Below are 144179 nucleotides of genomic sequence, written 5' to 3'. Positions count from 1 at the left end.
AAAGCCACACATAGGAATAGATTCAATTGGGAGTAGAGTGGGGAAGAAGAGAGTATCAAAGAGAAGGCAATCAATATAGTGTCTAAGGCTGCAGAGAGGTCAAGAAGAACGAGGACTGAAAAAGGCCATGAGTTCTGTTAATTCAGAAATCATGGGTAACTTCGGAGAGAGCAGTTTTGGTTTAATGATGAGGTCAGAAGCCATACTGCAGAGAGTTAGAAAGGGAGTGAGAGGAAAGGAAGTGGAAGTGTGCTGGTAGACAGCTTTCTCAGGGAGTTGAGCCAGAAAAGAGAAATCTAAAGTGAAAGCTAGGAGGACTGGATGGATCTAGTGAGATGGAGAGGCACAGGGGTGGCTGTAGGCAGTGGGGGTGTGGGCAGTAGACGGGGTGGCTGAAGGTAACAGAGGAAGTGGGGCGCTGATAGAAGGGGCAATCTTTGGGGGAAGATGGGATGGAATGTGGTCACTCGTGCACGTAGAAGAGTTTGCTGTGGCAAGGAGGAGGGCTATCTCTTCATGAGAAACAAGGAAGAGATCGTGGCAGAAGGCATCTCAGTGACAGAAGATGGGAGGGGATGATAGTAATAAGTAGCTAACATTTACATAGCGCTTTCATGTTTGCAAATCACTTTTAAAAATATTATCCCATTTTCCCCTCATAACTGTGGGAAGTAGGTGCTATTAAAAGCCCCATTTTACAGATAAGGAAACTGAAGCAGATAGAGGTTAAAGGTTACCCAGAATCACACAGGTAGTGTCTGAGGTAGGATTTGAACTCAGTTCTTCCTAACTCCAGATCCCATGCTCTATCTACTGCTCCAACTTATTTGCCTTATTTTTTCTTCACTGAAGTATGAGATAAGGCTCTTAGCTAAGAGAGTTGGGGTAGGGTGAGGGTTGTGGAGAAGCCAAAAGAGGTTTGAGGGGAGATGCAAAGGATCGTGAAAAGCTAAGAGTGAGAGTGGGAGTCAGTCAAGAAGAGAGGTGTGAAAGGATTGCCCTGTGGCAGCGCAGACTCCAGTGGAGATTATGTAACATAAATCAGTAGCGGACCCAAGTCAACATAGTTTCTTGATTTCTTCCAGTCAGTGTGTAGGAGCAAAGGCAACAGATGTTGGGAATGATGCAAGACTGAGGTTTAGCAAGACAAAATTGTTGATAGCAAAAGGGGGCAAGGGACTGGAGAGAAGAGAACTGTGGAGTTGAACTAGTTTATCAAGAGATCAAGATGGGGAAGGGAGGAGAGTGTTTAGGCTGAGCTAAAAAAAAAAAAACAAAAACAAAACACAATTTATCCTATCATTTTGTCCTACACAACCAATGGTGGTTAAACTGGATTCTCTTTTGTTTGTTTCCATTATCTGTGACTTTGGAGTATTGGCCAATGTCCCCAAGGGATTTTTTACTTCTGAATCTAATGTTCTGGCATAGGAAGTTTAAAGATGCCCCCTACACCTCCTAGAGACTAGGATCTCTGGTTAGGTTTATAACTCTTCCAAGAAGAGCCCTAAAACTCGAACTTTGGGCTCACTTAGATTTTCCCTGGAAGGATGAGCCTAATGGAGCCGTGGTGCTTTTGTGGTCCCGGAGGCAACACTCCACGGCCTTGGATGGAAGAGGCAGCTTAGAAAGAATTCTACCTCCAAGCTAGTCCCAAAGGCAAGGTCTCTGAGGATTTCTGTGTGGTTAGGAAGAGAAAGTGAGGAAAGCACAGACAGGGTATACTCTCCAGTGATGCCTCAGGTTAAAAAGGTGAAAATAAGACAAAAGAGCAAAAACAGGTAAAACAGTAAATAAAAGGAAAAGGGGAAAGGAAACCAAGCTTTCTTCACCAGAGGGAAAGTCCAGTGCCAAATCAGTTCACAAGACTTGTGGAACTCTCCCAATGTAATTTGGAACTTGAGTACAAATGGTGACTAATCCTTCGATCTCAAGTGAAAAATCCATTTCTTCAAATGCTCTCTTTAGTACCTAAAGCCATCCAAACTAGAGAGCCCAAGGGAAGTTGGGCTTCAGGGGAGCACAACAGTTTACTTTCTCGTGACACATCACCTGATCAAGCTTCTCTCCCAAAAGAGAAAGTGCAACAGGGACATCCTATCCTATGGACCTGGAGTCCATAAAGATTATGGGAAATAGGTACTATTGTTATCCCCTTTTATGGTATTGAGAAACTGAGGCAGGCAGGGGTTAAGTGACTTGCCCAAGGTCACGTAGCTACTAAGTGTCTGAGGCTGGATTTAAATTCAGCTCTTCCAGACTCCAGGCTCCTCGATTCCTCCATCACGCCACCTAGTTGACCTTAGTTTTACAGTAAACAATTATTTTTCAGTATCTGCCTTTTGTTTTTCCTTTTGAAAACATTTAACTTTAGGCATACAGAATGGACCTATGATTTCATTAGCATACAACACTCTGGTAAGGAAACTTCCTCTACCAAAATAGGTTAGTCCCTTCTCTGAATCTTAGTTTCAGAGAGTTGCCTGGGGACAGAGAGAGGTTAGGTGACTCACACAGGGTCACACAGCCAAGATGTGTCAGAGGCAGGACTCACTCTTTATCAACTATGCCATTTGCTTCTAATTTTAGGCATCTATTTCTTCTATACCAAAGCAGTAAAACTGAGGATCCTTGAAATCATCTATCCTGCTTTTATTCCTCTTTTGGAACCCAAGGGTCCACATAGTGAGTACTATGGTGTATTAAATATTTAATTCATGGATTAATTAATCTTCTGCAACTGGGGATGTAATTTTCCGGTTATGCTAAAATGAGTCAACTAGTGTTTGAGTGCCTACTGAATACAGTGTTACAGGGCATTGTGGGCGATTTAAAAAAGGTAGAAGAATTGGTCCCCATTCCCCAAGATATTATAAACTTTGGGTCATGAGTGTTTGGGGGCTACGACTTGTATAAGTGAGAACACTGAGAATCCAGGAGGGGAAACAAAGAGCTTTTCCTCTTCTTTATTTGGGACAGTATATCACCCATATCTTCCTGGGGAAAAAAAATGGGAAAATCGAGGCCATTGGGTCAATGTTTCTAAGTGTTCACAGGATGTTAGGCAGGAGCCAAACAGAACTGACCTGGGTCTCTGTAAAACAGGTGGCTTGGTTTAAAGAAATCCTGTAATAAATCTTAATCACAGTAAGCCAGTAATGAGTCATAATTGCCTGTCCAGAGAATTTAAGTGTTTTCTTTGCAAAACAAAACAAAACAAACAAACAAGACCCCAAGACACCCTGGGTGAGTGCAGAAAGTCAGAGAAGACTTGGGGAAATGGGCTATTTAGAGCATGGAGATGACGTGGGGGAACAGAAATGATCGTTGGGGAATTTTTTGTCTATCAGATCACTACTGATTTCAGTGTTCTCTTCGGCCAAAAATCTAAACCAAAACAAAACACTTCACAATGTTTTTGGGGGGAGTGTGGGGGTGGCAGGAATCTATACCTTAGACATGTTTTTTCTATTTTTCCCTCTTTTTTCTTTTTTCCAACCCAAATATACCAGCAAAGAAAAGACTGTATGGGTGTGTGGTTCAGTAAATGGATATGTGTAATGTCCATGGAGAAATCATGTGGTCATAATAATTTATAGGCTCCATTTTAGACAAGGGAGGCAGGGTAGGGTTTGGAAAAGCACATTGGACTTGAAATAAGAATCCCTGGATGTGAAACCCAGCTAGCTTGGTTGTGGCTGTGGGGGTCAGGAACAACAGTAAGCCTCAATTTCTTTATGAATAAAAGGATTACAATAGTCAGGTGACCCACATTTCCAGTGCGGGGAAGCTAGACTCCTCTCCTCTTGGCAGATGGACTGGGTTCAATCTCGGGAAATTTCCCTTTAATAACATTCAGTATGACATGCTTGCCCCCACCCAGAACTCTCTGGAAACATCTGAATCTGGTTCATTTGTAGATCTCCCCTAGGGAGGATCCATTCCTCTCACTCCACACCCCCCACCCACACACAAGTAGCAGATCCCTAATAAACAATTAAACATAAAGCATATTTAGCATGAAAAATATGATTGACATAAATTGAACTTGTCCCCAAGTTCAGTTGGCAAAGTCACGACAAAGGCTAATTCCTTGCCTAATCTGCCATATAAACAAGCCTCCAAAAACCAACAGAAGAGGTCCCAGCATAATGCTGGATGTGGAGGCAGGAAGACCTGAGTTCAAATCCAACTGCAGACATTATTTGTGTGATCCTAGACAAATCACTTCAGCTCTGTATGCCTCAGTTTCCTCAACTAAATGGGCATAATAAAAGAAGCTACCTTCTGGAGGTTTTGTTAGGATAAAAGGAGATCATATTTGTAAAGTTATTTGAGAATCTTAAAGGACAATATAAATACTAGCCATTGTTATTATCATCAGGAGTAGAGCTGTGAAGCTAGGTGCAGGGATTTTCCTTTTCTGGGCAGCTAGACTGCTTCCCCTGAGGGTACACTTGAGGTTTCAGCACCTGCTGCCATTATCCAGCTAGGATCGCCTTTTAGCAAGTCAATAATCATTTCTTTAGAGCTTACCTCGGTAAACACTAGGAATGCCCAAACAAGCAGGAAGAAAAACAATTCCTGCCCTCAGGGAGTTTCTATTCTAATTGGGAAGACAATATATCAAAGGGAGATGAAAGTGGCTGGGGTAGAAATGAAGGTGCTGAATGCCTAGAGAAAGTCTTGTGGAGAGATAAGCCTCTATGGGAGGAAGGAGAAGGTACTTGGTCATCACCTGTTCCTCAAACTGGTATCGATCCGGTCTACCAGAGGGAGAGGCCAAGGAGGGAGAGTATTTCTAACGGAGGAAGCAGCCCAGGAGTGGAATGAGCTTCCAGAGTGAAGAAGTTTCTATAGCATAGTGGAGAAAGTCCCGTTCAGAGATATGCAAGAAGAATCAAGATATTGGGCATTCTCCTTAAAATGGAGGTTTGGGAGGAGCCAGCCAATCAGAGGGAGAGACCGGGAGGTAGAAGGCACTTCCAGTGTCTGAAGCAGCGCAGGGGTGGAGGGAGCTTCCATGGTGAAGAGTTTTCTATAGCTTGGTAGAGAAAATCCTTCAGACATTAGTCAGGGCAGCCTGGAGAAACAAAAAAAATCTCTTTAGTTGGGTGGAATTTCAAAGGCTCTCTTGGCCAAACTTTACCTGGACAAGAATATCATCAAAACATATCTGACAAATGCTTACATAGCCTTTGTTTGCAGACCTCCAGAAAACCCATTTCTTCCAGGGGCAGCTCATCCCACTTTGGGACTGCTCTATTTGTTATCAAAATTTTTCCTTATGTGAATCCTACATTTGCTGATTTCACCACCTGGGACCAGCAACTATCCATTTTCTATATGACATCCCTTAAGTATCCTCTTCTGCAGGCTAACCAGCCCCAGGTCCTTCAACTGACTCCTTCGTGGTTCACCATGCTCATTGCTCCCTACTTGGCCTCCACCGAGGCCTTTGAGTGGAGACAAAACTAGGATGTGGATATGGCTAAGCCTCTCCCCCATCCCTACTCTGCTAATTCAAATACAATGAGAATGGGGTGTGGCTGAGAAATGACTCGGAGCTGACCTCAGTGAAAGAACAGGGAAAGTTTCATTCCCTCTCTCCCCTGTTGCCTGCAGAAGGCAGAGACTTACACCCAAATTTCTCTGGTTTGTTCATTCATGATTAAGTGATTGGCTAATTCATGATGTTTTTATATAAAACTATAACCAATCATAGTCTTCCCCAGCATCTGGGCATTGGGCCTCTCACTAGCATCAGCACTTCCCATGAGTCTAGATAGAGCATGGGTTCTTTACCTGGATCCTTTGAACTGGTTTTCTTAATACTCGATTAACTGTATCTCATGTATTTCAATAGAATTGTTTTCCTTTGTAATTCTATGTATTTATTACTTTATGCATTTAATAATAATCTAGCTACCATGTAGCACTACAGTTTCTAGACTGCACACCAATGCACCCCAGGGCAACACAGATAATTCATAAGAGTGCCGAGGGATATTAAAAATATTGACCTAACTACTTAATTAACAGAACTGTTAGGTATTTCTTTTGACCTAGGGGCACTATGAAAAAATCACTGAGACACTAGCATGCTGTGAACTGAGAGTTTCTAAGGTTTGCAAATGTTTTGTACTCACAAAGACCCTGGGAGATGGTTTCTATTATTATCTCTACTTTACGTATGTGGAAACTGAGGCAAACAGAGGTTAAGTGACTTGCCCAGAGTCACACAGCTAGTAAGTGTCTGAGTCCAGATTTGAACTCAGGTGCTCCTGTGCTTTACCCATTGAAGAGACTAAAAACATTGTTCTGAGATGGGTTTTCATGAATTTTGCCAGATTATTAAAGGAGTAAATGACACAAAAGTGATTAGGAACCTCAGGTCTAGGACATGGGAGAACCAGCTTCTCTCCCCCGTTTATCTCTTGGTCCTTCATCACCCCCACCTGGGGTAGCTGACAGGGTTATTGCAAATTATTGAGACTGTTCTAGAAGAAGGAAGAGGAAAGGCATGCAGTCCTTTGGCTTACTAGGCTCTGGAGACAGTAAACTTTGCAGTTCTTGTGATAGACATAGCCTAAGAGGCCTAATAAAAACCTACTTAATCAAAGGAGAGGTTTTTATAAATTCTATAACCCCTGTGCTGGGGTGGACTTTGTAGTTTTTCATATTGTCCTTTTTAAAAAATTTTAAGTTAGTTTTTCAATGCACACTAATCTATTTTCTCTTCCTCCCATCTCCTCTCCCTCAAATTGGGGAAAAAATAAACAAACCTTTGTAATAAATATACATAGTTAAAGAAACTAATTCTCACATTGGACAATTTTTTAAAAAAATATATCTCACCCTGCCTCCTGAGTCCATGACCTCTCTTTCTGTCAGCTTCATCAGTCCTTTGGAATAGTGGGGAGCCAAGATGGCGGAGTAGAGGAAGCACTACAGTTGAGTCATCCTGACATTCCCCTCCAAACAACTTTGAAATAGTGGTTCAAATCTAATTCTGGAGTAGCAGAACCAATGAAAGGTCAGGGTGAGACATTTTTCCAGCCCAAGACAACTTAGGAGGTCAGCAGGAGAGGTCTGTGATCTGGGTTGGGGACAGGACCATCGATGAGCCTTGCTGGTGCCTGGAACAGCAGTAGCAGCAGCTTCCGGAGCTCTCAGCTCAAAGACGGCAGGTGGATTGGACAAGTGGTCAGAAAAAGATCCCAGGAGACCTTCAGCTGGCACTGGCAGCAGGAGAGGGCACTATTTGGCAACTCCGTTGCCCAAATCTACTTCTGGGTCTCAGTTCCAGGGTAGAGAAGAGTAGTAGCACTTATGGCTACAGAGAAGCAGGAATCCTTGAGTAAAGACCAGAGCACAAACCAGGAGACAGATGACTACACCTCTCCCCAGATCACACCACTTTGGATGTACTGAAAACTTCCACTCCCCATCCAAATAGCTCTGAAAATAGCAGCACCAAAAAGGTCCAAGGTGATCAGAGCCCAACATTAACACAAAGTTCAAAATAAAGAAACAGAAAAATAAAGAAACAAAATAAAGAAAATTATGAAAAGAGAATTAACAGCTTGGTAAAAAAAAGACACAAAAACACTGAAGAAAATAACACCTTAAAAATTAGAATTAGTCAAATGGTAAAAGAAGTACAAAAGTTCAGTGAAGAAAAGGACTTCTCAAGAATTGTGTTTGGGTGAGAAAATTGGGCACTAATGCATTGTTAGTGAAGTTGTGAACTAATCCAACCATTCTGAAGAGAAATTTGGAACTATACCCAAAGGGCAATCAAACTGCACATACCCTTTGATTCAGCAATAGCACTACTAAGTCTGTGTCCCAAAGAGATCATAAAAAAGGGAAAAGGACCTACATGTACAAAAATATTTATATCAGCTCTTTATCCGGTGGCAAAGAATTGGAAAATGGGGGAATGCCTACTAATTGGCGAATGGTTAACAAGTTGTATTATATGAATGTAATGGAATACTATTGTGCTATAAGAAATAATGAACAGGTGGATTTCAGAAAAACCTGGAAACACATGGACTGATGCTGAGAGTGAGCAGAACCAGGAGAACATTGTACACAGAAACGGTAACATTGTGTGATGATCAGCTATGACTGACTTAGCTCTTCTCAGCAACATAGTGATCTAAGACAATTCCAAAAGATTCATCATGGAAAATGCATCCACATCCAGAGAAAGAACTATGGAGTCTGAATGCAGATCAAATCAGACTATTTTCGTTTTGGGGGTATTTTTGTGGTTTTTCCCTTTTGTTCTGATTCTTCTTTCACAACATGACTAATGTGGAAATATGTTTCCATAATTTCATGTATATAACCTATATTGGATTGCTTGCCATTTTGGGGAGAGGGGAGGAAAGGGAGGGAAAAGCATTTGGAATTCAAAATCTTATAAAAAAAAGAATGTTGAAAACTATGTTTATATGTAATTGGAAAAAGTTAAATACTAGTTTTAAAAGGTAATGTTTGGTCATCCCTTATGTAGATTTTTAAAGTTTTTCTAAGAAAACTTTAATGACAGTTTAAAGACAGCTGACCAAAATGTCCTCAGTTATCTTTTCGCTTTACTTTTCTTAAGTGGAGGGTTTTGTCTCCCAGCTGCTCAGGGTTGGAACTCCAAACCTGGCAAAGCTACAGAGTGGCTTACTCATCATTGGAAATTTATTTCTTTGGCTTCCTCTCCTGTAAAATAGGCCCACAGGGACCTGGTTTAACATGCAGAGTCTCCTGGGAATGGTTACACCTAAAGACTTGTTTGTACTAAGATGTCAGATCCAATTTTTCTTTGAAGCCATAGGAGTAGCTGAAGAATATGCCCCTCTGGGGTACAGGGTGGGATAAAGAAAAGGAAATCAAAGTATAGTGAAGAAAAACTTCGTTTATTGCAAATTCTTGCATGTGTAGCCAGCGTATGCTGTTTTCTGCTCTGGTCTTACTGTGCCAGAATCAGACTGACTATGATACCTCACCAGGATTCTTAGGATACCCTTGAAGGGTCGGAGTGCTGTCCACTACTGCCATCAGTGTAAGCCCCCATTGCACATTCTCTCTTTCTGTCTCTCTCTGTCTCTCTGTCTCTGTCTCTGTCTCTCTCTCTCTTCTCTCTCTCTTCTCTCTCTCTTCTCTCTCTCTCTCTCTCTCTCTCTCTCTCTCTCTCTCTCTCTCTCTCTCTCTCCCCTTGTCCTTCTCCCTCTCCCTTCCTCCCTACTGTTAACTACCAATAAGTGACTAGCAGTTCCATTTAACCAATTAACATCAATTAGCTTTTACAGAGGCATTATTTCCACAAAATAGCAAGAACATAAATATAAACATTTACACCCAACATCTTAGGGGCATACTCTTCCATACCACCTAATTCTCTGGTGACAACAGGTTCAGACTTAGCATAGTTTCTATATAGCATTGTTCCAACCACATTCATTATGCAAATACTTCCTCGATGGGCGTTGGGCTGGCTGGAAAACAAGGCATGGATTCCACTCCTAGACTCTGGAGCTCTCCAGCTCTCCCTTCCTTTTGAAATTCACAAGGTCATAGCCTCCAACTTTCTACACCAAAAATAAGAAAAAAAAAACTCCTCTGAGACAGGGAAAGAACAGATAACGGTCGCGTGTCAGAGAGCCCAAGGACTCTCCCTGTATAACATGGCCACTCACGGCATCTTGCAGGAAAGAGTCAGTTGTAGGGGAAAAAATCAAACCAAGAGAAGAAAAGGTCAAAGCTGATCAGGCCTTTTCAAGGCACCGCTAGTTTCAGTTCCTCAACTGCCAATAACCAAAGAGGCTAATATGCACCATGGGGTTAGCATACAGAACCAGTCACACAAAGTCTACACCTGCTCTAAGGTCTCTTCAAGACGCTTCCATTACAGACATCACAACTATCCTAGAAGCAGGCTCCCAGTGTCTTCCAATCAGTGTTACTCTATGCACATTCATAGGGACTGGGTTTGTTGGCCAGTCCTCCATCATACATGTTTTCTTTATAAATTTCCAATGCACCACAACAAACATCTGTGTTGAGCAGTGCGATGTTCTGGAGAAGCCGCATAGCACAGAAGAAGATGTTCTAGGCTTGGAATCAGAAAAATTGATTTCATATCCAGACTCCAACATAGCTGCTGGATTGTGGACTATCTGAGCATTACTTTTCTCACCTGTAATATTGGGGCAGGGGAGGGTGGAGATAATACTTGCACAACATACCCCATAAAAGTTCTGTTCTCTACCAAAGTTCAACTGTGGTTTTTGCTTTTATTTTGTTTTGTTTGCCTTACATTGTATCTCTAGTCCTTAGCACATGGTCTGTTCCTAATAAATGCTTGTTGGTTAATTGACTGACTCCTGCCTCATCATGGCAGGAAGGTGACTCTGGATTCTTAGAAGTTATGGTTGTGGAAGGCTGGAAAGGCTTCAACATCGGTTTAACTGTAGGTGCTCCAAATGGGAAATCTGCCCCACAACCAAAGATGTACTACTATGGAAACGGAATCCATATTTACCTTCTCACTAAAAAGAAATCTGAAGAAATAAGAAAGGGGCATCTCCATGGAAGAATGACTGAAGCTCCCCTTGATGGTGAATAAAGGGCTGTCATTGTTCATAGAAAGGCAACAGGGAGCATCTTTTCATGGCACATGTGGTCAATGGCCTTCCAGTATTTATCGAGCCAGTAGCCAGCTGGGAAGCAGGACTTAGTGGCAAAGGGGTAAGAAGGCTAGATTTAGAATGAAAGGATTTGGGTTTGAACTTGAGCCTTGCTACTTGTGGGACTTTGGACTTGTCCTTTATGAGACATTATTTCCTCATCTAAAAAACCAATAATAATATCTAGCATTTACATAGCATTGCAAGGTTTATATATTATCTCATTTGAGCCTTACAATAAGCCTGGGAGGCAGATACTATTTTTACCCCCATTTTACAGATGAGGAAATTGAAGTATCTAGAGGTTAAATGACTTACCCTGGGTCACATATGTAGTCAGAGGCTGAGGCAGGATTTGAACTCGGGTCTTCCTGATTCAATCTACTTAGCCACTCAGTGGCTCTGAGTAGGCTGGGCTAGATGATCCCTGAGGTTCCTTCTGGCTCTAAATCTATAGTCTATGATTAACTCAAGGAAAAGACCACCATGAAAGTAATTGTAGATGATGCAGCCGTAATTGTTGTGGAGAATGAAAAAATAGGGAAACTTAACAAGGAACCTGACTGAGGCAATATCAGGACTTGTTGATTTCTATGTCACAGGGCATAGGGCATAGGGTAAGATGGTTAAAAAAACTCTCTTGGAAAATGTGTGCCATGAAGAAGCCAGTGCTTACAGAGGACTCTGAGGCCTCATGTCTATATATCCTGAATATCTTCTTTAGCAAGTGAGTCAGAAGATGCCAGATGTGATGAGCCCTGAGCATCGCCACCAAAAAAGGAAAGCAAAGCAAAGCAAAACCAAGCCAACCAAAAGCCCAAACAAGAAAACAGACACCACTTCCCCTCCAAGAAAAACCCCAGAAAAATGAAATTGACTACATCTTAACAGACAGGAAATAACTGCTTTCTGATGTGGGAATTATTACTAGACCAACTGTATGTAGTTTGATTATCAATTAGAGCAAAGGTCAATATCATATTAGAAGAAAAAAGATTAGGATTTTAATTAATTATTAAATTATAATTATGCATTTAATATCATTGTAAATGATATTAAAGAATAAAGATAAGAATAAAGCAGTTTATAACTACCACCTTATAATCAATCTGACCTGTTAAAAAAAATATTGACTATAAAGTGGAAAATAGACAAAATAATGTATTTTCTCCAATAATCATTATTTTTTAAGGAATTTTAACTGATATAAAACAGTCACTACAACAGGGAGATCAAAAGAGGCCAGAAGCTGCATTAGGCAGCAAACATTTATTCTCCTTGCCAAATAGAGAGACATAAACGCCCCGGGCAACCTCCATTTGGAGCACAAGCTCATTTTAAAACTTTGTTAGTGGGATGATGGAACATTACAAGCCTATCATCCATCCCCCATGACAACAAGAGTGGGGGAAGGAAAAATGGGTTCACTGAAAATTTGGGATGAGACCCATCTAAGCCAGATTATCTCAAGAGCATTTACACAAAGAATTGCAAAATTGGACAGATTGGTCAGCACTATCATAGAGAACTATTCTTGTCTGTGACAATTGAACCACCATATTTAGAATCTGACACTTCAGTTCCTTATGTGCTAGACTAGGGTGTAGAAATGGTACTTAACAAACTGGAGAGTAGGAATAACTGTACCTGACCAACTACATAGAAAAGAAATCCATGCTAGAAGTGGCTCATTTTGAAAAGCCCTCCACGATCAATTTTAAAGCTATCTCAAATAGAAAATATCCCCGAATAGAGAAGATTCACAGATGTTATTATTACACAAAAACATTACCTGGAAGATAGCAGTAACCACTAGTTAACATATCTAATTTCCTCTTTCCACAAAATCTTGGAGAGTCAGCTTGGTTTAATGAATAGCAAACTGGGCTCAGAGCCAGGGTGAACTGAGTTCAAATCCTGCCTCTGACACATAGTAGCATTGCAACCCTGGACAAGTCATGCAATCCTTTCATACCTTCAGTAACACTTTAAGACTATGTGTTGTGGAGAACAGGCTGCATTAGCAGAGGGACTTTCCTCATCTGGGAGTTCCTTAAAGCAATGAAAGCATGAGTCTGTTTCCTATTCCAAAAAAATCTTTATGAGAAGGGTCTGTGACTTTAATGAGAGTATTCTTAATAAAAATATGAGTAAGAAAAAGGCAGACTTCTGTAGAGAGTTTTCTATAACAAACCCCATCTATAGTAAGGCAGTTAAGAATACAAAATTCTGCTGGTTTTTTTTTAGTAGAACAAAATGCAGTTTTAGAGACTATCCTATAAATCTGTGAAGATGAAACCACAGAGTGACCTCATCTACTTGTTCTGTTGAATAAGTGGCCGAGATTAGATTCGAACCCAAGTGTTCTAATTCTAAATTGCTTCCTCGAATATCCTTCTATTGAGTTACGCATTACCATAGTCACTGACCACTCACCTTGCCTTCTGCTTTCCTCCCCCATCAGCTCTAACCACCAGCTCTTCATCTACAGAGGAAATCCCCCTTTCCCACAGGCTGGGAGCAGTGGCTCACAAAATGTGGTGTAAGTGAGTAGAGTACCAGGCCTGGAGTTAGGAGGACCTAAGTTCAAATCCAGCCTCAGACACTTGACACACTTACTAGCTGTGTGACCTGGGGCAAGTCACTTAACCCCAATTGCCCTGCCTTGCCCCCTCCAAAAAAACAACAAAAACCAAAGAACCAAAATGTGGTGTGGAGGGATCACTGGTGGCCTGAGGCATCCCTGCAGGAGGCCTGTCACCCTTACCTTGGAGGATTCACATATACAATGTGACAATGTTTGGCCATGTGTTTCTGCTTGAATTCATATAATTTTGTGGCTTATTCAAAGCAGTGCCATTCTGCTAATTAATTCAATCATAAGTGGGTCTCTTTTTTGGCTGTGGAAAGAGGTGGGGATTACTGGCCTGTGGGACTTGGCCCCTAAATAAGTGGTCTATAGATGAAAACCTTTGTTAATTAACTGGGTTATAAGACTATCATTAGCCAGGAGGATTCCATTCAATTTTATAGACATTATTAAGAATTTACTATATATTGTTGAGTCATTTTGGACTCTTCCTGACTTTGTTTGGGATTTTCTTGGCAAAGTTACTAGAGTGGTTTGCCATTTCCTTCTCCAGCCCATTTTATAGATGAAGAAACTGAGACCCAGGGTCACACGACTAATAAGTGTCTGAGGCCAGATTTGAACTCATAAAGATGAGTCTTCCTGATTCCAAGCCCATGCTCAATCCACTGAGCCACCTAGCTGCCCCTGGTACTATATAGAGAGACACTAATTTCTAGGGCCATGGAAAGATTTTCAAAAATATATCATAAATGTAGTATCATGTTAGGGTGCTAGGTAACGCAGTGGATAGAGTGCTGGGCCTGGAGTCAGGAAGACGAGTTCAAATCTAGCCTCATACACTTACTAGCTGTGTGGTCTTGGGCAAGTCACTTAACCCTGTTTGCCTCAGTTTCCTCATCTGTGAAATGATCTGGAGAAGGAAATGGTAAACCATTCTAGGGTCTTTGCCAAGAAAACCCCAAATGGAGTCACAAAGAGTCAGACACAAATGAACAACAAAAAGTATCTTATTGGCAAGATGACTGATGGGGAATGTAGTTTTTCTTAGCTGGAAGAAGGGGCTAAAAGATCATGGTGGGAAGGAGGGGAGGGGTCAGTGCAGAAGCAAATTTTGAGTGGGAAAGCCCGGGACCTTCTGAGTTCCTCAGATAGGATAAGGGCACAGGGCATCACAATCAGCCGTCTCATTTGCCATTAAGGGTGCTACTGCTCCAAACGGAATATAACCAGGAACACCTGGAGCCTCGTCTTATTTACTACCACGATTAAGGAGTGAACTGCCTGAGTGGACTTTGGTCCTGCTGGGTCCAGGTGAATTTTTCCCTTCTCTACTTCCTTCTCCTCTGCCTCAACACTGCCTGGGGAATTGGAATAGCATATCCTTCAATCATGTATATTTGCTCTCAGTACTTTTATAATTTTTCTTCCTCTCTAAAGATAAACCCATTTTTATTGCACTCTGAGGGAACGATTGCTATAATTAAGTACATAACACCATGGGGAACCTCTGAACAAATAGCCCTAGACTTAACCTTGAACCTATGTTCAAGCTTTCTCTCCTTCTGTCTCTCTGTCTTATTGTCTGTGTCTGTCTCCTCTCCTCCACACTCTCCCCTCCCCTCATGCCTACCACATGGTCCATTGTCCATGGGTAAATTCATTATAATGTCCACCATACTCCTAGCAACTAGCACTGGCACTACCAAGATTTATTCTGGGGCTCTTCTTAAGCACCCAGGAGGGTCAGAGGGGAACTGGAGACTTTTGTTCTATATTCCTATGCCTCCATTCAAATCTATGCCCTAAGTAAGGGCATTCTTCTTTGCTAGTAAGAAAATGCCGCTCTTAAATTACACGACCAGTAATCCTTTACTGCCATCCTACTTTCTGTTTCCTTTTGTGGTTCAATCATTTCAGTTGTGTCCAACTCTTCATGACCCCATGTGGGGATTTTGTGGCAAGGATACTGGAGCGCTTTGCATTTCCATCTCATCTTACAGATGAGGAAACTGAAGCAAACAGGGTGAAGTGACTCACCCAGGGTCACACAGCTAGTAAGTGTCTGAGGCTGGATTTGAATTCAAGAAGATGAGTCTGGTTGACTCCAGGACAGCACTCTATGTATGCACTGCACCACCCAACTGTCTTCTGCTTCCTTTCCTGAAGTGCTTATTTGGCTAACAAAGGCCCTGCATCAACTGCATCATACAATTTTTCCTCTTTTTTTGTCTGCCTTCTTGATTACTTTCTTAGTCTTACTTGGCGGCTTGTTGATTTTTATGTTGAGTGTTGAATGTAGAAGCTTTTAGGTGTTTTAATGATAATTCTCATTTTTAATAGTCTTATAGTGATTTCCACACAAAAGCCCTGTGAGGTAGGTTCTACTCTAGACCCTCTTCTCTCTATATTCCTCCTCTTGGTAATCTTATCAGCTTCCATGGGTTCAGTTTCCTTCTCTAAGCTGATGACTCCAAGAACTCTCTAGCCAGCCGTCTTTCTCCAGTTGTTCAGGTTCTAACCCAGGAGTCATTCTTGGCTTTTCACTTTCATTTGTTCTCCAAATCTTGTCTCTTACACTGCTACAACTGCTCTTGAACCTGTGCCCTTCTCTCCACTCACATGGCCACCAACCTAATCCAAACCTTCCCTGCCTCTTGCTTGGACTATTTCGATAGCCTCTCTTTGACTTCCCAGCATCCACCTTCTCCTCTCTCCAGTCCATCCTCCACAGAGCTGACAAATTAGTATTCTTGAAACACAAGTCTGTCCAAGTATGTCATCTCCTTGATCAAAAAGCCCCTTTGCCTTTAGGATAAAATACAGACTCTGTTAACATTTGAAGTCCCTTTCAATCTTTCTAGGCTGATTACACTGTATTTTCCCTCACAACTCTACATTGGATCCAAATGTCCTATTTGTGCCCCCCCCATACATGATATGTCATTTCCATTTCCCACCTCCATGACTTTGCAGAGACTATCTCTCATGCCTGAAATGCTCTTCCTCATTACCTCCATCTCTCAGAACCCCTATCACCTTTCAAGGCTTGGTTCAAGAACCACCCTACTACTTTTGACTACTTTTCACGTGTTCTTCACTGTCTTTCTTCAGAAAATGTGGGTAGTAGAATTTGTGACGTACTTCTGAAATGTGCACTTGGTGAGGAAATCCTAAGTCATCCTGTTATAGAGAGTTTTCCTCCTGCTTCATTTGGGGTAGCTGGAATGAATGTCTCTGATAGACCTCCATCTGCTGCTCCACCTGCCTGGGGATCAGCAAGATATTGGGCCCAGGGAGACTGGAAGTGACCATCAGGATCCAGGGGCAGCAGCTGTAGCTCAGGCTTTCCTGGTCCCTTCCTTATCACGGGCTTCCCCTGTGTCCTGGGGACACGAAATGTTATGTAGCCAGCAACTCTATCCCCCACACGCTGCCTCAGGATTTCCGTGGTCCACTGGGGCCTGGGCTCTTGGCACCACTTACCCAGAAATCTCTGGGAAGTTGTAAATAGATGGTGATATTTTTGTGAACCTTTCCATTGGCTTTGTCTTTCAAATTATCTCTTCAATAAACAGAGTTCACATTGCCTTTCATATGCTTGGGAAGAAAAGAGACAAGAGACTTTTCCTTTTAGTGTTCTCCCTCTGTGTTTGCTTTTATACATGCATACGTATATTTATATACACAACCATACACATACATGCACGTGTATAGGATATCATGTATGATTCTATATACGTATCAGCATGTGTGTGTCTCTGTGTGTGAATATATGTATATGTGCATGTGTGAAGAGAGACAGAGGTGGGGAGAGATAGAAAAAGAAGGAAGAGAGGCAGAAACAGAGAAGAGACACGGAGAGACAGAGACAGAGGGGAAGAGACAGATACACACAGAATGTGTGTGAAAAGTGGGGAGAGGGAGAGAGAGCGAGAAAAAAAGAGAGAGAGAGGGAGGGAGGAAGGGAAAGGGAGTGGGGGAGGAGAGGGAAGACGGACAGAGAGAGAGACAGAAAGACACAGAAGCAGAGAGGGGAAGAGACAGACACAGAATGTATGTGAAGAAAGGGGAGAGGGAGAAACAGAGCAAGAAAAAAAGAGAGAGGGAGGGAGGGAAAGGGAGTGGGGGAGGAGAGCAGAGACAGATAGAGAGAGAGACACAGAGACACAGAGACAGAGAGGGGAAGAGACAGACACGGAATGTGTGTGAAAAAAGGGGAGAGGGAGAGACAAAATGAGAAAAGAGAGAGGGGGAGGGAGGAGAGGGAAGACAGAGACACAGAGACACAGAGACAGAGAGACAAAGAGACACTGTTTAATTTTCCTGCCTACATCCCCAATCCCTTACACAGTGCCTAACAGGCACTTAATAAATCCTTGAGAAATCGGCATCCCCCTGACCCATTTTAAGAAGTTGAGGCTTCAGAGCCTTGACCAAAGTTGACCCCAAGCTGCAGAGACAGCAGGTCTGCCTCTGGCCCGGGGTCTTCCCACTACCCAGCCTGGCCCTGGTGTCAGCGTCAAGTTCATCCGGCCGAGCTCTCGCGGACTCTGTCTCATTTCTTCCTTCCTGTGGCCTCGCCAGTTGGCAGGTGTCCTAAATCCTGTCCGTGTGTGAGTGTGCGTTTCTCTGGCAGGCTCTGGCTTTTCTCCCACCATCTCGCATACAAAAAACAACTCTCCCCTCATCTTCCCGCACTGGCTTTCTTCCTCTCCTCCTTTCTGGAAGGGCCCTGTCTTGCCTCTTCTTGTCCTTGCTCCTGCCTCAGCTGCGGATCCTTCCTGGAGCTAGAAGAGGGCTGGCTTTTGAAAATCCTAGGAGCCGACTCAGTTAGTTGGGTGGCGCTTATTTTGGTCACTGCCGGCCTGCACAGTTCTTCCCGCGAGGTGAAGGCAAGTCAGTGACTGGAGCTTTGCGATCTGGTTTTCTTCTTGTTCTAAAAACCACCATTCCTTTGGATGTGCATGTTCTTTGAGAGCTGTCATTAATATGGTGGCAACCATGCTAGTCTGAAGCACAAAGAGCTGCATTTGAAGCTACCTTAGACAATCACTAGCTGTGTTGTCATTGGCAACTCACTGGCCTCTCTGTGCCTCAGTTTCTCCATTTGTAAAAGAAGGCTAATGCTATCACCTATTGTAGGGCTATTAAAAAGATCCACTGAAAAGTGCTCCTCAAACCATAACCAGACCTTCTTAATGAGGTGTGTCAGGGACCCCTTCTGCAGTACAGTGAAGCCAAAATAATGTTTGAGAGTAGAAAATAAAATACATAGGATTACAAAGGAAACCAATGGCATTAAGATGCAGTTGTTAAAAATATTTTAAAAAACAAGTTCAAAGAGTCCAGATTAGGAACTCCACCCTTAAAGGGTTATAGAAATGGCCCTGGGATCATCGCAAAAAGCAAATTCCAGGTGAAACGGGCACATGCTCATTTTCTTGGATTTTTAAAGCTCATCTGCTTTACTATGTGGCCTGTGCACTTAATTAAGAATCTCCTTGGAGATGACCAAATTAGCACTAACCATTGCCTTTCTTGGGCTAAGGTGCAGCATTTTCCTACTTTGGACAAAGCTTAACTTCCCATATGTAGGAATTAATGTTTGCGAGCCATTGACTCGCCATTTCCTAAGAGGCCTGCTGAATTCTTTATGTAAGCTCCACCTCTGAGCAGAAAAACAAATGTGAATCCAACAGATTACAATCTTGCAAAATCATGCCCCAGTAGGTTTTTGGCAACTTTTTATTCTGCCTTCCAAAACAAAGAGCAGAGGCCATTCTCCTACATTTTCTGTAGCTTAACTGGAGAGGCACATTCTGTTGTCTGTAGCACCAGCTCCTCTGGAAAAATTCCATTTAATTCCAAAGACATTTATTAAGCACATTAAGGAAACGTGGCACAATGGAAAGAATACTGAACTTGGGGGCACAGGGCCAGAATTTGAATTCTAGCTCTGCCACTGACTACCCAAGTGGCCCAGACGAGTGATTTCATCTCTCTGGGCCTCATCTGTATGAAGCCTCTCTTTGTGGGGAGGGAGGAAAAGATAGGGGGCTGGGGTGGGGGAAGGCAGAGAGAGAGAGAGAGACAGAAAGAGAGACAGAGAGACAGAGGGAAGACAGAGGAGGAGGAGGAAAAAGGGAGAGAAGCAAGGAGAGATATGGAGGGAAGGAAGAGAGGAGACAGAGAAAGGAAGATAGGAGGGGGAGAGAAGAGGAGAGGAGAGGAGAGGAGAGAGAGAGAGAGAGAGAGAGAGAGAGAGAGAGAGAGAGAGAGAGAGAGAGAGAGAGAGAGAGAGAAATTCAATAAAGGTTTGATGTTTTGGGGATTTTTTGGTAAATTTTTTTAAAAATTTAAATTTTTCAAATTTTAAACTTAAATACAGAATGAGAAAAGAAAAAAATCCATTGCCATGTACACAACAGACCATAAGAAAGGAGTTATTATAAAATAATAAATGTCCATCTCAAGAAAATCTATATAATAAATACTATACATTGTTTTCAAAGCAGCCCAGCTTTTCTTTACTTCCTTGGTGGTTTTCTTTTGTTCTCTTCTGTGCACTTTTTACTTAATTTTTCCTCCTCCCTCCCCCCACCACCCTAAAGAAGGCTACAATTAAGTGTGGATATGTGTATATATACATATATGTATATGTATATATACATACATATATGAGTGTGTATATACACATACACATATATACATAGATATCTATAAATATAGACATATATACACATATACACTCATACACATAGATGTAAGGTTGTACTATGCTTATTTCCTCCTGTCATCTGTTTCTCTGAAGGTGCAGAGCATCTTCCTTTCTAAGTCCAAGTCTGTCCATGTTTTTCTAAATCAGCCAGCTCATCATTTCTTGTACCACAGCAGCATTCCAACCCAATCACTTTCTATCTGAGAGATTGTCTGTGAAAGTTTTTTCCCCAATTTTCTGCATTCCTTCTATCCTTGACTACATAGGTTTTATTTATACAAGAAAATTTTAATTTAAAATAATCAAAATTATCCTTTTCACATTTCAACAATCCTCTCACCTTATAATATAGTTTAATGTCTGATACTGCTGAATCTACTTCCTTTACATCTTTTTTCCCTGTTTTTTCCCAAAGTTCCTGACCTTTTGTTTTTCCAAATGAACTATTATTTTTTTAGCTCAGTAAATTTTTTTTAGTAATTTAATTGAGATGACATTGGAAAATAGGTAAAATTGCCATTTTAAAAATTATATTAGCTTTACCTACCTATGAACAATAAATATTCAGTTATTTGAATCTGTATTTATTTGTATAAAAAGTGCTCAATGTTTATGTTCAGATAGTTCCTGTGTCTGTTTTGGCAGGTATACACTTAGGTATTTTATACTTAAGTGTTTTGTACTTAGGTATTTATATGTCTAGGTATTTTAAATGGTCTAAAATGATATTGAATAATATTGCTGACACATAGTGTAGTTTCTCTATTTTCCACTTTTGATTAAATCTATTTTAACTTTAATTTTGTCTGAGATCATGATTACCATCCCTGCTTTTTTTTTTACATACTAAATTCTATTCCTGCCCTTTATTTTATCTTTATGTGTAGCTCTCATTTTTATAATGTTTTCTGAAAGCAACATATTGTTGAATTCAAATTTTTAATCTGCTATCTATTTTCATCTTATGCGTAAAGGTTTGATGTTAATTAAGTCTAGAGCTCTTTGTTTAGATGTTTCTCTTTGTAGTTCCCTTTTGTCCCTCCCACCCCCCCATCCCCCTCATAGTGTGGCACCCTCCTTTATGGCAAGCAAACACTACGAAGACTATAAAAATTACCACATTATTTTGATCTTTAAATAAGGCCCATTTGAAAAGTACTTACAACAAATAAGACAGAAAAGCAATACTAGTTTACCAGGTAGCAGGGAAGAGGAGGGGAGGGAGTAGAGAGGGCATAAATTTACCTGGTCTTAATGTCATCACCAAGTCAACAAGCATTTATTAAATGCTTACTGTTATATTACTGTGCTAAGCTGGGGACATTAATAAAGCAAAAAGAGAGTCCCTGCCTTCAAAGAGCTTACATTCTAATGGAGAACACCTACACAAAAAGCAGAACTCAAAGTGGGTGTGGGTGGGACATGGAGGGGTTTGGGGTATAAGAAGGTACCCAAATGCAGCCATGGTGGAGATTTCTGGAGAATGAATGTCCTGACAGGTCACTATTGAAGTGGATGGATGGACCAGACTAGGCTCCTCCTACTCATGATTATATTCAGTTTGAAGTCCAAAGTGGCTGGCCATTGGCTCTGGCTTGTGTCCATGAACCCCTAGGGCTCCTGCCTCCCAAGGTCCTTTAGCTCACTCACCCAGCTGAGCAAAAAAATTCACTTCCCTTCAGCTCACTTGCCAATAAGAGGCTATATATAAAATGAGAGGGCTGGATTATATGATCTCTGAAATCTCTTCTGCCAACATAAACTCACGGATCTAGACCAAATGTATGCAAAGCACGTACTAGGCACTGTCAAAAGTAACAGTTTCTTCCAAAGAGCTTACAGCCTAACCAGGAGAAAGAGGCAAGTCATGAATAAGGATGAACTGGGGTGTGGTACAACCAATTCTAATCAGAGAGCCAATGGTTAAATTTTCAGTGTGAGCATTTCTATCTCAGAAATTGGCTTGATTATTTTGTTCATTGTCTAGACTTAAAAGTTTGTACGCATACATTTTTCTCCAGAGAGCCTGATGGTTAAACATTCACCAGAACACTCCTTAATTGTTTTAAACACATTGCATGGGCTCAGCAGGAGTGTAGGAGAAGGTTCCGGGAACGAAGTCACCACCAAAATGGAGGTTTTTATTATTATGGTTATCACCATCACTATTATTAATATACTTGGCATTTCTATGGGGCTTTAAAGTTTGCCAAGTACTTTTTATCCCTTATCTCATTTGAACCGGGAGTATGAGACAAAAAAAGTCAGAACAGAGGAGATTGCTTCCATTGTGAGCCTTGAAGGAAAGGGTGACTATTGAGTCCTACGGATTCTAAACAAAGACGAGAAGAGTCCTTTTCCAAAGAGGAATCCTTTGGGTTTTGTTATGTCTCTATCTATGGATCTCTATCTTGATTTCAACTGTGAAATGAAGGAGCTGCATAAGATAATCTCTAAGGACTCTAAATTTTCATTCCTATGAAATGTATTTATCCTAATTGTGTGGTGTTAGACAAATAGAACTAGGTTTAGGGTCAGGGTGATTTGCCTTAGAATACAGCCTCTGACATTAGCTATGTGGCAATGAGGAAAATCACTTCACCTCTCAGACCCTTATTTCTAATAATAGTTTATATATATACATATATATATACACACATATACATGTACATACATATATGCATATATGTATATATGTGTGTGTGTGTGTGTGTGTGTATATATATATATATATAGCACTTACTATGTGCCAGGCACTGTGCTAAGTATTTTATAATTATTATCTCATTTGACCCTCACATCAGCCCTCAGAGGTAGGAGCTTTTATTGTTCCCATTGTATAGATGAAGAAACTGAGGCAAACTGAGGTTGGGCCAGGGTCACAGAGCCAGAGGCTGGATTTGAACTCAGGTCTTCCTGGCTCCAGGCCTGACACTCTATTTGCTACTCTGAGCTATAAAAGGGGGATAATAAATAATAAATAAAATAAAATACCTCACAGGATTCACGTGATCAAAAAAGATAACATATATGAAGTCCTTTGCAAACTTCCATTAAACTCATTATCTTTTCTCCCAGAACCCTCCCCTCTTAAAGCTGTTGGGGGCACCACCACTGGGAATCTTCTGAGTCCCCTAGACTCACTGCCCAGGTTTCATCTTCATCTTCTCCACTTCTGTGTCCAACCTGTTTTCAAGGCCTGTCAATTTCACCTTTGAAACATTTCTTGAAAATGCTCCCTGCTCTCTTCTGGTACTGCCACCACTGCGGCTGAAACCCTTACCATCTCACACCTGGATTGTTGCAACGGTCTGTTGGTTGGCTCCCCTGCCTCCAGTCTCTGTCCGCTACGATCCATTCTCTCCTCAGCTCTCAAACTGATCTTCTGAAAACTCAGATCTGTTCCTATCGCCCCACTATTCACTAAACTTGAACGACTCTTTTTCCTCTCCAGGATCGAATATAAAATCCTCTGGCATTCAAAAGCCCTTTGTAACCTCCTCCGCCTAAACTCCCTCTCCGCATTTATATTCTTCTTATACACGTTTGTTGACTGACTGGAACACTTCAGTGCCATCTTAAAAAGATACACAGTCCTTTAAGATTGGCCTCTTGGGAGAATATTTGTGTTGGGGGTGAGGAGTTGAAGTACTGATTAGGTTGAGATCATCCCAAGTTTTCCACTTTCCCCAAATGCAATTCAGCCCAATCATGCTAATAATTCTTGTATCTCTTCTACTTTAGACTTAAAAAGTACTTTCTCTACAACAGTCCCATGACACATAGATAATAGACTCTGAGATAGTTAAGTGATCTCCCCTGATCATACAGCTCCTAAGTACATGAGGTAGGAATCAAACCTAGGTCTTCTAACTGCAAGTCCAGTCCTCTATTTACTATGTATCTTGTGCTACCTTTCTTCTCTTCCCTTTCAATTCTGGGCCTGGTTCACATCCCTCTGCAGTGATGTTTCAAGAAATAAGTCCTGATGTTCTAACTCAAGTGGCCTGGTCACTGAACTGCATCATAATTTGAATAATATGTATCTTTCATCCACTTTGTTTTTCCACTGTGTATGGCAGAGCCAATCTTAAAGGACTGTGTATCTTTTTAAGATGGCGCTGAAATGTTCCAGTCAGTCTACAAACATGTATTAAAAGCCTGTTCTGGGCACTGTGCTAAGTAACGGGGACAGAAATAAAGGCAAATACCAGTCCTGGACCTAAGGAGATCGTATTTCAATGGGGAAAAAAATGTACATACAGCTCTGCTCTACACACACACACACACACACACACACACACACGTATGTTTGTGTATATATATGTATATATATATACCAATACAAAAACATATATCTATATATACAGAAGTATATACATACATCTACAATATATATATACACAATATATAATGCTAGCTAAAATGACCACTTTCTTCTGAATATATCTGATCAGGTCCCCTAGCTTTCTTTCCCAGACATCATTTTCTTGAATGCCACCATAAGACATCAGGTCCTTTGAAGGTAGGGTGTAAATGTGACAGTTCCAAAACTGTCACTGATAAAAATAGATAGTGAGTGGTAAGCCGGCAGGGCTGTTTCCTATCTGGTGTGTAAATAAGTGCCTTCCTCTCTCAGTCTTGGAGTGCTCCCATTGGCCAGACACGAGGGGCAGATAACAAAGAGAAGGAAAGTGTTTTAGGCTTGAAGTGGCCCAATTTACTGCTTCTAAGGAACAGGTCACAGAGATTATGAGACTTAAGTATCCATTCTTTTCAGACTTTGAGTGGCCAATTTGCAATTTGTAAGGGCACAGGCCAGAAAGCCCTCTCAGATGGGCCCCACTTTCTGAAATGCCACTTGAGCGGATGGCAGAGACAATGAACTTGTCCCCTGAGCATTCAGGGCCTTCCTCAGGTTTTTCACTCACTCATTTACGGGAGCTCCTGCGAGAGACTTAAGTGTTTTAAAGCTGGAAAAACCTGAACCCCAGAGCAGTTTGATCATTATTAGGCAAAAAAAGTTCCATCTTGTTTATAGCCTAGCCTATACTGAGAAACACTTCAAAAAGTGAATCTCCATTTGTCATAGAAGTCACCTATCCGTTGCCATCGCCACCATACCCTCAAGCCCTCTACTTCTGGCTAGACTATCACAGCACCTTCCTAATTGGACTCCCTGCCTCAAATTTCTCTGTTCTTCACTCTGTCCTCCACGCTGCTGCCAAAAGTATTTTCCTGAAGTGAGGATCTGATCATGTAGCTCTGCTTCTCTCACTCAGTAAACTTCAATGGCTCCCTATTACTTTTAGGATCAAATATAATGTTCTGGCATTTAAAGTCCTTTCCAACCTGACCTCTTCTTATCTATCCAGTCTTTTATTCATGTTGTTCCTCTCCACTCTCTGTGGTCCAGCCTGACTTGCTAATTCTTCCCACATGTGGCTCCATCACCTGTCTCTTGACCTTAGCATGACCGGGTCCAGCTGGCCCCCTATGCTTATGATGGCCTCCCTCCTCACTTGTGCTTCTTGAGATGCCCTGGCTTTCTTCAAGACTCAGCTCAGTCTCCTCCAGGAGTCCTTTCCTGGTCCCCAGAGGATTCCTTGTCGCCCCCTATGGCTACCTTTCACCTGCTCTATTCCAAGTTTATCTTGTCTCTACCGACTTATATATATTGTCTCCTCCATTAGAATCTAAGCTCCTTGAGGGAAGGAACTGCTTTTGCTTTTTAAGAATTAATAATAAAAACTGGCATTTATATAGCAATTTAAAGAAATCAATGTTGAAAACTAAAAAATATTAAATAAAAAAAGAAAAGTAAAAAAAATTTTAAAGTTTGCCAAGCACTTTACATATGTTACCTCACTTGATTTTCACAACTCAACGAGGTAGGTGCTATTATTATCCCGTTTTACAGATGAGGAATCTGAGGCACAGTGAGGATAAATGACTTGGCCAAGGTCACCCAGATAGTGAAAGTATGAGGCAGGATTTGAACTTAGGTCATCCTGATTTCTGTGCTCTATTCACCTGCCACCTACCTATGCTAACTTAGCATAGTTGTTACTCAGTTGCGAGTGGCTCTTTATGACTCAGTTTGGGGTTTTCTTGGCAAAGATACTGGAAAGGTTTACCATTTCCTTCTCCAGCTCATTTTACAGATGAGAAAATAGGCAAACAGGGTTAAGTGGCTTGCCCAGGGCCACATAGCTAGTAAGTATCTGAGGCCAGTTTTGAATTTAGGTCCTCCTGACTCAGGACTAGCACTCTCACCATTGTGCCCCCTATCTGTCTAAAATTAGCATAATACCTGGCTCAAATTGAGAATTTAATAAAGGCTCGTCAATTGATTTATTGATAAGCTCAGGTCTCTGATTGGAGGAACATGGCTCTGTACCCAGGAGGATGCTTTACTCCTTTGCTGAGATGACCTTGTTCCTTAAAGTTTCAGAGAGCTTGAGGGGTGTGTGAGTTTGTGTGTGTGTGTGTGTGTGTGTGTGTGTGTGTGTGTGTGTGTGTGTGTGTGTGTGTGTGTGCCTCCAAAGCAGCCAAACCTGATTGAAGGCTTGTGTTCCTTCTGAAAGACCAGAGTAGCCTCTAGACCAGGAGATTTCAAGCCAGATGGAGACTGTGGCCAAGCCATGTCCAGCGGGGACCAGAAGACCAGAGGAGAAAGATTCTGCCAGGTAGTTCTCAGAGGTGTTTAAAAAGAGCTCCCGAGCCAGGTTCAGCAGGAGCAACTGGGAGAAGCAACAGGAAGGGCAAAAGAAGAGGGTTCAATTTCCTCTGACATCACTAAGTGCCCTCCTGCTCTGCCTTTGGGTAAAGGCTGGTCCTGAGTCATGGCAACAGTCAAAGGTCCTTCCTTGACTTATTTTGGATTTCATTTGTTAAGTGATCATAGGCTATAGAGATGGAAGGTGCCTCCAAGATCATCTGGTCCAAACCCTTCTTTTTATACAAGCGGAAAATGAAGCCCAGAGAGGTTGAATGACTGTCCAAGGTCATATCAAGGTCAGATCCTGGTGGTCTATCACTACACAAACATTTACTAACCACCTACAATGTGCTGCTGCTTTACCCTCTTCACTAATGAAACTCTGTACCTTTGGGTCTTGCCTGGAAAGTCTTGATTTTTCACTTTTAGAGGCCAGATCTAGGACCCAGAGGTCCTAGATTTGGGTCTCAGCTCCTCTGAGGACCACAGAATCTCTGCATTGGAACGGAGCTCAATGGCCATCTTGCCCAGCCCATACCTGAACAAGAACCTGGGCTACAATATCCCAGACAAGTGGCCATCCAGCCTAGGCTTGAAGACCTACAACAAGGGAGAATCCATTACCCCCTTGGAGAACCGATTCCACTTTGGGATAGCTCTGATGATATCAGTCAGTCAATAAGCTAGGAACAGTGGATATAGCCCTGGGGCTGGAATCAGGAAGACCTGAGTTCAAATTCTGCCTCATACACTTACTATCTATGTGATTCTGGGCAAGTTACTTAAGCTCTCTTTGCCTCAGTTTCCTCATCTGTAACAGAAGGATAATAATACCACCTACCTTCCAGGGTTCTGGTGTAAGGATCAAATGAGATGATTATTGTAAAGTGCTTAAGCACAATTCCAGGCATATAGTAGACAGTTTATAAATGTTAGCTATTATAGCTATCATTATTAGAAGCATTTATTAGGTACCCACTATGGGCCATCACTGAGGATCCAATGAAAGGCAAGCCTCAATCCCCCTCCTTGCAGCTCTGACTCAGTGCTACTAGACCCACCATCTTGGGCCAGGCAGAACAAGCCTACACCCTACCCCTCAATTGGGACTGAGATTTAGAGCTGGGAGAGATGTTTGAAGTCAGAGGTCCTCCCTTCCTTTTACAAAAGAGAAGCTGCAGCCCAGGGAGGAGCCTGGCTGGGGTCCTACAGGAACCAAGTATCCGAGGTGGGATTTGAACACACCCTCCAGGTCTTCCTGACTCCCAAGTCCTCTGCTACCCCACAGCACCCACACTATTGCTCACATCAGGGCCTTTCAGAAATTTGCATCTATAAAGCTCGTTAAGGTCTGCTAAGCACTTTCACATGTGGCTCTCCCAGACACCCCCAGCAGGAGGTGGGTGCTCTTATTAACCACAGCTTCTCCTCTCTTTGTTCTTCTCTGGGCTCTGTGCTTCACCCGGCCCCAAGGTGGCCAGCTTTTCCTCCCCTCCCCCCACTTTTCATCTTCCTCTTCTGTTACTTGCCCATCAGCATGTAAACTGCTTGAGGGGAGGAAATGCCCTTTAGCTTGTGTTTATATTCCTCACACTTAGCACAGCACCTGACACATAGTAGGCCCTTAATAATTGCTTGTTAATTGACTGATTGAATGAACACCTCCCCGCCCCCCCCACCACAAACACTCTCTCTCTCTCTCTCTCTCTCTCTCTCCTTTAGAAATTTCCTAGTTTTGAGGAAATAATTTGCTTTAGCTGTGTTTTGCCAGTACTCCAAATAATCTTGCGGCTCCAAGTGTGGTTACCACCCCCACCAATGCAGCTGTCACCCTCCAGATTTCGGTACATGAGCTCATGAGTTTCTTTGAACAAAAAAATAACCAACTTTCTGGTTACAAGACTCTCTGGACTTTGCTAGGCTGGTCCTTGCAGTGTCTGTCACTAGACTGATGCTCAGTGTTTCCAGATTTATGGGATCTGGCAAAGTTTGTGTTCTGCTGTGATAGTCTTCAAGACTCTGGTGTCATGTTCATACCATGATGAGTCATGTGATTATGGCTTTAGTGGCAGTCTTCTTATGGGAGGCAGTGGATGGAGTATTGTACCCTAGAGTCAGGAAGCCCTGACTTCATTCCTGCCTCAAACACCTAATGGCTGTGTGACCTTGGGCCCATCACTTACCTTTCATCTTCCTCAATTTCTTCATCTATGAAATGGAGGATAAGAATAGCAGCTAGAAATTTCCCAAGGATGTTATGAGGATCAAATGAGATAATATTTGTAAAGCACTCTGCAAAGCTCAGAGCACTATAGAGATGCTAGCAATTATTGTTTTAAACAAACTTTGTCCTGTTATGCTTCCCTCCCTGAGGATGGTTCTAGGAAAATTATGGGATTTCCCCCTGGGGTAATAATACAGAGAGTACGAGAGTCAGTGAAGCCTAATGAATGGACAACTAGCCGCAGAGTGGGGAAACTAACTCAAAGCTTACTTATTTCTGAGAAGTTGCTTTAAAATCAAATATTGGGATTAGATCTGGAAGGGATGTTAGAGGTCAGTCTGATCCTTGCATTCTATAAATAGGGAAACTGAGGCACAGAAAAGTTAAGTGACTTGTTCAAGGTCATGCAGGTAGCAAATAGCATAATCAATATTATTATCTAGGTCTTCTGACTTGAAATAGAATCATAGTTTTACATGCATAGTTAAAGCTCATTACTTAAATTATTCTAAAAAAATCAAACCAAAGAAACCACTAGTAAAGTTGCCAGCCACTTCCATCCCAAAGCTGATCAATTTTGCAAACTTGGGGTGTCACCAATCAGGATCTGTTAGAGCAAGGCATAAGGTTACTTGTCACTACCCCTCACTCAATTGCTAATGACCCGGACTGCCAGAAGGCCAAGATCTTGGCTGATACTGTCTGTAGCTTTGGCTTTTATCTTCTAAAATATTAACTAGGGTGATTAAGAAACACGGGCAGGTGTTCAAGTGGCTCAGACCAGATTTTGGCCTTCCTTCTTAATTTGCTTGCTTGTCCAAATGGAGTATCAAAAATACTCAGAATCTTAGGAAATAAATGCTTCATCATTTTGATTGAAGGCAGGATGGTACATTAGAAAGATTCAACTCTCATGCCTAATACTTTTCATACTGTGTGACCTTGGCCACTAAGAGACCTGGGTTCTAGTTGTGACTATGTTATTTATGGGTCATTGAGCAAATCGCCTAAAATTGTCTTTAATTTCAGGGTGGAGGCGGGGTGGAATGTTGCTTTCACCATCCAATAAAACATTCTTTGATGACTAGTAATCTTGACACCTTTCTCTTCTCTGGTCCTTAGTTTCTTCAGCTGTGAAATGAGAATATTGGACTAAATTATATCTACAGTAACATTCCATGATATTGTTGTTCAGTTATTTCAATCATATCCAACTCCTCGCGACCCCATTTTCTTGGCAAAAATACTGGGGTGCCTTGCCATTTTTTTGCTAGCTCATTTTACAGGTGAGGAAACTGAGGCAAACAAGGTTGAGTGACTTGCCCAGGGTCACACAGCTAACACATGTCTGAGGTCAGATTTGAACTTAGAAAGTTCCTGATTCCAGGACCAACATTCTACCCACTGTGTCACCTAGCTGCCCCATTCTATGACACATAAAGTAAATTAAGTTTAATACATTACATAGGCTGTATGAATAGGAATGAACTTAGTGGTGTCTGGTATTTCAGGTACTTCATCAAGTTTTTCTAATAGAAGAGGTTTAAAGAAGAAATCATTAACACTGGGCAGTATCATCATACCCAATTCCATATACACCATGTCTAGTGGTAACTCTTACTTCTAAACCCTTTGTCAATTATCAGAACTCTAATTTCTAATTTTACAGGGTTGTTGGAGGTTTGGGGAGGTTGTATTACCCAGGGCAGGGGTGGGGAACCTGTAGCCTCAAGGCCACATGTTTTGTTCTGTGATGTTTGGATTCACTCCAAGGCCTGAACTCAAGGACCTAGAGGGCCACATACCACCTCCAGGCCACAAGTTCCCTACCCCTGACCCAAGGTAATACAGAGAGTATGAGAGGCAATGAAACTTAATGGATGGACAACTAGCTTCAGAGTGGGGAGGAGCTGGGTTTGAATCCTGCCTACCTCATAGACTGGCTATGTGACCTTAGGCAAGTCTAAGTGCCCCAGACACTTCTCTAAGATTAGGAGTGGCCAAACAGATGTTGATTTGCATTGGTCAGAAGAGTCCCCAGCAGGGAAAGTCCCTACTCCAAAGACATCACAGGCTCAGCCTCTTACACAAAAATGGCAGAAGACTGGGGACTTCCTGACTCCAAATCTAACAGGACACATTATCTCAAAAGTTCGGGAATCCCTGATCTCAGGATCAGTCCCTTTCCAGCTTTTCATGCTCCTCCTGTGGTAAATAAACAGTCCATCCATCGCCTGCCCCTTCTTAAAGCCCTTCCAAGTTGGCATAGCCTTCCAGAGTGCCCAGAATGGTCTTTAGGACTTGGGGACTTGAAATCAATTAGCCAAGCAAAATCTGATCGGACTGAAAAAGAGGCCAAGTCCCATCCAACTGGAGATGGTCAATGTTCCAGGAAAATGATGACAGCATGTAAACATCCTGCTCTGAAACTCAGTCATAACTCTGTGGTTACCCAACAGTCACATTTACTTTCTCTTCTCTCCACCATCTGGCAAAATGGTTCAGCAGAATCTTCCAAGTCTTAGCTACATTACAGCCAGTACTTTCAATGCAGGGGCTGAATGTTTATCCAGTAGTCAGTTCCCTGAGGAGCTAAGACAGCTGGGTGGTGCCATAGTGCACAAAGACTCATCTTTGTGAGTTCAAATCCAGGCTTAGACACTTACTAGCTGTGTGACCCTGGGCAAGTCACTTACCCCTGTTTGCCTCAGTCTCCTCCTCTGTGAAATGAGCTGGAGAAGGAAACAGCAAACCACTTCAGCATCTTTGCCAAGAACTCCCCAAAACAGGGTCATGAATCATCAGACACAACTGAAAATGACTGAATAACAACAGCTCCCTGAGATGCAGCATTGGATAAGTGGAAAGGATGTAAACTTTAGAGCCAGAGGGTCTGGATTTATAATCCTCCCTCTGCCTCTTACTAACTATGTGACTTTAGGTAAGTCTTAACCCTCTCTGAGAAAGTCTTAACCCTCTCCGTAAAAAGAGGCTGGACTAGATGACCTCTAAGGTACCTTCCAACTCTAAAGGTATTTCTAGTGGGGCTCCCTGAGGCAGTGATGCCTAATGGGCAAGGCACACTCTGAAAAGACCTAGGTTTCAATTCCTCTCTCTCCTAGGCAAGCTGTTTAACCTCTGGGAAGTTCAGGCTGCTCTTTAAGTTGCATTTTCTCAGTTATAGATGGTTGTATTCTGACTTAGGGAAGACGATGTAGTGAGCTCTCTGTTACTGGAGGTACTTAAGCAGAGACTTGATGACCACCTGTTAGCAAAGTTATAGAAGGAAGCCTTGTGACAGTACAGGTTAGACCAGATGGGCTCTAAGGTTCTGTGATTCTTCAAACTGGGAGATTATCCCTCCCTCCGTCCCTCCATCCCTCCATCCTTCCATCCATCCAGCGGTACAATGGATAGAGTGCTGGACCTGAGGTAAGGAAGACTCATTCTTCCTGAATTCAAATCTGACCTCAGACACTTACTAGCTGTGTGACCCTGGGAAGGTCACTTCACCATTTTTGCCTAGGTTTCCTCAACTGTAAAATGTGCTGGAGAAGGAAATAGCAAGATACTGTAGTATCTTTGCTAAGAAAACCCCAAATGGGGTCACAAAGAATTGGACATGACTGAAAAATATATTTATGTGTATTTATTATATTATATAATTGTGTAATATAGAATATATACAACATTTATAGAATTATTATATAACATAAAATTTGTATCTTATATACCCATATCAATATCCAAATCCATATCCATATCCATACACACACACACACACACACACACACACACACACACACACGTGCGTACGTGTATATACATACACATACCCTTACAACTTTTACTGTCTTTCTCTACTCCCTGCAGGATGCGGCCTCCTTCTCAAGGAAGGGTCAGAGGCTCTGCCCTGAAATCTCATGGGTAATGAGGGCTGAGGGTGGGGGGGTGGTGTAGAAGAAATCCCTTCCCTTGTCTCTCTGGAACACACTCTACGGAACTGCTTCGTGTCTCATCTGTGTTACCTGTCTCTCAGAGGTAGCAGCAAACTTGCTTTTGAAGAGCCCCCAAAAACATGGACAATCTTTGGCTAGACGATGGAAAATTACCCTCCAATTTCATTAGGGAGAACTCTGTTACACTTTCAAAATGGGGAAGAGTATTAGGTAGATCTTTCAATTTCTTTTAATGCATTAGTTCCCTGCTGCTTTTTTCCTCTGCCTAAATCAACAGGGCTTGGGAAGTGAGATGAGGAACCAACTCCCCCGCCCCTCCCCCAATATAGAGAAAACATGTCTTAAAGAAAACAGTTCAAAAGCTATTCCTTTTAGGGGACTTCTGGTGTAATGAAAAGGGGATACCAACTGGCCTTGAAGCAAACAGATTGTGTTTGAGAAGATAAGGAATATTCAGTCATCCAGAAAATAATTGTTAAATGTGTTCAGTGTGTTCAGTTACTAGCTGTGTGACCCTGGGCAAGTCACTTGTATTGGGAAGGAGGGAGAAAAGCAAACAAACAAAACAAAACCTGAAACAATAGCCCTAAAAAAATGGACATTTTCCTAGGAGGAAACAACATGTACACAGATAAATCAATAAATCAGTACTTTCTATGTCTGTCTCTCTATCTCTGTCTCTAGCTCTCTCCCTCCCTCCCTTCCTCTCTGTCTCTCTCTCATTTATTTATTTAAATACAAAGTATTTTTTGAGGGGGGAGGAGACACAGCATTACCAACTGAGGGAGTCAGGAAAGGTTTTTCATAGGGGGTGGCATTTGATCTGAGTTTTGAAAAGATCCAGACATTCTAAGAGGCACAGAGGGGAAAGCATTCTAGAAAGGCTGGGCAGCTTATGAAAAGGCTTAGACTTGGGATTTGGAGTGTCCAGTTAGGCTGGAATGGAGAGAGGGGGAGAAGAGATGATGTTTGGAAAGACAGCTGAAGCCCAATTGTGACAGGCTTCATAGGAAATAAGCATTTTATGGTCCATATACAGCCACGGCCTAGCAGATGAAAAATCCAGATTCGTAAAACAGAGGAGGAAGGACAGGATCACAGATCTGGAGCTGGACAAGACCTCAGACTTCACTTTGTCCAAATGTTTCACTTCAGAGATGAGGTAACTAAAGTCCAGAGAGAAGTTATAGTTGCCTCCCTTCCCCACTCTACACACAGGCAGTTGCAGAGGTGGGATCTGGTTCCCTGACTCCAGGCTTTTGCCTGGACCAGCCTTCTTGCTACTAAAAATAATAGTAGCTGATGCACCAAAAGTACTTTTCTGTTCACAAAGGAAAATGAAGGGATGATTATTGACGTGACAACAAACCCTCAATGTAAAAAAAACAGAAAAAAGGGGGGCCTTTATATAATTCATTCATAAGAGGGCTGTTTTTTTTTTACAGAGTAAACTCTCTTATTACCATAGAATCGTATAATTCACCTCACACAGGTATCAAGGAATACAGTGGTTATTCTAACAGGCACACCTGTCTTCTGCCTTCCCTTGGAGAATCTCGGGGTTTTTCTTCGGTGGAAAACTTGCTGGCCGATAGACCAAGAGACTAAGATGCAGAGTTTGTGGTTATTTAGCTGTTTTTCAGTCATGTCCAATGCTTCATAACTCCATTTGAGGTTTTCCTGGCAGAGATACTGCAGTGGTTTTGCCATTTCCTTCTCCAGGTCATTTTACAGATGAGGAACCTGAGGTAAACAGGGTTAAGTGACTTGCCCAGGGTCACACAGCCAGTACGTGTCTGAGGCTGGATTTGAACTCAGGATGAGTCTTCCTAGGTCCAAGCCTAGTTCTCTATCCACCGTACCACTTACCTGCCCAGACTGTGAGATAGGTGCTATTATTATCTTCCCCATTCTACAGATGGGGAAATTGAGGCTTAGGGAAGTTGAATGACTTGTCCAGGGTCACTCAACTAGTAAATGTTGTAGGCAGGATTCAGAGGAAGGCCTTCCTGACTCCATGTCTGGCTAACTCTCCTTTAGACCAGTTAGACGACTCAATTCCCCCTTTCCCCATCCTATCCCCACATGCAAGCACCAGACTGAGATCTGTGTGACAATGAACCATGCTGAGTGAGAACAATCATTGAAAATGTGGGCTTCCACAGTCATTTTCCCTAGAGCCACCAATAATTCTCTAGGGGTGGGCCTGGCCTAGTCAGTCCAGCCCTGCCCAGCAAGAATACTCTGTCCTCTTCAGGTAATTATCTGGTGAGCGTATCAGGGTAATGTGGCACAGTGCCAGGAACAGCAGACTGGGAGACAGGGGAGCTGGGTTCACAGAATCCCAGAGTTGGAAGGGTCCTCTTTGGCCATCTAGTATGGCCACTATGGCCAACCTGTATACAAATTTCAAATCCTGCTTCTGACACTTACTATCTATATGACCCGAGCCTCAGTTTCCCCACCTGTAGAATGGGGATAACAATAGCACTCACCTCCCATGGTTGTTTTGAGGGTCAGATAAGATAATATAGACAAAGCACTTTACAAACCTTCAAGTACCATATAGATGTAGCTATTTTTTATTACTCAGTCTATTCCAGACCCCAATCTGGTGGTCTCTACTATCTATTCATTCCAGATTGTACTGCAGGCCTCAGTTTCCTTATCTGTAAAATGGGAAGATAAGGAGATATTGGCATCTAGGTGGCACAGTGGATAGAGCAATCAGCTGGGAATTAGGAAGACTTCTTTTACTGAGTTCAAATCTGGCCTCAAACACTTACTAGCTGTGTGACCCTGGGCAAGTCACTTAACCCTATTTGCCATAATTTCCTCATCTGTAAAATAAGCTGGATAGGAGAATGGCAAACCACTCCAGTACCTTTGCCAAGAACACCCCCAAAGGAGTCTCAAAGGACACTACTGAAAAACTACTGAACAGTAAAGAATAGCTTACCACAGAGGTCCTAAATCCATAGTCCTGCGATCCTTACTAATGCAGATCAGAGAAAGCAGAAGCAGAAATACAGCAGAAACAATGATTGAAAATGGATCAGTCCTGTGATTTCATTGATTTAGGGGAAGTCCAGGTGAGACAGCTCCTTTGGCCAATGTAGAAGTACTACACCATCTTGGAGAGTTAGAAGACTGAGATGTAAAGGGATTTCCCCAGTACTGTAGGAAAGGTCTGACTCAGGCCAGCTCTTTGATAGTTGAAGTTTGCTATTGGAATAAAAAGTGTGATTTGTCGATATAACAGTTAACAAAAGGAGACTTAATTAGCCATAGCACAGGAAGGATATCCAGGGAGGACACCAGGTTGATTCAACTGAGTTTGCTCCCCCATCTCTTTGTTGCCTGGAACCATCAAACATCAGGAAAAGGTCTTTGTCCTGGTGTTTTGTTTTTGTTTTGGAGTCAGGTGACCAATAATATCTTGAGGGTGAGTTCAGTACTTTCAAAGGAAAAGAATGAAGCCAGATGATATGGCAGGGCAGGGATCTGGAAAATATTCCTCTTCCTACACCCAAGATTACTCTGCCAGTATACATCAGGGGCAGGACTTAAACACAGGTATTCCTAACCCTGAGGCCAGCTCTCTCTCCACACGATAATGACAAAATAGAATCCTTGAAGAAACATTATATAGGTAATTTCATATGCTTTCATATGCTCACAAGGGCATATGAAAGAGTATTATTGAAATTAGAGTGACATTACATAATGACATGAAAGATACATTACCCTCTGCTTTGTCGATGCAAAGGATCATGGGTGGGATATTTTCATTTGTCTTGTAGCTGTAACCTTCCATAGACGTTTTCTCCCTCATTTGAATGTGAGGTCTCTGAAAGCAGGGAATGTCTTTCTTTTCTATCTATGCACATAGTAAGCACTTAATAAATGCTTCATCCATTTACTCATGTCGGAGACCAGACCTGCCCACTGCCTCAGCTTCCTCAACATTGGGAATTCTGGTCCAGAGACTTCAAGTTTAGTCTCTCCCTGGCTTGTCTATGAGTTTACTGCAGGGTTGTTGTTCTGCCAAGGTCATAGTTGACCATAGTTAGGAACAGGACTCGCTCTGTATCTTGGGGGAGGGCATTGAAAATTCCTTCCTAATTTTTCAAGTGATCACTTCTCTTTTGGGAACAATGCCAGCTAAGGGGCATTCAAGTTCCTTCAATTGTTTATGTTTCAGTGAGTGGGAGCCCACAGGATCACTTCGGGAGGAGTCCTTTGTGTCATCACCCAGAATGACCCACCCTTCCTGGACATAGAGAAAATAGTCCTTCAGTTCCTTCCTAGGTTAAACTCACTTACATAGTATGGGGAATCAATGGAACCCCACATTTGTTGCACTAGGGGCCTCTCCTAAAGCTGGACAGGGGCTCTGGATGGATGCTTGCTGAAGTACAGGCAACTTTCTGGGATGCCATCTGAAACCCCTAATTGGTCAACTGTGACAAGGGCTGCATGAAACATGATTAATAATTGAGTCGGAAGGATCAGCCCCTCCTCTGGGATCTATAAGGGCAGCTAAGGAGAAATGGCTCTGTCTTCTTTTGGAATTCTGTTCCAGAGCTTTTCCACCCAGGATTTCCAGCATGGGAGAATATGTGAGGAAAAATTTTGTCTCCCTTGCCTTCTCAGCAGCATTGATGGCTTTTAGAACAGAGCAGAAATCACCCCCGAAACACCTACCCTCACCCCACCAATCCATTCTAGAACACTGGAAAATGATCCCAAAGGAAGCGAGAGCCATTTCCCCACTTTTGCTTCTTTTATAGATTACTGAGGGAGAATGTTCCTTCACAAGAGCTCTGCATATCTGTCTTAGCATCCACTTTCACAAAGCCCTAGTCAATGAGGGCAGATGAATGGTTCTCTGTGTCATCCTAGGAAGTAGCCTATATCTCACTAAAGATCCAGAGCCTATGTCCAACTCCATGGGGGTTACCCCAGTGCAACAGATCATGGGGCCCTCTAGTCACCCATGCTATGCTTAGATGGGATCTGTGATCTCATCAGTTACTCAGTACAATCTTTCCAGAGATCCCTCTCGTCACATGCAATTCTTATCTATCTGCTTTCGTGAAAGAGTACCCACCCAAGACTCCCAAGTCTGCTTCTCTTTAATATATCAAGGGTCCTACTCGGGGTGCCCATTTGTTCTTTCTCATTCTCCATTCCTTATCGGCTCATCCCCTCCTGAGTCACTCACGGCTGTGACAATGTAGTCCTCAGTGGTACTGTATAGAGTGAGCTCTGGATGTGGAGGCAGCAAACTTGGACTCAAATCCTAAGTCTTCCTGTGTATTGGGTAGTGTTTTTAGGAAGGACAAGACACAGAGGCATCCCTAAACCACCATAATAAAGTATTGCTACAGCTTGTAATAAGAAATTAGTCTCCCTACAGACAACAAACATGATGGGAACTACAGTCATTCAAATCCATGGGAATACAACAGCCGTGTCCTTTGGAAGGGCAAGCTAAAAGCTAGTTGGAATGGACCCCATAGCCCAAGACTAACCTTTGGCTGATGTCAGCTTCCCAGGTAGGTGCCAATGTCTCTGCCATACGCTTGTCTAGCTGTGGATTTATTGAATCCTAGAGCCTAGGAAACATATACTTTGTATCAGGAAAGGTTAACAATGTGGAAAGTTTGCATTAGTATCCCCTGAAAAACTATTCAAATTAGTTGATTTGCCTTTAACTCTGCAGATGGATTCTTGATCTTGCTTACTAGAATGTGTCAGAAATGTATCATCCTTATACAAAGTTACACTTCTAAAAGTTCTCAGGGTTTAATTTTCATGAACTTGAATTAAAAAAAAATCAAGCACAGATAGGACAGTTTTTAGGAGGAATGAAATCAAACATTTAAGATGAAGGCCATTCTGAGTGGGAATGGGAAGGTATAAAGGTTCTCATTGGAAGAGGGGTAGTGGGAGGGGGGAAAGCTAAGTCTAGGAAGAGCCCTCAGAACAGAAAGCCTTCGGGAAGGGAGACTTACCATACCTCCCAATGTGGGGAGACATGATCCTGCTGGGAAGTCCTCTACCAGGGGAGGGAACAAGGTGGAGTAGGTTGGAGCAAGACCATGAGGAGATCACCTGGAGTGAGAGTACCAGAGGGATAAAGCTGTACAAACTAATTATTCTTACTAACTAGGTTATAGGCTCTGTTGTTTATAACTGACTTAGTACAAATGTTGTCAGCATCCTGGGGCAGAACACCAGGTATCTTGCTGTAGTTATGGCTCTTGGTACAATAACTTACCTCATGTGAAGGATCATTGCTATAAATGCTAATATTAATTAGCCCAACCTCCTGTGGTCTAGTGTTGAAATAAACTTCTTATGTCAACTTTAGCTGGTACTTTGTCTTTAGGCTGTGACCAAGTTGCTTAACTTCTTTGGGCCTCAGTTTCTTCACTTGCAAAATAGGGATAATAATGGCACCTACTCACAGAGTTGTTATGAGGATCAAATGAGACAATATTCTAAAGTGCTTAGCATAGTGTCTGGCACATAGTAGGTATTTAATAAATGCTTGTTCCCTTCCGCTAGTGAAAGAATTTCTAAAGGATGAGTCATCAAGAAGTACAAAATAAATAATGTTAATTACATAAATAAAACTAAAAAGCTTTTACATGAACAAAATCAATGCTAATAAAATTAGAAGAGAAATTGTGGAGTAGAAAAACATCTTTGATCCAATATCACTGATATAAGCCTGGTCTTTAAGACATGTAAGAAATGGATGCAAATATTTAAGATGAAGGACCATAAGGATAAGAACCATTTTCAAAAAAAAATTACACACTGTCAGCAAGCATGTGAAAACCTCCAAGTCACCAATAAGAGAAATGCAAATTAAATCAACTCTGAGGTTGACAGAAACTTAGAATAGTCAACGTCTGAAGGGCTTTGGGAAAACAGAGATACTCAAAGCAATATTAGTAGTACCATTCTGGTTATTGATTAATATGGAATTATGTAAGAAAAGTGACTAAGTTGTTCACATCTTTTGAACCAGCACTCATTTTTAGGCATGTACCTCAAACATGTCAAAGACACAAACAAAATTCCAATACATGACAAAAGATTCAGAGATTTTTTTGTGGTCTCCGAGAACTGGAAACAAAGTAGGTCCCCAAATGAGGTTTAGAAAATAAATCAACAAACAGATGGAATAGTATTGTGCAGCATGAATAATAATATGAAGATTTCAGAGAAACACCAAATTTGTATGAACTGATGCAAAATGAAACAAGCAAAATCATAAAAATAACCCAAACTATTTACGATGTAAATAAAAAGATCACTAAAAGGAGTCCAGTTCTGAGTAACTGAAAGCTAACTGTGTTTCTCAAGGGGACAATTAGGGTTTGTTGTTACTCAGTCCTGCCTGACTCTTCATGACCCCATTTGGGGATTTCTTGGCAAAGATTCTGGAGCGGTTTGCCATTCCCTTCTCCATCTCACTTTACAGACGAGGAAATTGAAGCAAAAAAAAACCCCAGACAAACAAACAAACAAAAAAACAACAACAGGGTTAAGCAACTTGTCCAGGGTCACGCAGCTAGAAAAGGGTCTAAGGCCAGATTTGAACTCAGGAAGATGATTTTTCCTGATTATAAGGTCAGTGCTCTATCCACTGTGACATCTAGCTACCCAATTAGGGTAGAGTATTGTATATAAAATCAGAGGTCCCTGTATTGGTGTTTTGGTATTTTTGCTTAGCTGGTAGAGACAGAATTGACACAGAGAAGCTAGAAGGGAGTATTTCTTTTCTTTTTTCTTTCTTCCTTTCTTCCTTCCTTATTTTCTTTCTTAAACATTTTTACTTAAAGTTTTGAGATCCTGCTGTTTGTATTCAGAAAGGTATATTGCTATGGTGTAGGAAATGAACTGGTTGATTTAGAAAAACATGGAAAGACTTGTATTTATGAAGGAAGATGCTGTCCACCTTCAGAGAAACAGATGACAGGAGGAAGTAAGCATAGAACAATATTTGAAAACAATGTGTAGTATTTATTATATAGGTTTTCTTGAAATGGAAATTTATTGTTTATAATGAATCTTCCTGATGGTCTGCTGTGTGCATGGCAAAGTTTTTTTTTCTTTTTTCAATTTGTATTTAAGTGTAAAAAAAAAGATTACACAAAAAAAGAAAAGTAAGAAAAAGTTTTGAGTTCTAATTTTGTCCCTCCTTCTCTCCCTTCCCTCCCCCTTCCCTGAGATGGCAAGCAACCAGATATAGGTTACACACGTGCAATTATGTAAAACATTTCCATCCCAGTCATTTTGTATAAGAAGACTCAAATGAAAGAAACAAAAATGAAAGAAAGAAAGTGAAAAATAGCAAGGTTTCACTCTGTGTTCAGTCAGTATCAGTTCTTTCTCTGGAGGAGGATAATATGCTTCATCGTGAGTCCTTTGGGACTGTCTTGGATCATTGTATTGCTGAGAATAGCTAAGTCATTCACAGTTCCTCATCAAACTACATTGCTGTTACTGTGTACAACATTCTCCTTGTTCTGTTCATTTCACTATGCATCAGTTCATATAAGTCTTTCCAGGTTTTTCTTAAATCATCCTGCTTGTCATTTCTTATAGCATAGTAATATTCCATCATATACCACAGCTTGTTCAGTCATTCTCCAATTGATGGACATCTTGGAAGGGAGTATTTCTGGAAATAACTATGATATCATTAATAGATGTATGATTTCTTTAAAAAAAAGGATTAGTCCCCACCCCTAACTAGAGGATTTTTATATGGATAGACTTTGAATAGTCAGAGTTTAGAAGAAAGGAAGAATTTTTTAATGGCACAGGCACAATGCCAGGCACATAGTGGGTGCTTAATAAATGCTTATTGACTTGATATGATTTATGCCTCAACTGATGACCCTCAACCCTTAGAAATTAATATAGATTTGAAAGACTATGGATCTCATAGTGTTTGTTGCCTCAGATAAGGCTCATTTCTTATTCCAAGCTGTGGCAATATTTGCATTTATGGCAGTTCAGGGCTGTCTCTGTCTTGGCATTCCTGAACATACACCCATATACCTCCTCCTATTTCTTTGAATAACTCAAGGGTCTTACTTGGGTCTTGTCTTGCTGGCACCTTAGGGCCTGAGTACTAGGCCCTAAGAATACCTAAACTTGTATACTCAGAAATTGATAAACTCTATAATAAAAAACAAATATTTTCAATATAAAAATAAATAAAGCCATTTTAATGTGATTTTGTTATTCATGAGGATAGCATTATACCAGTATGTGCAAATAACCTATAAGAAGGGATTTTAGAGCTGGCAAAGACTTTAGGAATCATCTTCCACCCCACCCCCCATCTCATTTTACAGTTGAAGAAACTGAGGACCAGAGCAGTGAGGTGGTTTCCCCCAGGATGTCCAGAAATTTTGTTTTCTTGTTTCTCCTTCCAACATAAAGGCTGTCAGCTCTTACAGTTAAGACCATTAATGTGTGAATTTAGCATATGAAATTAAAACCATGGAAAGATTCTTGGGCAAAAAAAATCTTCAGGTTTACTGAAAAGATGATTTAGTTGTATACTGAAATATTTTGTTAATTTAAAAGGGTAAGGGTTAAAAATGGGTAGGGGAGGAAATATTCCACAGAAGTGACTTTTACATATAAATGACTCTTACCACTCCCAAATGGTGTGTGTGTGTGTGTGTGTATGTGTAACCAAGTGTTTTCTGAAGGATATTTACACCTAACAGGTCTTTGGCCTATTAGCAGGGCACAAAGTGACTAGTGGTATGCACACATAAAGAGAACTAGTGCTTTAAAAAAAATGCAGCAATATACAATCCTGAATTTACCAGATAACAAGTTTAAAGTGCCTTTGTTCAGTCATTTTCAGTTATGTCCGTCTCTCTGTGACCCCATTTGTGGTTTTCTTGGCAAAGATCCTGGAGCAGTTTGCCATTTCCTTCTCCAGCTCATTTTACAGATGAGGAAGCTGAGGCAAACAGGGCGGAGTGACTTGGCCAGGGTCACACATTTAGTAAATGCCTGAGCCTAGATTTGAACTCAGTAAGATGAGTCTTTCTGACTCCAGGACAGGCACTCTGTCCACTATACCAATTAGCTGCCCTTAAAGTGCCTATATTCCTTTTATTGAGATGATCTTGGATGGTCGATTTCCTGCCTTAAACAAAGAATGTCTACATAATTTCAACTTTTTTGATAACTCATTGTCTTCATTATGATTATCCAGTATCATGATATCCAGTCTCGTGATAGAATTTTCTGGGTATTTTCCTTGTAACTTCCTTGTGATAGTCAGTTCTGCTATCATCAGGCCTAGACCTTTCTGTAATCTATGGTTTGCTATGATCCAAGATACCAGGTAACTAATTTTAAGAATTTTGTACTAAAAAAGCAATCCTGCTATGAATGAGGGCTCAAGACCAAAGGCATTTACTCAATGAAGAGGTTTTGTGACCAATTTAGGGATCACAAAGGCCTTTTTTCTATTTGTTTCTTGATTTCAGGCTATATTTCAAATATTAGTGTTTTCTTTATATAAAGGAAAAACTCAGATATGCAGGTATAAAATTAAAGTGGCTCCTAACTAAAGTTGGCCAAAAGAAGAAAAAAAAATCCATTTTTTAACTCTGGTCTCTCAAGGTTTGAAGGTTAATTGAGTAGAAGACCCTTCCTTTTAATTGCCTTTCTGGTGCCCATGAGGCCTGACTGAGTATTCCGTTACTACTGAGGGCATGGCCATCACAGCAGCCACCTCCATTGGCAGTGCTAGCCTCCTTTTCTCTTTCACTCCCACTGACTAATCTTTTACCAAGTCATTTTTCTATCCTTGAATCTCTGACCTATGTCCCTTTCAGACAGACACCACACTAGTTGGGGCCTGATGGCCCCCCATCTGGTCTTCTTGGAGCCATTTCTTCTCTCTCTAATCCATCCTCCATACAACTACTACAAAAAGTGGAATTCCTAAAGCACAGGTGGGACCCGGCCATTTCCAAGCTCAATACACTCTGGTGAACCTATTAACTCAAGTCCTCTGTTTGGCCCTGAAGTCCTTTAAAAACCTGGCTCCAACCTACCTTTCCCAGGGTAATACATAGAACTCCTCAACATATTCTTCAGTCTAGTCAAACTGGTCTTCTTGTTCCTTACAAAGGACTGGCTAGTTCAGGGATGGGGAACCTGTGGCTTCGAGGCTACATGTGGCCTTCTAAGTCATCATTTGTGGTCCTTTGACTGAACCCCAACAAAAAGAACAAAAGTTGGGATTCAGTCAAAGGGCCACACTTGAGGACTGTGGGGCCACAGGTTCCCCACCCCTGGCTAGTTATTTCTGGTCTCTGAGGCTTGGATAGTCTAACTCCCAAACTAGAATGCACTGCCTTCTAACCTCTGTCTTCAAGAATCCTTTCTTATTCCATCATTTCAGCCAAGTCTGTTTCTTCCCAACCCCATTAGGATTTTCTTGGCAAAGTTACTAGAGCGGTTTGCCATTTCCTTTTCTAGCTCATTTTGCAGATGAGGAAACTGAGGCAAACAGGGTTAAGTGACTTGTTCAGGATCACAAAGCTAGTGTCTGAGGTCAGATTTGAACTCAGGGAGATGAGACTTCAGGCTCAGTGCTCTATCCACTGTGACACCTAGCTGCTCCCACCCCAAAAGATAGATTTCTTGTAGCCTTTAGGTTGTTGCTAATGTTGTTTAGTTGATTGGTTATGTCCTACCGTTTGTGACCCCATTTTTTGGCAAAGATATTGGAGTGGTTTGCTATTTCCTTCTCCAGCTCATTTTAAAGATGAGGAACCTGAGGCAAACAGAGTGAACCGACACAGTGAATTTAGGAAGATGAGTCTTTTTGGTTCTAGGCTTGGCACTCTATCCATTACACTACCTAACTGCCCACCAAGAATTCCTAGTTTCCTTCAAAGCTTAGCTCAGATGTCACCTTCTACATGAGGTCTTTCCTGACCCCCCAGATGCTAATGCCTCCTCTCCCTTCCCAGTCACCCTGTGTTTATTCTGTGTACTATTAGATGTACATGTATTTATGTGTCCATTTTTTATATAGAGGCAGCCTGACATCATTGAGAGCCTGCCTTGAAATTTCTGTCAGTGGAAACCTCTCAGGCCATTCCTAGTTGCTGATCTCCTTCCTCTTACCTTCCCCTCACCCCAAGGTAGCTTCCTAGAGGCAGGGGTTGTTTCCTGGTGTCTGGAACACAGCAGGTACTTACCACATGCTTCTTCATTGATTTAAAAAGGGGTGCTTAACCTTCCTTTGGCAGTTTGGAGAGCCTAGGAATCCCTCCCTCCTCAGCATAAGAGTTTATTGTCTGCATTCCAAATTGAAGGAAATGCTCGATTTCAGTTCAAGGTTACTGATAACATATATGCATTTTTTTTCCTCCATCCAAGTTCAGGGACCCCTGAAACATATGGGAGTCTGTTGGCCAGAAAGCAACACTTAAAAAAGTGTTTGTCACCCAGTAGTGGGAGGGAGGGAGGGAGGGGAGGAAAGAAGAGAGAGGGGGAGGTGGAGGAGGAGTAAGAGGAGGAGAAGGAGGAGGAGGAGGAGGGGAGAGAGAGAGAGAGAGAGAGAGAGAGAGAGAGAGAGAGAGAGAGAGAGAGAGAGAGAGAGAGAGAATTTTTTCTCTGATCATGCAGATAAAAGCATTGATCTGTGTTCCTATACTTTCAATTAATGCTTGGCTTGTCAGTAATCCAAAAGGCTCATTAGGTGAAGAGGACATTCAGAAAGCACCTGCTTGCATACTCAAACAGGCCCATGAACACATATTTTATTTATGTAGCCATTTGCAGAGTTGGTCCAGCGACCCAGAGAGTACCTGTAGGAAGGAAGGATGAATATTGGTAGGCTTTGATGACCTTTCCAAGCTCCCTGGACTGTATCCACAGTGACTCAGTGGGTTCCAGAGTGAGTGGAAGTTCCAAGTTTCAGGGGACAATGGAAATGTATGTAGGAGAGTCTAGGAAAGGCAGCTCTAAGTCCCACTGAATTGATGAATATCAGAACTGGAAAGGATGTTAGTCTAACACTTTCATTTCACAGATGAAGAAATAACTTCAGAGAACTTTGACGTGCCTATTGTCACATGGCTAGTAGGAAAGCAGGGCTGTTAAGGGCCCACCTTGAGCCCACGTCTCCTGAATGCCCCCAGTCCAGGGCTCTTTAAATAGAAGTTACTCGATTGAGTTCAACTGAAGGCATGCGTAGTTGGGAATTGGTATAATGAAAAAAGGGTTCAAATCCCTGAGCTTCCATTTTTTCCACTAAGGGGCATCCCCCTGGAGAGATGCCTGGTGGCCAGGCATCGAGGACAGACAGCTGGCCTTAGAATCAGAAAGCCGTGGGTTCCAGTCCCTGCCCCCCCCCCCCACCCCGCTTCTGCCTTACAATTATTGTCCCAGTAAATAGGATCACTCAATCACTAAAACTTCTCAGTGCCTTACTGTTCAAGCAGTAAATGCCAAAGCAGGTGCCATACAGCATTGGTACTTAAGACCAGACCCACCATTTTACAAACTAGGAAACCGAGGTGTCCAGGCCAGAGCCTGGCCACGAGCAGCCAGAGGACATAATCACAGGATTGGTTATAACAAACAAACAAACAAAAAACCTAACAGATGGTCCGTTCGGGCTAGTTCCCTCCAGGCACTAAATTCACAGCTTGTATTCCAATTGTGGAGGTGTGTTGGATAAATGGAGACGAGTCATTAGAAATCCGCCATGAATTCTTCCTCTGTTTTCAGAAATGTAAAAAGCCAGATACGCTGCTATGATTCTCTCAGAGAGAGAGAGAGAGAGAGAGAGAGAGTGTGTGTGTGTGTGTGTGTGTGTTTACTTGTGAATGTGTGTGTATGTGTGAATAGCAGGAGTTTCCGTTCTGGGCACCCACAGCTCCAGATTGGGGCTCCGCACAGCTGCAGATGCACGCCATCACCCCCCCCCCCGCCCCCCTCTCTCTTTCATCCCCTCCCTCCCTCCCTTCTCCTCCTCCTCCCTCCCGCCCTCTTCCCCCCTCCTCTCTCTGGGCTCCGCGGCGCATTTCCCCCTCCCGCCACCCTCGGACGGACGCAGAGCGCTCCCCTCCGCCAACCCTCGGGCTGGGCTCTCCTCCGCAGCCGACCCCATTCCCCTCCGAAGGGTCCCCCCAGTCCAAGGCTGCAGGGTGTCGGGGTCTAGGCTCAGAAACCGCCTTGAGCAGCGACAATGAGCTGCAACCCGGACAGCCAAGAGAGCGAGCGCCAGTCGCAGGAAGAAGGGAGCAGGTGAGGGGCGCGCGGGCGCTCGCGGCACGCAGGGGGCACGCCGGGGGGCACGCGGCGGGCTCAAGGGCCTGGCCCGGCCCCCGTCCAAGCGCCTGCCCCGGGGACTGGCCCCGGGATGGGGGAAGATCGGAGGATGTGGCCGGCGTGGCCGCGTTGGGGGACGCTTTGTGTCGGTTGAGGTGGGCGGGCGTGGGGGCGGGCAGCGTGGGGCGCAGGCAGTGCGGGGCGGGGAATGTGACGGCGCAGGGTGCTCGGAGTGGATGAGGGTGGCCAGGGCCCGATGGCTGGGAGCTCCAACGCTGCCCTTGATCGTCTGCCGGGCCCGGCACAGGCGCTCCTCTGCTCCCGTGCCTGGGGGAGGGAGGGAGATCGCGCGCCGAGGGGTGGGAGGCAGGGTGCTTGGCATCGTCCTCTACCCCCCTTCTTTTCATTTCCCTCCTCCTCCTCTCCCCCCGCCTCCCCCAGGGGGCAGAAAGGGGCTCAGGTCGGGTGCCCCTACTGTTTGATTCCCCCTGGTGTTTGGAGGCGGGGCGCGGGGAGGAGCCTGGCCTGGGCGCGGAGACTTTGTTTACCCTGGCCTTTTTCTCTTCCTAGGCCATTGGCTCGGGGGTGACTACCAGCTTTCGAACCGCGATTAGGGCGGGAGAATTAAAGGGAGCGCTGCAGCGCCCTGGACCAGGGCCGAGGTGGGGGGCGGGCCAAGGGGCCGGAGCCCTGGAGCTGGCTTTCCGAGCCCCAGGCAGGACTCTACCCCCATTCCCCCCTCCAGCCCACTATCCCCATGTTCACCCCCGCTCCCCTCCTTCCACCGAGTAATCGTGCTCCCTGCTCAGCTGAGCCCCGGGCAACCTGCGGCTCTCCGGCCACCTCTCCATTTTTGCTGATGGGAGATCAAGCCTGGGATTAGAATCTGCTAGACTTGTTCCCCGCAGGTTTGTGGGGCGTCCTTGATGGTGGCCCAAAGTTTTACCTTCAATCTGCATAAAGTCTTGCGCCTGGGGCTCCAGCCTTCCCTCCCCCTTTCCTGAGGCTAATCAGGTTTATTGTGATCACTTGGAAACAGTCCTGGCCACTGCCCACCTAAAGAAAAGTGGTGTTTAAGGTTGACTTGGGGGCTTATGCCATATATACGGGTTTTTTCCCTTGGAGTCAACTTCCCACTTTCCATAACCTAGAGCATTTCTAAATAGGGAGATTATTTTAAATAGAAAGACTTTAAAAATTAAAGGGCTGTTCATCTTTTTGTCATTGACACCTGCCCCCACACCTCCCCCCTCCCCACTTTTTTCGCTTTTCATTCATTTCAGTCGCATCTGACTCTTCGTGACCCCGTTTGGAGTTTTCTTGTAAGGATACTGGAGTGGTTTGCCACTTTCTTCTCCAGCTCATTTTACAGATGAGGAAACTGAGGTAGAAAGGGTTAATTAAGTGACTTGCCTAGGGTCACGTGGCTAATGTCCGAAGCTGAATTTGAATTCAGGTTCTCTGCAGGTCCAGCGTTCTCTCCACTGCGCCACCTAGCTGCCCCCTTCGATTCATAAATGTTATTGAATTGAGTTCAAACTCGTTGGCCCCTCCCCTCTTCCGGACTGCTTGGAGTCCTGCCGTGAATTGCGGATAGCTTATTGGAACATTTGTTTTAATGAGGGCAGTGATCAGTCAACCATCTGAGAGCATTTATTAAGTGATTATTGTGTGCATAGCTGCGCGTAGCAGGAGGGATACAAAGGAAGACAGCACCTTGAAAGCAGGGCTTGTCAATGGAATTTGGATCAAGGACCCCTTGGGCAGGTTGGTGAAGCCTGTGGACCCCTTCTCAAAATCACATTTGTAAATGCACAACAATAAAAATTAAATAGAATTAAATACATAGAATTGCAAAGGAAACCAATTACATAGAAATCCACCTATCAAAATAAAAAAAAAAAAGGCCATTGGACTCCGGGTTAAGAAACTGATTTAGAGGAAACTGTTCTAATCCACCTGTGCATATCAGACCTGCACAGTCAGTCTGGCGTCTGGGTCCAGCATGTCATTATTGTGGCAGTACTCTGGATGGCCCACTGTCCTACCAGTTGGTTTCTTGAGGCTTGAGAGTCTTATCTGAACTTTATATCTCCTTTTAGGGCCTAGCACGGTGGGAAAGGAAAGGGAGTAAACATTTTTATGTAGCACCTACAACATGCCAGCGGTTAAGGGACTTGCCCAGGGTCACACAGCCAGTCAGTGTCTGAGGCTAGATTTGAACTTGGTTCTCTTCCTGACTCCAGGCCCATGGCTCTATGCACTGAACCACCTAGCTGCCTTTATACCTTTTGGCTTTCCCAATGCAATATCTGCTGTCATTTAATGGATGAGGAAACTGAGGCTAAATGCCTTGCTAGGGTCTTCCAAAGATAGTGTCAGGTGAGATTTGAACCCAGGTCTGCATGACTTTCAGTACCACATGTCGTCCACAGAAGTATATGTGTGCATGTTGTCTTCTCCTGCCCTTTTTTTCCCGAAGCAATGGGGTTAAGTGACTTGCCCAGGGTCACACAGCTGGTGTGTCAAGTGTCTGAGGCTGGATTTGAACTCTGGTCCACTGCACCACCCAGCTGCCCCTTTCTTCTGCTTTTTAATGATGGGGACAGTTTGCTTTCTGCTTTTGTACTCCCAGCCTCTAGAACTATTTATGACACATACTAGGTGCTTAATTCATGATGATCAATTGATTGGATAACTGTTGAGGTGCATGTCTTCAGAACTTGATAGTCCCCAGAACCAGCCTCATGTAGTTCTGTCTTCTGGCTATCTTTAATCTGTAGTATCTCTTGAGCCCATCCCTGCATTGCAGAGACCCTGACAAAAGCCACCTTCAGTACCTAACAATTTTGACTTTCAGGGCCATATCCTGCTAGCCAGACTAGGAACTTGCTGCTTTGTCTGGGTTTGTCTGGGCAAAGGATGCTGAAGCTGAGAGCCTCCCTGAATCATTGAACAGATGGATTCTCATTAGAGCATTGAGGCTGGTGACTTTGCACAGCCCTCCCTCACTTAAATCCAATTCACTTGCAGACTATGGCATGATCTCTCTAATGCCACAGCAACATCTCTCTGATGCCACAGCGCCATTTCTCCAATGCCAAGGCACCATCTCTCCAGTGCCATGGGGCCATCTCTCCGGTGCCAAGGTACCATCTCTCTGATGTCATGGCATCATCTCTCTGATGTCATGGTCCTCTTTGATAAGGAAGGACAAACCACAACTCTCTCTGGGAGGTGGCTTTTGCTGGTTCCTCCCTAAAGAAGCCTTTCTTGTTGAGTTCATCACCTTGCTGTGGCTTATGCCTATTGGGAGGAAATGGTGCTCAAGGCTTCATTTTCACAGGAGCCACCTACATGGAGACTGGAAGGTTTTTCTGTAGCAGACAGCTATTAGTCTGCCTCTTCTGGAAGCTCTGGGCTTAAACTCTGGGGATATAGGGAACCGCAAAAGCAGTCTCTGCCCTCAAGGAGAATATGTTCTGAGTGGGAAGATATGCTGTAAATAGCTAGATTTAGAGGGCAGATAAAAGGCTAGCTGAGAAGGGAATTAGATGTGGAGGTTCAAAAAAACCTGGTAAATGCGTTAGGCAAGTTTCTGAAAATGTCAGAATGGCTCCATGTTGCAGTATACAGTTTATAAAAGCCCAGGCTGGCCCTTGGCTGAGTTAGGCAGTTTGTGGTCTACGCCACCGACTGCTCAGGGTTTCCTAACAGTTATGTCTGGAGGGCAGAGGCCATCCAGCTTTTTGCCCTTGTAACTCTCAAGACCTATTTTAGCAAATCTTTGTCGAATTGAATCGGATTCTTTTGCCTCCTTCCCCATCAAAATTTATCTGGTGCATAAATGAAGAGCGGATTCAGCCACAGGCTTTATGAAAGCAGTTTATAACCCTGACCAGCTTCTTCCTCCAGGGACTTGAGCCTTTCTGCTGAGGGAGATAAAAAGTTATTTGCAAATCGAATTGAGATTTTGTCTTCCGAGAACAAAGGAGGCTCACGTGGCTTTGCGGAGATAAAGTTTGTAGGTTTACTCCTGGAAAGGATCTCCCAGCCCTTTGCTGGAAGGGCCTTAGAGGCTATCCGGTCCAGTCCCCTCCGATGAGGAAACAGAAGCTCTGGGAGAGGTCACAAAGAGAATGAATGTCAGGGTGAGGACTTGAGTACAGGACAGCAAACTCTTTCCCTTGTAATATGCTACAGGAAATACTAAATGAATCCACAGGGTGGGTAAAAGAAAAACCCCATTTTTCAGATCAGCATTTTTTAAAAAAAGAAACTGATGCTTTGATGTACATATTTACTAGAGCGAACTTTTATACACAAATAGAGGAAGTCTTTAGTTTACCTACGTCCCCCATTTACAAACAGGAGCCTTCCCTGTTTGTATACTTCCCTGCAGCTTCCCTGCAGTTGAGGATGCTGCTGGGGCGGGCGGCCTTTCTTTCCCTCCCTCTGGCTGCTGGAGACCCTGAGGTCTGACTGCTCCTCCTCCTTGCCACCCCCACCCCCAGGTCTGGCCACGCCTCCCCCACCTGGCCACTCCTCCTCCTTGCCCCGACCACGCCCCTTCCCTCTCCACATGTCTGGCCACACCCCCTCACCCCCCTCCCTCCCCCCCCCCCCCCCCCCCCCCCCCCCCCCCCCCGCCCCATGCCTCCTCCCCATCTGGCCTCTCCTCCCCTTCCTACCTCGCCCCAGGTCTGGCCGCGCCTCCTCCCTCTGGCGGGATCGGGTGGGGGGAAGGGGAGGGCCTTGGTTTTTATCCTCTGTCCGCTGATTCCTGGCTAGTGGCAGGACAAAGGAAAGAAGGAGGGAAGAGGGACAACAAACTCCCTGCACCATGACCAGAACGTGTCCCTGCTCCCGGGGCCTCAATTCTGTTTCCATTCCAGAGCTGGGGTGTGGGGTAGCATCCACACTATCGTCAGGTGGGGTGGCCCAAGAACTAGCATGGGAATAGTGGATGCAACCTTGTCTTGGAGGAAGATGGGGCCTGAAGTCAGGAAGCCCTGGGTTCACCCGTGGTCTCAGGTACTAGCGCTGTGACCTTGGGCAAGTCAATTAACTGTTGTCTGCCTCAGTGTCTTCAACTGTAAAGTGGTTTAACAATAATATCTACCTGCCAGGGTTGTGGGGATGCGCGCAGGCATGCGCGCACACACGCACGCACACACATTTGTTGCCTAGCACAGTGTGAAGCACTTGGTAGGTGCTTAGTAAATGCCTATTGCATTCTCTTCCCATTGGAGTCAAGAAGGCCTGGGTTCCAAACCTCTTCTCTGGGTGACCATGTCTTCCTGATCCTTAGTTTCCTCACCTTTAAAAGAGAGTAACTGAAACTTGGGGTGCCCACCTCAGGTTTGCTGTGGGGATTGACCCAGATTCTGCTCGTGAGGTGTTTTTGTAAACATTAAAGCAGCCCTCTAAATGCCATAGATGACTATGATGATTGATGATGAAGACAGATTCCAGCTTGCTGCAGCTCCTCTGTGCCTGTGGCTTCTACCGAAGCCGTCCTCCTGTCCTAGGCCATTCGACCTTTCTCCTCTCCTCCCTCCACTCTCTCACAGCTCTCCCCAGGCCATCTCCTGCATCCAGTGACTTGGAGTTGGGACAACGTTTTCCCCACTCAGTGCCGGGCAGGTTGGGGTGTGTGGCTGGTGAGGGACAGAAAGGGAGGGTGGAGTGAAGAAGAAAATCCCTTATTCTGTTGCCAGAGCATCATCCCCTGGTGGGACTCTTGAGCTATATTTCCCTTAGGCTCTTTAGTGCTAATATAATACCAGACTTTCCCATCTACGGGTGTAGTTGGCCAGTAAACCCCAATATGTAGCGTGGAAGTATTGGGCACCATGATTTAAGGAAGACGTTGATAAGTAAGTACAACGGAGTCCTTGGCTCCATACCATATGAAGATCTAGCTGTTCTATTGTTGAAGGACCTGGAGCTGTTCAGCTTGAACCAGAGAAGAGTTTGGAGGTGGGAAGAAACCCACCAAGAGTCAGACATGACTAATCGACCGAACAACAACGAAGTTCTTAGATCTTTCAAAGATGTGTCTTTATTATATGTTCTTATTATATGTCATTCTCCAGCTTCTGCTCACTTCTCTCAGCCCTCCCGTTCATACAAGTACACAGAATGCCAAGTTCATAGAGATGGTAATTTTCATCAGTGCCTATAGTCCAATTGGCATTCACACACCTACTTTGTTCTCCCCCATTTCCTCTACAAGGGCCTTTCCGGTCTGATTTCTAACTACCTTTCCCACTTTGTTTCACATTATTTTTCTTCTTATGCTCTTATGTTCCAGTGAAACTGGGCTAATAGCTATTTCCTGATCTTGATGCTTCTGTGAAGGAGTCCTCCAAAGCAGAAAGGCGTTTGCCTCCAGCTCTGCCTTTTGGAATCAAATCTTGGACCAGGATGATGAAGAGCTTTGAGTCGCTGCCATGCGATGATTTCTCGAAAGAGCTGGGGATATTTAGCCTAGAGGAGAGACGACTCAGCGGGACTTGCTAGCTGGGTTCAGATATTTGAAGGGCTGGTGTGTGAAAGAGGAATTAGAATTAAAGCCCCACTCAGATGTCATTACCCTAGGCAGCCTTCTCTTCAGCCTTGCAGCCAGAAGTAACTCCTCTGCCAGAATCTCTTTCTTGTTCTTTGCCAAATCTCTCCTGTGCACAAATCTCCTCTGATCATTTATTTATTTACATTTTTGTTTGTTTATTATTTTTAGTTCTAATATTTATTTGTTAATTACAGACTGAGACTGGTAGATGCTGGAGATACTTCAGGGATCATCTAACCAATCATCTCTGAGCAGCACAGTGACCTCTTCTGGCCACCACCAGCATCTTTATGGTGTTTTTTCTTTCATTTATTCTCTTTCATTTATTAGAAGAGAATTTATTGGGCTCTCACCTCTTGTCAGCCAGTAAACACTTATTAGGCATCACTCTGTGGTAAGCACTGAGGATACAAAGGAAGATAAAAAAGATGGTCCCAGTCTCAAGGAAATCACAGAATAACGGGAAGACAATACACAGACAACCATGTACAAACTATCTACAGGACAAAATTGGAAATAAGCAACAGAGAATTAAGAGGAATCAGGAAAGGCTTCTTGTAGAAGGTGATAGGGAGCCTTATTGGGTTGGGTGGGGAGGGGCTGGCATGGTTGGATCTGTCCTTTAGGAATATCACTTTGACAGCTGACTAGAGGATTGGAAAGGGGAAAGACTTGTGTCAAGTGTTCCAACCGTCTATTGCAACATTCCAGGCATAAGGTGATGAGGGGACTTGCTAGGGTGATGTTAGTGTCAGAAGAGAGAAAGGGGAGTATTTGAGAAATGTTGCAAACTTAAAATCTACAGGCTTTGGCGACAGATTGGATATTGAGGGGGCTGAGAGAGAAAGGGAGAAGTTGAGGATGACACCTAGGATACCAGACTGGGTGACTGGGAGGTTAGTGGTGCCCTAAATGTGGGCAGCTTGATGGTGCAGTGGATAGAGCATTGGTCCCGGAGTCAGGAAGACCTGAGTTCAAATGTGGCCTTAGACATGTACTAGCCAGGTGACACTGGGCAAGTCACTTAACCCTGTTTGCCTCAGTTTCCTTATATAGGAAATGAGCTGGAGAAAGAAATGGCATACTTCCAGTATCTTTGCCAAGAAAACCCTGAATATGGTCATGAAGAGTCAGACATGACTGAAAAAAATGACTCAACAACACAATAAATTTTTGGGAAAACCTTTTATAATGAGCATCTTGAAGAGCAGCATAACCATCTTGTCCAGAAAATGTTCTGATTTAATGTCTTGTCTTTTATTTTCCCCCCCATTCTAGTGGTTACGATACTCTCTCTTCACAAGATAGAGGTATGGTAATTTTAAATTTTAAATTTAAATTTTAAATAAATACTTATTTGAAACTGTACTGCATCAATATCTATTTTCTTCTTGGTAACTGATTTCCTATTTCTTGGACAAAGACAATGTTTTGTCAGACTGAGCACATTTGCAATGTCATATAAAATACAGTCCCCAACAAAAATGTGCTTTGTGGTTACTTGAAAATTAGAAATGAACTATCTTTGATCAGTTTTTATAGTTAAAAAGACATACAAGTCAACCATGGCTCTCTAAAGGAGTTGGAGAAGAAACCCAATGAGAAATCAAAGGGAATTTTTTTAAAAGGCCACAACAAAAATGGTGGCAGAGATGAAAAAAGGATCAGTATGTAAAAGTTAAAATAATAGAAATGGGAAATAACACCAAGAACTGCTTGTTTTGATACTAACTAAATTGCTACCTGGTCAATAAAACAATAGAACCGACATGAACACAAAGATAAATGAGAGGGGAGAGACCCCAGTCTAGTTAAAGAGTACTGAGTTTGAAGTGAGGATTCTTGCTCTGCCACTGATCAACTATGTAATGACTTTGGGCAAGTCATATCTCTTGACTTCGGTTTTTTCATCTGTAAAATAATAATAATGATGATAACTAGCATTTGCATAGTGCTTTAAGGCTCATAAAGTGCTTTACAAATATGTCATTTTGCTCCCATGACAATCCTAGGAGGTAGGTGTTATTATTAACCTCATTTTATATATGAGGAAACTGAGGCAGAGTTTAAGTTACTTGCCCAGGATCAGTTTCTGTGAGACTGGAGTTGAACTCAGGTCGTCTGGACTCCAAGAGTAAAATGTAAAATGAGGAAGTTTCACCAGGTGACCTTTTAGGGTCCCTTCCATATTGAAACTGATGATCCTGATTAAAAAAAAATAAATACACCTTGTATCAGGGATATGCTGGTAAAAATTTAACAACTGACTCTCTGTGGGGTAAAAAAGGTATATACAACACAGCATTAAGTTTCTACATTGTTAACATTTTTGTCATCACTTTCTTAAAGTCTAGAGACAACAATAAATCAAGCCCTGATTTGTAGCATTTGTCAGTTTCCAAGGTGGAAATGCTCACAGTGAAAATTTAACAGTTGGCTCTTGCAAATCTCTAAGAACTGGTTGCACCACCACTTTGTACTTGTCAAATTGGCAAAAAATAAAATAAAAGTGAGAACTCATTTTTTCTTTTTTGGTGAGGCTATAGGGAAGGAGGTATAACATGAAACTGCTGGGAGAATGATATTTTTCTTGGAGCTCAGTCTGGCCATATAGTAGAAGAGATCTGTAACTCATGAGCCAATGATCTTATTAATTAGAGTATATCCTGTGTGTGTAATTGACAATGCCAAATTTTTCACAATTTCTTTGAAAAGAGGGAAAAATAGCTACACACTTAATATTCTAAAGATGGGGAATAACAAACAAATTGTTGTGGAACAATTTAGTGGGATATGATATGATACCCTATTCAAAATGAGAAATGTGTGAGGACGGCCAGGAAATATGGAAAGACAAATGAAATGATGATGAAACAATGCACAGTAAAAAAGGACCAGAAGAACGGCAGGATTTTCTATATTTAAAAAAAAATAACCAAGCGTATGGATGTATTCATACATATACATTCACACATACAAATGCAAAAGGACAGAGTCAGGAGAAAAATATATAATGAACATGTTGATATTTGTTTGTTAAGGTGTATTTTTATTCTAAGTCATTCAGGTTACTGAGTTCCTTGGAAATTTTTCATTGTCATTGAAATGGTCGCTTTTATAACAATCTTTTTTCCAAACAACAAAAGGGACCCATTGCATCTCCTTGTTGAATCGTTATATCAAGGATAAACTTGTCAGATCAGGAGTGTTTCCCTCCACACACTGGCCCCGCCTTATTTACCCAACCTCATCTTGTAATACTCTCTAGCTGAGGAAAAATATCCGTATACCTTAGAGATCATTTTCCAGAGGAGGTTCACAAAGACTGAATAGTTCACTACCTGCAGTCGATCAAGGTAAAAGAGAAAAACATTCGGAAGATCATATGATTAAATTGGCTGTTGGCCCTGGGCACTGCCAGGTTATTGGTACAGGAGCTCTCTAAGTTATTTAATAGGTCTGAAAGCAGATGTTCCATTGTCCCCTTTATTACTTCCTCAGTAACAGTGAGTGTGTGCTCCACACTGGCTACCCAAAGCAAACGGTAGTTTCCTTTGTTTAAAGTAGAGTCGGATGACTAAGAGTTGGGAGTCAAACATTACCCCACCCTGTGGTTTAGTTTGTTTTTTGTGTGTGATAATCCCTAAGACTTACTCTGTCTAAAATAATTTTCCTGCTAGAATGTAGGCCAAATATATTTTAAAAGCATGAGTTTGATACCCAAATATTGTTTTTATGATATAAAATAGTTAATGTTGAGGGTTTGAGGTTGGCATCAGATCAAAATCAGTGATTGGATTATGAACATGGCCTGCTTGTCATATATGTGGTTATGTCTTGTGGGATTAAAATAGACATTAATTTGTATATTTGTGTGCTGTTTACTCATCTTTGTTTTTATTCTTTTAATTTGAATTTTCTTTCTTTCCCAAATTTAGAAAGTATATCAGAGAGTCCTGCTTCTTCTCAGGATACTGCTCCAGGCTCCAGATCAGGTATGGAGGAGACTTTCACTGTTTCTTATCAGAGCTTGCTGGAATGCAGATGGGATTGCATGATGAGTCCCGTGTTGGGCAGAATTAACCTGATTGGCCTTGGAGGTTGGCCATGTTGCCTAGTTACAGTTTTATTCTATACTGTGTAGACACAGCCAATGTGTGACTGTTGAAAAAAAAAAAAGCAACATCTTGTTACCTGTAAAAAGTTTTTGTAGTTACTAATCATACATTCCTTATTATGGGCCTGGAATCCACAGCATCATTCAGGGCTCACGTTGGAGGCTGCTTCTGGCTTTGCCCCCTTGTTCCTTTCTTCCGTTTCCAATTACTTTCTATTTCATTGTTGTATATACTTCATGTTTTCTTCTGTGTAGGGGGTGTATCTCTGCCATGGAACAGTAGTTTCGTTAGGGTGGGGACTCTATTTTTGTCTCTTTGTTTCTTACTGCTGAGCACTGTGCCCATGGTAGGTAGTCAGTTGAATTCAGCTTCCTAAATTGAGTTGCATTATGTGCTTTCAGAAGTTTATGCATGAGATAGTCCTTTATTCCACACTGGCCTTTTCCTCCCAGGATGTACTAGGCTCACACTTGTGACTGATGGAGGGACCCCAAAGCTTTGCCCAGATATAATTGGTCTAAATGCTGAGATGCTGCTTTGCAAATATCCTGAACAGTTATGCCTGGCAAGTCATGATTTGGCATAGCCAAGGCAAGAGATGGCACGGTAATTTCTCTTGTTGGCCTTTTGTATTGAGGCAGCGTGGCCCTAGTGGAGAGTGTTGGACTTGTAGTTAGGAAGCTTTGGGTGCAAATGCTGCTCATGCCTGTAGCGGCAGTCATGCCACTGGCTGGGTGATCCTGGGCAAGTCTCTTAACATATCTGTTGCCTGGGGTAGCTTTCTAGGATTTTCCTAATCAGTTATTGATGGTGCATGATCTTCCCAGTATTTCCTCATTGAGGAAATCTCGATCTTCCTTTGTGTGTCCCATATGGATTACATTGTGGAAGGGAGGCTGGGATTGAGGTGGCCAATACAATTGTACCGATTTTGGTGGTGGCACATTTGCTGTTTTAGCCTCAGTGATATTCCACAGTTTTTGTTGTTTCAGATGGACATTTCATAGCACCTTGTCCAAACTCCTAGTGAAAAAAGAGCTAACAGTTACTACTGAAGTAGTGAACTGACTCCATCCTACCTGATGCAGGGCAGGCTCAAAGGGCATCCCCTGAATTTAAGTTGGGCCAAGTGAAGGATGTTATCACAGGGGAAAAAAGATCGAGCTGAATAAAAATATTCATAGCTGTGTTATTTATAATGGAAAGAAACTGGAAACAATGCTACACGTGCCCAATGATTGGGGAAGAATGAATCAAACTGAGATTTAAACAGAATACAATGTTTTTGCACCCTAACATGACCAAGATGAGAAGGGTGCTGAGTTTGGACCTTGAATGCCTTGGTTCTTACTCCTGGCTCTGACAATGATGACTTGTGTAATTTCAGGAAAAAAAAAAAAACATTTCACCTCTTTGGGCTTCAGTTTTCTTATCTGTAGAAGGGGAAGATTAAACTAGATAATTCCTAAATGTCCTAAGCCTGATGATCCTCAGTAACGATGATTAGAGAGGGCAGAATCAAAAACACAATATATACAGTGAATTTGAGCCTGGGACATGGTGAATGCCCAGATGAGAAAGCTCTTTTGGTGGAGAGAAATTCGTACCTTTTCTGTAGTACTTCTAGAGAGTCATCTAGAGCATTAGAGGCTATATCTGGCCCATTACTGTAGGAAAAGCCAGATTCCAGCTGGTCCCTTCGGTAGTTTAAGTTTGATATTAGAATGAAATGTGAAATTTGTAAGAGATCTGAGTTAGCAAAAGGGGATTTAATTAACCATAGCAGGGGAAGGATATTTAGAGAGGAGATTGTTTTGATTCATCTCAGTGCTGCTCCCCATTTCTTTGTTGTCAATCAGTTCATGGCCCAGTATGGGAAGGATATATCTCTTGTGGTTTTTGGTTCTCAGGCTACCAGTTAAATCTTGAGCATGACTTCAGAAACTTTAAAGGAAAAGAAGTGGCTCAGCCCCTATGGCAGGGGCTTCCTCCTCCCATACCCAGGATCTCTCTGCCAGTTTGTGTCAGGGGTGGTCTTTGAACCCAGGCCTTCTTGCCCTTTAGGTCAGTTCTCTCTCCATTGTACCCCAACAGCAAAACAGTCCTCAAGGAAAAGTTATACAGATGAACAGGAGCTTGGAAAGGTATGTGGATGTGTTATTAAAATTATAGTGACGTTAAATAATGACATCAAAGAGGAAGCACAGCCTTCTGCTTTGCTGCTGCTGCTGCTTCCCGTGGACCATATGACTTTCCAACTGATTTGCAGCTGAAACCTTTCATGGGTTTTTGTTTTGTTTTTTTCTTAGGCAGTCAAGCTTAAATGACTTGCCCAGGATCATACAACTAGTCTTAGGTTGTATTTGAACTCAGATCCTTCTGACTTAAGGGCCGGTACTCCACCTAGCCATTACCCATAGAATTTTTTTTTACTAGAAGGGAAGCTGCTCAAAAGCGGAGATTATTTTTACTTTTGTAGCTCTTAGCACAGTGCAGCACTTAGCTTTATACACAGTAAGTGTTTAATATATGCCTTATTCATTTACTCAAAATTAGCATACTCATTTTCTTAACAAATTTTAAATAACTTGGGAGTTTATGGTTTTATTAAGGGTCTTTTTTGTGTATTTGCATGCTTTTATTGATTATTAAATTATGAATATTATTAAATTATTTAATATGAAGAAAGACTTTTTAGTATTGTTAGGATTTCATACTCTTATCAGTTATTTCACTTAGCTATTGTTAATAATAATATGTAATTAATAATAATAATGACTAACATTTACATAGTGCTTACCAGGTGTCAAGAGCTGTGCTAAATACTTTACAATTATTATCTCATTTGATACTTGCAACCACCTTGGGAGGTAGGTGCTATTATTATGATCCCCATTTTACAGATGAGGACTCTGAGGCAGACAGGTTAAATGACTTGCCTGTGGTTACACAGCTAGTAAGTGACTGTGGCAGGATCTGAACTCAGGTTTTCCAGATTCCAGACCCAGTGCTGTATTCACTGTGCCACCTAACTGCTACTATGTGGTGTTGGGAGAGAACGGGTTGGCTCCATATTGTGTCCCTCCTACCTAGCCAGCTTTCTTCCCTTCCCACTCAGCAGCAGCTTCCTGGTATACAGTTAAACCACCAGGTGGCACTACTAGCCACCAACCTGATCCTGTTCATCAAAACAATAAGTCCCTGGAAAACCCCTTGTTTACCATGTCTGCCATGTCTCCACTGGGAGCTGGCAGGAAGACCTAAGCTCACTAGAGTTCTCACTAAAGTACTCCCTTTAATTCTTAAGGTCTCCCTCTCTTTGAGTAGCCTCCCTTGACCTGTTATTCTAAAGGGTATGGTTAGTGTGGAGTTATCTAATCAGAGTAGCTGTGAGCCCCCCTTCCATCAGGAAGCCTGGCCATAAATGAGCCCTAGTCATAAGACTTCTATAATGACATCTTCAACACAAGCAAAAATAGACAGGTAAGCTTAGCTATATACATGATTTTTAACTCTTTGGTATAGAATCAAAGAAATGTAATGAGATCTGACCAGCATAGTTCTAGCCTCAATTAATAAATGAATAAACATAAAAATGAATATGCCAGGTACTGTGCTATGTGCTGAGGATACCAAAGGAGACAAATGACAGTCCTTGACCTCAAGGAGCTTACAATCTAATGGGGAGAATGGGCTTTTTAAAAAGAAAAATCATTTTCTCTCCTACCTCCCTGTTCCCCTCCTCCCCCATTGGGAATTTTTTCATTTTTCAAATGAAGTGAATGAGGCCTATCCAGGTGATGTGACTTGCTTAAGGACACTCTGGTAGTAGCTGGGGTGGGGCTCTGTTATTTCCAGGAAGCTGACCCCCCTGGGTAGAGAAACGGATTAGGCAGCTTTTCCTCCCTGTCACCTTATTCCCCCAGACGCCGAAGACAGTAGCACAGCTTGGTATTGGAAATCAATATAATCTGGCCAGAACTAAAAGTTTCAAGGTTAGGACCTAGTGGAGGCAGCCAGCTGAATCCAGTGTGCCAGCTTGGGGGGTGGGCTAGGAATGGAAGGGGAGAAGATGCATTTTGTTATACTCCGAACTTGTACTGAGTAATAGAAACTGTCTTTGTTATTTACCTCGACTGCTTATGAAATAGTAGTAGACTGGAGGATTCCAGGCTCTCAGCTTTTCCCCAGAGTAGAAAAAGAATTGGGGCATGATCTTGGATAGGAGATATTTCCTCCATTTTTCCCTTGGGGAAAAAGGAAATTTAGATTTTCTGGGGACAAGATAAGGTAGCACCATTTCAGCCAAAGCCATTATTTGAAATCTTGACCAAAGAACTAAGATCTATCTCTCCACTTGCTGCCAAGAAGTCAGACTTCTTTGCCATTTTTATTTATTCATTCCTTCATTTATATTAGAGCCATTTCTTGATATCCTTTTCTGTAGTAACCCTCCACTGTAATCAAGAAAGAATATCCAACAAAACTATCTATGTATGACCCATTTGGCATCTGTAGTCCCCCGCCTTCTTCTCAACTGAGAGCTAGGAGAAATATTGTCATCATTTGCCCAGTGTTGGTCACTGCCTTTGGTCAAAGGTCAGTTGCTTTTTGGGGTTGTTTTCAGTTATGTTTTTGTAGTTACTGTGTCTACTCTCAGTTTCTATGAGTGCTCCCATGTTCTGCAGAATTCTTCATATTTATTCTTTATTAACTGCATAGTAATATTCCAGTATATCTACACATCACAATTTACTTACCCAATCCCCAAACTATGGGCATACTCATTTTGTTTCTGGTTGGTTTTGTTTTTTGATACCACAAAACGCACTGCTATGAATATTTGTCATGTATGGGACCTTTTGATCTCCTTGGGGTATAAAGCTAGTTCGTAGTGGGATTGGGGAGTGTGAACAGTTCAGTGTGAATTTTCTTTCAAGGCTAACATGACCAAACAGAAAATTAGACATTAATTAAAGGAACTTTGTCTCTAAATATTCTTTAAAATAGGCTTGTTTTTTTATTATTCATTTAATACATGTTATGTGATTTTTATTTAGGAGAAGATAGTTCTGAGAGTGGTTCTGAAACAGAGTCTGGTGAGTTTCAAATGATATTTATGAAAAAACCATCCACAATAAATTATTTTTTAAAAAACTAATTTATTTTTAGTTTTCAGTATTCACTTCCATAAGATTTTGAGTTTCAAATTTTTTCCCCCTCCTTCTTCTCCCCCTCCCCAAGATGTATGCAATCTGATAAATAGATTATTCTTAATCAGTTAAATGACTTAGTCAAATGAAAGTAGATCTTTCAGGACCCAGAGATCCTTGGTTGTCTTCCACTCACAGGTAATTGTGCCTCTCACTTAATTCTTACTAGTCTGATGGGTGCCATTCTTTTTGTCATTATTAGACTAAGTGGACATGGCATCTCTTTTTAAAGCAAAGGCATGCCCAAGGGGCCTTAACAACCAGGAGATTGTGGTTGTGGTCACTTTGACAGCTGGGAAGGACCATTGGTGTAGGGAAGTCCCTCAGGGGTTCCCAAGGCAGATAGGATTGTAATTGGCAAATGAAAGTGGCAAAACAGGATGATGTGATGAAGAATGATAGGAAGTGGTTGCTATGGGAACAGGTAAACCTGTTTTTATTGGCCTGTGTTCACAGCAGCCCATGCTTGAGTTCATGCTTGGTGTCATTCTGAAACTAATTAGGATGTTTTCCTTTTGTAGAGAGTGAAGAGTCACAGCTGGAAATAGGAAAGTCAAGTGAGTACACTGTCTCTTGCTCTTTATTTTTTTCATTGTTAAAAATAAGCAGAAACATTGAAAATCTTCAAGCTTAAGGTTTCCTGGTTCATCTTTTATTATACCAGCTTAAACCAACCATTTCAAATATTTTTAATAAAATTATTTTTAAAAATTGAGTCTCTTACCTGTGGAGGTACCGTATCATTCAATAAACTCCAGTTGCTCCCACTTAACTCTAGAATAAAATAAAAACTCCCCCATTTGGCATTTGAAGCCACAACCTTTTCAGCAGCATTGTTCTTTATCCCCTTCTTTCCCTCTCCATTCTGTCACATGACGCTCCCTTCTTTCCTCCATCTGTTTGCAGTGGCAGGCTCCCATGCCCGGACTGACCTCCTTCCTTACGTCTGCTCCCTAGCCTCCCTCATTTCCTTGGGTGCCACCTCCTACATCAAGCCTTCCTTGATCCCCAGCTGCCAGTACATCCCCACCCCAAATTACCTTCCATTTCTTTTGTATAGAATTGATACACATTTAATTTGTCTCCCCTGATAGAGTGGACTCTTCCTTGAGAAGCCTCTTCTTTTGGTATTCCCATTGCCTAACATAGCTCTTGGCACATAGTAGGTGCTTAATAAATGCTTCTTGATTGATTGGAACACATGGATTGTGTTAACACTACTAGTACTCACTACTGTTACTAGCAGTCTGCTTCTTTTACTGAGTGACAGTGTGGTGGAATGGCTAGAGTAATAGACTCAGAGTTAGGAAGACTTGGTTTCATGTCTGCCATATTCATCAGCTCTGTGGTCATGCCACGAACTCTCCTTACCTCCTGAGCCTCACCGGTCTCAGTTCTAAAACAATAACAGTCGTAATTGTGGTAGCCACGTCTTATGACATGGGGGACGCCTAAGGGAGATGATGTATGTATAATGCCCCGCAAACATGAAAGTATGGTATGTATTTCAGTAATGGACATAGAGGCAACATATCAACCTCCTGATTCTATTCATGTCTTAGTGCACAGAGTCAGGAAGACCTTGGTTCGCGTCCCACCTCTATTAACACTTACTGGATTTGTGGTCCCAGGAAAGCCAAACCTCCCAATGACTCTCAGACAGTTATTGACCAGGGGCTGATCTGCAGAGGAGGAGGGAGTTTCCACGCTAGGAGCCCTAGGCTAGTGACCTTGAAAGGCCAAACAGCACCTTCCAAATCCCCCTGAAATGGGGATTAGCAGTACCTGCAATGTAAAACCCATCTCCCAGGACTCCCTGGGAGGCTCTCATGAGATGATATTTGTAAAGGTCTTTACCAGCTTTAGAGGGCTTTAGAAAAGGCAGTTTATGTCCGAGGCTGGATTTGAACTTGGGTCTTCCTGACTCCTGGCTGCCAGTGATACCCAATGTGTTGTGATACTGGCCACCAGTGGGCCACACACTCATAATAAATGCTTGTTGAATTGGGTTGGCCTGGATTGGAATGTCTTTTGTCATCAGGGGCCTAACCAGGGATTGAGTCAGTACAGAAAATGCAATAGGAGAAGGTGGCAGCATGGGACAGGAGAGGTTGCTACTATGAGGAGGCCAGAAAGGACGTGGGTTAGGGCTTGTTGCTGCTGTTTGGCATAGTCAGGCTTGTCTTGGGATGGGCAAGGTGTGCAGAGCAAAGGGGCCAGGCAGAAGGACTGAACACTGTGGCAGTCCCAGGATGTGGCCCTGGGATTGGTAATGCACTTCCTGCTTCTCAGGGCCATTATCTTAGAAGGCACAGACCTACTCACTTGGCTCCGTCTCTCTCTGGCATGCCGGTTGTTCAATGGCTCTTGGCCCTTTATGGCAGATGGCCTCAGTGGAGCTAGAGAATCAGCCTCCTTCTGAAGCTCGTTAAAACACTTTGCCCATAATAAACATTCAGGAAATATACACCGAGATATTTGTTCTCTCTTTCAAAAGCTCTTGTTGCCTGTTCTGGCCAGAATGGGACCCCACGGGGTTGCTCATAACTATTAGGAGGAGATTCTAGTCCTTATCCTAAGACGTTTCCTCCTGGCTGCCTGCTATCACAAGCCTGAGGCCTGTGTCTTGACCTATCATCCAGGGAGGGGAAGGAGAGGGAAGAAAGATTGATTAAACACCTGCTGTGTGCCCATCACTGTGCTAAGTACTTTACAGAGATTATCTCATTGATCCTCACAACAACGTAGGGAGGGAGGTCCTATTATTGTTCCCACTTTATAGTTGAAGAAACTGAGGCAGACGGTGACTTGCCTAGGGTCTTACAGCTGATGTCTGAGGCTAGATTTGAACTCAGGTCTTCCTGAGGTCTGGTGCTCTATCCGCTGTGCCACCTACCTGCCCGTAAACACAGTATATAAATAATGCATAAATGCAGTAATCCTTAAACAACCTTCTCTAGATTCTACCATTCCCCTCAAGCTGTCATCCTATATCTCTCCCCAGCTGAAACCCTAGAAAACAGCTGTCTGTGTTCGCTTCCACCTCTTCCTCTTGTCTTCAGTCCTTTGCGATCTGACTTCTGACCTCTTCTGACCTCATTACTTGACTGAAACAGCCTTCTGCAAAGTTGCCAGTTATCTCTTATTAACTATCAAAACTGATGGTCTTTTCTTAAGTCCTCATCCTTCTGAGCTGAGGTGCCAGCACTGGCCTATAGGAGGGTCTTAATAAATACTGGTTGACTTCGACCAAAGGACTGAATTGAATGTCCTCATTTAGAAGTAGCCTTCATCGTCCAGGGATCCAGAGACCAAGAGAACTGACAGGCAAGGTTCCCAAGAAGTCTGGTTGAAAGCAGAGAACAGTTAAGGTCATGTTAAGGTAAAACAGATGGGCATCAACCCAACCATTGTTGACTCAACAGCTATTGGGAAATGGGTAAAACTGAAGCAAGATTCCATGGCTATAAATGAACTTGGCCCTGACCACTGTTTAGTCTAGATAAGCCAGGTACCACAACTACAGTCCTTCTGCCCTACCATCGTGTCTGTCCCAAGGTCCCCTGGGCCTTACTGGACATCTGACTTCCTCTGTATGGGGAGTTCTTAACCTGTGGGTCCAGGGGCAGGGAGGATGTGTGGATAGATTTCGGAGAGTCTGGGGGCGAAAATGATATGTTTACTTGCCCTTATCTCTAAGGAAAATTGAGCTCGTGCTTGCATTATGAATGGAAGCTGAGAAGGGGTCTGTGGGCTCTCCAGACTGCCAAAGGGGAGTCCATGATACAAGTTTAAGAATACCCCCTGGACCTCTAGCTCTGCCAATACTGTCCCAAGCCTCCCAGGCCTTGCCATTTGCCTGACAACTGTCCCCTTAAACCTACCAGCCCCTTCCCTCTGTCCTGCCACAGAGATTTCTTGTATGGGTCATCTCTTCCACTTTAAAGCTCCTTGAAAGCAGGAACAGACTAATTTGACTATTTAGATCCCTAGCACTTAGCACAGTGCTTGGCACATGGTGGTGAGTGCTTGGTAAGTGCTTTCTCATTCATTGTTTATCAGCTCCTAATCTGTCCAGCTCCCTCAGTCCCCAACCCTGGCGCTGCTCTGCTTGCTTTGGTTTGATTGTTATCCTTCATTCTCCAAGAGTCCCAAAATGACATCACTATGTTAGAGTCAAGTTTCAATGTGTCCCACTGTGACTGATCAGACCAATACAAACTCAAAACCCTCTACCACAGATTGGGCACAAATAGTCCATGTGAACATTTGGGGTGGATTCTCTAAATTTGTGCATCTCAAATATCTTTTGAGCTACATCAATTCTGCTTTGCTCATAGAGCACAGCACCTTCTCTGATGAGGGTACGCCACGCTGAGCGGTCCTGTGCTATTGTCTCCTTTGTCATGCAATCAATCCAAAGTTCTTTAGAGAGACCTTGAGAGCGTCTTTGTATTGCTTCTTCTGACCTCCATGTGAGCACTTGCCCTGTGTGAGTTCTCCACAAAAGTCTTTTAAGCAAGCGTATGTTGGCATTCAAACAATGTGGTCAGACCATCGGAGTTGGGCTCTCTGCAGTAGAGTTTGAATGCTTGGCCATTTAGTTGCCTGGTTTGGGTAACACTGGCTTCAGTGATGCATGCTGGGCTCAGTCATCGAGGTTGCTACTAAGGAGGGTTTGATGGCTTGCTTGTTGTCTCCACAGGTGAGGAGCAGACTGAGTCTTCCGCCGAGGAATTTTTATTCTCCCAAGGTAAAATAAAGCCTCCTGTTTCCTCCCTCTCTGCCCATGAGGAAGCCACTTCCTTAGAAGGTTCTGAGACAGAACTTGTTAGTATGAGAGTGAACAAGGCTTAAGGTTGAACTGGACAGGAGTAGTAGGGAGCTAGTGTCACTGATGGAAGTGGCTTTTGAGATGGTGATAGGAAACCCTGGGCTACAGAATGGGTCCCCATCACACTCAGTCAGTCAACAAATATTTATTAAACACCTACTATGTGCCAGGCACTGTGCTAAGTACCAGAGATACAAAGAAAGATAAAAGAGAGTTCCTGTCCTCAAGGATCCCCCAGACTAATAGAGGAGACAGCCTGCAAATGACTGTACCAAAAAGACAGGTCCAGGACAAATTGGGGGTAATCTCAGGGAAGGAACAGGGAGGGAAGGTGAAAATTTGGTACTTGAAAAAGCCAGGGAAGTTGGGAGGCAGAGATAATGAGGAAGAGCATTCCAGGCATGGGGGCCAGCACATCAGGAGATGCAGTGTCTGGTTGGAGGAACAGCCAGGAGGCTAGCCTCACTGGATCCAGGAGTCTCCCTAAGGAGGCACCAAGTTTAAACTGGGCAAATGTTGTAACCTCTTGAGCTTCTGTTTACTGATCTGTGAAGTGAGGGGTTAGAGTAGATGATTTTTAGAGCACCTACCAGCTCTTAATCTGTTACTTTGATGCTGAAGAAAGGAGGAAAAGGTTTTCTGTCTTCTCAAGGTGAAAGGTGCCTTTTCAAAAAATGGAGCATATTAAAGGAAAGCTAACATAAGGGGGCAGAAATTGTGGGATCAGAAGATCTGGCTTCTCACACTCCCATTGCTGTTTGCTAGCTGTGTGACCTCCCACTTCTTTGGGCCTCAGTTTCCCCATTTGTAAAATGAGCAGGTTGAGCTCAATGACATAAAGTTCCTTCTGGCTCTGTGTCTCTGATCCCCTGATCTCCCCAAATGTGGGCCATATGACCTGCTTGTCTCTAGATCACAGGGCTATGCTCTGGGGATTCAAGGGAGAATGAATGTGGGAAAGTATGTGAGGAGGTTGTGTGGGCAGGCAACCAGCATTTATTTTTATTTTTTTAAATTATGTTCAAATATGTTGAAATGTGCCAACCTAAAAAAAAATAACAGATTCAGTTCAATTATATATAATATTAATTTTGATCCATTCAATATCACAGATTTTATTCCCCCAAGTTTTTTTTTTAATATTTAATTTATTTATTTTCAGTTTTCAACATTCTCTTCCATAAATTTTACACTTTCTCCCTCTCCTTCCTCCCTCCCTCCCCAAGACAGCATGTAATTCGATATGGGCTCTACATATACATTCTTATTAAACACCCACTATGTGCCAGGCATTGGGCTAAGCATGGGGGATACAAATACAGGCAAAAATAGAGATAGCCCTTGCCCTCGAGGAGGTTACATTCTAAAGGGGAGGGTTATGTATGCTGTGTGTTACAGTGTGCAAAAGGGAGTGGAAAAGCTGGGAGCTGGGCACCTTTGAGGGGGTACCTGAGAGTGAAGGTCCAGAAAGTGGAAGAGGTGCCAGCATGGCAGAAAGCTGGGAGAGGAGGCTCCAAGCAGCTGAGGCCTGGGGGCAAGGTCTGGGAAGTCAGAAGCAGAGCTAGGAGGTGGGGGAGGGGAAGTGAAGGCAGTGTGGGATAATGGAAGGAACCTACATTTTCAGTCAGGCCCTGGGTTCAAATGCTGGCTTTGTCCCTTACCTGTGTCATCTTGAACAATTGCCTCATCTCTTGTCCTCCGATTTCTCTTCTTTAAAATAGGACTGGACTAGACCTTTGAGGTCACTTCCAGTTCTGAATCTATAGTTTTATTCTTTTAAATTTTTATTTTTTTGTAAGGCAGTTGAGGTTAAATGACTTGCCCAGAGTCACACAGCTAGTAAGTGTCAAGTGTCTGAGGCCAGATTTGAACTCAGGTCCTTCTGACTCCAGGGCTGGTGCTCTATCCACTGTGCCACATAGCTGCTCCCAAACCTGTACTTTTACAATGCTTTGTAATCTATAAATTGCTGTAAAAATATGAGGTATTATCTTATGGAAGTAAATGTTGAAAACTAAAAATAAATCCAGAAGGTAAAAAATGAGTTATTGTTAAAAAGTAACCATTTTGAAAACTATATCATAACTTATATTCATGGTTGTGATGTAGAAATTTTTTATTTTTTGACTCAGACCTGTGATTTTATTCCTTTAGGGAACTCCAGGTACATAGGGCACCTCACAATAAAGCCTTAGGGGATGGTTTGAGTCACTAAAATAACTTGCCCAGGGTCACATAGCTGGCATGTGGTAAGACTTGAACCCAAATCTTCCTGACTTGAGGTTCCACCGTGTTGGCTGAGATACAGAATGGAATTCATAAAAATGGTTTTCTGCTAGTGTGAGTGACTTGACCCCTTCCCTGTTGCTGACATCCATGCCATTCCTCAATCTGCTGTCCATTTAAAAACGCCATTACACTTTGAGTGTCAAATAATCTACAAAGGTTCCTGTTTCATATTTACACGGGCTGTTCCCTTACAGTGGAAGAGCTGACGAAGGAAGAATTCCAGGCTCCTTTGCTATCAGGTACGGCCTCATCTTGACAACTGGTTCATTTCACAGAACATCAATAACATTCCTAGAAAGTAAGCGAGATTTTGTCTCCATTATTTAGAGTTCGGCTGCCCTCGTGCTCAGTGTAAACACTGTATCACTGACACGGTAAGTGGACTCAGGATAAAAGAGGCTTTTTTTTTCAGACAAAGAGCCTCAACCATTCACTGATTCCTGTGTGTGTTTATCTTCCTTTCTTTAGAAGCAGCATGAGCAGGTGATGCCCAGGCTGCTTTCCGGGGGACAATTTTTGTAAGTGATCCTGAATGTATAGTAGGGCAGCTTCATATTATTTAAGGCTTTCTCTCCCTGTCCCAAATCAGAGTCTCCAGAACTCATTTCTAAATTGTTCTGGGGCCTCTCTGTGGTGTTATGTGTGATGGTGAATCTTACTTGTTGGTTGGCATCGGGCACTGGGTCAGAACTAAGAGGAACCTCATGGGTTATCGAGTCTAACCACTCCTTGTCTCCTTGTCTCTGCTCTTGGAAATCCAAGCCACCTTCAAGGCCAGCCCAAATGCCCACTTGTCCCTGAAGCCTTCCCAGATCCCTCCAGCCTGAAGTGAGTTTTCCTCCCTCGGAAGCCCATGGCCCTTTGGGGCAGCTATTTCTCTGTTTCAGTTTAATAGCATCCTGTTCTGATTTGAGTCTGGTCTGCCTGCTAATTACTCAGAAGTTGGATGTTTACTTTGTTATTATCTGCCTGCCTGTGAGGCAGCCTGGTAGCACAGGAAATGGAAAGCTTGGGCCTTGGAATTAGGACTGTCCCTGTTAGAGTCCAGGTCCTGCCTGCCTCTGACATACTGGCATGGCCAGGAGCCCCAGACCTTTGTCTAAGACCAGAAGGGACAGACGAGCTGCTCATCTGTATTATGAGGGCAGGGCTTGCTTCTTAAGCTGGAGTCAATGGTGCCTGGGTGTCTGTGTGACTGTCATGTGTGTGCGTATTTGTATGTGCATGTACATGTGTGCAATGGGAATGCATGTGTTAGTGTGTCTGTGTCTATGTGCACAGTAGACGTGTTCTCTTGCATATTTGTGTATGCATGTATCTGTGCATGTTCATGTGTATGTGTGCATATATGTTCGTGCACACATGTTATATGGGTATGCATGTGTCTGTTTAAACATGTACATGTGTGTTTGTGACGTGCATTTGTGCATACACGTACATGTGTGCAGGTTTATGGGTGTGCATGTATTTGTGTCTGTGTGTACACATGCACATGTGTTCTCTTGTCTTTTTGGGGTGTGTAGACCATGCCATTGATTTAAAGAACTCCCAGTGAAGAAACTCCCTTAACCAATGCAGATCAGCCCCAGTTGGATGACTTGTGGTCTTGGAGCATTGCTTGGAGTTGCTCAGAGGTTGAGCCTAGGGTCACACAGCTCCATATTGAAATATGGGGGAGGACTTGAACCCAGGTCCCTCTGACTCTGAGGCTGGCTCTCTACATTGTCCTGCCTCTAGTAGGCACTTTGAAATGGTTATTATGGAATGGGGGAATGAGGGAATGAATTCGAATTTCTCTTAGTGTTTTTGAAGTAAATTAAAAACTAGCTTTTAAGCTTTTAAGTCATCATTTCATGAACAATAGGGACACCGTCTTAAACTAAAGTCACCATGACCCTCTGATGCAGGTTGAAGGCAGACTGTGAAGGAACATACCAGTGTGCCCACACAGGCCTGATCTTTGAAGTCAACAAGAAGACTGACATCAAGTACTCTGTTTTGTCCTGGAGCAAGTACGCTGACTTGGTGGTGAAGCCTTGGATTGTCGGTGGGCCCTTGTTTGACGTGAAATGTGACCCAGCCATTCTCATCTCCATCCAGTTCCCACATTCCCTTTGCTTGGGCCGTAAGTGTCCTTCAGCCTTCTCTACCAGCTTAGAGTGCTTGTGTTTTTTGTGGTAGACCAGCAGGCTAATAATTGTCTCTGTGCACATCTTTACAGACCATGAATCCTTGATGACATTCAAAGTGTTCCACATCACAAAGTCTGGTCCTGCTCTTGAATCCACCGTAGATCACTCCACCACCCACGTCAAATGGCATGTGAGCTCCCTCTCTCCAGTGGGGCCAGTCATTCAAACCCAGGAAACTGTGCAACATCACGGGGCAGTGATTCTATACAAAGTTATTGACAGCCACCCATCCTTGTCGTTTCGAGTTTATGTGGCCACAAATAACGACTCCTTCATCAGGGTAAGGCCTTTAAAGCTCCAGCTGGCATTCGTGGGCCTAGTCCAGCTTTAGATGCTCCTGTAAAGTTCAGCTTTGTTGGGTTGAGGCTCCTAATACCAAGCCTCTGAGGGGAAGGGGATGGGGGCCTAAGTACAGAGTCCTTGAGCCCTTGGGGAACCAGAGTTTGCTTAGGTGGATCTCCTTGGAAAAGAATGTGGGTAATTCAGTGCTGGAGGAAAAGATCTTTTCGCAAGCTTGGTCATAAGGTCAGAGTCTGGGCCTTGATAGACCCATGAAAAGGAGCTCTGAGCCACGTGCACTCTAGACATAAGTCCAGGGTTGGAATTTATTGCGATTGAGTCAGTGAGGAAGATGGCAAAAAAACAAACAAACAAAAACCAGACAAACAAACAGAAAAGCAAACCCAGACCCAGACTCTTTTACTAGATAAACAACAGCAAAGAGCCATCCACACACTGCTCAAAGATACATGATGCATCGATGAGTGCAGCACAGGCTATAGGTCTCTGAAGAGCAGCAGCCTGGCCTGCTGCCTCCTGTATCCCCATTCTAGGTCTCTAGCCATGACAAGGAGTGTGCATCCACCATGAACTCCTAACAGTGCCATGCAGCCTAAGTGAGTTGCATAAGGCCCAAAGCTTACGGAGGATGTGTGGTGCTCACTACAAAAGGTCCATTTTGGGCCGACTTGACAAACAAGTCTTCATCTGTACAAAGGGTGTCGGAGAAGGCAGACTAGCCTGGGCCCCAAATAACAGGTCAGCCTAAGGACCTCTAGGACAGCTCTGAGTCAACTCTCAGAAGACATTTCCCAGGAGTCCTTTGGATAGAGATTTTCCTGGGGACAGGCTAAACATTCCACACTTACTAGCCTCCTCCTCCTCCTCCTTTTTCTCCTCCTCCTTTCTCTTCCACCTCTTTCTCTCCCCACCTCCCTTTCTCTTCCAAAGCAGCAGCAGGCAGCATATTTTGGAGAAATGCCCATCAGGTGCTACCCTACAGGCAGGGCTTGGTGTAGAGAACAAATAGGTATTCTATAGGGCAATACTGGACCGGGCTTCCAGGAGGCAGGGTGAGAATACAATGCCAGCATTTTGGAAGGGAAGCCCACACTTTGGGCTACAAGTCATTAAAAGGCTGGGTTTTGTCCATAACTGCAAGCCAAGACAAAGAGGAGCATTGGTTGATGTATAGGTGGCCAGATGGTGCAGTGGTTAAAATGTACTACTTCAGGGAGACCTGAATTCAGATCCCACCTCCAATACTTGCAAATCTCTTGACAATTCTCAGCCTCAGATTCCTCATCTGTAAAATAAGGTTAATAACCTCACCTACCTTGCGGTGAGGCTCAAGTGAGCTTAAAACACTACATCAATGTTGGCTGTTATTATACCGAAGGGCACTAGGTGGCACTGCAGTGGATAGAGCACTGAGCTGCAAATCAGGAGGATTCATCTTTCTGAGTTCAAATCCCTCCTTAGACACTTACTAGCTGTGTGATCCTGGGCAAATCATTTAAATCTGTTGGCCTCAATTCCTTATCTGTAAAATGAGCTGGAGAAAGAAATGGCAAACCACCCCAGTATCTTTGCCAAGAAAACCCGAAATGGGGTCACAAAGAGTCAGACATAATTGGAAAATGACTCAACAACAATTATTATAGTGAAGGGAGCCTCTATGGGGCAGGCAGGCTTCTGAGTACAAGCTGTTTCTTGTATTCAGATATTAAAGATAGTTACTAAAATTAACTTAAAGATTGCAAAAAGTAGTTATATTGGGTTCATGAGGAGTCAACCAGTGGCTTTGGGGGCAGCTTGGTTTATTCCAGGGATGGGAGGCAGACTTTCTAATCTGTTTGTTGTTGGATCCCAGACTCTGAGACAGGACAGGCTCTGTCTTTTCACTGTCCTTAGACAAAGGCAGGGGTAATAGAAAGACAAACACAGGGCTTAGATATGAGACTGCTCATCTCCCTTCAGTTCACACTGAATTGGAGGCTTCTTCTAAACTGGCTTATATCAAGAAAGGGAAGATGTGGGAGCCTCCTCTCTCTGCCACCACATGGGAGGAGTGAGCCAACCATAGAGCTGCAGCCTGTTGGGAGCAGTGTGGCTATTGACTATTAGCCTTGTTGGTGCTATTCTGATAAGTGGGCACATATGTGGAGAGAATGGAAACAGAAAAGATGAGCTGCAGTGTTCTGTAAATAATTCAGGGCAGCCAGCATTTCTTGAAAGCTGCCTGTGTGGGAATGCCCTGTGCCAGGCTCTTATTCAGGTCAGTTTAACAGATTTTGTTTCTTTCTGTTATTTTAATTCTGAATATATTCTTTCCCTTTCTCCTACTCATAGGATTAAAAAATAGGAAAAAAGCAAAGACAGTTTAGTAACACCGATCAGTAGTTCAGTCCTGGGTGCCTGGGGCCTGAGCAGCTCTGACCTCCTTCTTGTTGATAGCATCCTATCTGAGAGAATGTTTGTCTTCCATCCCCAGATTCCTTCATGCACCTCTGTAAAATGGGGAGGGGAAAGAGGGGTGTTTGCTCAGCTCCTCCTGAGGGCCTAGGTTGCTCATTCCCATTACAAACATTCAGTGTCATTTGGTTTATTCTTTCCATTTACATGAGTCTAGTCACATACATTGTTTTTTTTCTAATTCTGCTCACCTTGCTTTGCCTTAGTTCATACAAATCTTCCTATGCTTCTCTGAATTCTTCTTATTCATTGTTTCTTTTTTGAAATAGATTTTTATTCCTATCTTTTGCATCACATAGGATTTTGCAGAGAACCATCCCTTATAACAGCAACAACAAAATTTAAGAAGCGGGAAAAGCAATTCAGCAAAACTGATCAGCACTATTGAAAAAAACCTGATGGCAGATGCAACTCTCTGCACCCATGGGCCCCTGGGTCCTGTGGAGGAGTCGGGGAGGCATCTCCTTGGGGCCAACATTGTTCTCTCTGCTTTCCCAACATTCAGTTTCGATGGTGTTGTGGTTCTTGTTCTTTCTGTTTACATTGTTGTAGTCATTGTGAATATCGGTTTCCTGGCTCTCTTGTCACTTTGTATCAGTTCATTTAAGTCTTCCTGTGTTTCTTTGTATTCATCATGTCTGTCATTTCTTAGAGCACAAGAAGGTCCCATTATATTGGCTTGTCATCCTTGGGGTAATCTTTCTCCAATCAGTGGCTGTCTACTTTGTTTCCAATTCTTTGCCACCACAGAAAGTGTTGCTAGGAATATCTTGTTATATGTGGGGACTTTTCTTTCTGTTTTTAATCTCCTAGATGTCTGTGCCTAGCAGTGGGAACTCTCAGTTGAAGGAGTGTGGACATTCTATATACTTTTTTTTAAAGCATAATTCTAAATTGTTTCCAAAATGGCTGGCCACGTTCCTGGTCCCCCACCAAGGCCTCCCTTTCCACAGCCCTTCTAGCATTGACTGTCTCCATCCTTTGTTTTATTTGCTGGTTCACAGTGTGAAATGTGAACAGACATTTATTAAATACTCACTGTGTCCCTGGCCATGAGGCATATGCCCTGTCCATCACTCAACCTTGATGTATATGCAGCTTTCGTCTTTTTAACTTCTAAATCACACATTGGAAACCTTTTTGTGACAGCTGAGGCAAGGGCAGAAAATAATTATTTGACTTAAAAAAAAACTCCAATAACACTCTGCCCCTCCCCTCTCAAACAGGTGATTTAGGCTCCAAATGGAGCTCCACCTTTCTGACTCAGTCAGCAGTTAAAAAATATTTTAAAAAATTTGTCAGAAGATTATAAGTTTTTTAAAAAAGCCCCACAAAACTATTAAAAGCTCAGTAGTTTGAATGAAATGAAGAATCATATGGATTAATGAAAGATCAGAATTGTAGAAGTTTTTCCTTAAAATTCAGGCTTTGGGCACTGTGTAATGATAGCCATCAAGTTTATCTCTGAAGAAGAGAGGAATAACTTCTTTCCTTTGCAAAGGGTGGAGGAGATAGGTGCAGGACATCACATATTCGGACAAACTCTTAGACATCAGCTGGTGTTGCTGAACCATGTTTTGCTTTAATATTTTTTATTCTAACAATAATAGTAATAGCTAGTTATTGCTTGTTAAAGTTTGCAAATCATGTCACAAATATTATCTCATTTGATCCTCACAACAACCCTGGGAGGTGGGGGCTGTTATTATCTCTGTTTTTTAAGAGTTGAGGAAACTGAGGCAGACAGTTAAGTGGGGAAGGGAAGAAGAGGAATATATTTGAAAATGAAAGTGATATGAAAGCAAAAAGCTAGCAATGACAGCTTAAAAAAGAAAATAAACTAGCATGTATTTATTAAAAACGGAACCAAAAAAAAAAGAGCATAGTTGTGTTACTTTTAAGTGTTCATAGTCCTTTGGATTTGCCGCTCCCAAGTGTTTCTTTGCTGACCAGGTAGCAGGCCTCTCAGGTGAATTCCTCCTGCCCGGGCCTGAAGGGCCTCACTCCTGTTTTTGTTTTTTCTTTTACCTTTATCACCAGTGCTTAGTATGTATAGACACTTAGTAGATGCTGGGTCGTCCCACTGACTGGTTGTAATTAGATCTAGCCATTAGCATATAAACGGTAAATATGCTAGGAAACTTTTAAAAACTCTTCTTTCCCTTTTAAGTCAGGTTAAGCAAGCTCTGCCTTCTTATTTCCATAGTGATTTACTCAGGGAATCTTTTTTCTCTGATAATAGTCTGTACACTGCAATCCTTCCTAGGGAGAATTGCCACAAATTCTGAATTTGTGACTTTGGGATTAATAAGGTGTTTCCCTAATTATTAACTAAGAAAAACAAAGGAAATTTGTTTTTTAAAGCTAGCCAAAGAAGCTTTGATGAAGTTGAGATAAGGAAGAGAGGCCCCCTGAGAGGTCTTGTTTTTTAAAGAAAGAAAATACACTGAGGAAGGAAGTGCCTTCCATGTGTTATTTTTAATATTTGTGGGTTTTGGGCCCCTTTCTTCCTAGGGTGACTTTTCCTGTTTAACAGAGAGGGGAAAGGCAGCCCTGACCTCTGTGCTTGGGAAACCTGGCTGGGTGCTAGCTCTGGCTCCATAGCTGCCTGGTTGTGAGCTTGAATCACTTCCTCATTTGTTATCTTGGAATAATACTCTCATCCATGGGCAGTTAGGTGGCACAATGAACAGAGTACCTGCCCTGGAGTCAGGAAGACCTGAATTCAGATCTGACCTGACACTTACTAGCTGTGTGACCATGGACAAGTCACTTAACTGAATTTGCCTCTTTTTCCTCATCTGTAAAATGAGCTGGAGAAGGAAATGACAAACTACTTCAGTATCTTTGCCAAGAAAACCCAAAATGGGGTCACAAAGAGTCAGGCATGACTGAAATGACTGAACAACAGCTCCGCCCCCCCTCTGCCAAAGCCCTTCTGCTAGGTATGACAGGAAAACAAAAGAAGGAATCAATTCCTGAGTAGAAACAGACACCAGAAATAAAGGTAATAGAATTACTCTGGCACCTGGTATCCTCAGAGTCCACAATAAATATTAATCAGGCAGAGAAGCAGTATGACCTAGGAGATAGAGAGGTAAGGCGGGAACAAAAATTCTGCCCCTGACTCATCCTGGCTGTTTGATCCTGGGCCAGTAAGCCCCATAATCTGTCAGGGTTCTACCTCTAAGATGATAAATTGGGGTGCTGGTCTGCACCGGGGGACAGGGATTAAATCACAAGTCTAAATGAATCAGAATGATCCTAGCCAGTGCTCATTCACTCCATACTCCAGAGAATGAAAAACTTTCAAAATACCCAGACTTAGGGAAAGAAATCAAAGCCATGGGGGGATGGGATAAAGGCCTGATCCTTCCTTCCTGTCCTGTCTGTTCTAGAGCTCTCCTAAAGATACTTTGAGCAAGCCAAAGATGAGTTTCCATCCCAATACTTTTATCTCATTACACAAAGCAGTCATTTGATCTGTTGTAGTCCAGAGAAGGATAGATAGCAGGAATCCTAGAATGGCTACTTGCGTGTTCTTGGAGCATTTCTCTCTAAAGTCTACTGAAAAAAAAAGAGGGGGTAAGATCATGATAATATTATGATAAAGATAATGGCCGTGTTAACAGAATTCTTCCCTGCTCACTCACAAGTGTGGTGTCTCTGTTTGAGGGCTCCAGGAACTTCAGAGGCTCCAGGCAGATTCCCCACGGAGATCCTGCTTCTTTTCCCTGAGTTCTCGGTCAGCAGCCTTCCTAACTCCAGCAGGAAAGGCCGCTAAGAACCAGGCTGGTGGGAACAGGTGCCCGTGGTCTTTACTCTTCCTTTAGATGCTCTTCCAGGATTGTCTCTGATAAATTACAGGTAAAATCCTGTTTTCACCTCTAGGATATTGCCAGAGCTGTCAAACACTCTTCTAAGAAGTTCATGAAGATTGACAAGCCTCCCGTGTGCCTGAAACTACTGGAGAATGGGAAGCGATACCGCCTGGTCAGTGAGCCAGAGGCCGAGATCACCCCAGAGGTTGGTGGTGCCTCTGTGTTCCATAAAGCATCTGAAATGAGCAATCTGAATGGGTCAGTTTGGGGTCCAGTATATGACTGGTCTTTCAAGTAACCAGCTATTAGAGTCAGGAAGACCAGAGTTCAAATCCGGCCTCAGATTCTTACTAGCTAATATGACCCTGGCCAAAGTGCTTAACCTGTCTGCCTCAGTTTCCTCAACTGCAAAATGGGAATCATAATAGAAGCTGCCTCCTAGAGTTGTAACATTTGTACAACATGTTTTATAATTCTTAAAGTGCCATTAATAATGCTGGCTATTGTTGTTTGTTGTCACTACTATCCCTAATTGTCTGGAACTAACTTTAAAAATGTAGAAAATGAATTTTACACTTAATTGCCCTTTTCAGTTTAGGGTTTGTTGATCTTTTTGGTAAAAATCAGGTCCCAGTTTTTATATCTCTCCCCTCCCCTCCAGCCCCGTGGTGTTTAGTTAGGGTTTAAATTAATTAAATTCCTTTAAAAACTATTTTGTTTCGAATGATTAAAAAATGGTAGAGTCATGGCCTATTGTATCCTTTGCCAGTATCAGGAGTGCTGGGTTTGTAGTCAAAGGGTTTGGATCTCTACTCTGCCCCTTACTATGGTAAGTCATTTAACCCTTCTGAGCCTCATTGCTTCATCTGTAAAACGAGAAGGTTGGACTTCCAGCTTTGAATCAGTGGTTCTGTGATAAAGGCAGGAGAGACTGGGGAAGGGAGGAGGAAAAGTAGTTTGGAGCTTCCGTTGATTGACAGAGAAGCACTTGGGAGCTGCTTTCTTAGGTTGTTTGCCCCCAGGCTGGCCTCACATTGCCTTAATTCTACAAGTGCTTTTGTTTCTTTTTAGAGAGGTTTTTGTTCCATTTATTCATATACTACAGTTTGACCATTGCCTACACCACGTTCCCCACTTACTTTTCAGGGTTTTGCTCCACAAAAAATGCCATGGAACCTTTTGTTCCTTTGATCTTCTCAGAGCATATGCTTAAGTCTGGGGATCTAGAACCGTGATTCCTAGGAAATTTGAGCTCCTCTAGAGGTCCATGATGACAACCCTGGCTTGAGGCAACAGGGATTGTTAATATGGCATCTGTAATCTCGCTTTTTAAAATAAATTAAAAAATAAAAGAATGGATGAGTGAATAAATATATTTCAATAACAGTGTTACACAGGGTTTTTAGTTCCCTTGTGAGCTCACTTTTTCAACACATAATGGATAATCGATTTCCTTTGTATTCCTATGTATTTTATGAATTTTAAAACATGACTCTGAGAAGAAATCCATAAGGTTTCCCAGGCTCCCGAAATGGGGGGGTCCATGACACACAAAAAGGACAAGAATCCTTGTGGGAAGATGACAGGCTAAAAGGAATATGGACAGTTGAGTCTGCTTTCTCTCATAACAACAAATTGTTCTCCTGAATGGTTGGAGCTGTAATGTTTGGCTCCACCCACTGGGTTAATGGGCCTTTCTTCCTGCAGCCCTTCCAGCACTGACATCTTTTATCTACTTTGCTAAAATTTGATCCTCTTGGCCAATGAGCATTTATAGCTCCAGGCTTACCAGCCTCTCTTCCACCTTCCCAGTGCCTTGTGCTGATGTGTTCTGCTGTAAATAACTGTTATATCTTTTTTTAAAAAAATTCTTTTCTCTTAAAGGAAATTGAATTTGTCGACGGTTCCCTTCTAAAGTTGAAAAGTTACATCGAAGTCTTTTTGGAGCAACCTTTGGAGTTTAAGTTGTCTTTGGTTGAACTGGATTCTGAGGAAATTGTATGGAAAGCAAAACTCCGAGAATGTGAGTGTTCCTCATGTTGGATAAGGTTTGTTTGCTTATTCTGAAGTGAGTTGGATTAACCTGGGTTCAAGTCCTGCCCTTGACACATACTGGTGGGACAAGTCACTTTAGTAATAAGTTGTAGAAAAGGTATTGACCTACATCTGTAGAGGGAATTTCCTCAACTGGGAATTCTTTATGCCAGTGAAATGACAGGCCCCATCCCTATCCCTGTCCCTCTTAATGACCTCTTCCTGTAATATTTAGAATTCTGATCATTAAACGTAGCAATCAGAACTCAGTCCCAGAGGACAGAAATAGGAGTTTTCATCGAAGATGAGTAGATCTGTTGGAAAGGGAATTGGGCTGTATTAGGAAATCAGGGACCACATGCTGGAGGTCTGGGGCCAGGGGAGCAACAATGAACACTCATTGTGTTGGTCCTGCACTGATTGCATTCCATGATCACTGAGGTTCTTTAGTATCCTCTAAATACTCAGTGATTTCGAGAAAGCAGCCAATTCTGATCTTTAGAAAACTCTTTCCTTCAAACCCATGTGTACGAAATCCTTTTATGATACAAAGAATACTGGGTAATGAATGAGTCAACAAACTTACTTCCTTTCTTTTCCTAGCAAATAACCTAGTTTTTAACTACGTAGTCTTCAAGTCTTAATCCATATAGCAAATGATTGCCACAGTGAAGAATCTCTTCTTGATTCTAAGCAGGAGGCTCTGAATTTTGGCTTCTTTTATTTTCATTGACGGTGTTTGCTTGATTAGCCGATCCCTTGAACAATGTTCATAGCATTTAATTTGCTTAAATGAATTTTATAGTGAAGTTCCCCCACCCCCTCTCCCCAGTTGCTATCACTGCTAGCCCTTTGGTTGTTGGTTCTCTGTGCCTAAAACCTCAGGCAGCTTGTAGTACAGCCTGATGCTCTGGGTTTTCCTAGGGACACACACACACACACCCACACCCCACAGGAAAATACAAACACAGGGGAAGATTTTCCAATAGACACTAGGGCTCTCAAAGCCACCCTGCTTTGCCCTGAAGAGGTTAATTAGGCACTCTTGTTCTCCCCCCTACCAAGGCAATCAATTCCACAGCCACTTTTCCTATAGATGAGTCAGATCAGGACCAGTCTAGAAGTTGTGTATTTTCTTGCTTTATCTACTGTTTCCAGGTAGCCCCAGGGGGAGAGAGGCTGGTGGGTAGCTCCCATAGGCAAGTATTGACAGCAGCTCTTGCCTTTTTGTTTAAGAAATACCACCTAATTGTGTCTTCAGTGTGGAAATATTATGGCTTTTATTTTTTCTCAATTACGTGTAAACAAAAAATTTTAACATTCTTTTTTTAAAATTTTGAGCTCCAAATTCTCTCCCTCTCCCCAACCCCCTCCTTGAGAAGGCAAGCAATTTTCATATAGATTATACATATGCATGTTTGGGGGTAGCTGGGTGGCATAGTAGATGGAGCCCTGGGCTTGGAATCAGGAAGACTCCTCTTTATGAATTCAAATCTGACCTTCGATGCTTCACTGGACCTTGGGCAAGTCACTTAACCCTGTCTGCTTCAGTTCCTCATTTGTAAAGTTAGCTGGAGAAGGAAATGCCAAATTACTCCAGAATTTTCTCCAGGAAAACCCCAAATGGAGTTCTGAAGAGTCAGACATGGCTGAAATGGTTCAACAACAGCGTACGTGTGCAGTCATGCAAAACATTGAAAATGTTACATCATTTTAAGTCTAGTTTCAGAGCATCAGACCCAGGTATATTGAAATGTTACTACAAATAGACATTCCAGAGTCAAATAGCATCAGAATTCGGAGCTGGGGGGACCTCAGAGTTCATAGCTAGTCCAACCCCTTACATTTTACAGGTGAGGAGACTGAGTCCCAAGGAGGTGAAGACTTCAGACTCCCCACTCAGAACTCATTCTGCTGTACCACACTGTCTGTGTTTTGGGGTTTATCTCTACTTTAGGTTAGTGGTATGGGACATGAATGATTCTCTTCTATTTTTACAAATAACTCATTTGACTAATTATACACATTATAGATGGCATGTCCCAAAAGTCTGAGTGCTGTTTTGTTTTGTTTTGAAAACAGCACTAGGGCTTTTGGGACAGTAGGTGTATGTGTATGTGTCTGTCTGTCTCTCTCTCTATATATAGACACACATACACACATATGTATAAACACATGCATACAGGTGGGGAAATACATCTTCTCTTAAATCTTGCAATTTATTTCTCTCCGAATATTGAGATACTGACAATATGCACACACACACACACACACACACACACACACACACACACACACACATATGCATCTCCCCGCACTTAGAAATGGTGTAGGCTTTATTGTAATTGTAGTGACGTTTATCAACCCTTCACTTTTACAGCTGTTGTTTGTTAAGATCAATGAGAAACGGTATGTGTATATTTGGGGCGGGGCAGGGTTGTAGATCTGCTGTTTTAATTCTTCCTGAGACCCAGATGAAGGTATAGCCCAGAGGGCAGGGCCTGCCACCACCGGTCTCCCTGCTCTTTGGACCATGCATATGAATGAAAGCCCAGTCCTCATTATGGCCTTCTCCATGCTTTCCTAGAGCTACGGCTCAGTCTGAGAGTTGTATCTTTCTAATCCTTCTGTTTTTCTTAAAAGACTTTGCAAAGTTCAGAATTACCAGGCAGAGAAATGTACTGTTTTCCTCATCATTCCTGGATTTGCATAAGTAGATAAGCTTTAGAATAAATTATTATTTATCACCAGTGCCACGACTATGGAAATAATCTGCAGGGACCTGGATAACGATAGTACAAAGAAGCATGATGAAATTTTGGTCCTTAGTCAGTTGATAATAGCTTTTAAGTTTGGGGGTGGGGATAGAGGGGACTTGGATAAGAAGATTTCTTAATGGTGAGATGTGAACAGTCTCCATCCCATTTTTTTTTTGTCCAAAGTCAACTCATTCATGAAGATTTTCAAAACTGTTAGGGCATTTCTATCAAATGTGCCCAGAGAAAAGGGTTGAATTTGAATCTTGCTTGAATTGAAAATAGAATGGTCTGCCCAGTTCCATGTGAGAGGTAAAAACAATTGTAGGATTATGGATAAGGGAGTTGGTTTTGAGGGAAGCTTCCGGAAAGGAAGAATGTGGTAGGAGATCTGTTCCAAAACCTGCTGCTGATCTTAGTTCCAGATCACAAATCCAGCTACCATATGGTATCCTTGCCCCTACAGGAAGGGGCCATAGTGGGGAAGCAGATTAGCCCATGGGAACTATGCCAGAAATTAGCATGGGACTGACTGCTGAGAAGCAATTGAGAAGCTCCTAGAGCGTTTCAAGTATAACTTTCCATTTTGGAATCAAGCCAGTTCAAAGGTCAAACCCTGAACTACACAAAACATCAGATCCAGAGGCTGGGCCAGAGAGTGTGGTCTTAAGTTTTGGGGTAACAGGTCTAAAATCAAGGAGAGGTCCATGGAGAGCTAGATGAGGAAAATGCCACAGGGCGAGTGGGATGCCCATAGTCACTCAGTTCCATTCCACAGACATTGATGAAGGGCCCACTGTGCACAGAACACAGTGATGACTTGCTGCTTCTGCAGAGAGCAACCCAAGGCCAGCTGTGTTCGAGAAATACCCCATGGTGGAAATCCAGTGGTAGGTTTCCTGGACATCCTGCCTACAAACCAGCAAAAGCAAATCAAGCCCTGATTGTTATTCTCTTGGGAGCATATGATTATTACTTCCATTGCCCCAGCATCCCCTGGTTCCCCAGCTCCTCTCCAAAATACCTTTTATTTCCCTTCCAAAGATATTCATCTTGCAGTGTTTTAACAGGTGACTGGGTCCAACATGATCAGAACCAGAACATTCAGAAAAATGGCACAAACCGTAAGTTACCATGATTGGCATTTATGGGGCATGGCATGCTGAAAACCCCAAATCAGCAGATTTATACCTATTCTGCCATCCTCCATAGTTTTTGATCTCCTGCCCTAATACTAAAGCATTTGAAATATCTGTTGAGTTGGGGGAAACACCTTCTAGAAATTCTCTTGAATCATTCTGTAATTTGTTTCTGTCTGAATATTGGCTCTTTTTTTTTGTTTTGGGAGGAAGAAGGGTGGGGGGAGGGTTGAAGATGAAACAAAAAATTAAAGGTCATTTGTTTTATCCTATCTTTAGTTAACAGAAGGCGGAAAATAAGCGACAGTTTACCTGAAGGAGAGAATTACGTGAAAAGAATGAAGCAGATTGATACTTCAGGTGTGTAAAATGGGTTGTTGGGTTTCAGTGATTGTTCTCACACCAGCAGCCTAGTGATCACTTACCTGCTCTTCTTGCCTGCAATTTCTCTCTTGCTCTCAGGCTGCCTTTCCCACTTCTGCCTCAGTAACCTTCCTAGAACATTGATCTGACTGTATTCTCTCCCCACACCAAACCTGTCAGCGCCTCCCACAACCACCCTACCCACTGACCCTGAATAAAATCTGAGCTCCTCAGCTTGGGATTCTAGACCCTCCACAAGATTGCCCCAGTTTGCTCACCATGGCACCCACCAGGCTGTGCCTTCTTGCCAGACAGAGCCTCTTGCCAGTCCCCTGAGCAAACTCTGCCCTTGTGCTTCTGTGACTCCGTCTGTTGAAAGTCTGCCCATCTCAAATGCTACCTTTTCAGGAAGCCTTCTCTCACCCCCCAATCCCCTCAGAAGTTCTCATTTCCTCTTTCTCGCTCTTCCCCTACCCACCCCCAACTCTCCACTTTGAGTTTCCCAGGCTCTTTCTTAGTATCTCTCCTATGGCACTTATTCAGTCTTTTCAGTTGTGTCTGACTCTTTGTGTTCATTTGGGTTTTCTTGGCAAAGATATTGGAGTGGTTTGGCACTACCTTCTCTAGCTCATTTTACAGATAACAAAACGGAGGCAAACAGAATTAAGTGAGTTGCCCAGAGTCACACAGCTAGTAAGTGTCTGAGGCTACATTTGAACTCGGTACTCTGTGTGCAATGGCGCTACCTAGTGGCCCACTTAATCAGATTTTATTCTGTTCTAATCAGGAAAAGATGTATATAAGGAACCATGATACAGAATAATTGCTTTATTAAATCTAGACAATCAGTAAAACAAATCAAGCCCTGATTTGTAGCAATTGCCAATTTCTGAGGTGTAAATGCTCACACTGAAAATTTAAGGTTCAGCTTCCCAGTCTGAGCTCGCTCTAGCATAACCCCAGGTATAGTAGATAGATTGCCAGACCTGAAATCAGTAAGACATGAATTCAGTTCTGGCTTCAGACACTCACTGGTGCTGTGACCCTGGGCAAGTCACTTAACCTCTCTCAGCCTCAGTTTCTTTATCTGTAAAATGGGAATTATAGTACCATCTAACTCCCAGGGTTGTTGTGAGAACCAAAAGAAATTCATATGGAAAGTGCTTTGCAAACCTTAACATACCCTAACCCTATCATCACCATCATCACCATCACCACCATCACTATCATCATCACCATCACCACCATCACCACCATCACCACCATCACCACCACCACCACCATCACTACCATCACCACCATCATCACCATCACCATCATCATCACCATCACCTCATCATTACCATCACCACCATCACCACCATCACCACCACCACCACCACCACCACCACCATCACTACCATCACCACCATCACCACCATCAGCACCATCACTATCATCATCACCACCATCACCACCATCACCACCACCATCATCACCATCATCACCATCATCACCACCACCACCATGACCACCACCACCACCACCACCACCATCACTATCATCATCATCATCATTATTCCAGAGTGCCTTGCAGACCCTATGTAGGCACCAGAAATGAAAAGATAAAAATGAATTTGTCCTTGCCCTCAAGGAGCTTATATTCAACTTTGCATCCCTCTATACCCCACAGTACCTAGCCATGTACATAGTGGGTGTGTCTGGCACATAATAGGTATTTGCTAAGTTTTTTTGGGGGGGAGGTGGTTTTATTTACTAATCAAAATATGAGTAACATTTTAGAAACAGCTCATCAGCCTTTCTGGGACAGTGTAACACAGTTTGAGAAATTATTGCCTGACTCATTGAAAAATGTACTCCTGGGCTCAGAAGGCCTAGGTATACAGCTCTTCTCTAACTTCTCGACTGTGTATTAACAGTAATTAATGCTCTCGATGCCCAAAGTTTCTCAGAAGTTAAAATGAGATAATCCTGGTATTTGGAAAAAAAAATCAATTGTTGACCAGGCAGCTAAAACAGTTCTTTCTAATTTCTATCTAAATTTGTTTGTTAAAATTTCACCCAGGAAAGTTATTTCTGCTCCTCCTTTTGGGGCTTTTAGAAGTTAGAAATTACCCCAATTAGTACAAATAAGACTAAATTACAATGTTAAAATTATTGGTATAAATAGCAATGAAATGAAATTATGAAAACTATGTCTCAGTTTTGTATTTGCTCCCCCAGTTTGGGGACATAAGTGTTTTAGAACAGAAGGGACTTGAAGCTTATCCAGCACAACCCTGGCATTCTCTAGAGGAGGAGGGAGCCTTGGGGGCCCTGGGTTGGTGGTGAGGAAGTGCCTTATGTATGTTGTCCGATTGGGTCCCCATGCCAACACTGTGAGGTAGGGAAGGCACGGATATTATCCCCATTTTGATGGGTCAGAGTTGGTAAGACTTTCAATAGATGGAAAGTGGAAGAACTGGATCTTGAACCCAGGGCTTTGAGGCAGTATGGTTCAGTGGGAAGAATCCTGAATTTGGAAGTGGAGCACCTGGGTTCAAACTCCATTTTTAGTGGTCACTGCCAGTGTAGCCCTGGACAAGTCACTGACCCTCGGCGGGCTTCGTTGTCTTTAACCGTAAAGTGAGGGGTTTCTGCTAGGTGGGCTCCCAGCTCTACATCAGGCACCCTGGGGTCTGACCCCACAGCCAGGAGATGTCAGGGCACAGCGAATACAGAGAAGGCCCTTAAATCATAATGACTTGGGTTAAAATGCCATCTTTGCCACATACTGGCAGTGTGCCCCTGGCAAATCATTTAACTGGCTCCACTCCCCTGGTAATTCTCTTTAAGAAGCTTCAGAGCAGGTATGAGCCACATTGCTGGAGGGGTTTCCTCACCGGGAGACCCCTAACAGGAAGCTCACAGATCCATTACACACACACACACACACACACACACACACACACACACACACTGTCCTAAAAGCTTTAGTGCAGTTTTGATAGCAATTAAAGCTTAAGACAGCATTAAGACTTTTGGAACCCTGTATGTATGTGTGCATGTACACACATGTGTATTCATGTGCGTGCATGTCTAGGTGTATGTGTATTTATGTGCAGGTATATCCCTATATATGCAAACCGCATATGGAGGCAGATCACACATAATGAATCTCTTTCTACTAATGGGGGTGGTGGTGGCGGGTAGAGAGATGGAGACAAACAGAGACAGAAAGACAGGAAGAGAACAGGCAGGTAAAGGGACTTGTCCAAGGTCACGCAGCCTGTCTGTGTGTGTGTGAGGTGGGATGTGATTCTAGGTCTTCTGGCTCTGAAGTTGCTAAAGTAGACATTATTTATATACATATAAGTGAAAGTGATTTTTCACTAGTGGTATTTAGAATCAATTTTGTTAATAGAGTTTGATTTGATATCACCTATATTTCCCATTGTCTTCCTCCCCCAACCCCTCACACAGAGCCAGCCCTTATCATAAACTATAAAGAAAGGAAAAAAGAAGAAAAAAAGCTCCATAAACCCAAACACCCCCCCCTCAAGTCTGATGTTTTCTGCGGTTTCTCGCGCTTCTGCAAAGGCTTAGATGGGAGGCAGATTTTCCTACTTCTTCTTTGAGGCCAGCCTTGGTCATTAATGGACTAATGTTGTTTTGATCATTCTTGCAAATGTCCCAGGTTGAAGAATGAGTTTGCTTGATGAGAATTAAGGAGCCGCTAGAGGGCACTGTGTCATCTTTTATTGCTCGTCTTTTCAGACCATTGACCGAGATCGCCTGAGGAAGCTTGGCAGTGGGGCAGATGCCCATCTTCCTTCCCAACTTAAGTTCCCATTCAGGGATAGTTTTCTCCAAGATATCAGTGCTAGGGATTGTCTGATTTTGCTTCCTTTTCATGCTGCAGCCCCAAGGAAGGTGCATCCCCTTGAGTCACTGGGTTAGAACTTGGGTTTTAAGGAAAGTGATGTTCTAAATATCCTTTGGCTATGAAGTGAACAAGCATTTATTTAGCGTGTACTCTGGGCCAGGCACTGTGGCAAATGCTGGGAATATTAATAAATGCAAGGAAGACTACCGGAGCTGTGTATCTGAAAGAAAGGTTGCCATGATGATACTTGCCTCCTTCACCATGGCATTCTTTGAATCATGGTGTTCCACAGCTGGGAGAGACTTTCAAGATTCTCTAGTACGGAGATTCTTATTCCTTTTTTGGCGGGGTGAGGCAGTCGGGGTTAAGTGACTTGACCAGGGTCACACAAGCAGTAAGTGTCAAGTGTCTGGGGCCAGATTTGAACTCATGTCCTCCTGACTCCAGACTCCAGGGCCAGTGCTCCACCTAACTGCCCCTAGGGATTCTTATTGTTTTTAGTGTCATCAATCCCTTTGTCAGCAGAGTGCTGAAAGCTAGGGGCCCCTTCTCAGAGTAATGTTTTCAAATGTGTAAAATAAAATGTAGAGAGTTATAAAATTACATTAAATATAATTATTAAAATATTTTTTTAAAAATAAGTTTTAGGACCCCAGCTTAAGTCTCTTGAATCTCATGTGCTCCTCTGGTTACACAGAGCAGGTGGCCTCTCAGCAGACTGATTGGCTGGCCTTGGGACAGTGAGTTTGTTCCATCCCTTACATACATATCTTACATCGTCATTTCCATGAGTGTCGGAGAAAATCCGTCCATTGCTCCTGCAGGGCTTTTGTTGTTGCTCAGTTATTTTAATCATATCCACCTCTTCGTGCCCCCTTTTTGGGGTTTCTTGGCGAAGATACTTGGAGGGGTTTGCCATTTCCTTCTCCATCTCGTTTTACAGATGGGGAAACTGAGGCAAAGGGGGTTCTACTTAAGTGACTTGCCCGGAGTCACACAGCTAGTAAGTGTCTGAGGCTAGATGTGAACTCCGAAAGAGGAGTCTTCCTGAGTCCAGGCCCAACACTGTACTGCGCCACCTAGCCGCTGGAGCTGGGACAGGCTGAGTTCAAATTCTATCTCAGACTATTTCTTTTTCTGTGATCCTGGGCAAGTCACTCATCCTCCTAAGACTCTATTTTAGACTCTGTTTCCTCATTTGTAAAATGTGGATGATGCTAATAGCACCTACCTCACAGGGTTGTTGTGATCATATGGGATAACAATCACACGTGTGACACAACATACAGACATAAAACATGTATCGTGATATATATAGAACTCATGTGTAGTACCTCGATGTTTAGCACAAATGTAACATAGACTATATACTATGTAACACACATGTAATGTTTGTAAAACACTTTGCAAACCTTAAAGCACTATGTAAAATGTGAGCTATTATTCTGAAAGATTTTTTCCCAATCTTCTCCATGCTTTGTAGGCCACTGTCATACTATCTCAAGTTTATTGGATCCCAGATCTAGAGCTGGAAGAGGCCTCAGTGGCCATCTAGTCCAGCCCCCTCATTTTACAAATGGGGAAACTGAGGATCAGGGAAGCTACATGACTTTCCCATCATCACACAGCTAATAATCATCAGAGGCAGCATTTGAACCCAAGTCCTGTGATTCCAGAGCAAGACTCTTTTCACTAGACCATACTGCGTCTTGAGATTCGTTTCAATTTGTCATTCTTTCAAGATCTTTGGGAAATCTCTATTTTCTTCTAAGTTAGTAGTACTATTTGCAGGAATACAAAGAATATTACCATTGTTTTCCTGTGAATCCTCACATTCTTCCACAGGAAGATCCTCTTTTAATGTGGAAATGTGTTTTGCTAATGGCCCAGTGGAGACAAGAACTCGGCTATCTTGATCCCCAGCGGTGCTAATGTCTCCATACAAGACAGAAAGAGGCAGCAGCAGGCAGTTGGAAATGCTTGGGGAGAAAGGGACACATTGAAGAGTTTTCTTTTTTAGTTAATTCTTTTGAGCTCATTCTTATTTTTCCCTAATCAAATAATTCAATGCAAATGAAAAGAGTGATTTTATTGAATGTCATCATCATTGGAGAGTTTGGGGTTTTTGTTTTCATGGCAATTTTATTTTACAGTTATGGGAAGACTGGGAGAATCTGGAGGTGGACCCCTGGTCTGCCACTTTTTCTCTATCCTCCTTGACCTCTCTGTTGATCACTCTCTTCTCCTTGATACTCTCTTTTCTCCAGGTTTTTGGAAAACTTCTCCCTCCAGGTTCTCCTTCTACCTCTCTGACCACTCCTACTCTGTCCCCTTTGCTAGGTTTTCCAGATCATACCTTCTATAGAAAGGTATCCCTCAGGGTTCTGTCCTGGGCCCTCTTCTCTTCTTCCTCTATATTACTTTACTTACTGGTCTCATTAGCTCCCATGGATTTAATTATCATCTCTGTGATGATGATTCTTAAATTTTACCTCTTCCACCCCAATTTTCTTTGCTGACCTCCAGTCTCACAACTCCAACTCCTGCTTAGACATCTCAAACCAGATGTCCATTTTAAAGTCAACATGTTAAAAATGGAACTCATTATTTTTCCCCCTAATTCTCCCCGCCCCCTTCCCCCACACCCCTTCCCGTTTTCCCTATCACTATAGAGGGCAGCATTATCCTCAAAGTCCCTCTGGCGCCCAACCTAAGAGTCAGCCTGGATTCCTCCTCCCATACCAAAGCTGTTGCCAAGGCCTGTTGATTTCACCTCTGTAGCATCTCTTGTAGATTTCACATCTGCAGCATCTCTTGTTGATTTCACGCCCCCCCCCCCCTTGCAGCTTCTCTTGTACATTTCACCTCTGCAGTAGCTCTTATAGATTTCACCTCTGCTGTGTCTCTGGTGGATTTCACCTCTGCAGCATCTCCCCAGTATTCCCCTTGCCCCCACCCTGGTGCAGACCCTCATTGCCTGGACCAGGGCCTGAAGGCCACATGTGACCTTCTAGGTCCTTAAGTGTGGCCCCAAACTTCACAGAAGAAATCCTTTCACTGAATCCAAAATTCCTTTGTTCTGTGAAGTTTGGATTCCGTCAAAGGGCCGCACTTGAGGATCTAGAGGGCCACATGTGGCCTTGAGGCTGCAGGTTCCCCATCCCTGAAGCTATTCTAATAGCTGTGGGGGGGGGGGTGGTCTGCCTGCTTCAAGTCTCTACCCTTTTCAGTCCATCCTCCATTCAGCCCCTAAAGTACTCTTCCTAAAGTGCAGTCTGATCATGCCATATCCTACTCGATAAACTCCACTGGCTTCGTTTTGCCTTTAGGGTCAACTATAACATTGTCTGGTTGGCATTCAAAGCCATTTATAACCTGGTCTTCTTACCTCTTACTTCCTCCCTTCTACATGCTTTAATCCAGTGGCACTGCTTGACCTCTTGAGTGTTCCATAAACAAACAGCTCCATCTTTCACCTCTGGGCAGTCTTCCCTGCCTCCCCCCCTCATTTTCCATCATGGGTCTTTTGGAATTGTCTTAGATCATTGCCTTGCTCAAAAGAGCTAAGTCTAACAAAGTCAGTCATTGCACAATGTTGCTGTTACTATGTACAATGTTCTCCTGGTTCTGCTCACTTCACTCAGCATCAGTTCATGCAAGTCTTTCCAGGTTTTTCTGAAATCTGCCTACTCACTATACCACAACTTGTTCTGCCATTCCCCAATTGATGGACGTCCCCTCAATTTTGAATTCTTTGCCATCACAAAAAGAGCTGCTATAAATATTTTTGTACATGTGAATCCTTTTCCTTTTTTTATGATCTCTCTGAGCTACAGACCTAGTAGTGGAATTGCTGGATCAAAGAATATGCACATTTTATAGCCCTCTGGGCATAGTTTCAAACTGCTCTCCAGAATGCTTGGATCAGTTCACAACTCTACTAAAAATGCATTAGTCTTCTAATTTTCCCACATCTTCTCCAACATTTATCATTTTCTTGTTTTGTCATGTTAGCCAATCTGATAGGTGTGATGTGGTACCTCAGAGATCATTTAATTTGTATTTCTCTAATCCATAGTGACTTAGAGCATTTTTTCATATGATTATAGATAGCTTTAATTTTTTTCAACTGAAAACTGCCTGTTTATATCCTTTGACTATCAATTGGAAAATGACTTGTATTCTTATAAATTTAACTCAGTTCTCTATATATTTTAGAAATGAGGCCTTTGTCAGAGACGTTGGCTGTAAAAATTCTTTCCCAGCTTTCTGCTTCTCTTCTAATCTTGGCTGCATTGGCCTTGTTTGTGCAAAAACTTTTTAATTTAATGTAATCAAAATTATCCATTTTGCATTTCTTATATTCTCTATCTCTTGTTTGGTCATAAATTTATCCCTTCTCCATAGATCTGACAGGTAAACTATTCCTTGCTCTCCTAATTTGCTTATAGTTTTACCTTTTATGTCTAAATTATGTACCCATTTTGACCTTATCTTGGTATATGGTATAAGATGTTGGTCTATGCCTAGTTTCTGCCATACTGTTTTCTAGTTTTCTCAGAAGTTTTTTTCAAATAGTGAGTTCTTATCCCAGAAGCTGGAGTTTTTGTCTTTATCAAACAGTTGATTACTATAGTTATTAACTACTGTGTCTTGTGTACCTAACTTATTCCACTGATCCACCACTCTATTTTTTAGCTAGTACCAAGTAGTTTTGATGATTGCTACTTTATAATGCAGTTTTGGATCTAGTGTGGCTAGGCCACCTTCCCTTGCATTTCTTTTCATTAATTCCCTTGATATTCTAGACCTTTTGTTCTTCTGGATGAATTTTGTTACTATTTTTTTCTAGCTCTATAAAATAATTTTTGGTAGTTTGATTGGCATGGAACTGAATAAATAATTTAATTTAGGTAGAATTGTCATTTTACTTTATTATCAGTTCTGGGCATTCTCACCGGCCTTCCCACATGTCTGGAACCCTCCGCCTCCTCTGCTCTGCCTACTAACCTTCTTGGCTTCTTTTAAGTCCCACTTTTTAGTCCCACCTTCTGCAGGAAGCCTTCTCCAGCCCCTCTTAATCCCAGCGCCTTACCTCTGTTAATTACTTCCTATTTATCCTGTGTAGAGCTTGCTTTGTATATCTTTGTTTGCTTCTTGTCTCCCCTGTTAGATTGTAAGGTCCTTGAGGGTGGGTGGTCTTCTGCCTCTTTTTGTATCCCCAGCACTTAGCAGAGAACCAGTGATACATAGTAGGGCTTACTAAATGTTTATTCATCGATTGCCTTGGGCAAGTGATTTAACCTTGCTGGACCTCAGTTTCCTTGACTATAAAATGGATGCTTTGCCAGCTTTCAGTTCGTTCTTCTATCTCCCTATCACTTCAACGTAAGGTTGGCAAGCCAACATTCTGTAGAGTCTGGAAAATATCAGCCAACGTTTTATCTAGTGCCTTAGTTTGCAAAGGAATTTATATCCAGTTATCTTGTTTTATCCTCACAGTAACATTAGGAAGTGGGTGCTGTTATTAACCCATTTTACAAATGAGGAAACTGAGGGCAAGAAAATGATTATACAGCTGGTATCAGAGGCACTCCTCACTCCCAGTCTACTGCTTTTCCCATTGTAGCACAATGAAAGCATTTGATAGCTTCCTTTCCCAGTCCCCTTTAATGCTAGGGTCTTCCCTCTGTTGATTATTTCCTATTTATCTTGTTACATCTTGTTTGCATGTTATTTCATCCAGTAGACCAGAGGTTCCCAAACTTATTTGGCCTGCCTTTCCCGTTTAAAAAAAAATTACCCAGCACCCCCATGGGAATCTACTTTCTTTAACCCTTTAAGAGTTTTTTTTGAAATTTGTGTCATTTCAAAATAAATATAAAATATTTTTTTGAAAAAATGATGCATCTTAAATTTAATAATTTATTGTAAATTTGTGGGTTTTTTTCCCCTTGCATTGAAATTTTAATGATGCAATATTGAGTCATGTAACCATATAGTATCATATTGTAAACAAGATCATATTGTAAACAAGTCATTACATGCACATATTCTTGCTGAGGCATGCTGGGCTTCCCGACAATGCACAACACTCACTGGCCAACACTTGCTTGTTAAGACATATCAGCAGACTTTACCACTGATCTTGCATTTTATATGTTTATCTGGAAAATGATGCAATCACTATGACTTTAACTCTATTACACAACAGATGAAACATGTACCCACTGTTTTTCAAAATTTTCTTCTCTTCTCTTCTTTCCTTATGCTTCCACTGCCCCCTTATTTGTGTTTGATGTCCCCTAATTACACTTGAAGCTACTACTGCTCCTTCCCATCATTCCAGTGCCCCCCCTCAGGGGTGGTATCACCCACTTTGGGAACCTGTTTATTAGACTATAAGTTCCTTGAAGGCAGGGACAGACTTTTGACTTTCTTTATATCCTCAGCTCTTGGCACAGTGCTTGGCACATATAAGCCACTTAGTAATTGTTTATTGACTGACTTTAGGGGAGTCTGTTTTCATTATAAATGGTTTTAAGTGATCAGACTGGAGTCAGAACTAATTGCTAAAAGTATCTTCTGTTTTTAGATCCCATCAAGAAGGAGGCTCTATCAGATAAGCAATTGATGACTCTTGCTAGGAAGTTTGGGAAGGAGTGGATTCAACTTGGCATTGCCAACTTGGGATTAGAAATTGCTGACATTGATGCCATTCAGGAAAATTGTGAAGACATTACAGTTTGCAAGTTCAGAATGCTGAAGAAATGGCAGGAGAGGGAACGGAAGAATGCAACAGCCAGGAATCTGTACAATTGCCTGGAAAGTGATGCTTCCATCGAGGTCCATGATATCCTGAAAGGTATGTGGAAAAGACCCAGAAATTACAACTAAACCCTTCCACATCACAGGGGTTAGGGGTATGGCTCCCCCGAGAGCTAGAAAATCCATGTAACATATTTTGGCTTTCTGTTTGTACCAGAGAAGAAGTCTGAGTTATTATAGTAGTAAAAGGTAAAATATATTGATATTATAACGATACTGTATGTTTATTTTATGCATTTCTGAGTTTCCATACTTTTTTGGTGTCATCTGTGGCTTCCTCGAAACACCCCCAAAATTCCCATTTAATTTCTTATGCTGATTCACAATATATCAAAACTGCGATAGGGAAGGTTGTGATGTGGAAGGGATAACTGTACTTTAGTCAGAGTTGTGACCTCTGAGCATTACTGGTTCTGTTGGACACAACATACTGCTGAATTATATACATACATGCAGATACTTATACATGCATACACATACGCACATACATACGTATTTGCGTTGTTACACTTTCCTACTTCCTCTGGTCTATAGATTATGATGCTGGTTTCTAAACTTTATGCAGCTCCATCCTCTTTCCCTTTTTCATTAAAAATATCCCTGACTTTTCATTAAAACTATCCACATAGTTTTATTCCTTACTTTCTGGATTTCTCCACCTCACTGCCCACCATTTTCTCACTTGGGAGATGCCTCTGGCCTTGGCCCTCCCTGCTGATTGATAAGTCCCTGGTCTGGACCACTATTTCATAAGGCTCCCAAGCAATGCTCACTTCATTCTTGGGACTGCCCCTCCCTCTCAGGACCTCTCTACCAGCCTTGCCTTTTTAAATGTTGTCTTCTTCCATTAGAATATAAAATTCCTAGAGGGTATAGACTGTCTTTTTTTGCTCATATTTGTAACCTGGGCATGTATCCCAGCCTGACAAATAGTAAATGCTTAATACATGCTCTGTCTAGTCATCCATCGTGTATATTAGCTCATCATTTATTCTACTAAAGAATTTATTACAATGCTATAACAATTTCAAAATGCAAAAAGTCGATATTTATTGATAAAATCCTTTGTACTTTTCATATTTGTTACCTATAAGGATAATCACCATAATAATCATATTAATGAGATGGAATCAGCTTGTTTATGGCACAGAGTGTTTCAGAAGTAATATCAGTGTCCCGGATCTTGCTCATTCTGTTTCAGCTTATAATTGAGATCAATATGCTGTCTTTCTTGCCAGCCAGAGCAGAATAGCGCATCATATTTGTCCCTAACAAATGGGTTCCTTGTCAATTCTAGAAGGATCAGGGGCTTTCCAATAAAATGATCATTGTTGCTATAGAAGCTGTTGTATAGATAGTGCTGTATGGCCGCACAGTCAGTGAGCTCTCTATTTTCTTCTGTTTTATTTGCAGGGTAGTTATTTGTGAAATTAGGAAACATGGCATTTATTTCATAAATGAATTTTCAGTGTTGAACTTTTTGCTAACTATAGAGAAGGAGAAAAAAAGGGGGAACAATAGTATAATGTGGAGGGTGCCAACAGTAGCATCAGGCACCAACCCCTGGTCCCCTGACCCTCAATCAAGGCTTCTTAACTAGGGTTTTGAAACTTGGGTTTTAAAAAACATTACAAACATATACACACAAGTACATGCATGTGCACATGTACACATATGTATAAATTCTAATTCATTATCATGGTTTCCTAAGTATTTTAAATATTCAAAAATATTACTCTGGGTCTGGCTTCCCCAGACCAGCTGCCAAAGTAGTACCAAGATAACAAAAAAGATCTCCTACCTTTGGTTTCCAATGATAGATTCATCATATGTCCCTAAGTCATTTCTATGATATAGAGTAAAGAATTTAGACCGATTACTCTTTGAGATCAAAATGGGCCAAAAAGTGCTCGTTAGGAAACCAAACAAATGTTTCAGGACTGTGTCGTGGGCACCATGTTGCTCCTTTTATTTCCTTCATCTTTGGTGTGATGGATGAAATTAGAGCCATCTGGACCATGATTTTGTTATTTTGTCGTTGGGCACCAAACAGATTGAGAATAGCCTGGTAGTGATGGAACTTGGGGAACACAGAAGCCTTTCACATCATAAACCAAGGGGATGGGTTGGATTTGGAATTTTGACTAGATTTCCCTTCCTTTTCCTCCCCAACACACCCATTCTGAATTGATTATGTATGTGTGCATGTATGTGTACATGTGTGTGCAGACATGTTTATTACCTCTTTTTCTTTTTTTAATTTCTGCCTGTGGGTTCTTCAGTGAAGGGTCATCTTTGAATAGAGGGACTTTTCTATATCTCTTCTGTAAGTTAGTAACTTGCCTGGAGCACCAAGAAGCTGTTCTTTGCCTTGGGTTACACATAAGCTCGGGGGGAGGGGACGGCATGAATATTTTAAAATAATATCCTGATAATATTGCATTTCAATATAATTGATTTCCTTTGTAATCTTTGTATTTTATTTTATGCGTTTAAAAACATGATTCTGAGAAGGGCTCCATAGGCTTCAGTGGACTGACTGCCCAAGGGATCCAGAACAGAAACTTGTTTTAGAAGGCACTTCTGAGATAATCAGTCCATGAATTAATCAGTCAATAACTATCTGAGCACTAGAGCTAAGCACTGAAGATAATGAGAGGCAAAACCACCAAAAAAAATCCCTGCCTTCAGGGAGCTTCCATGCTAATGGGAGAAGCATGTAAATATTTATATTATTGTAGTTATTTATATTTTTTGCCTGGTTCTGTTTATTCACCCTATACCCTGGACAAGTTGCTTAACCCTGTTTGCCTCAGTTTCCTGATCTGTAAATGAGCAGGAGAAGGAAATGGCAAACCACTCTAGTATCTTTGCCAAGAAAACCCCAGTCAGGGTCACAAAGAGTGGGGCATAACTGACTGAAATGATTGATCAACAAAAACCTGTTCACAAAGCCTTCTGGTATTTCAGTGAATTCCTTATATTCACCACCTCTCTCAGTCAATCAGTCATTAAACATTTATTAAGCACCTCCTGTGGGCCAGGCACTGTGCTAAGTGCCTTGGACACCAAAAGAGGCAAAAGACAGTCCCTGACCCCAAGGCGCTCCCAATCTCGTGGCACAGCTATATTTCCTTGCGTTCACATGCACGCCATCTTTCTTTTCTCACAGGTTTCATGGAGTAGATGTGAGATCTTGGAAGAGCACCTACAAAAAGGCAACCTCAGGAAGCTTTCCAAAGAGTTCAGACCATTCCAAGCATCCATTAGGTGATGCGGCTTTGCAATTACAAGCCAGGGATAAAGCTGTTGTGGTGTTTCAAGGACAACCATGTTTTCCAGGTCAAATAAAGCTGAGGAAAAATGGAAGATGAACTGGGCCAGAAAACTTGAGAACAGGGAAGGAGGAAAGAGTCTAGAATGTTGAGAATATTCTTCCTCTCTCCCTTCTTTCCCCAAATCAATGTAGCATTTGCTTAGATCTTCCATAGTACTTGAACAATCTTGACCTTTTAGCTGCAGGTGAAACATGATCATTTTTCTTAGGGAAACTGTGAACCAAAAAATCTGCGTTGGACCTTTGAAGCCTGTTTAGCTGAAAGTGGTGACCATGTTCTTCGTGTTCATTTCAGTTAGCTTTCCCATTGGCTTTATTAAAAAAATGCACCTTCTGTCTGTTATTTAATACAGAACCTGACGTACACACCTACACAATGCACACCAGCACACGTACTCCTTGTTTGTCCTGGGATTCTTTCCACCCCAGGGCAAGTGTATTTTTCCTGTGGGACTTCATCTTCATGTATACCAGGGCTGTGCCTTGGGATTGATGGCAGACGGCCTACTTTCTTTAAGTTGTTGAATCATGTTCATCCTCACTCAGGGTGAAAGGAAAGGAATGGAACTTCCTTCTACCTTCATGACCATGCAGGTAATGAGCATAGACTAAAAACATGGTCTTCAGCTGCCAAAGAATTTCAGGCTGTACATTTCCAATGGGTGTGCATACAAGCCAACCACTACAGTTACTTAACTTTCAAACTGAGATTCCTGCCTTGCCAGTGGCAAGATGCTGAGCCCTCAGCAGAGCCAAGGAAAAATTGTTATCTCTTCTTGTGGAAGACTTTCCCCAAGGAATTATAGACCACATTGGTTCTCTTTGGTTATTGATTTGTTCTTTTGTATGCTATTATTGTAAACCCCCTGAATCTGGTTTATTTGGGGGGCAGAGATTGAAATGTTGACTGTCTTGAACAATTGTACCATCTACAGTCATGTATGAGAAGCCGGAATGACGAGGAGGTCTTTGGTCTATATAATTCCCCAAGGAATTATAGGCCACATTGGTTCTCTTTGGTTATTGCTTTGTTCTTTTATATGCTGTTATTGCAAACCCACTGAATATGGTTTATTTGGGGGGTGGGGATTGAAACGTTGACTGTCTTGAACAATTGTACAATCTACAGTCATGTATGAGAAATGGCAATGACTAGAAGGACGTCCAAAGGACCCCAATGGAAGTGAAATACAACTTTGACCTACAGTGTTTAACACACTATTAAAGATAACACTCTTGCTTGTTAAAAAAAAAACAGTTCTTGCCTATGGGTCAGAATTATTTTTAATATTCAGGAATGCATCTGGAATCTCTATGAGTTTCTTTTTTATATGTGATGTAGCTTAGAAAACAAGGGTGGGGGTAGGGGAGAGTAGGCTTTTTAAACTACATGAATGGACTCAGCTTAATTTTTATTTTGAGTTTTTTTATAAGTAAATTTTTTTTATAAATAAAATATTCATTTCAATGAGTCTTTGCAGAGTGAGCTAACGTAATAATTTCCACCATTTTTATCAGCTTCTATTTGTCAGCGGATGGGGAAGTAAAAAAATAAATCTGCTCATGTACAGAAGTGTTTGTCTCTTCCTTTCCATATATTTTTATGCTGATTGGATGCATTGGTGTCTTGGTGGTGTTCTCTTGTATTCTGCTCTGTTATTAATGAAAAACAGTGTGAGGTATGCTTCAGAGGGAGACAAATTTGGAGTCTGGAGAGGCCAGTTTAAATGACATTGAGCAAAGTCACTTAACTTTCCTGACCCTCAGACAATATGCCTTGTTGAGATCTGTGATTTTATTAGCATATAGACCCCCTCTTGTGTGAGGAAACCACCTCTATCAATGTGAATGGGCAACGACTTTATTATGTTAAAGAATTGCTTGGAGATACTGAGGTTTAGTGACTTAACCAAGAGCACACAGGCAGCAAGTGTCAGGGCCAGGTTTTCTGTTTTTTGATATGTGATACTTTATTTTTTCCCTAATTACATGTTAACATTTTAAAAAAAGTTTTGAGTTTCGAATTCCGTCTCTCCGTCCCTCCCTGAGGCGGTAAGCAATCAGATAGATATAGCTATAAATAGTGACAGTGTTTGAACTCAAGTTTGCTTCTTGCTCTTGACCCTCAAGCTATAAGCCATGTTACCTTTTATACTTTCCCATTAATATTTAAAAATGTGATCACTTAAAAAAAACCCCAAAACACTAAAAACCAACTTTAGTATAAATTGTTTGGCCCTAGAGGTCAGAATTAAGAATAATGGCTGAAAGTACATGGAAATATATTGACTTGATGTATATAAGGAACATAATAACTGTTGCTGTTCAGGAGTGGAAAGAGCTGCCTTTGAAGGCAGTGGGGTCCCCTTTGGGAAGTCTTCAGATGAAGATAACCATTTACACAAGGTAAAAACTAAGTGGGTTGGACTAGAAAACCTATGAGGTTCCTTTCTAAATTTATTATTATTTCTAAATCTTTATAATTCTATGATTCTCAGGTCAGTATGGCTTGACCCCAATAACCTGAGCTTCTTCAAGTCTGGCATTCTGTGATTCTATTTTTTCAATGGTAAAATGGAACTGATACTTCACAGCTCCCCCACCTCACCATTATCTGTGAGGATCAAATAGGACCAGGGTATGGAATGAGCTTTTTGTAAAGCCTACAGTTATAGGTAAAACGTCAGGACTTAATGGTTCCTAAGTTGTTCATTCACCTCCCTTTCTGGGCCTGTGTTTTTCTGTAAAATGAAGAGGTGTGTGTGTGTGTTGGGGGTGATGGTAAATTAGCATAATTCAGACTTTCTTAACCTGGGGTCCATGAACATTAAAATACGTATTTTGATAATTGTATTTCAATATAATTAATTTCTTATGTGGTATTTAATGCATTTAAAAACGTTATTCAGAGAAGCATGTAGGCTTTACCGGATTGGCCGCCAAAGGGCTCTGTGACACCCAAGAAATTAAGAACTGCATGAGTTAGGTGGCCCCCAAGGGCATTTCTACTTTTCTTATCCTGGGATTACTTTGATAATGAGTCACTTTCTTTAGCTTAGTTCTAGGCAGATCCTCTGAAAGTTAAAAGTAGCATGGAATGCTATTTTGTTTTGCTTTTTCTTACAACGTATCCAAAATGCAGGCCCAACCCAGAGACTTCTCCCCTATGTGTCCCAGAATGTGTTACTAATTATAAACAGGCTGATGGATAGCTGGCCCTCCAAAGTGGATCTTGCTGATTGGTCTCTCCCCATGACAGCAGGGAGTGCGCTCTGTGAATTTGCTTCTTGTATTCAACGAGAAACAAAATCCCTCTTTCTTGCTTTTTCATGAGGTTGTAAGTTTTCAGCCCATTTTCTCATTAGGAGACCACAGGGTTTGCTGATTTAAAAGAATAATCATAATAAAATAAAATGAAGTGTCCCCAAGGGAGAACTCAGATTTCAACAGTTGGTGTAGTTTATGCTCCCCATAGCTGGAAATCTGTCTTTGGGGCTAAATATACATTTAAACATGTCAAATCATTTGCTAAGGGGTCTCATCCTGGCAGGGTATTAAGGGATTTGCCACTGTAATCATGGGCATTAAGTTCAAAGGAGGGCCCCTTGTTCCCATCCCATAAGCAGTAGCTCAAGATGGTCTGACGGTTGTCCTGTTTCTGGTAGGACTAAACACTCATACTTTGTTTGGGTTTCTGGATTGACTCAAGATGTCAGAGCTGGGAAAAAAACTTTAGTCCAACCCTCTGATTTTATAGCTAAGTAATCTGTAGGCACAACCATAGGACATGGCTCATCCAAAGTCAGCCAATTTAGACTTCTGCCATGACCAATGGCTATAATCTTACAGCCCTTAAAGCAGGGTGGGTTTCAACTAAATAAAGTTAGTTTAAACAAGAGCAAAATCTTCCCAGAGTGGAGGTGACTCAGTGGTCGAAGCTTGACTAGGGAAATGATCATACTTGGTCACTGAGTCGGAGACCCTATGACAGAAGATGTACCTCTTGTCTGATGGGCTCATCATGAAGCTGGCCATAGGACAATGACATTTTCAGCCGTATCAGCTCATGAAGACCTACGAAGCTAAGGAAGGCATGAAAGGATTGAAATCTCTGTTGGTGGAAGGAAAACTCACACCCATGGAATCCTAGATCTTTGGAGGATTGAAGGAATTTAAATCATCATTTAAGTAACTTCTTCCAATGACTTGTTTGGCAAAGTGGAAATAGAGTTATATTTACAGTCAGAAGATGTAAGTTCAAATATTCCCCTAATGCTGATTGTGTTAGGCTGATGAAGGCTACATCAAAGGCAGCAAGGTACTATGGGAGGAATGGGCTCTGGAGACAAAGGTCCTAGATTCAAATCCCAACTCAGGCATTTACTACCCATGTGACCTTGCATAAGTCATTTTACTTACATGGGCCTCAGTTTCCTCATCTGTAAAATAAGAGGATTGGGCCTGATGATCTCTAAGTCTCTTCCAGTTCTATGTCTGTGATTGTATGATCCATGATAGCCATGTCCCTTCTGTCCTGTGGCTTCAAAATAACTAGTTATTTCGCTTATACAAGTTAACCTGCAGAGGGGTTGTAACTTCTATGTTTCTTTACAGCGCTAAACCTATTATTCAAAGTAAATTAATGGGAGGGAAATCATCTCCAATTAAGGGAGATGGGGGTGGTGGTGCCATGTTGTATTTGCAGGACAACAATGGCCCAAATAGAATTTATATTATTTTATTTAACCAAAACAATAAGCTTGTGGATTCTGGATCTTTTCTTCAATGACAAAGACACATAATTATTTTGAAATGAAACAAGCAAATGTGTGATTTTGAATTTTTAACCACTTTAATTCTAAGTGGGGAATGTTTTTGTTTTTTCTGGGTAATCATTTATTAATTATTGATAGTGGATAATTAATAAAAGGATCAGTCATTTGGCCATCTTTCATGAACCAAAGATGGATCATGGCAGCTTCTTTTTTTTGAATTTTATCATTTTTATTTAATATTTTAAGTTCTCAACATTGATTTCCACAAGATTTTTGAGTTACAAATTTTCTCCCCATTTCTACCCTCCCCCCATCCCAAGATGGCATATATTCTGACTGCCTCGTTCTCCACTCAGCCCTCCCTTCTGTCACTGCACTCCGCCCCCCATCCCCTTTCCTCTTACTTTCTCATAGGGCAGGATAGATTTTTATGCCCCATTCCCTATATATCTTCTTTCCCAGCTGCATGCAAAAAAGAAATTTTTTTTTGAACATCTGCTTTTAAAACTTTGAGTTCCAAATACTCTCCCCTCTTCCCTTCCCACCCACCCTCCCCAGGAAGGCAAGCAATTCAACATAGATCACACCTGTATCATTATGTAAAACACTTCCACAATGCTCATATTGTGAAAGGCTAGCTATATTTCCTTCCATCCCATCCTGTCCCCCTTTATTCAATTTTCTCCCTTGACCCTGCCCTTTTTCAAAAGTGTTTGCTTTTGATTACCTCCTCCCCCATCTGCCCTCCCTTCTATCATCCCCCTCTTTTTTATCCCCTTCCCCTTACTTTCCTGTGGAGTAAGATACCCATTTGAGTGTGTATGTTATTCCCTCCTCAAGTTGAATCCAATGAGAGCAAGATTCACTCATTCCCCCTCACCTGCCCCCTCTTCCCTTCCAACAGAACTTCTTTTTCTAGCCACTTTTATGTGAGATAATTTACCCCATTCTATCTCACCTTTTTGCCCTCTCAATATATTCCTCTCTCACCTCTTAAATTTATTTCATTTTTTTAGATCTCATCCCTTCATATTCAATTCACCCTGTGCCCTCTGTCTATATATATGTATATTCCTTTCAACTACCCTAATTCTGAGAAAGGTCTCATGAATTATACACATCATCTTTCCATGTAGGAATGTAAACAAAACAGTTCAACTTTAGTAAGTCCCTTGCGAATTCTCTTTCTTGTTTACCTTTTCATGCTTCTCCTGATTCTTGTATTTGAAAGTCAAATTTTCTATTCAGCTCTGGTCTTTTCATTAAGAAAGCTTGAAAGTCCTCTATTTTATTGAAAGTCTATATTTTGCCTTGGAGCATTATACTCAGTTTTGCTGGGTAGGTGATTCTTGGTTTTAATCCTCGCTCCTTTGACTTCCGGAATATCATATTCTAAGCCCTTTGATCCCTTAATGTAGAAGCTGCTAGATCTTGTGTTATTCTGAATGTGTTTCCACAATATTCAAATTGTTTCTTTCTGGCTGCTTGCATTATTTTCTCCTTGACCTGGGAACTCTGGAATTTGGCGACAGTATTCCTAGGAGTTTTCTTTTTGGGATTTTTTTAAAGAGGCGATTGGTGGAGTCTTTCAATTTCTATTTAACCCTCTGGCTCTAGAATATCAGGGCAGTTCTCCTTGATAATTTCTTGAAAGATGATATCTAGGCTCCTTTTTTGATCATGGTTTTCAGGTAGTCCAATAATTTTAAAATTATCTCTCCTGGATCTATTCTTCAGGTCAGTGGTTTTTCCAATGAGATATTTCACATTGTCTTCCATTTTTTCATTCCTTTGGTTCTGATTTATAGTATCTTGGTTTCTCATAAAGTCACTAGCTTCCACTTGCTCCAATCTAATTTTTAAGGTAGTATTTTCTTCAGTGGTCTTTTGGACCTCTGTTTCCATTTGGCTAATTCTGCCTTTCAAGGCATTCTTCTCCTCATTGGCTTTTTGGAGCTCTTTTGACATTTGGGTTAGTCTATTCTTTAAGGTGCTATTTTCTTCAGTATTTTTTTAGGTCTCCTTTAGCAAGTCATTGACTTGTTTTTCATGGTTTTCTTGCATCACTCTTATTTCTCTTCCCAATTTTTCCTCTATTTTTCTTACTTGCTTTTCCAAATCCTTTTTGAGCTCTTCCATGGCCTGAGACCAATTCGCATTTTTCTTGGAGGGTTTTGATGTAGGCTCTTTGACTTTGTTGATTTCTTCTGGCTTTATGTTTTGATCTTCTTTGTCACCAAAAAAGGAATCTAGAGTTTGAGTTTGAGTCTGAGTTTGGGTCTGAGTTCATTTTTGCTGCCTGTTCATGTTCCCAGCCAACTAACTGACCCTTGAGCTTTTTAGGTACTTTGTCCAAAGCTTTAGGGTCCAAGCACTGCTGTTTTCAGAGCTACTTCTACTCCACTATCAGCCCAGGCTCTGTCACAGCAGTGCTCCTCCTTCCCCAAGAACTGTCAACCAGGATCGCAATGCAGATCCAAGCAAGGCACAGCAAGAGAACCTGCCTTTGTGCCCACAAAGTGCTCCTTGCACTCCCACTCTGATCCACAGCTAGATTCCACCCACTGTGTGAGCCAGGCACTTGGGAAGCAGCTGATGCTGGAGCTCTGGGAGCAACCTCAGGAGATTCCTGCTGCTGCCACTGCCACCACTGCACCTCCTCTGCCACCCCAAGGGCTGGTAGCCAGACTGCTCTGAACTTGATCCCACAGTTTCCCACTAACCTGCTCTTTGGCGTTTGTGGATTGGGACATCTGGTAACTGTCACAGCTCAATGACTCATAGCCCTAAGGCCTTTTCCCTGACGGCTGACTCCAGGTCTGGTCTGTCCTGGCATGGCCCATGCTAGGCTGTGCTCCACTCCCAGCACCATGTGATAGACCCTTCCTGGCAACCATCCAGGCTCTCCTGGGCTGGAGACCTGTTTCCCTCTGCTATTTTGTCGGTTCCACAGCTCTAGAATTTGTTCAGAGCCATTTTTATAGGTGTTTGGAGGGATTTCCAGCTGCCATCTTGGCTCTGCCCCAGGAAATGTTTTTCTTTAAGACATTATTTAACATTAAAACATTACTTTCTTTAAAATATTATTTTTAATTGTGCGATGTTTTTCCTTCAAAAATTAGTCTATTTTAACAAAGCAGGAGGATGATAAATGCTGGAGAGGATGTGGGAAAATTGGAACATTGTTACATTGCTGGTGGAGTTGTGAGATGATCCAGCCATTTTGGAGAGTAATTTGGAGCTGTGCCCAAAGAGCCATAGGAATGTTCGTACCTTTTGACCCAGCAATACCACTTCTAGGGTTGTATCCCAAAGAAATCACACAAGAGGGAAAGGGACCCATATGTACAAAGATATTTATATCAGCTCTCTTTGTGGTAGCCAAGAATTGGAAATCAAAGGGATGCCCATCAATTGGGGAATGGCTGAACAAACTGTGGTATATGAAGGTAATGGAATACTATTGTGCCATAAGAAATGGGGATGATACGGACTTCGTAACAACCTGGAAAAACCTACACGACATAATGCTGAGTGAGCGGAGCAGAGCCAGGAGAACATTGTACACAACCACAGATATACGGGTTCCGTGAGGACCAGCGCTGACAGACTTCGCTCTTCTCAGCAACGCAAGGTGCAAGGACAACTCCAGGGGACTCACGATGGAGAATGCTATCTTCATCCAGAGAAAGAACTGTTAAGTTTGAATGCAGATTGAGGCATACTACATGCTCGCCTTTTTTCTTCTCTTTTGTTTTTGTTTTTGGGGTTTTTTTTTTTGGTTCTATCTCTTCTTTCTCATGATTCATTCCATTGGTCACAATTCTTCTCCGCAAATTGACTAGTGTATAATTTAATTCAATGCAAAGTTATACATGGTAGTTATATGAGATTCCATGCTGTCTTGGAGGGGAGAAAATCTGGAACTCAAAATTATGTAGAACCATGTGTGGTATACTAAAAATAAAAAAAAATATTTAAAAAAATTAGTTTATTTTGCCCAAGTCAACATTGGAAATATAATGCAGTTGACTCAGTCTTCATCCTTTTTTATTCTCAGTATACACCAAAAAAATAGGACTTGGGTTCAACTCTCAGTTGTACTATTAATACCTGGATGTTTGTGTACAAATCATTTCCTCTTTTTGCACTTCAGTTTCATCAATTGGTGTTCCATACCTCAAACAACAACTTAGGTAATTATGGAAGGCCTAGAGCAGTACTGTCAAAATCAAATAGAGAAAGGGCCACCAAAGTATAATAAGGACCCCTCAGTTGCCTATTGACTTAGAAAACCACATGTTAACATTATTTATATTCTATTGTATTTTTATTTATTTTGTTAAATATTTCCCCAAAACATTTTAATATGGTTGGGCCTCACTAGGGAGTGTTGCTTGAGTGCAGGCTTCTATCTGAGGGAGACAGTAGTAGCAAGTGGAGGGATTAGGAAAGGCCTTATTTAGAAGGCAGAGCTTGAGCTTTGCTTTCAAGAAAATAAAAAGTTCTAAAAGCCAGAAGTGAGGAATGAGTACAAGTCTCTCACTGAGACTTGGCTGGATGGCCCCATGGCTGGAGCATGGCTCTGGAAGGATGTTGCTCATTCAGAAGGAACAAGATAGGTAATGGTCGGGGGAGGGGAAGGGGAATAGTGGTTATAAATCTTAAGAAAGTATCCTCATGAGGAAATCCAGGAGTGAAGCATGGTGGAGGTCAATGGAGGCAGAAATGAAACAGAATAATTGTCATTGGAGATTTCTGCAGACCATTTACACATAAAGAGGGAAAGACTGAGGAGTGTGAGAGACAAATACTGAACATGGCAAGTCATGGGAAACATAGTGGTAAAGGACTTCAGTTATCCAGACAACTGCTGGATCTCCTCCAAATGTAGAACAGCTAATAAATGCTTGATTTGTTTCCATGCTAATTTCATCCTTTGAAAGGTGGAGAAGCCAACAGGGGGAATGCTATTCTTGACCTACTCCCAACCAACGGGCTTGAACTCGTTGATGGGGTGGACATGATGGGAACTCTGAGAAGGGGACATTTCATCTTAGAGTTTGTGATAGAGAATGAAAGGAAATCCAGTCATGCACCTTTGATTTTGAGAAAACAGATTTCAAGGGTTCAGAGGAAAGATAGGTAGGACCCTATGGGCTAAAATTCCATAGGGGAAGCCAGGCCAGGAGAGATAGAAACTATCAACAGTGAAATTCTGAAGATATGAAGAAAAATGATTTTGATGAGGAGGGAAAATTAGACATTATCTCAACACATTGATATAGATTAACAGAGAACATGCCAACCAATAGGGCTTTTCTTTTCTTTTTTTTTCTGTAGAGACATACACACAAGATGGAAGCAAGGTTTGGTAAGTAAGGCTGAACAAAGAATCATTTTACCACCCCATAAGATGGGAGAGTTATAGCTTAGAGTAGTGAGAAAAACCAGGAAGCCCCAAAGGGATGGCTTCATGCAAGATCTAATTGGGGGGAAATTTAAAAAAAATCAAAGAGATAGTAATATTTCTGAGGATGGATAGGATGATGATAATTAACAACAGAGACAGAAAACCTGCCCAATTTATATTTCGCTTGTTTGCTCTGCCAAGAAAAATTACCTTTGAAGTGGAAAGGACAGAACAAAGATGGTTAATAGGGAGTTGCTACTCAAGCTAGAGAGGGGGGGTACTAAGAGAACATCTAGCTGTACTTGATGAGTTCAGGTGGCCTGGTCCAGAAGAACTGCAGCCTTGGGGATTGAAAGAACTGGCAGATGTAATGCTACCAGCCATCCCTGAGAGATCTTGGAAAAGTCAGTCGGGCACCAGGCACTTATTTAATGGGAAAGATACTGTAGGACTGAAGAAAGGCAATTGCCCTGATAAATAAAAAAAGATCATGGAAATGTTTTACATAACTGCACATGAATAATCTATGTCAAATTGCTTGTCTTCTCAAGGAGAGGGGAAGGAAAGGTGGGAGAGAATTTAGAACTTGAAATTTAAAGAAACAAATATTAACAATTTTTGTTTACATGTGATTGAGAATAAAACTAAGTGTTAAAAAAGATGACAGTGGAGCATGCAAAATATATGTCAATGAACTTGACCTTGATTTTGGGGCAAAATTCCAGAATATTTTATTAAAGGGATAGGCCATTAGCAATAGGAAAAGGAAGTAGTGATCCCAAAGAGCCAGCATGACTTAATCAAATACAGGTCATTCCAGGCTACCATTGCTTACTTTTGGCTGGGTCATTAACTGACTAGATCAGGGGAAAGCTGCAGATTTAGGTTAGCGGGGATGGACAGATCATGTGAAGATTTCGTAAAGATGGGGCAGACATGAGTGTGTGTGGGGGCAGTAGGGAAGCAGCCAGTAGACATGGAGAGAATAGAGATGTTAAGAGTGGTGGGGGGCCAGTCTGTTGGAGAAGACGGGAATGGACTCACCTGTCCAGGTAGAGAGGTTGACTTTGGCAAGAAGGACCAACTCTTCATGTGAGATCAGGAGGAAGGAAGTGGCAGAAGGCATCTAGGTGATTTGGGAGGAGGAGCAAGAGGGGAGAAGAGCAACTTTTATGTAAATAGCTTCAGTTTTTTTGTTAAGTGAAATATGAGACAAGGTTCTTAGCTGAGAGGGTGGAAAGAGGAGGAGGCATGAGACATTTGAGGAGGGAAGAAAAAGTTTGGAAATGCTGCTATGGTGAGTAGGAGAGTAAGTTAATTGTTGTTGTATAATCGTTTTTCAGTTGTGTCTGAGTCTGAGTCTGTGTCTAAGCAGTGGTTTGCTACTTGCTTCTCTAGCTCATTTTACAGATGAAGAAACTGAGGCAATCATGGTTGAAAGACTTGCCCAGGGTCACACAACTGGTAAACGTCTGAGACCAGATTTGAATTTGAGTCTTCTTAACTCCAAGCTTGGTGCTCTATCTACTGTGCTATAACTAATTAACTAGTGAGTTAATTAGGGAGGTGTAAATGGACTGCCTTGTAGCAGTGAGGGCCCAGTTGGGATTATGTAACAAATTTAAATTGAACCCAGATGGGATGGTTTCATGATTTTCTCCAGCATTGTTCAGCAGCACAAGTAAGAGTGAAAACAGTGGATGGTGGGAGTAACCCAACGCTGAGACTTAACAAGGCAAGATCTTTGATAGCATAAGAGGCAAGGGTCTACAGAGGACAGTGTAGAGTTTTGACTGGTTCACCAAGGGGTCAAGAGAGGTAAGGGAGAAGAGCATAGCTAGTGAGGTGGTGATGACCTGGGAAAGAACAGAGGGGTTATGGCACTGGATGTCACAGTGAGAATGAAGAAGCTTTGAGATTCCACAGCCCAGGAAGAGGTGGAATGATAAATCGGATAAGAGAACTTCAGAGTTCATGAACATGGAAATAGAGCATTTTTGGGTGATGGCCAGGCAAAGACATGACCATCTGTCACACAAACAGAATCTTTGAGCTTGGAAGGGGCCTTGGCCACCATCTAGTCCAACCCACTCCTAAAGTTCTCCAGCTTGAAAAGTTCTCCAGTTGGAAAACCTTCAGTGAGGAGGAACCCACTTCACCGTAAGGCATATTTGGATAGCTGTAATCATTAGGAAGCTTTTATAGCCTTAAGTTGCTTTTTTTCCCACCACTTCCACATAGGACTTCCAGTCTATAGTTCTGCAGATGGATGGTGGGTCCAGTACTGAATAGGAGGATGAGGGCAAGCTGTAGAGCATCTGGAAAAGTGCAAAGAGCCTCTCCCAGTCATCCCAAGCTTCCCGATAGCATCATCCTAATGGCAGCATTCTTCTGGCATCCTTCTAATACCTTTCTAGTAATAGAAGTGACATGGAGTAATGGAGAGAGACAGAATCCCACTTCTGACACCTACCAGATGTGTGACCCTAAGCCAACCACTGGGCCTTTCAGTGCTCTCAGACAGCTCTCCAAGGCTCTTCAAGTTGCAGAGTAGGTTCTGACTAGCATTGGTGCAAGGAGTCTCTTTGAAGGGAATTCCTCATGCCAATAAAATTCTAGGAATGGTCCCCTCTCCCCCCAAAAAAGTTAAATTTATTCTGGTTGAGAGGTAGAATGGAGAATCAAATGAGGAAGATCTGGGTTCAAGTCACAAGATCATAGGTGACTTTATGACTATTAGGGCCCCAGTTGACTCTCAAAGCTTATCCATTACTGGTGAATTTCTGACCTGCATTGATGGAGGAGGATTTTGAAATCACAAGCCCAAATCCCACAAAAAGAAAATATCCTTCTCGTGATATTCTTTGGCTTCAAAGCATGGAACACCATAATCTCTGTATCATCAAAACTTTATTCATATAAGAACAAAATTCACAAAAGTGTCTCAAATTAATTAGATAATAAATACTTGAATAAATATAAATAAATATAAGTTACTTTTCAACATGCTTCCACAATAGCTAAAAAGGCATAAATAAACATTTCTGAATAAATATTTCTGAATAAATATTTCTGAATACATTCAAGTGTTCCATATTTCAGACAACATTTAGGTACAGAAATAGCTTATTAATACTTTTTTCTCCATCAAAGCAAGAGAAAGAAAGATGAAGATGTTTTGTCAGAACATTCATAGTCATTGGTAATTTTGGTCATGAAAACCAAGATGATTCCATCCATTGTAAACTTAGTGAAGTACATTGGTCAAATGAATGGTTTGTTTTGAGAAAGACCATGTCCTCCATGGACCATGCTATAGAGAATGTAAACAAAAGCCATATAAATAGAATAACTTAAGCAAGATGAAATAGAACCCAGCCAATCCCACCCCTTCCCTAGTTCCCCAACCCATTCCCAATAAAAATTGCTATTGGTCAATATCTCACGGACATTCCAAAGGAATGTCCATGATGGTAATTATCTTCAGGCTCTATGCTTTGCTTTATCCCAAAGAGCTGAAGCCTTTGGGTGATGAGCCCTTTAGGAAGAAGCAGTCAGGTAGTTCATCATTCTATTGATGGTCACAGCCCGGATTCTAAAAGCATGAAGGAGGATGCAGAGCTTGACTTTAGTCTTGTAAAAGTCAGGTTCTCTGGGTAAAGAGGCCAGTGGTACGTTTTCACTGTTGAAATTCAGGGCCTAAGACAGTAAGGATAGAGCATGACATAGACCATGTTCCAAAATGAAAACAAGCCCATCAGGAGAAATGGGAAAAGTCAGTGCTTAGTGCAGATTCTCTAGCCTATGGCAGAGCTAGAACTGGACAGGACCTAAGAGGCCATCGAGTTTAACTCTCCTCATTTTATATATATTTTATATATAAAGCTAAGAATAAAGGAATTGATTTGCTCAGGGTCATACCCACAGGAAGTGGCAGAGCCAAGCTTTCAACCCAGGTCCCCTGACTTCTAAGTCACTGCTTTCCCCTCCATACTGTTCTACCTTCTCATTGATTTCCCAGATTCCAAGCTTAGTCCCCCAACTGACTTCCAACCAGATGGCCAGGCTGAAGAGAAGACATTACCCAGGAACAAGGACTGTTAGAGAGCTTGGAAAAGTGTCTAGAAGCCTATTTGGAAACCATTGCTTAGGAGTTGGGTTCTGGGAACAATCCAAAGAAGATGGCATCTGATGCAATTCTTGATTATTTTTATATGTGTTACATTAAAAATGGTGCTCACTTCAGCACTGGAATCAATTCATGTCACTGATCAGAACTGTCTGTCTTAGTAATCTCCTACCACTGAAGAGCCTCTATTTAGTTCTTCCCCATGGTTAGCTCTTTCTCCCATTTGAAATGGATTTTTTATATACTTTGTATTTTCCTAACTCAAGTCAAGTCAAAAAGCATTTATTAAGTGCCTACTATGTGCCAGGATACAAAGAAAGGCAATCCTTCTCTTCAAGTTCACATTGAAATGAGAGGATAACTAGGCTATGTATAAGATATAGAGAAGGTAGATGGAAGGCAATTTGAGAAGGGGGTAGCATTAGCTGATGAGAGCGTTGGAATACATGTTATGTCCCCTCCTAGTAGGCTGCAGGCTCTTTGAGGGCTGGGACTGTTTTGTTTTGTCTTCATATTCCCAGTGCCTAGCACACAGTAAGCACTTAAAAAATTCTGAGTCACAGGTTGAATGACTTGTCCATGGTCACTAACACATAGAAGGCACTGAATAAATGCTGAGTCATGAATTGGGTGACTTGCCTGTGGTTGCGCAGGTTGTTTCAGAGGTCAGATTCTAACCCAGCTCCTCTGACTCCATAGCCAATGCTCTTTCCTTGGTACCACACTGCCATCTTATCTGTTTACAAGTTGTATTCCCTCCCACACAGCTAGATGATGCCATAGTGTACAGAGTGCCAGGCCTGGAGTCAGGAAGACTCCTCTTCCTGAGTTCATATTAGACACTTACTAACTGACCCTGGTGACCCTGGGTAAGTCACTTAACCCTGTTTGCCTCAGTTTCTTCATCTGTAAAATGAGCGGGAGAAGTAAATGGCAAACCACTCTAGTATCTTTGCCAAGAAAACCTCAAATGGGGTCATGAAGAGTTGGACATGACTGAAAATAACTCAATTCCTTCTCTTCCCCCATCCCAAAGGACTATAGGGTCTTTGGAGACAAGGTAATTTTGCTGTTGCATCCCCACTACCTAGCATAGTGCCTTGCACAAAGTAGGTCCTTAACAAATGCTTGCTACATTGGATTAAAAGCAGGTAGGTGGCACAGTGAATAGGGTGCTGGACTTGGAATCAGGAAGACTTGGGTTCAAATCTGACCTCATACACTTACTAGCTGTGTGATCCCAGGCAAGTCACTTAACCCTGTTTGCCTCAGTTTCCATATCAGTAAAATGAGCTGGAGAAGGAAATGGCAAACCACTCCACTATCTTTGCCAAGAAAACCCCAAATGGGACTATGAAGAGTCTGACATGACTGAACAACAAGACTGGACTGAATCTTATGAAGATGGGACAGTTGAAGTACTTTCTTTGTATCTACTACTATAATGGGCACAGCTGGGTATCATTCAATAAATATTTGTAGGCACTAATAAATCAAAGACCCCTGTTCTCTTGTTATCTCTAAGCTCCTGGACAGCAAGGGACTGTCTTTGTGTGTCCCCAGAGCTTAGCACAATGCCTGGCACATACTAGTCATTTAATACATGCTCAATAAATGCTTTTTGACTGGATGACATATAACACAGGTAGATAAACACGAGCAATAATTTTTTTACCTGCATCATCTCATCAATAGCAGCCAACATATTTTGGTCCAGAGAAATCTGCCTTGAAGGGTCCTTTGCAAGAGTTTCCTTGATCACATTAAACTCAGCCTTATAGGTCTCCAGATCCTCATAGATGCCTTTAAGGCAACAGTTCTGCAGGGTGTAAGGCATAAGGTAAGGTTTAAGGAAACACAGAAGTTCACCAAGAACTTAAAAAAACCACAACAGGGGAGAGTTTCTTGTTTTACCTCAATGCAAGGTGTCTTTCTGGAAACCAGGCAACTTGCATTCTAGAATCAGAGAAGTCAAATGATAGTGATCAAATTGTGCCCTGATGGGTTAGAAATGAAATTCTTTTGAAGAGGAAAACAAAAGACAGATGTCATTTCTACCTTGGTTAATTCTGGGGGTAGGCAATCCCTCACTGTGTTGGTTCTGACTTCAGTGATATCTTCATAATCAATTTCTTCCAAGGAACAAGAGTACAATTCAAGTTTTTGTCTTGCCTGTAGAAATAAAGGCACCAGATATATTAGCCTCTCAAATATCCCGACTGGTGAATTTCACTAGAGTATTAGGGAAATAGGGCATAGTGGGCCAGCTAGGGACAGATATGGCTGCCCTGGCTTCCATCCTCTTGTTCTGTTCAAAATTTTGTTCAACCACAAGAAGCAATATTTCATTTCAATCCCTTTGCTTCTCCCACTTTGAACATGGTTCCTTCAGTGACATCTTTTCCATTATACAAACAGCATAAATCATTTCAAGAAACAATTCTGATTAGTACCCATCCTTCTGTGATACTTGCCGCAAATAACTTCCCCCCTGCCACCAAATATTTTTTCAAGTGTAATTTTCAAAGAAGGAAACAATAAGTTTGCTTTAATTTTTTTTTTGTTTTGACCTATGATTTCAAGCGTATAGGGAACTTCAGCTATGGAAATTCCCTCCAACAAAGCAGTCGCAATTCATTTGTAATTTATGGGATCAGAGTACAACTGTTCATAGAATCATACATTTAGATCTGGGAAGAACCTTAAAGATCACACATCTAGGAGTGTCATACCAAAAAGGCAGAAATCAACTTCTTCTTTAAAGATAACACTGTTTCTCGATCTTTGAAACACAGGTAGCCACGAGTAACATAGACACTTTGCTCCAGTGAGTTTGAGAAGGTGAATGCTATGAGCAACCTGAGACTAAATACTGGAGCCTTTTCAACCCAATTACTGTTACTTGTTGTGAACTAACAACCCTTTCATTTATGTCATATTTTTCTCTTCAATGGAAACAAAATGACTTGTCCTCATTGGATTTTGAGAAAATCGAAGCAATATATAATAGATTCAATTAAAACATTTTTCCCCTTTGAAATGCTATTTCTTAGGTTGGTTAGCAAGCACCACCAGTAGTCAGCTATATGGTACAGTGGTTAAAACACTGGGCCTGGGATCAGGAAGACCTGAGTTCAAATCCAGCCTCAGATATTTCCTAGCTATGGGCAAGTCACTTAACTGCCTTAATTTCCCCATCAATAAAATGGGGAAAATAACAGCATTTACCTCAGTAGTTGTGAGGATGAAATGAGATAATTGCACGATGGTTGGCACATAAGTACTATATAAATGTGAGCTACTATTATTATTTTTAATCAAGGTTGGATGCGGTGACAGTTTCACTTGGTGGGACACTAGGAAACATTAAAAGAGGAAGCCTGGGTCGAAAGGGGCCTTGTGGCATGGAAATGAGATAGATGGAAAGGTATTTATACACCCAAGGAAAGTTTTAATACAATGTCTGGGACACATATGGAAATATTACTTCTGCAACATGGACTAGATTGAGCATTTCCAGAAAGATATTGTTTGCTTCTGTATTTTAAAATGAGAAATCCAGATGTTACTGGAAATAAGGAAATAAGGTAGGGAGTTTGTGTGTTGGGGTGGGGGACAGGGGCGGTCTAGAATTTAATTGTATGGAAATTCCCTCTGTAGCTACAAGGCTACAAATCGCAAGTTGGAGAGTCTCTAGGACCCTCTTTAGAGAGTTGCCTGGGCTCTAAGGTTTGAGCTTTGGTCTTTTTTCCTTAAAGGGGCACCCTCAATTCATTATGCCCTAGTGCTTTTCAGATATATCCAAATTTGGGGAAAACACAGTCCACTTCATTTGTGAGATCTCTCAGTTCAAAGCTTTCATGTGTAAGTGCTACCAGCAGGGGAAGGACCACGTCAAGGTAACAGGGCAAAAGAGAATTTCTGCTCTTACTTAGCTATCCATGTTGTCACTGGCCACAAGACATTGCAAACACCCTTGTCACTATACCTGCTACTTCCACAATGACAATACCGATTCGGTAGCAGCCTTCTCTGAGCCAATTTCAAGGCAATTCTTAAGCAAGCAATTGATGGATTAGTGCTAATCTCTCCTTTAAAGATAGTTAACCAATTGACTAATCACTCTTTTAAGAGTGGAGCAACTGCCTGATGATAGCCTCAAGACACACAACTTTGAAAGACAAGAACTCTGATCAGAGCCAAGACCAACCAGAATTTCAGGGGATCAAGGAGAACGCAAGCTACCCACATCCTGGCAGAGAGACATCGGACTTGGGGAGCAGAACGAGACATTTCTGGAGATTTTTTTGACAGGGCCAACGTGAGAGTGTGTTTTGCTTAACTATGCATATTATTTACAAAGTTTTGGTTTTCCTTTTTTTTTTGTCCCCTGTGGTGGCAGGGAAGAAGAGAAAAGGAATTTTTCTAGCTGAAAAAAAATTAAAAACTTTAAAAATTACTTTGGTCCATTGAGGCACTGACAAGTAAAGCGAGGCACATCTAAAAGCTACAAGATCCTAAAATATCATAGAGGAAAAGAAACTTTGCTTTACCTTCTGAAGAGTGTTGCTTACAGCCTCCAACAGGTTCTTGGAGCCTTGGAGACACTGGGGCATGCTGGGTTGAGGCTGGGTCACAGGAAGGTTCTTGGCCCAGCTGACTTGGCTGAGGCCAGTGAGTGTGGCGATGAGGAAGATATCTGAAAGAAAGGGTGTTCATCTCAAGTTGTCCTTTGCTCCTCTCTAGGAGGTACTAGGCATTTGGATCAGCAGCACATCTACTTTCCTTCTCTTGGACCCAGAGCTCTCTCATGCTTTATTTACTGCTTCCTTCCCTTCACTACCACCCCCTCCCCCAAGCCAACGGTTGCAGAAGATCTGTGCCCTGGCTCCTGTCACCTACTTCTCTCTCAGCCCAGCCTGCCCATCCGATCGCCTATGCCCTGCCTCCTTCCTAGCCCATGTTCCCTTCTCGCTCTATTCTCTCCCCAGTCCTAACCTATTCTTCAAATCTCTTTTCTCCAAAAAGAGAGAACGATTCTTTGCTGGGTGCTTCCCCTGTTAGAGGGCAGCATTCCTGCGGGAACTGACACCATGTGGCAAGCCAAGAATTTGGGTGAGGCCACTTCATTTCGGTCTGTCTTTCTTCATCCTTGGGCTCTCCACCCAAAGGATTTCCATTGGCAAGGTCTTCATCTAGTTACAGGAAACATTCAGTCCTAGGCTGGGAAAGGTTCTTAAAGGTCATCAGATCCAACCCTCTCATTTTCCACAGGAGGAAAGTGAAGCCCAGAGGGTCGTTTAAACAAACCCACACAGGTAGTAAGAAGCAGAGTGGAGATTTGGACTCATAGCTTCAGACTCCCGATCTAGCAGTTTTTCTCTTTATCATAAGATCACAGATAAAGAGCTCATTAAGTCCAATTCCCTCATTTTGCAGTTGGGTAAACTGAGGCCTAAAGACATCACGTGATTTGCCCAAGTAGCAGAGTTCAGATTTGAATCCACGTTGTCTCATTTCCGATTTAGCATTTTTTTTCCTATTGTACCACTCATCAACCCCCTTCCCGCCCGCCTTTAATAGAAAATAAGGACCCAAAGAGGTACCTAAGGTCACATAGGTACTAAATTGTGACATTCGAACTCAGGTCTCCCCTATTCCAGCTCCAGTGGGGCCCATTACAGCACCCTGCTTCTGCTAAAAGGCTGGAGTCTCTCCCAAAACGCATTCCCCCATCCCCTCCACGTCGGCTCTCTCTGCCTACTTTGCCAGCCTCCTATTCCTAGGCTGGGGCCAGTAGGCTGCAAGGCCGGGCGAGGGAACCCTGGTCCAGTAGGCTACTCACATTGGAGGCTAGCGTCGCGGCGTGGGCCCATGACGGGAGCGCAGCGGTGACTGGCGGGGCTGGGCTGGGAGCTGCAACGCAGGTGGGAGCTGGGTGGAAGGTGGACAGGGGGCGTCCCCTTTTAAAGCGACTGTTGGGACTTTCCCGGGTCCCCTGGGGCCCCGGACTCTTCTCTCCCCCTCCCCCTTCTTTCTTTCTTTCTGTCTGTCTCTCCCAAACTCCGTTTTCCTCTACATCAGCCTCTCGGTCTCATGTAGAGCCGGCGTAGCCGTGCTCTCTTTCGGATTAAGTTCCCGGGCCGCCCATTCCACTCATCCCGAGACCGAGCTCGACTCCGGTCACCCATCCCCTCCCCGCCCCGCCCCACCCCGTCCCGCCCCTCGGATCCCGTTCCGCAGCCAGCCCGGGATCCACCGCTGCCTCCCCCGGGCAAAACCGAAAGCACACCCCGAGGGTGGGGGTGGGGATACCTGGCACAGGCGGACACCGGGAGACTGAGCCCAGAGAGGGCAAGGAACTTGCCAGGGGACGCACAACTAGTAGTGTCAAGAGCCGCCGGGAGCTGGAATCCTGGTTTGCTGGTCTGTCCAGCGCCCTGCAGACTCAAGGGTCTCAAGCATTAGCAGGCCCTGGGGCTAGAAGACCTGGGTACAAATTTCTTGCTACCTGTGTGTGATTTTGGGGGAGACAATCAACCTCAGTTTCGCGGGAGTTGGTGCCCTCCGAGGCCCTTTAAATCTGATTTAATCTACGAGAACCTCTAATTGAATTTCATTAGGTTCTTAAGGTGGGCGGGGGGGGGGGGGTCAATGAACTATTTTTTTTTTAATAAAATATTTTGGTAACTGTGTTTCAATGTAATTGGTTACCGCTGTAATCCTATGTATTTTATCCATTTAAAAACTTTTTTTTTTTTTCTGAGAAACGGTTCTGAGCAAGGGCACACCAAAATGCCCAAGGAGTCCATGAGAAAGTTAAGATCAGGTTTACCCATTAGACCAATACATTTTTTTTTTTTGCCAGTTCTAGACCACTGATCTTGTGGCCTCACTTCATGCAAGGGAGAGGCGGCAGTCAGATCACTATGTTGTCACAGAAGGGTTAGGGACTGACTTGGTGATTTCCCAATGTAACATATTAATACTGTAGAACAAAGATCCGAAAAGACCTCTCCCAGGCTTTAGGGAGGAAATTCGGTAGGCTTATACCTGCAAAGATCAAAAATACCAACGACCCAAATCCGAGATGGGGGGTGGGGGCGTTTGTCTGATACAACAATAACAACTGGGGGTTCAATACGAATCACTGATGTGAATTTGTTATTCAACCTTGACTCCTCCTGATCCCATTTGGGGTTTTCTTGGCGAATATCCCGGAGTGGTTTGCCATTTCCTTCTCCGGCTCATTTGACAGATGAAGAAACAGAAGCAAAAGGGATCAAGCTGACTAGCTCTGGGTCAGTTAATAAGTGTCCGAGGTCAAATTTGAACTCAGACAGAGGAGTCTTCCTGATTCCAGGCCCCGCATCTGTGCACTATGGCGCCACCTAGCCGCCCCATTGGTGTAATGCGTGAGTCAAAACAAAGCGATCTGGGTTTGCCATGAAAGAGGATAGGGTTAGGGAGGGGCTGGAACTGTGATGTCATTGGTATAGGGAACTCCTAGATGAGGAAATTCCCTTCCCCGTTGCAGGTCAGCCCCATTTCTGCCACTCACTTTTGGAGAGTGGCAAGAGAGGCCAGGCGTCCAGAAATAAGGAAGTGATGGTCCCCTAGCACTCTGCCCCGGTCAGAGCACACCTTCGGTATCGCGCTCGCTTCTGGAGGCTGAAGCTTAAAAAGATGAACAAGGAGCATGGTGTCCCTTCTGTGTCTGTCTGTCATGAAAAAGAGGGATTCATTTGTTCTGTTTGAGTCGAGGCTTGACGCCAGGATCAAATTCCTACTAAGCTGAATTGTCTTGGGAGGTGGATGGCTCGCCCTGACTGGAGCAGAGGCTGAAGGACCTCTCGCTGGGGGCTTCCTTTGGGGGGATGGATTGGACTGGATGGACGCTGACGTTCCTTCCAACTCGGACCCTGGGAACTCTTCACAACTTGCAGAGCATTTAGAACGTATTATCTCATGTGAGCCTCGCTCCAAGCCCGCGAGATAGGCACTGACTGGTGTAATTATCCCAATTGGTGAGTTGTAGAATCTGAGGCTCACCCTTGTGAGGTTAGCTGTTTGGGGAGCTCACCTGCCAGTGGTCATCGAGGTAGCTTGTGTCAAAGGCTCCCCGACTATCACCCTCTCCACTATGCTAGACGACCTATCCTGTTCTCTGTGTGCTTACAGTCTAATGGAGGGAATGGCAAGTATGCATATAGGATGTGTATATATATATATATATATATATATATATATATATATATATAGTATATATAGGATAAATATAAAAGTTAACAAATGTATATTTATGTATACATACATATATATGGAGATAGGAAGGGGGAGAGAGGGAGGAAGAGTAAGAGAAAAAGAGAGAGGGGGAGAGGGAGGGAGAAAGAGAGAGGAGGAGGAGGAGAAAAAGAAGAGGAGGAGGAGGAGGAAGGGAAAGAGCCAAGGAGAGATATGGAGGGAAGGAAGAGAGAAGGAGGTAGAGAGATGGAGGGCAGGAGGGAGAGACAGGTGGGGGGAGGGGGAGAGGAGTGGAGGGGGAGACAGGTGGGGGGAGGGGGAGACAGGTGGGGGAGGGGAAGAGAGGAGGGGCAGGTTAGAACGAACAAAAGGCAGCTCAGATGGGGTCCTGGTTTGGAGTAAAAGGTCTCCAGTGGGAATTATTTAGGCTCTGTCACCTCATAGAACTTTAGGCAAATACCTGCAATAGTATAGTGACAACAAGATGTCTCCTTTTCCTCGACGTAAAATGAAGAGGTTGGCTGAGCTCTAAGATCCCTTGGGTAGTTCTTAGTCTATGATCCTGGGTTCCTAACGTCATGGTAGAGTAAGAGGGCCTGTGATCTCATTGGTATAGGAAATTCCCAGATGAGGAAAGTCACTATAGTAATGGGGCTTGACATTCTTTTTGCCACTTGTAGTCTTGGGGCACTTGGAGTACTCAATGCCCAGAGCAAAGAGACGTTATGTTCCTTACTTAGTGTCACACAGCAAGTGCGGGTCAGAGGCTACCTCTCTATCCATGACACCGTGTCACTTTGGGGTACAATGAACCGTACCCAGTTCAAACAAAATTTTAAAACACACACATGTTTGTTGAGTGTCTCCTATGTGTGAAGTAATATGCCAGGCACAGAGCAGACTAGAGAAGGATGAATGAGACATAATCCTTGCCCTCAATGGGGAAGGGATTAAGCATTCAGGTAGTGCCTACTGTGTCCCCAGAGATGATGAAAGACTGAGAAAATGCCTTTCCCTCCCTTATTTGTGGAGGTGGGAACCTATGGGTGGGGAACATTGTACATACTGTCAGACTTGGTTAGGTATCAATCAGTTAGTTTTGCTGAACTCTTTTTTTTCATCTTTCTTTTTTATTCTTTGTTACAAGAGATGGCTCACTGTGTGGGGGGAGGGGGGAAATCTATTCAGAAATGAAGATGTAAAAACATAAGATATCAATGCAAATTAAATTGAAATCCCCAAAGACAAGGCATGGTGAATTCCACTGTTGTGGATGTTCCTATTGGAGGTAGCCTTGGAAAAGTCTGCCAACAGTTGGTATTTGGAAAGTGGAGTTTTTTCTATGTTTGTACTGCTCTGCCTAGCCACAACTCTGGGTGGGGTCCAGTGCTGGCTTGGTCAGCCCACATGGATATTCTGCCCAGCTTTACTTTCATATACTGATTTCATTTTCCTAGGGCTGGTTGTGGGTTACCACTCCTGGGCCATTCTCTTTCCTTTTGGCAGAGGCCTGCCTAACTCCCCTAGAAGAGAACCTAGAGTCTTTTTAGCCACCTTCCTCCCCCCAGTCTTGAAGTTAGCTACCACATCCTTGCCCCCATATTGATTCTTCTCTATGCTAAACATCCCCAATCCTTTTAAGTAATACACACATGGCTGGGTCTCGAGGCCCCTTACTGTACTGGTTTTCTTCTGGATGATAGCATGTCAATGTTCCCCCTGAAAGGGGTACCAGAACCAAATGCAGTGCTCAAGAAGTATGGTGGTACTATCACCTCCATTCTGGATATATGTAGCCTCTGTGCTAATAATTTTTAAAAAGCTATTACATCACACCATTGACTTGTATCGAGCTTGTAATCCACTTAGACATCCAGATCTTTTACATATCCACTGCTGTCTAGCTATTCCCCCAAATGCTGTCTTGTTTTGTAAAATTATTTTTTGGAACCCAGGTACATGTATCTCCACTAAACATCATTTCATTAGAGCAGTGTTCTAGCCTGTGGAGATCTTTTTGGATTCTGAGTCTGTTATCCAAGAATCAGCTAATCTAATAGGTTACGAGCATCTCCAATGATACATCCAATTAAGGGAAGGAAAGAAGAAAGCGACCAGAGCTACAACAACGATTTTCTGTTTTAAGTTGTCAGATCTTGTTAGGAGATGATTGTTTCAAAGCCCCATTTTTCTGCATGCTAAAAATTCTCCCTCCTTTTGAATGAATATGACTTCATCTTTTGGAATCTAAATTTTAAAAAAATCCTCATCAGATTATAATGCACTTTAAAGGTTGTAACATAGAGGAGCAAAAACTATTCGGAGGTTGTTTGGTATTAACAATTCAGCTTGTGTTAGTTACAAAATTTTCAAAACATGTCTGAAGTTTTGCATCTTAATGGTGATCCTTACTCAGTACCTAAGATGGACAAGGTGTGAGTTTGAAGTCTATTTCTGTTACCAAATAGCTATTTGACCAAGGTGTGGGTGGGTGGGAGGGAAGTCGCCTCTCCTCTGGGCCTCATTTTCCTATTTAGAACCCTAGAATTGAAGGGGTCCTTAACTGCAGAATTTGGAGATTATATGCAAACATGTAAATAGGCTCATGAATATGGATGACACTCGAATTTATAAGCTCTAAAATAAAACCAGAAACTGTTAAAAAAAGAGAATTAAAGGTGCACACACACACATGCATGCATTCATGTACACATATATAACTTTAGTCAATCTCTTTCAAAAAACTAATGAAATTAAGTTGCTTTTAGCTTAAATTGTAGAAGACCAAAAAAAAATGTAAAAGGAGTTTGAAAAGGACAATGAAGATGGAAGTGCTGGTGGTAATTGTTTGTGTGTGCCTATGTGTAAGAATTCCTATCCAGAGTTTTTTATTTCTGCATTTGAGTTACTCTGACCAAGCATATTGGCTACAGAGAAATTTGGTTAATTAATTATTAACTTTTTAATGAAACTTTTCAGCATTCATCAACAAAATGTCATCATTTATATTGAACACTCACATATATCCCTGTATTGCTCCCCTACCTTATTTAGTTGGTTGGATAGGTTTATTTCATACTGGATTACTTTTCCTTAAGGAAATTAGCATCATTTTCTCTAGACGATATTATCTTCAGTGACCAAAGACCAAATAAAGAAAACATTATTTTTCTTTAAATTTTTTTAATTGCAACCTCTAAAAAATATTACCTTCATTTCTAAATATCTCTCTCTCTCCTTCCTTCCTCTTCCCAGTGAGCCATCCCTTATAAATTAAAATTAAATTAAAAATTAAAAGGTATCTTTTTAAAAGTTCTGCAAAATCAACCTATGTATCAACCACAGCTGCAGTATATGAAAGATTCCCAGCCTGTAGTCACTTACTCATGCAAGGAAGGGAGGTGCATTTTCTAAACTCTTTCCCAGGACTGAGACTGGGCATTCTAATCTACAAAATGTTCAGTTTTCTCTTCCTTTTCTCGTTTTATTCTTTCCCTTTGTATTTGGTCTTATGCATCTTGTTTTCCAGGTTTTGCTAACTTCATTCTGCATCTGATCATGTAAATTTTTCCATGTTTCTCTGAATTCTTCACATTTGTGACTTCTTATTGCACAGTGCTATTCCGTGACATTCATGTATCACAAGGAAGCACGTGTTTTCAAAATTCTGGGGCTGCGTACTGGTTCTTGGTCAAGAGTAATGAGAATCACCTTTAAGCTACTTCCCCTTCTTTCCAGCCATCTCACTATCTGAGGTGACAGAACAGAAAAAGGAAAGAGCTTTGTGGTTCAGAAGGACTTTTTATTTTTATCCACTCTAGGGGAGGAGAACAGTGTTTATTTTCCTGTGTACATTTTTCTCCCCTTATAGAATGTAAAGTCCTTGAAGGCAGGTTCTATTTCATCCTTATCTTTGCCTCTCTAGTGTTTACCACAATACATGGCATAAAGGAGACATTTTAAATATATATATGTATACATATACATATATGTATACATATATACATATATATATGTATATATTGATTGATTGATTAGTTGGTTATTCAGTCCTGGCTTAGGTTAATTGCTTCTACTCAAGGAGACTGCCTTGAAGATAGTTCAAAATGTGTAGGGCAGTAGACATTCAGAATTGCCTAACCTTGAGTTGGGAGGGGCCTCGGATGCCATCTAGTCCAATCTGTACCCAAGCAAGAATCCTGATGGACAAATGGCCTTGTAACCTGGGCTTGAAGACGTATGGTAGGGGACACCTTCTGAGGCACCCTGTTTTGCTTTTGACAACTCTACTATTAGGAAGATTTTTCTGACACGTGGCTAAATTTGGTTCTTTGCACCTTTTAGATGGTAATTTATGACCTGCCTCAGACACATTTCCTGACTTAATTTATGGGTGTTAGTAAGTTTAGCCTGATGACCAAAGTCAATGCCTCTGTCCAAAAGATGCAGTTTAGAAACCAAACTTCTTTAGCTAAAGTAGCTTTTACTATATGCACCTCCCCAGAAAACCATTTCTTTTGCTGACTAATCATCCATTTGTGAAGAGGAGCTTTGCTCACTCTGGAAAATATAGAAATGAGTCATTGTGGTTTGGGAATACCCTACACACTCATTGCTCTAGTTAAAAATTTAGCTCATTTTAAGTTGAGTAGAGCTTAACATAGCAAACAATAAGATGCTTGGTTTTCTGTTTCTGGTTCGTAGGAGATGATATTTCATGTTTGGTCAGAAATTCCCTACTTGCCCAGAAGTTATCAATAGATTGTAATAGCCTATGCTCCTGGAATAATTGGAATAATACCTATTCTTTTTTTAAGCATTTATGTAAAAATTTTGAAGATCGCAGATGTAAATTTGCAAGTTTTCTGTTATTTTATATGCAAATTAGAATGTAGTGAGTACATTTCCACCCAATCGCTTATTCTACTAAACATTTAAAATAATTGTAACATAAAATAATAGGTAAGTTAAGGATAGATAATTTTTAAGTCTAGGTTACCCATGATTATCTGAGAGGTACCCAATAAAAATGACTTTGCTTTATTTTTCTGAATATTTTTTTTCATTAATACATGTGATTTCATTGGTCTAAGGAGCTCCCATTGTGTAAATTCACTTCACCCAGATAGAACTCTAACTGCTCCAGAACTCAGAGTCTTAGAGACATGTCTGGGGCCCTGAGAAGTTGGCAGTCAACAAACATTTATTAATTGTAGTGTGCTAAGTGATGGGAATACTGAGGAAGGCAAAAACAGGACCCCTGCCCCCAAGGAGCTCACATCCTAGTAGGGCAGACACCATGCAAATAACTAACTATAATGATAACAATAATGGTAACTGTATATAATAACTATGTATGCATACATAACTATATATACATATATATACATGTATATCTGCATGCATGTATGTGTATATATACATATACTTACACACACGGACACGTATATATACATACATATACATATATATGTGTATATATATATATACAGAGAGAGAGAAAGAGAAAGAGAGAGAGAGAGAGAGAGAGAGAGAGAGAGAGAGAGAGAGAGAGAAAGAGAGAGAGAGAGAGAGAGAGAGAGAGAGAGAGAGAGAGAGAGAGAGAGAGAGAGACTGCTAGTAAAGGCCTCTTGAAGAAAGTAGGATTTGAGCGGAGACTTGAAGGCTGCCAGGGAAGTCAGTAAGTAGAAGTGAGCAAGGGGAACAGTCCAGGCATGGGGGGTTAGCCGGTGAAAAGGCTCAGAGATGGAGTGTTATAGGAGAGCTACAGTACGGAGGACAGTGTTTCTGGATCACAGCTTAAGTGGAAGGGCGTAAGATATAGGAAGACTGGGAAGGGAGGAAGGGCCAGGTTGGGAATTGAGAAAGACTTTAAAAGCGAAACAGAGGAATTCATATTTGATCACAGAGGTAATAGGGAACCAATGGAGATTTCCAAGTGGGAGAGGGGGGAGTGGGGGTGGGGACCTGTTCAGATCTGTACTTTAGAAAAATCACTTTGGAGGGACTTGAGGAGGGGAAACCAACCAAAAAGCTGCCATAATAATCCATGAAAAGCTAATGAGAGTCTGTCCCTCCGTGGTAGCCTAGTGAGTAGGGAGAAGGGGACATACATCAGACATGGTGTAAAGGTAGAGATGACAGAACTCATCAACAGGTTGGATATAGGGAGTGAGTGAGAGGGGGGAGTCAAGGGCCATGCTAAGGTCGTAAGCCTGGGTGATGGGGAGGATGCTGTTGGCTTTTACAGTAACAAGGAAGCTAGGAAGAGGGGAAGTGGAGACATCAAACCATTCAATAAATCTGACAGATATGAAGAAACAGGGCTTCTCTAAAGGGAGAGAACCATCAGAGAGACAGACCACACTGTCCTCTCCTTTCTCTCTTCTCCCCTTCCCACCTCCCCCAGATATTTCTATTCAGGTGAAATCAGGCTAAAATGAAGTTCAGGAGGCTTTGAGAGGAGAACATATGGCACCAACTCTTCCAGGCTGCAACTTGAGGAGATATGTGTAATAGGGTGGAAAGCCGCTTCCGCCTTTGCTGTGAATGTTGGTGGTCATAGTGGCTATTGTTTAAGGCAGGGGTGGGGAACCTGCGGCCTCCAGGCCACATGTGGCCTTCTAGGTCCTCGAATGTGGCCTTTTGACTCACAGATCGAATCCTTTTATGAAGGAGATTTGTTCTGTGAAGTTTGAATTCAGTCAAAGGGCTGCACTTGAGGACCACATGTGGCCTCAAGGCTGAAGGTTCCCCACCCCTGTAGGGCTGAGTTTTGTTGATTATGCATCTCTAGTCCTGTCTTAGTCTTAGCTGCTGAGACATTGCTAGCCTTTTTTCTATCTGACATTCTGATTCACTGCCCGTTGGCCAGGAGCATGGAGCCTCATCTCTCCAAAGTGTAGGATTTGCGCAACCACCTAAATTCTCTGTATTTCACATATATGTACAACACATGTATATGCATACATAAATGATATGTACATATACATGGTGCACCATGTATACTTTACATGCATATGTTTTACATATATTTAAATGTGTATGGATATAGATACATATGTGTGCATATCTTTCTTCTTTCCCCTGAATTTATCTGATTCTCTGACATGTCCATTTTTTCTCTCCCATTCCCATTTCTTTTTTCTTCCTTTACTGATTATAACATAGAATAATATATGTACGTGTATATTATGTATCCTAAATTACTGAGGCTCAGAGAAGCCTCAAGAAAACCCTAGAAGAGACAAGGGAAGGAGATGGGTAAAGCACATGACTGCTGCTATCTTGCTCTGACAGTGAAGGCTCTTGTCCTTGATCAGGCAACATACATATACATACATATTATAATATATACATATACACACATACATGTGAATGGTGGCTACATGGCAAAATAGAGTGATAGCCTTGGAATCAAGAAGATCTGCTCTGATACTCATTAACTCTGTGGTCCTGGGCAAGACATGTAATCTCACCAGTTTAGCTTTATCCTGGACTCCTCATTCAGCTTCATGCTACACACCCAACCCGCTGCCAAGTCTTGCCATCTCTACCTTTACAATGCTTTATGTATCTTAGTCCTTCTCTCCACACCCACAGCTGCCACCTTAATTCAGCCTCTCATCATCTCCTGCCTGGATTATGCATCAGCCTCCTTGATCTCCCCGACTCAAGTCTCTCCCCACTCCAGTCCTGACACAAAAAGTGCCAGTCAGAGACATATGACTCCTATACTCAGCCAACTCCTGCTGGTCCTCTATTGCCTTTAGGATCAAAGGCACACTCTTCTGGTTAGCTTTAAAGTCCTTTACTACCTGGCTCCAATATATTTTTTCTGCACACACATACCTGACTATATAGAGATATATAAACATGTCTATCTATATTTATTTATGTTTATCCTTGATATAATTTTGTACTTGTCTCTTCCTATTAGAATGTAAACTCCTTGTGAACAGGGATTGCATTATTCTTTTTACTTGAATCCTCAAGCCCGGGCACTTAATAAATACTTTGATTGATTGATGTAACTAACCTCTGAGTGCCTCAGGTAACCCCCTACCACACAATCTATTAAATCAGAGAGGGTTTGCTCTTCAGCGGTGAACTCCTATAGGGATTTTCCAACACAGATTGGCAGAAACTTTAAATGCTGGGGAGTTGCCTCAGGCACATGGAGGTGAAATTGACTTTCCCCAGTAGTTCAGCTGGTAAATGTCAGAAAGAGTGTTTGAACCTGAGTCTTCCTGCCTAACTCAGCATCCTCTCCATAGACTCTGACTCTGTCTCTCTCCTCTCTGTCTCTCTCTGTTTCTGTCTTTGTTTTCTCTCTGAGTCTTACTCTCTGTCTCTGCTCTCTCTCTCTCTCTCTCTCTCTCTCTCTCTCTTTCTCTCTCTCTGTCTGTCTCTCTGTCTCTCTCTCTCTTTCCCTCTCTCCTTTCTCTGTCCCTCTTTCTCTGTCTTTCTCTCCTTTCTCTCATTCTTAATGTCTCCTCTCTGTCTCTCTCTGTTTTTGTCTTTGTCTGTTTTCTCTCTGAGTCTTACTCTATGTCTCTCCTCTCTCTCACTTTCTCTCTCCTCTTTCTGTCTCTCTGCCTCTCTCTTTCTCTGTCTCTCCTTTCTCCTCTCTGTCTCTCTCTATTTTTGTCTTTGTCTGTCTGTCTGTCTGTTTTCTCTCTGACTCTTACTGTCTCTCCTCTCTCTGTCTCTCTGCCTCTCTCTCTCTCTCTCTCTCTCTCTCTCTCTCTCTCTCTCTAACCCTCTCTGCCTCTTACTCTCTTTTCTCTTTCCTTTTTCTCTGTTTGTGTAATATTTCTGTCTCCATTCCACCCCTCTCTGTCTTTCACTGTGTAAATATATGTATATGTGTGTGTATGTAGAAGCATATACACACATATAAACACATAATCAACTCACAGGCATTTATTAAGTACCTACTTTGTGCCAGTTTCTGTGCTAAATGGAGAGAAAACAAAAACAAAAATCTTTGCCATTATGTAGCAAACTCAAGTAAATACAAACTATATACAAAGTAAAGTATAAGCAACATATACACAAATAAGTAAATGCATCATATATGCAAAATCAGCAGGAGGCAATTGTGGGGCTGGGGAGGAGGCGATAGTGCTGGGGAGGGGGGTGAAGGGAGAGGATCAGCATGTGAGGGAAGCCTCTAAGTAGGGCTTCTATGAGGTGCCTGTGAAAAGGGGTTGGTTTTCAGGAATGAGGGACAGTGTGTGCAAAGGCATCTAGATGTGGGATGGAACGTTGTGGATGAGGGGCAGGTGGGAGCCAGGATGGCTGCAAAGTAGAATGTACGCAGGGGAGCTCTAGGTGAGGAGCCTGGCAAGGCGGGCTGGGGCCAGATTGTAAAGAGCTTTAAATATCAAGCATAGGTTTTGTATTTTTGTCCTAGAGACAAGAGGGAACTGCTGGAGCTTGCTGAGCAGGGGAATGAATGATTAGATCTGTGCTTTAGGAATAGCCAGGAAGATGGATATATAACAGGGGTTCTTAATTTCTCTGTGTGTCATGGATCCAGTTGGGGGAAACATGCCCCATTCCCTTTCTCAGAATCATGTTTTTAAATGCATAAAATAAAATATATAGGATTGCAAAGGAAACCAATTATGTTGAAATGCAGTTATCAATACATAATGCATTGAAGGGGAAAAGAAACCCAGAGATGCAGGGATCCCAAACCAAAGTTCCCACGGCGAGGTTTTTGGCAGGTAAAAGAACTCACTCTCTGTGTGATTTAATGGGAGGTCCCTCTTTAGAATGAAAGCATTTCCTGGACCACACTTCTCCTTCCCCCAGATATGCAGATGTGTGATCTCATTATCATCTCATTTAATATCATGAAATATTAGAATAGGCCTTTGGCATGGATGGATGAATGAATGAATAAATGAATTAGCAAATGAAATCCTAGCTCTATTAGAGTTACTAGATTCCATTCTCCTTTCCAACTTCTACCATCTCCCAACGCCACGCTCTGTGATGAAGATGAAGCCATTCAAATTATGTTGAAGGCTAGAGAAACCTCAAGAAAGCACTAGAAGAGGGGGTAGGAGAAGGGGAAGCTGGGGGCTACTGTCCAAAACCCTGCTACAGCAACCAGGTTCTGCTCCTATATACACATACACACAGGTGCACACACGGACTCACATTATCATGGATTCTTGGGGTGTATGGGTGTTCGGGGGAGACTAGCACCTCTGATAAGAGGATTTGCCAAGCCCTGTGCAGGGCTGCTCATCCACCTTTGGTGAACACCAACTTGAGTGAGGCAGAATTGCACAAAGGCATCACTTTCATTCTCTCTTCCAGATTCATTGTAGTCCAGGGGCAGGACAAAAGTTAGGACAACCGGTGATGGCCCGGGATGTACTAGATGACCTTGGCATCTTCTATGTCTGACCAGGTTCGAAGTGCTCTTTCACCCAGCTCTTTCCTGTGGCTCCAAGGAGTTGTAGCATGTACATGCCTGCTAAAACCACCTCAGCAGATGGGCTGCACCAGGTTGAGGGGAACTGGCCAGCCTCAAACCTGGCGGTTAGTTAGAGGAATGTCTACCCTAATGTGAAGACTTCCTCTGGCGGAATGGGCAGATGAGAACAATTTGTTCCAACGACTGGGAAGTCGACTGAAGCAGGCAATATGGAGCACTTAGAACCTGGTCAGACATAGAAGATGCCAAGGTCATCTAGTACATCCCGGGCCATCACCGGTTGTCCTAACTTTTGTCCTGCCCCTGGACTACAATGACTCTGGAAGAGAGAATGAAAGTGATGCCTTTCTGCAATTCTGCCTCACTCAAATCTAATTCATGCACAAGTCAAGATATCACCCATCAGGTCATTGGTACTCTTTGAAAATGAAGGACAAACAACAACAACAACAACAACAACAACAACCACCACCACCACCTCAGGGCAGCTAGGTGGCACAGTGATTAGAGCACCAACCTTGGAGTCAGGAGGATCTGAGTTCAAATCCGGCCTCAGACACTTGACACATTTACTAGCTGTGTGACCTTGGGCAAGTCACTTAACTCCAACTTCCTCGCCTTCCCCCCTTCAAAAAAAGAACAAAAAACAACACACAGGGAGGTCTTAGGCTGGTGTCCATGAACTTGACTTAAATTTAATATATATATGGATATATATATCCATATATATATATATATATATATATATATATATATATATATATTTACACACGCACACATATGTATACATATGTTGAGGGGGAAAAGAAACCCAGGGATGCAGGGATCCCAAACCAAAGTTCCCACGGTGAGGCCATCTGGAATGAATTTTCGGACTCAAGCATTCTTTAAGTCAAGGAGGCAAAGATTTATTATGCTTTACAGCAGGCAAGAGTTCTTAGGGAACCTGAAACCATAAAGAGGTGCAGGGGGAATTTTTATAGAAGTTTTTAGGGGATTAAAGGGGGGGAACATGTCAGTTAGATGTTTTGGGGTGGGATTAGAGAGTGGTTAAGGAGTGGTTGGTTCTTAAAGGAACATGCACATTTAATATCTACTGTGCAGGTGTATTACCCAGAGTTCTCTAGGAAATAGCCCACAGGGAGGTTCCTAGGGGTATGGTTTTTACTGTGAAACATCACTGAGTTTACTATTGGTTGGGACTAAAGGGGAATCTCTATATAGTTTTTCATCTAGTGTCCTGTTAGACAAAATACTATGTCTAAGATACATGTTAGAAAGGCCAGTAAATGGTAAATATGGTTATGACTCAGTGTACTAAGGAAGAAGCAAAGATAAGTTGGGGCATGCTGCCCTTTAGCTAGAGAGAGACTGCCTGAGAGAGAATATGTTTTGAGAACTGGATGCATTTTGGAATTGGTGCTTAGGCACAGGTACCCAAGTAGAAGCTGTTAGAATTGGGGTCCAAGCATAAGCACCTCATTATTACTCCCTTAAATAGATGGGACCCAAAATCATTTGGGGTAACGGACGAAGGTCTCAGCTTCTGGAACTGCTTCATGCTGAGGGTGGATGTAGAGCTGTCCTTGCCTCACAGGGTCCCCCTTTTAAAGGGGTTGGGTCTGTAGCTAGTGTCTGGAACTTGATCAATGCCAGGTCCAGGGGGTGATGGGTTGTGGCCTTCTACAGAGGTTGGTATCCAGCTTGAGCTGTCATCTACAGGTGTATTGCACTGAGCCTAGAAGAGACAAACCTGGCAAGAAGGTTAAGTAGACAAGGGCCAAAAATAAATAAAAGAATTATGATCAAGAGGGGGACAAGAAAAGGAGTTAACACAGAAAGAAGCCAGGATCCCCCAGTGGAAGAGGTTCCTGGTACAAGTAGGGTGCTTGTGCTTGGACCCTAATTCTAACAGCCTCTGCTTGCGTGCCTATGCCTGAACCCCAATTCCAAAACACATCCAGTTCTCAAAACATATTTGTGACCACGGTGAATGTGCTGATTTTTGTTTGGTTACTTCTTTGTTGCTTTTATTTTAGGGAGGGTCATAGGGAAGTAACAGCAATGTAAAAGAAAAAAACGACAACCACCACCACCACCACCAACAATAACAAACCATTCCTTCTCATCTCCTCCATCCCTCGTGATAATCACACTCTAATCTTAAAAAGTTTTATTCAATTATCCAGCATTTTTTTTCTTTCTTCCACCCTGGAGAAAAGAAGAAATACAAAGTCCTTGTTATATCAAAGTCAAGCAAAACAAATTCCTATATTGGTCACGTCAAAAAATGTGCATCTCTGTCTATGTGTTACTTTTATCATCTCTCTGTAATTAAGTGGACATCGTTCATCATCAGTCCTTTAGAATCATGGCTCATCACTGCATTGATCAGGGTCTTATGCCTCTCAGAAGTGTTAATTTTTATAATATTGATATTATAAATTAGTTTCCTAGTTCTTCTCACTTTACTCTGCATTAGTTTATATAAATCGTCTCTGAAAACATCCCTTTCATCATTTCTTAAAATACCGTAGCATTCCATTATGTTCATATACCATAATTTACTTAGCCATACCCCAATTTATAGTCACTTCCTTAATTTCCAATTCTTTACCACAAAAGTGCTGCTATAAATATTTTTTGTGCATATGGGTCCTTTAACTTTTTCTTTGATCTTTCTTGAATACAGCCCTAGTAGTAGTGTCTCTAGGTCAAAGAGCATGCTTGGTTTAGTAACCTTTTTGACATAGTTCCATATTCCTTTCCTGAATTCACAACTCCACCAACAGTATCGGTAATCTTTAATCTCTCCCTACCTACTGGATCTGTCCCTGCTTTCTACAAACACACTTAAGTGTTCCCAATCTTTAAAAAATCCTCACTTGATCCTAACATTCCCTTTAGTTATCATTCTATATGTCTCTTACCTTTCACACCAAAGCCCTAGAAAAAATTGCCTCCACTAGTTGACCTCACTTCCTCTCTTCTCATTCACTTTGCAGTCTGCCTTCTGATCTCATCACTTAACTGAAATTGCTTTCTCTAAACTTATTACTAATCTCCTAATTGGCAAATCCCATGGCCTTTTCTCAGACTTCTAGGCATTACCACAGATGTCCTGGGAATGCTTAGTAAATAAAGAGAAAAATTATTAGATTCTAGTCCCATGGACCAGATAGACCTCTATGCAGCAATTTCCCTGACATCTCTGTAGCATTTGACGCAGTTGATCACCCTTTCCTCCTGAATAATTTCTCTTCTCTAGGCTTTTATGACTTTATTCTTTTTTGGTTCTCTTCCTACCTATTTGACCAATATTTCTTAGTCTCCTGGGTTGGATCATCATCTATGTTCTAAAGAGGACAGACTAGAAAATCTCTAAGGTCCATCCAGCTCTAGACCCTATGAGCCCATGAAAGATGCTCAAATTAGCTTCCATTAGATAAGCATTTCTTAAGCATTTAACTATGTGCCAGGCACTGTGCTAAGCACCAGAAATACTAATACAAGCAAAAGGACCCCCCCCCCACCTTAAGTAGCTTAACATTCTAATAGAGGAAGACGAAGCATACAAGGAAGCTGAAGAGAGGATGGGAAGTAACTTTGAGGGGGCAAGGTAGCAAAGTCTAGAGAGATGAGAACAGAACTAGGTGAGGGGTGTTAGCCAGGCTAAGTGACATGGTCTCCCAGCAGGTTCTAAAATGAGAAAATTGATGCATGAGGGTCTGCCTATGGGTCTGTCTAGACTAGATGCCAGCCACTTTTCCCCTTGTTCATTAAACATTCCCAGGATGTACCACAAAGTCCATGGATGACCAAAAGAGCTCCTTGCTTTCTTGATGGAACACACTGAGAGGCTGTATGGCTACACAATTTTCTAGAGTGACTGGGGCTAGAATGAGTAGGAAGCTGGTCTGACATAGAGTAATCCCTGAGGGGGAGGGAAGGAAGAAGGGAAGGCACAGTGGTCCTACTCTCCAAAAGGACTTCTCTGTGGTTTTGCTTCTATCTGTCTGCACCACAGACCATGACTTTGCATGGTGTCCTCTTTATTTTCTTGTTAAAGCTTGTCCAAAGGCCTGAATAGGGCCAGCCCCATTTAGGAGATGTGACTATAATGTGACCATAAGAACAATAAACAAACCCCTCCCCACCAGCTACCTGGAGCAGAGGATTTGCATTAAAATCCCCTCTTATTGTGCTTCCTACCATATGATCTTGAGTTAGGCATTTCACATCTCTGGGTCTCAGTTTCCCTCTTTGTAAAATAAAGGAATTGGATTAGATGAATTTAAATTTGAGTCTATATACATGGACACTTCTTGTTGAAGTTAAGATTGTCTTAGAGAATTTCAGAGGCAATCAAGAAAATCAGACTCATTACCTTATACTCAGAAAAAAAAATGAAAACCAAACCAGCATTAGTCAGCTTCATTGCTTATTTTATTTATCAGACTTGATCTCAAATGTTCTCAGGGAGTGAAAATATTCATATGATTGCATTGCAGGCTTTCAAAGCAGTTCTCTAAGGGAAGTGTTAAAAATGTTTTAAACCATGGCAGCACCTTAAAAATATTGAAGATATAACTATATAAAAAGTATATTAAAAAGTTCCCCTTCAGGGACTACTTTGAGCAGATCAACACTCATTTGATGTACAAACATGCATGTTAACAAAAAAAATTCACATTGCAAAGGAAGTCATCACTGATATGGTTTGATTCAGAAGGTTGCCCCAAGTCCAAACAGGTCTAAACAAAATCTCCATAAGCTTTCCAAAGATCCAGAAATCAGCACCCTTTGACTCAAGCCTTGAGATTAAAGTACTATCTTAAGGAATTGAGATGGTGTTTGTACAAAATGGTTGGCAAACCTCAAAGCTATATGAAAATGGCTACTGTTGGTATTACTATTTTTTGAAAGATGCCACAACATAGATAACTTTGATGGTTCTAGTTGTATGGGAGTTTTAAAGCAAGGAGACCTCTATTGCCGTGAAGAAAGTCCAATGCAGAGTCAATCTTTCAATTAAATATTTATTAAATGCCTATTATGGACCAGACACTTTTAGGTGCTGGGGGTACAAATATAAAGAATCAAAATGGCTTACATTTTATGAGAGACAAGTACATATACAAACATATGCAGCATAAATATGTAACATGGTTGGCCCAGGCTTGACTCTCTGAAGTTCAGGTCAATTTGAAGACACCAACAGTTCCTTCTATTCAGCCGATGGATAAAGACCCCTTCCAATTGTGTAGTAGGCCAATGAAGAATGTCCATTCATGCTCCGGTCTTTATGATTTTCCCAGAAGCAGCTCTCAAGTATCTTCCACACGGGTAATGCCGTCTTTGCAAACAGAGGTATTTGCACATTCACCAGACCCCCATCACATTCTCCCCCATGTGAAAATATTTTCTATCCCTGGCAAATAGTCCACTTTGAACACAATCTAGAATAGTCTTCTTGGGTCTCTGAAGATGCATATGCCTTATTCTTTCATGTGATTCACCAGCATCATACAGGAAAGTCTCATTTTCCACCTGGTTGCACATCTCTGAACTTTGTCATGCTCTCTGGAATCCTATCATCTTGAAAGATTACATCACCCTGAAACTTACACCTTCTCACTACCCCTTGCCCCAGGGCCCCTCCTCCCTGTCTCTGGTTGGAGAGAGTGGAGGCTGGACAGCTCCTCCCACATCATCTCCCCTCCCTTTTCAGTTTCTTTCTACATGGCATTTCTCCGCATGAGAATGTCAGCTTCTTGAGAGCAGGGTCTCTCTTTTGCCTTTCTTTGCACCTGCAACACATACTACATAAGGCCAGGCACATAGTAGGCACTTAATAAATGTTTATTGACTGACTGACTGAAGACAGCTAATGTAGTGTGAACTTATGGGCAGTCCCATATATTCGGGTGAAAACCACAATTACGCCCCAATAGAAACTTTTGCAAATTCAACAAAAAGGGAACATTTCACAAAGTTTACCGAAGATTACTGCTTGCTTAGTACTCAACAAATCCCTGATATTGCTTGAATGGCCTTTCTCAAGCCAAAAAGAAAAAAGAAAAATCAAGGATAAAGAAAATCATTTACCTGCCTTAGAAATCCAGAGCTTCCCGGACCAAGTGGAGCTCTTCCCACAGGGATTTAAGACTTGGGATTGACTAGGCATCACTCTTTCTCTCTGAAATGAGAAGCCAGCTGTCCTCACTGAAAACTCTTCTGTGGTTTCCTCCATACATAAGGCCATCCACATTGGGTTTGAACACCGTTTTCTAGGGATCTTTACACAGGGCATGCCAAAATTTCTCTAGAAGCCCCTATAACACAATGCTACCTTCTAAGAGGTGCAGGCAAATTTCCCCTGGATCTTGTTGCGAAGGTCTCAAATTTCTCCCAATAGATCCCTGTGACTTGGGACAATCCAAATGGAACTGCAAGCTTACTCAACAGGTTCCGTTGGGAAAATGACAAAGTCAAGCATGTGGAGTTTCTCAGAACATAGGCAAACTATGAAGCTTGAAGGAATATCGATCTCACAATAGAACAAGCAGTGTAGGTCTGTTTAAATGCAAAAAGAAAAAAATCAGCATTTTCCAACCAGGCACCAGCATTCTAGTGATACAAACCCCATTATTTCTCCTTAGAATCAATATCAATATTTACACAAGATTCAGTAATACAAGTATCACTCTAGGAATCAATAAATGGAAAATTTACAAAATTACCTTAATGGAACTGACTTGAGAGGTAACAAATCCTGGAATAGTAACAGCTGGCATTTATAGAATGCTTACTCCATGTCAGGCACTGTGTTAAGCACTTTTCAATCATTATTTCATTTGATCCTCACAACCCTGGGAGGTAGGTGCTATCATTATCCCCATTTCACAGGAAACTGAGGCAAAGAGGTTAAATGACTTATCCAGGGTTCTACAGCTAGTAAATGTCAGAGGCTAAATTTGAACTTGGGTCTTCCTGATTCCAGGCCTGGTAATTCTATCCACTGTGCTACTTAGCTGCCCTGGGGTGGGGGTGGGGGGAATCAACAGCACAATAATAGCCTAAAATATTTTTGGTCAATTTCTTTAGGATCCTATAAACTAAGGTATCCAAAACTTAAATTCCAAGGGACAGAGTCTTTCTAGTCAGCCTCCTAAATGTGGAGGAGGCCCCACATGTAATATGGTTGACTGGTCCCAGTCTCTGAGCGCTGGGAAGTTCCACCTTACCTTAGGATTCTCACATACCCTGAAGGCTTTGGGGTCTCTCTTTTCTGTGCCATCATCTTGACACCCCACTCCACCCTTGGATGTGTCCTCTCATTTTTAGGGGCCCAGTGCCTAGCATCCCACTTCCATTTGGTCAATTAATATTGACTAGCTTTTACAAAGGAATTTTACTTAGAAGTTATAACAGGAACAAATATACAAACATTCAACCGTCACTTCAGAGACGTAATCCTCCCTCTCCCCATGTTTGCCTTGTCCAGTCCTCCTCGGTTATAAGTAAGTTGATTCAGGCTGTGTTATACCAGGAGAACAGTTCCCTCACACCCCAAAAGTTAATCCATAGAATGACCCAGTTGTTCCAGTTGGGGGGGGTCTTTCTTTAGTTGCCCCTTAAAGGATCAGTCCTGAAAAAGCTTGGTAAGTGGTGCCATGAATTATGCATAGGGGACTTATTTCAAGTCATGCATTTAAAATGGGCATTAAAAATATAACCTTGACTCTCTGTTTTCTTTGCAACCAGCCCCAGGAGCTCACCAGCACAGAAGCAAAATGGAGTCTGATTGATTGGGTTGGAGACATTTGCATAATGGGGAATTTCTCACTGAGCAAAGAGCCAATCCCATAAAAACAGATGGCTCCTAGCTGAGAGCAACCAGACTCAGCTCTCTTTTGGATTTCTCTTCTCTGTACAAGCACTAACTCATGAATCTCTCATGCTGATCTTCCCAGTCCTGGCCTGTGCCTCCACTATGTAGACTGGAACATGAGTGTTAAGTGGCTTGCTGAAGTCTTCAAATAGAAAGCAAAGGAGTTTCACAATGTAATTCTCAAAGCAAAGGAGTTTCATGATCTAATTCTCCTTCCATCACACCCTGCTGAAGAGGCCAACAGAAGCCATTGGTGAATCTTTTGGTGCAACTGTCTACTGGGTACTGGTGTCACTAATTTTTTTTCTGATGCATGAATGACCTTCTATACTGATGTTAGAAGATTCCTTTTCAGCACCAGTGAGACCTAAATATGAAGGCACAACAGAAGCTCAGATGCCAAGTGAAACCAAAGGAACCAAGGAATAGGATGACCAAGACTATAAGGCTGGAAAAGACTCCAGAGGGGCATCAGACAACTAAACCCTGCCAACAAGACAGTTGTGATAAAACTCCAATAAATCATACTGCATAAAATTTAACAGGGGGAGCCATCTTCTGTCACTCAGTCCTTAATGAAAGTGAAAGCTATTCAGTTGCCCTTATTACAATAATAGCTGACATTAGAATATAAATTCTTTGAGGGCAGGGACTATTTTTGACATTTTTTGTACCTTTAGCACTTAACAGTGTCTGGTATATATTGTGTTTGTCCTTCATTTTCGAAGAGGACCATGACATCAGGGAAATGATGACACGACTTGCAGTTGACTTTGATTTGAGTGAGGGTGGGCTGTGTGAGGTAACCAGCCTCACTTTCTCCTTCAGAGCCAACTGGATCCAGTGGCCAGATATTCATCAGGATGACTGGGGATGGCCCAGGATGCAATGGGAGACCCTGGCCCTGTTAGGCTAAGACCTTTCCAGGTTCTTACACTGAGTGAGGTAATGCCCATTCAGTGAATAGGCCTCTTAAAGAAGTTAGTCAAGGGATGGCCCTTTTAATTTTTAAAAAAAATCAAACTGGGAGGGGAAGACCGCAAGGGCCTATTGTGGTCCAATCTATGAGCTCCAGAGTGAAATGGCTTTAAGGTTTGGTCTTTGAGAAAAGAAAGAAAGAAAAAGAAAGAAAGGAAGGAAGAAAGAAAGAGATAAAGAGAGAAAGAAAAAAGAAAGAAAGAGAAAGAAAAAGAGAGAAAGAAAGAAAAAGACAGACAGGAAGGAAGGAATCTAGCCAGTAAGCCTCAAGTTAACTAAGCAGCTTCCTGTCATCAAAATCTCCCTTCCTTTGGAGAGGAGAGGGAGAGGGAGAGAATGAGCTGAATTACCCAACTGTCTGGGTCACCATTAAGGCAGCTCAGACTCCTCACAGGTTGTGTTTGTCCCTCATTTTCGCAGAGGACCATGACATCAGGAAAATGATGACATGACTCACAGTTGACTTTGATTTGAGTGAGGGAGGGCCATGCAAGGTCACTAGCCTCACTTTTTCCTCCAGAACCATCTGGGTCCAGTGGCCAGGCATTCATCAGGATGACTGGGGATGGCCCAGGATGCAGTGGGAGATCCTGGCCTTTTTAAGCTAAGGCTTTTCCAGGTTCTTACTTTGAGAGAGATACAGAGGGACAGACACACAGAGAGAAAAGAGACAGAGACAGATAGAGACAGACACACATACACACAACAGAGAGAGAGAGACAGACAGACAGACAGACAGAGAGACAGAGACAGAGTCAGAGAGACAGAGAGAGACAGACATACAGAGAGACAGAAACAGAGAGAGAAGAGACAGAGACAGACACACACATGCAGAGAGACAGACGGAGACAGAGAGAGACAGGGGGAGGAGAGAGGAAGAGGAGAGAGGGATTCATCATCTGTCCCAGTAGAATGTAAGCTCCCTGTGGGCAGTGTCTGTTCGGTAAGAGGGATTCACCATGATTCACCACCGATGTTCCACTGTTCCACTACAACGTAAGCTTCTTGTAGGCAATGGTTTTTTCCTTTTGTCCTTATATCTCCTCTACCTAGTGTAGTGCTCTTGCACTTAGTAGGTGCTTAATAAAAGTTTGTGGAATTGAATTGCATTTCATGACCAAACTTGCAATTAATCTGAGCTTAGATGCATCTCTTTTTTGGTCTGTTGGATATTATGGTAGCCATTGTGAATATCTTTTCCAAGGTCTACTTTCTTCATTATACAGCAATTCATATAATTTTTTAATCTCATTTTAAAAAAATTCTGCACAGTCATCATTTCTTCCAGTGCAATGATATTCCATCATATCCCATGCTATGATTTATTCAGTGATTTCCTAAGCTAACTAGGCATTTTGTTTCCAGTTTTTGCTGCCACAAAATGAGCTACTATGAATATTTTAGTATATATGGGACCTTCATAGTGTTTTGGACCAACTGGGATGGCAGAATTTCTGTGTCAAAGAGCATGACTAGTTTAGTGGCTTCTAAGAGAAGTCTATAGGTCTATAGGTTTAGAGCTGGAAGGCACCTTCTTGTATAATTCCAAACTGTTTTTCAGAACAGAAAATGGACCACTCCCCTACATCCTATTTTACTGATTTGCAATCTTGTCCGACTTGGGCAAACTCTGTTCTGGAGAGCCTTCCACTATATCTGGTGATCCCTTTTTCCTCTCTATTTTATATCATGCATCTATCTTAGAAAATAGAATATTCTCATTTTACAGATGAGGAAACTGATGTCGGGATAGGAGAAATGATTTGCCTAAAATCCCCAAATATTAACTAATGGATCTGAAGTTTGAGCCCATGTCCTCTGAATCGAAATCTAGGGCTCTTTCCAAGGCTTAGAGCAACACATGGTACCCATGAGTGCCTAACAGATGTTTGTTGACAGACTCATTAACTCTTCCCCTTCCTTTTCCTAAGCTTGTTGTATATTACTCATTTAAGACTTAACTATACTTAAGAAATAGGGCTAGAAGAGACCTTAGAGATAACTTAGCCTGGTGTTTTCATTTTATAAATGAAGAAACAGAGGCCCAGAAATGACAGTGATTGGCCCAGGATCAAGTAAATGATTGAGTTAGAATTTGAACCCAGGTCCTATGCTCTGTCAGCCCAAATGAGGGCAGAGACTGCTTTGCATTCTTTTCTATGTCTCCAAGTAGCTAGTGTGATGCTGGCTAGATGCTCACTCCTTCAAGCTCTTTCTTCCTCTACCTAGAGAAGGGTGCCAAACCCAGCAGATGCGGGGCACCGACGTACTCCCAAATGGGGCTGGGCTGAGACAGGGATGTGGAAGCTAAGAGGAATTCTCCACAGGGGCTCTTTCCGGGATGTCCTCAATTTGCAGAGTACTTCCCCTGTAGCTTGTGGTTGAGATCATTGCGTGAAGTCACTCTTAGCCAGAATTGTAATGTAAAAAGGAAAGTGCAGGATCCCCTTCCCCCTTGTGGGCCCCATTTGGACAAAAGACCTGCCTAGAGTCTGGCGGTGGGTAGGCCTGGGCCTGCTGGCCAAAGCCCAAGCCAGGGAGGTAGCCAGGAGGTCAAAGGACAGTTTCTAGCTGTCCCTGCCTGGGAGGAATGAGGATAGCAGCCTTCTGTGTGTACCAGACTGAAAGCTCCCGAGTGGGCTATCTCAACTTTGACACTTTCTTAGAGCCTGGCACGTTGTCCCCCTCCCCCTCACATACCCATCCACCTTTCTTTCAATGAACATTTATTTTCTCCTTCTTCCCTTTACCCTGAGCAGCAACAATAACAAAAGACAAATAAAGCCTTTGTAACATATAAGGAAATTCTTGTGCCAGCCATACCCAAAACATGTGCTTCATTCTACCTCTCTGTCAGGAGGTGGGCAGATGCTTCATTTTCTGTCTTCTGGAATTGGGATCAGAAGCCTCAAGCC

At 42.3% G+C, this 144179-nt stretch overlaps 2 protein-coding genes across 2 annotated transcripts; one reads left to right on the top strand and one right to left on the bottom strand.

Moving 5' to 3' along the window:
• The first annotated feature begins 47007 nt into the window (after positions 1–47007).
• LOC118849185 lies at positions 47008–100945 on the top strand. Its single transcript, XM_036758259.1, has 17 exons — positions 47008–47234; positions 55111–55142; positions 57771–57827; positions 63011–63049; positions 63685–63720; positions 67869–67916; positions 70481–70525; positions 70614–70660; positions 70755–70804; positions 72194–72411; positions 72508–72758; positions 79124–79258; positions 80938–81076; positions 84914–84967; positions 85262–85342; positions 95806–96075; positions 99211–100945. The coding sequence occupies exons 1-17, from the start codon at positions 47176–47178 to the stop codon at positions 99222–99224; spliced, it is 1575 nt and encodes a 524-aa protein (XP_036614154.1). The 5' UTR covers positions 47008–47175; the 3' UTR covers positions 99225–100945.
• A 12158-nt stretch (positions 100946–113103) lies between these two features.
• On the bottom strand, positions 113104–119603 carry IL12A (interleukin 12A). The gene is made up of 6 exons (XM_036757933.1): positions 119538–119603; positions 118246–118391; positions 115751–115864; positions 115607–115648; positions 115368–115511; positions 113104–113262 (listed from the first exon to the last, which is right to left on the bottom strand). The coding sequence occupies exons 1-6, from the start codon at positions 119566–119568 to the stop codon at positions 113104–113106; spliced, it is 636 nt and encodes a 211-aa protein (XP_036613828.1). The 5' UTR covers positions 119569–119603.
• Positions 119604–144179: the final 24576 nt, after the last annotated feature.

Source organism: Trichosurus vulpecula, chromosome 4, assembly GCF_011100635.1.
Source record: "Trichosurus vulpecula isolate mTriVul1 chromosome 4, mTriVul1.pri, whole genome shotgun sequence".
NCBI lineage: Eukaryota > Metazoa > Chordata > Mammalia > Diprotodontia > Phalangeridae > Trichosurus > Trichosurus vulpecula.
This window is presented reverse-complemented; position numbering and strand designations above follow the sequence as displayed.

Coding starts and splice junctions, on each gene's coding strand:
- LOC118849185 (XM_036758259.1), top strand. CDS start 47,176: ATGAGCTGCAACCCGGACAGCCAAGAGAGCGAGCGCCAGTCGCAGGAA. Junction 79,259..80,937: donor AGGCCGAGATCACCCCAGAG/GTTGGTGGTGCC, acceptor TTTCTCTTAAAG/GAAATTGAATTTGTCGACGG. Junction 81,077..84,913: donor GAAAGCAAAACTCCGAGAAT/GTGAGTGTTCCT, acceptor GTGTTTTAACAG/GTGACTGGGTCCAACATGAT.
- IL12A (XM_036757933.1), bottom strand. CDS start 119,568: ATGGGCCCACGCCGCGACGCTAGCCTCCAAT. Junction 118,392..119,537: donor CCGCGACGCTAGCCTCCAAT/GTGAGTAGCCTA, acceptor CCTTTCTTTCAG/ATATCTTCCTCATCGCCACA. Junction 115,649..115,750: donor TACCCCCAGAATTAACCAAG/GTAGAAATGACA, acceptor CTCTGATTCTAG/AATGCAAGTTGCCTGGTTTC.